The sequence below is a fragment of the Ruditapes philippinarum genome, unplaced genomic scaffold (genome assembly GCF_026571515.1).
Source record: "Ruditapes philippinarum isolate M1 unplaced genomic scaffold, ASM2657151v2 ctg361_1_1_1_1, whole genome shotgun sequence".
Lineage (NCBI taxonomy): Eukaryota > Metazoa > Mollusca > Bivalvia > Venerida > Veneridae > Ruditapes > Ruditapes philippinarum.
The window spans coordinates 130,269-274,447 of record NW_026864641.1 but is presented as its reverse complement, the minus strand read 5'-3'; the positions used below and the strand labels follow the sequence as shown (position 1 = coordinate 274,447).

General features: G+C 32.4%; 7 protein-coding genes and 1 long non-coding RNA gene across 10 annotated transcripts in view; 4 read left to right on the top strand and 4 right to left on the bottom strand.

Moving 5' to 3' along the window:
- LOC132726361 (sushi, von Willebrand factor type A, EGF and pentraxin domain-containing protein 1-like) overlaps positions 1–12,819 on the top strand; it is a 17,905-nt gene extending 5,086 nt beyond the window's left edge. The window contains exons 10-24 of the mRNA XM_060711673.1: positions 471–641; positions 1,794–1,922; positions 2,485–2,676; positions 3,347–3,541; positions 3,975–4,160; positions 4,805–5,005; positions 5,513–5,731; positions 6,226–6,341; positions 7,053–7,170; positions 7,436–7,675; positions 8,870–9,064; positions 10,431–10,651; positions 11,133–11,394; positions 11,767–11,922; positions 12,669–12,819. Of these exons, the coding sequence (XP_060567656.1) occupies positions 471–641; positions 1,794–1,922; positions 2,485–2,676; positions 3,347–3,541; positions 3,975–4,160; positions 4,805–5,005; positions 5,513–5,731; positions 6,226–6,341; positions 7,053–7,170; positions 7,436–7,675; positions 8,870–9,064; positions 10,431–10,651; positions 11,133–11,394; positions 11,767–11,922; positions 12,669–12,748 (2,681 nt within the window). The 3' untranslated portion in view covers positions 12,749–12,819. The remainder of the gene's footprint in view (positions 1–470; positions 642–1,793; positions 1,923–2,484; positions 2,677–3,346; positions 3,542–3,974; positions 4,161–4,804; positions 5,006–5,512; positions 5,732–6,225; positions 6,342–7,052; positions 7,171–7,435; positions 7,676–8,869; positions 9,065–10,430; positions 10,652–11,132; positions 11,395–11,766; positions 11,923–12,668) is intronic.
- An 873-nt stretch (positions 12,820–13,692) lies between these two features.
- Positions 13,693–36,617, top strand: LOC132726360 (uncharacterized). The gene is made up of 30 exons (XM_060711672.1): positions 13,693–13,804; positions 14,348–14,434; positions 14,901–15,014; positions 15,582–15,720; positions 16,447–16,580; positions 16,951–17,169; positions 17,767–18,012; positions 19,212–19,355; positions 19,650–19,839; positions 20,612–20,742; positions 21,381–21,494; positions 23,001–23,141; positions 23,577–23,748; positions 24,068–24,307; positions 24,796–24,952; positions 25,528–25,624; positions 26,459–26,605; positions 27,128–27,223; positions 27,754–27,963; positions 28,304–28,550; positions 29,543–29,633; positions 29,929–30,013; positions 30,814–30,987; positions 31,436–31,597; positions 32,376–32,420; positions 32,838–32,960; positions 33,496–33,559; positions 34,120–34,299; positions 35,119–35,431; positions 35,675–36,617. The coding sequence occupies exons 1-30, from the start codon at positions 13,768–13,770 to the stop codon at positions 35,849–35,851; spliced, it is 4,476 nt and encodes a 1,491-aa protein (XP_060567655.1). The 5' UTR covers positions 13,693–13,767; the 3' UTR covers positions 35,852–36,617.
- A 486-nt stretch (positions 36,618–37,103) lies between these two features.
- LOC132726354 (carbohydrate sulfotransferase 1-like) lies at positions 37,104–61,845 on the bottom strand. Of its 2 annotated transcripts, XM_060711665.1 has the most exons (5): positions 61,484–61,845; positions 51,808–51,894; positions 45,132–45,330; positions 39,279–39,385; positions 37,104–38,460 (listed from the first exon to the last, which is right to left on the bottom strand). In XM_060711665.1, the coding sequence occupies exons 1-5, from the start codon at positions 61,551–61,553 to the stop codon at positions 37,799–37,801; spliced, it is 1,125 nt and encodes a 374-aa protein (XP_060567648.1). In that variant the 5' UTR covers positions 61,554–61,845; the 3' UTR covers positions 37,104–37,798. The 2 variants fall into 2 exon arrangements, with proteins under 2 accessions (XP_060567648.1, XP_060567649.1); XM_060711666.1 differs by lacking the exons at positions 45,132–45,330; positions 51,808–51,894; positions 61,484–61,845 and adding an exon at positions 42,799–43,166.
- A 14,856-nt stretch (positions 61,846–76,701) lies between these two features.
- LOC132726362 (uncharacterized) lies at positions 76,702–80,293 on the bottom strand. The gene is made up of 3 exons (XR_009625181.1): positions 79,840–80,293; positions 78,073–78,220; positions 76,702–77,057 (listed from the first exon to the last, which is right to left on the bottom strand). It is a non-coding gene; the product is annotated as an uncharacterized LOC132726362 (long non-coding RNA).
- A 1,065-nt stretch (positions 80,294–81,358) lies between these two features.
- On the bottom strand, positions 81,359–81,787 carry LOC132726358 (uncharacterized). Its single transcript, XM_060711671.1, has one exon. It carries the CDS (start codon positions 81,785–81,787, stop codon positions 81,359–81,361), a length of 429 nt encoding a protein of 142 aa, XP_060567654.1.
- A 3,189-nt stretch (positions 81,788–84,976) lies between these two features.
- On the top strand, positions 84,977–102,199 carry LOC132726356 (plancitoxin-1-like). Its single transcript, XM_060711669.1, has 8 exons — positions 84,977–85,130; positions 87,885–88,050; positions 89,371–89,473; positions 90,636–90,800; positions 92,989–93,186; positions 95,297–95,403; positions 96,223–96,354; positions 97,710–102,199. The coding sequence occupies exons 1-8, from the start codon at positions 85,009–85,011 to the stop codon at positions 97,833–97,835; spliced, it is 1,119 nt and encodes a 372-aa protein (XP_060567652.1). The 5' UTR covers positions 84,977–85,008; the 3' UTR covers positions 97,836–102,199.
- A 4,026-nt stretch (positions 102,200–106,225) lies between these two features.
- On the top strand, positions 106,226–116,072 carry LOC132726355 (plancitoxin-1-like). 2 transcript variants are annotated; one of them, XM_060711667.1, is made up of 8 exons: positions 106,226–106,487; positions 108,815–108,980; positions 110,166–110,406; positions 111,048–111,206; positions 111,359–111,553; positions 113,870–113,979; positions 114,204–114,338; positions 115,819–116,072. In XM_060711667.1, the coding sequence occupies exons 1-8, from the start codon at positions 106,360–106,362 to the stop codon at positions 115,915–115,917; spliced, it is 1,233 nt and encodes a 410-aa protein (XP_060567650.1). In that variant the 5' UTR covers positions 106,226–106,359; the 3' UTR covers positions 115,918–116,072. The 2 variants fall into 2 exon arrangements, with proteins under 2 accessions (XP_060567650.1, XP_060567651.1); XM_060711668.1 differs by having other exon boundaries at positions 106,240–106,487; positions 110,166–110,277; positions 115,819–116,050.
- A 592-nt stretch (positions 116,073–116,664) lies between these two features.
- On the bottom strand, positions 116,665–124,005 carry LOC132726357 (uncharacterized). Its single transcript, XM_060711670.1, has 3 exons — positions 123,394–124,005; positions 120,117–120,257; positions 116,665–117,589 (listed from the first exon to the last, which is right to left on the bottom strand). Exons 1-3 carry the CDS (start codon positions 123,651–123,653, stop codon positions 116,665–116,667), a joined length of 1,326 nt encoding a protein of 441 aa, XP_060567653.1. The 5' UTR covers positions 123,654–124,005.
- Between the last annotated feature and the right edge of the window lie 20,174 nt (positions 124,006–144,179).

The window sequence follows — 144,179 nt, the reverse complement described above, 5'->3', positions numbered from 1 at the left end:
AACTTTGGGGGCTCCGAGCTGTAATGCATACACTTAACAATTTGCAAACACTTTTTATTATTATTTTAAGTTGTTAACTTGATTGGATTTAAAATGTATTTAATTATCAATTTATGTCTTCGTTCTGAAACGCAAGTTTCTATTGTAAGAAACAGTAATAAATATTTTACAAATGTCTAAAACATAAAACTTGAATGGAAACACATGCACTTTGAAAGTCTTTGAGAACTAAAGGTCTTGAATTGAATTTACAAAAACGTTCTTTTTTTAAAGCTCACGCCTAAATGTTCACTTATCGGCTTATTAGTGTTTTGACTCCTGCTGGGTTACAAAAATCATATATCCTCATGAGACATACTTACTGGTTAGTTCCAGGAGTTGCTCAAATAGGCTGAAAGCTTGCTTTACAATAAAAATATTGAACTAATCGTCTAGTACTATAACTATGATATTGTTCATTGGTATTGTAGCAATGCCGTGTGCTTTGACAACATTCTGGAATGCGAACGTGAACATGTCCCAGAGTTTTGTTATGAACAGTGTCATCCAAGTGACCTGTAACCCGGGATACTCATTGAGTGGTGGCCTTGAAACCGAGGGATCATTTAGATGTGGTGTTGACGAACAGCTTCAATGTCAGAGTAGGTTTTCTCTCTAAATTATCACATTTTCTAAGGTCTTATTTAGTGATGATACACGATCTGTTGATATTATACATTATTGCAAATCCCGTTATATTTCAAGTTGAATTTCTGTTTTAAACTAGTATTTTTTGAAGTAAATGTAAAGGGACTCTCCATTGATGTTTATTTGACAGAATTTAAAATATGTTTTCAAGATTTGTGTACCATTTAAAAAGTTTGAACAAATAACGTGTATAAAATAGAGAAAAACTGAATCCCTAATGAAAGCCCAACACGGCAAAAATGCAAAATTTTGCAGGCTCGGTTTGATTGAGCCTGTTCATGGACGGTATTGGAGAGTGCAAGTTACCGTCCACGCCCCCTAGCACCGGCTTAAGCAGAATTCAACATTTAATCACAAAAATGGTGAAATTTTGAATTTAGAAACATCCGCAGATGTGTTTATACGGCGGTTATCATGGAACCTTCAATGTGACACAGTGGTGCCATTCCATGAAAAGCGGCGTATGGCCCCAAGTAAAAGAATGCGTGTGCCATGTGAGAGAAAACAATGGGCGGAACTAAATAAAATGGAATTTTGAAAGGGAATCTGAGGTTATGAAGCCTGCATATCACAGACAAGACGTCAAAAGAAAAATTTAAAAAGCAGGCAACATATCTTAAGGGTGATTATACAGTATCCAAGTAGGAATACTGGAACCACCCAAGTTGAAAAAGGCCAAATACAAGAAACTAAAAATGCCATCTAAAATGAATACACAACAATAATGTCGCAGATCATTTGCTCACCACATTTTTCTAGAAAATAATTTTTATTGTTCAAAATGACCCATAAATGAAAAGCGGTGCAACTCTTTTTCCTCTCAAATCGGACTAAGAATCGCAGTTTAATTCTTTTACCTTCTGCAAGATTATTCATTTAATGTGCTCCACTTAATCTATGCAAGAATTTCAAATTTTATGTTTTTAGGCTTTTAACCTCAGTTGAGCTCTCCTAGATTGAATAAAAGTAAGAAAAAATAGTTGTTCATATTCTATATTTGGTATAATATTCAGAAGTTGCACATATTCCCAGGACGGTTTGGGTTCAAGATTTAAGTGATAAAAAATAGGTCACGTTTTATAATCTTTGATTTATGAATTTCACAGACATAGACGAATGTAATCTTGGATTGGACGACTGTGTCAACGCCGAGTGCCAGGATACTGACGGTTCGTACATCTGCGCATGCCTAGCTGGATATGTTCCGACAGGGGACAGCTTAACGGCATGTGAAGGTAAAAAAAATATATAGATTATATAAAAGATATTGTTATAGTAGTGTTTCCAAACAATGCCAGCTGCTTTACGAGTCGTGGGTTCTGAGTAAAATTTCAGATACGTTGTATAATATTTGTTTAATTTTTAATTTATAGATCTATCATTAATATTTTATGATTTATCTTCAGGAACCAATTTAAAATGGAAGTGTTCAAATCAAGTGTGATTTGAAACTTTCATGATTTAAACTGGTTCTCCTTTGACGAACACACCTTACTCTTACTGCACAATCTAGCAGACACAATTGTCAATTAAAACAGAACGTTATTAATTTCGAGAGGATGTTGCAAAACACTCCCTGTTTCTTTGTATTGAAGAATTAACGTGTGTTAAGAAAACAATCACAATTAAGGAATTAATAATAATTAACTGATTTACCTTATGAACATTACTATTTTATAGTTCTAAAAAAGGCAACCATTATGAAGAAGACGTGTTACTTAGTTACTTTGTACCCGCGTGATTTCCGTGGACCATTATAACCCACCTATACAACTCAGTTCTCTCCCTTTGTTACAGACGTGGACGAGTGTACAGCGGAGTTAAACATTTGTGACCATGTTTGTACAAACACGGCTGGCTCGTATCAGTGTAGTTGTGACGATGGGTACGACTTATACACGTCTGCTGGCTTTAATGGTTTCACACTTGGTAATGGCGAAGATGGTACCAAACCATGGCATATATTTCATATAGATCACTCCTGTGTGTGTAAGTAATTTGAAGAGATAAAAGTAATTTGAGCAGATAAAAAATCTTGACATAAACTTATCATAAGGCGAAATTTAACGGGAGGAAGTTTTGTTTGTACAAAAATACGAATTTTAACAAAACCGTATCGTGATATTAATTCTTATGCTTTGATGTTGCTTCTCTGTAGATTCAGACATAAATGTGCTCCAGGATGGTGTTCACCTTGTTATCTTTTGATAAAATTTATTTCGGGTCCTTCACTACAAATTCTGACAACATAAAATGACTTATAATGAGCTAGCAAATCTAAGTAGCGATATGGTTGAATGGTTAAAGCGTCCGACCAATTATCAAAGGATCGCTGTCCGCGTGTGTTCAAGTCCTATCAGCGGCAAGCCATTGTTTCCTTGAGGAAGAAAGTTTACACTCATTGCTTAGTACTGGTAAGGTCAGGAACGGATTTAAAAGTGTGTCTATAAGCTAATAGCTTCCTACAAAATCGAACTAAAATAAATTCTATAGAAACCAAATGCCATATGTTTTCCAATTAGTACATTTCTGTCCATCGTTCAGTAGCAGACTACAGCAAGCTTATTATGATAAATTATGTGTTCATTCACTCTCAATCTTCATTTATCGCTTACATTTTAAAGAGCTGATTTGATTCTTATATGTATCTCTTCTGCAGTAAAGAAATGTGAGTCAGATAATGTATTGAATATTGCTGGCGGGAAAGCGTTAACATCGGCAACATCGTTCTATTACGGTGATAAAGTAGAAGTTCTATGTAACATTGGTGTGTTTGCTAGTGGGACAATTAGTTCTAATATTACTATAACCTGTGGAATTGATGGCCAGTGGACTCAGCGCCCTGTGTGCGACGGTAAGTTATAACTCATATATTTGTTTCTCAAATTAGTTGTCAAATATTTTGTGCCTTATTTAGTTACCTTTTGTTGATCTAAACCTGAAAAGGTTAACATATTATTTGTTGATTAATATAATTTCAAACCACATGTATATTATCTATTATGGATCATTTTAATGGCGAAATTGTTCAATGGAATATCATGATTTTTTTTATATATTACCTTATTGAATATATTCCATGACTTTACAGTTCGGACGAATTCGACTATTTCCGTCATTTTCCGTCACGTATAATCATTCAGTAGAGTCAACAGTACTGTTATTCATATTGTCCATTATCTTATAAACGCTCATTTAATCTTTATAGGCGCAGAAGTTTGCTAAAAACCCATATATTTACACTTTGGATGGACAATTATGATGATATTTTCTGATATTGTTTTTAGAAGTTGCATATTGTGATGAGACGTATGGATCAGCGGTCACACCTGCTGGACGTATACAGTACGAGGAGAAATACACGTTAACATGCACGCGACGTAACGGGCGACAACTGGTCCTGCAGCGTTTATGTGGCTACGACAAAGACACCCGTACATACAAAACATATGGAGACCTCCTTGCTTGTCCTGGTATTTATGCCCTTTGTTCAAAACATTCAATTCCACTGGATTGGTTAAATTCTATTTTATGAATTTTATGAACAATTTTGTTTACAAGCATTCATCATCCTTGCAGTCATTTAATTCTTGTGCAATACAAAAATATTTGTCTGGATATCACTCAATGTTGCCTCCGATTCGTAAAGGTCCATTATGCCTGAAAATTCTTTATCTTTATTTTTCAAAAGTTTTTTTTACTTTGCATTACTTTCATAGTATACACATAGTTACGCATTAACCAGTAAACTAAACTTTAAAATTTAGAATTTTAAAAGAACATGTTCCTAGCTTACCTGTATAGTCAACATTAATGACATTTATTGATATTACTTTGTTTATTTATTTTGAGCCGCGCCATGACAAAACAAACGTAATAGTTTGCAACCAGCATGGATCCAGACCAGCCTGCGCATCCGCGCAGTCTGATCAGGATCCATGCTGTTCGCTATCAGTTTCTCTACTTGTTAAAGGGTTTGTAAGCGAACAGCGTGGATCCTGATCAGACTGCGCGGATGCGCAGAATGGTCTGGATCCATGCTGGTTACAAACGCATTACGTTGGTTTTGTCGTGACGCGGCTCATTTATTTATTTGTTTATTTGTTTGTTATTTCAGAGACAGATTGTGGAGAAGCACCTGTTTACACTGGGGTGAAACCATTTATTACACCAAGTACACTATATAACAGTACTATAGTGTTTGAATGTGAAGGTCAGTTTGTGAGGAGAGGGAACAGTCCTCTAGGAATATTCAGTGACAGTCTTGTCAGGTGTAATGAAAATGGTGTGTGGGACTTTGGCACTCTTCGTTGCGAAGGTAACTAGGTTATTTACGTTTTGGCTTTTAAATATTATATATATACATGTATATCCTTTAAGACACCAGGTAAGTTGCAATATTTCATGATTTTTAGATGCTGTAAAATGCATATTAAGTTTTCAACTTACCATTTGGTAATTTGTATACTTGAATAACCGGTGATAATGCTTTTTGAAAACTAAATTGAAAACTAGTGCCGCAATTTCAAGTTGTGCTGATTTGTTCTGTTAAATAGAACTTTATGATAAAGGCAATATTAGTATGCTTTGAAATGAAAAGATATTTCTGTTTTGTTTGCTTTAGTTATATTTTATTGAGTTGCGGCAGTATTTAAATCGTAAAGCTTGACATGAAGTCATATTCAACCAAAAACATAACAAAGGGCTTAAGATATTATTAATACGTATTGGTTGGACCACGGTCTTCCCCATCATTTTCGAAACCCAGTTCTTTGATTATATGATGTAAATTGTGAATGATTGAATTATATCTTGAACATTGCAGGAGGCCAGTGCCCCGACCCTGGTTACCCTGTCAACGGTTATACAACACTGTCATCATGGTCACATGGCGATGAAAGAGTATATAGCGTTGCTATAGGAACTGTTGCAACTTTCTCGTGCAACACTCCGGGCTATGAACCTTTGCCCAATGCTACAGCAACGTGCATTAAAGTCGGAGATACTTTGACTGCATGGGATAATCCATTACCGACCTGCCTAGGTAATTTTTTGAACAATTTCTTTATATTTCATACATTGTGTTAGTTTAAGACTTTATTCATGCTGTACATGTTCGATTTTCATGCAAACCGTAATAAATTTTCGTAAAACTCCATAAAAGTGTGCAATGTATTAAACGTATTAATTTTAAAATGCAAGAAACTAGCTTATTTTATAGGAACACTATGTAAGGCACTAATTTCAGTGAGAAGTTCATAAGCGGACCGTGCACTATTGTGTGACGCAAATACGTTAAGCAATCCAAGATAAATAGCACCACGAACATTAGACACAAGATTGTAATTTAAAATCTGTTTTTATGTATTCATTTATAAGGAACTGACGTAATTCCTTTCAGAATATGACCGTAGAAGGAATCTTATTCAATCTATCACTAAATTTCGCAAAACGTAGGGAGTTGAACTATAACCATCAAACAGTCATGATGCATTATGCCTGCTATTATCACTTTGACTATTTTGATTTAAAATTCAGATACGATGCCGCCACAGTTTATAGACTGCCCGGAAGATAGTTACGTTGACGCCTACACGTCCGTTTATTACGCTGAACCAACAGCCACTGACAACACAGCCGTGAAAACATTAGGGGTATGATAAATTTGTTACCCACTCAAAAAAGAAGATAAAATCATATAATTATATTTATTTATGTTGGGTATTACGTCAACAACACTGTATAGAGCTTATGGTGACTCCCAGCTATACTTGTGGCTATGTTTGTATTATTATGAAAACGTAGGAGAATAAACTTAGTACTTCAATATTTTATTATTTATCTTTTAAAGATACAAACGCATGATCGGGCAATATTCTGTCTCGTCGTATAATTTATTCATCAAAGTTCAATTACATCTGTTTAGCGCTTAACGTTTTTGAAAAATTGCTTTCCTTCAAAGTCCACCACTAACAGTAAAATGCCTTTTGATACAATTGATAAGTCGTTTTTTATTTGTGACGATACATGTGCTATAGCTACATTCTAATTTTATGAGGGAATATATGCTTTTTGTTTAATGTAAATGAGAAGGTATGTTTATTATCACTATTCTGAAAGATTTTGTTTATAATGCTGTTCTTTGAAATATGAAATTTGGAACCTTGTTCAAGTATTCAACACCCGTTTCCATTTCAATAATCACTGAATTAACCAAAACGGTGATTAGTTAGATGACACATTTTAATTGTAGTAAATACCGTAGATATTAACATAAAGGTTTTATATTTAAATGAAGGATTTTTTTTCATAACTTGTTATGTTAAGCAATCTTAACATATGTTTTTGTAAATATAAACACACAGAGATTTCCGGAGAATTTTCGGCCCGGTATGGTGATGGATTCAACATCAACTTTGACTTATATAGCAACAGATTTCAGTGGGAACCAACAATGGTGCCAGTTTAGAATTATCATTAATGGTATGACGTCTCTAGATAATATACAATTATACTTTATTACACCAAGTTTATTACACCAATTACTGTATTGTTATACTGGAACATGTAGCTAGTGCGTTATAACTTACGCGAATGTTTCTCTTTAATTTCTAATTTTGAAGTACATATATCTGTTGTTTTAAACATGTTAGATATAAGATTAGCATATTGTATCCAAATGATAATTTATTTGAAACATTCTTTTAAAATATTCTTTAAATTCATGTTTCTATTCCTTACTTAATAGACAAGACACCACCACAACTATTTTGCAATACTCCGACGGTGATCACACCCAACCAAGGTAACACGCAGGTGAATACGGAGCTATTCACCACTACCGACGACCGCTCAGCTACTTTGTTTGCGGCGCCGGCATATGTCACGGCAAATTATGGTACGATCGGGACAAATCCAATAGTGACATACACAGCTACCGACCCTTCTAAAAACGTTGCTACATGCCTAAGCCAAATGAAAATTGCAGGTATTTTAAACTGGTTTTTCTTGTTTGTTTTTGCGCCGATTTTTTTTAAATTCATTTTGGTCATATCTTGGTTGCCAGTCCGCCTAACTGGCTTTCCTTGATAACACACCAGTAATAATTAATTTCTCTGCACTACTAATCGACTACTTATCTCAAAGGTAACTGAATCAGCAGCGAGACAAATTACGATAAGATGCAATGTCTAAGATGTCACGGAGACATTTTGCATTTTGCCTTGCCAGAAGCTCGAACTTGCGATCTTTGGGTTAAAAATTCGATGCTAGAATATCAATAAACATGTTTTTTCATACAGAGGGGTCTTAGAAATATTATTAAGGAAATTAATCTTAATTTTGAGTGCGTTGTGGTATAACAGTGCACGGTATAGAGTTGCGCAGTAATATAACCACCAAGGTCATAATGATTGAGTGAATAGGTACACAGTTGATACTATGTGCAGACCTCAAAATTAAGATCTGGTTTTATTAAAACATGTAAGCACAATAAAATGGAAAGAACATATCGTTTTACCATAAACTTTTCTGGTCTGATGTAAATAAAATGATCTACAAGAACCCTGTAGTGTGTGACAAGGCTGTTGCGACTGAAGTGTAAGAATATATGGGAAAAATCAACAGATTAGAAAACACATATAACTTATAAAAGCGATGTCATGTTATGGTTGGCATTTACTATTTATCCATATAATACGATGCACAAATAACATGATAAAATGGATGCATTATGAAATAAAACAAAGAAGATACAATATACAAATGTATATCTGTCTATCTGTCCACCTGATATGCTTTGACAACCTCGTTTAAAATAAACATCCAAAGTGCGACATAACAGTAGTGAGAAGCCTTGATTATGAAACTTTTTAACATGTAATAGCCCGTTTTTCTAAAACTTTTGTTATGTTTAAAATAGCCTTTTTACGACTTCTAGAATTTATGGGGGGGGGGGGCTTGACCTTAAGACAATACTCCTGGACTGGTTTTAAAGGAAGAACAGTTCTACATGTGCGAAGAAACTCCATGCTCTGCTCTCTCTAGTAAAAGTGATTGCCCATTACCGATAATGATGGGGGAAACTATGGCTCTTTTGAAGTTTGTTATTTTCCAAAACATAAAAAAAAACATTTCAAACGTAAATTACAGTTTCAATACATTTGTTTATATCATATTTCAGCACCGCTTTGTGAGCCGGACATTCTTGAGGTATATAATGGAGAGATCACGTGTAACCAGACACCACAGTCAGGATATACATGTACAATCACGTGTAACTCTGGATATTATTTCTTTGAGAACGCGACCCTCTCCTCTGTAAGTGTGTCGTGTGAATCTGGTGGAGAATGGAGTAGGGACATGCCGATCTGTACAGGTAAGAACCTCTGGTGATGAAATATACTTAAATAAAATAAAGTAATGCTTTAAAAGAATATTATCACTTTGAAATAATCAATTTTAAATAACCAATGACCATTCGTGCAATATTACTGATGGTTACGCGTATGAACAGTGACCATTCGTAGCAGTAGAAATTCTCAAATATATTATAGTAATTTGTATTTGCAATGACGTTACCGCTTGTATAAGCAGTGGTCACTAATAACAATAACTTATAATGTATATAATTTCTAGAAAGAAAAAAAAAGAATGTTAAAAATAAAATACTTTTGCATTACACTGTATTTTGTTCACACACTTTCAAATACACCGATATGCAAACTTATAATTGCCTTGGCTTGAAAATGGTTATTTGGACTGGTGCAATAATATATTCTGATAAAAAAAGTCTGTCCAAATATGGCAAGATATAGTACAAAGCAGAACAAAGCAAAATGAGAGTGCATTTCAATAATGAATGTAAAACTTGTAATTGATCATTTTATTCAGTATCTCTTTAGTGTTCATGATTTGTTACTCTCTTATATTGAGTGGAAATATACTAATTTTCATAATACATTGTATTTTTTTTTCACCCAGAAAGAAGTAAGTACATTTTATCTCAAACCTATACCTACCCCCTTAACATAGATTTTATTTTATTTTCAGTTGATGCTATTTGTTTTCTTAAAACATTTGTATATTAATTTCTCTGTTTTATTCAATACCCATGCACTCCCGTCTCGCTTATCTTTTAAGTGATACATCAATATGTCATAGTTATGAAACTAATGAAAAATATAGCACATTTTAACTCAAATCCTTTTTAATTGTTAACCTGTACATCAGATTCTAACCATGTTACCAGTGTAAATCAAAATCAGCTGATACATCAAACAGTCCGATCATGGTCTACAACAGAAAATAAATGGGTTTGTCTAGATTGAGAGATGGACAAAGTTTATTTCAGATATTTAGCTGTTTAATGGTTAATATCAATGAATATAAGATATATAATGTAAAATCATACAAATTTCTTTTTTTCTGTTATAGTGAATAAATAAATGATTAATTACCATATTATACACGTACGCCTCCTTAAGATGTTCTGGGAAAGAATAATTAGCTTCGTTGCGTTAAACCGCATGCAATGATTGAACGAGACAGTATTAAATCCATAACTTGTTTCATTATCTAAGTATACTGTAGAAAGAAAGATTTTAAAATTTGATTGTATTTAATTTTGCCAAAATATAAAAACATTTTGCGCAGCTGAACTTGAAAATGCTTAACATACATACAACCAATATAGGGAATATGTTTTAATGAGTTATTTATTCAGTTTATTTTTGTCATAACAGCACCTGACCTGGCTCATTACCGTGTGTCGATCATGTTCCAGTATGTACGTTTAACGTTTGTTGACGACAGTTGTGGTATATTATATGAGAAACAAATACGTGACGAGTTACTTACCCTGACCAACTCATTCACAGCATTATGCGACAATGTTTCCTTAACGGCCTTTGATGTCTCGCCGTCGCCTATCAACCCCATAGAAGCCGCAATGGATGGCATAACTGTAGGTTATTTTCTGATTAAAACATTTTTCCTAATAACTAATACAATTCAATTTATAATTGTAAGAAATTGTACATCTGTACAATTTCAAATGTGACTGAGAAAAAAATCCAGTATTGTTGCATCAAATATATCTATATGGACATTGAGATGTCAACGGTATATAGACCTTAGATGTCCAGCAGGCTGGTGTGGCATATTAATTAATGCGTATCTGGTATAAAGATGTCTTAAGAATAGAAATAACTTGTTAGTTAAATAATTTGTGATACACACAGTGAAAAAGTATGTCGAACTTTATAATGATGTTAAAGGATTGAAACTACGTTAACATTGTGCAGCTTTTAAGATCTAGAATTGTTTAAAAAATAACAAATGAAACTGCGCTTTGCTAGCAAGTATTGCAATGTATTACATATAAATACGCAATTTTTTTCTGAAAGATATATAACTAAAAGGTTTTATTTTTTTTATTTACAAAGGGTGTTTTAAAAGCTAAAATCGCTGTGGATTTAGAGCCCGGGGGTCTATTAGACGACGAATATTTCACATGTGCCCAAAGGATTTATCAAGCGTTCTATGATGTGTCGTCATCAGTGACGTCAATAAGAGCATTACCCGGAAGTATCGATAGTTGTCCACAGGTTCAAATGGATACAAGAAGAGCAAGTCTGGTTGGAGCATACGCAGTGTGTAGCAGCAACGCCAAGGCATTGAAGTTAGATACCACGAAACACATCTGCTGTAATAATATTTTAACCATTTGTTTCATTGTTAAAAATATTTTATGCCATAATCATAATGCAAAAACAAATCTACATAGGCCTATAGCGGCCTTTGTGCTTTCTCTCCTTAGACCCCGTGTGCTTTCTCTCCTTCGACCATCATGGTATTTGTTTTCAATGAAAATCCAAGTCTTCTCTAAATGTAAAATGCTTATTGTTTCTAGCTTATATTGTATATGTAAAATGGGCTTTAATTTCAACCCAAATTTATTTACACCTGGGTAGAATCTAGTATTTTGCCGGAAAGATGTCCTGAAAACAGACATCTGAATATAAGTATTTATTAGGTATTTAATAGATCTACATAATTTATCTGAATATTTATTTTCAGTGGCATGCCCACCAGGAACATATGGCACTAATAGCACGTGCGCTCCGTGCGGAGCTGGTTTTTACAATGATGCATTCTATGCTTCAAGTTGTAAATCATGTCCCTCTGAAACAAACAGCAAGAAAGAGGGGGCAATGCAGATAAAAGATTGTTATGGTATGATATAGAAAGACTAACCATGTGTCCTGATATAGGAACATCTTTTCCTTTTTTTAGCGCTCAAGATTCTATTCAATGAAATTGCATAACAAGAAAAAAAATTTTTTAAATAAAAAAAACCAGCTAGCATTTTTTCATTTTTTGACATTTTGTTTATGTTAAAACGTTTTTGAAAATATCATCAGAAAATAAAAATATTCCACGTACTTTTTGATTCGCCCTCGTATAAGTACAACTCAAAAAGGGTGAGAAAAAATTCCAAATTACAGTCCCTTAATTGATCTTCACATATCTTATATATCTTCTCTCGTTCGTTCTGCATATGGGTTACATTTAAGTCAATCCTTCAATAAAAGTCGCAGTGCTTGTACTCCACTGTATAAAATCTACAGCAATAGTGGCTCTCTTTTGTAAGAATAGAGGTGGGTGGTAAATATATCTAAAATTGAGTTACGGAAAGTTCAAGTTTGGAATGATTGTGCGGAGAATGTCATTTTTAGATATTATATATCTTGTACTTTAGATAAGATATTTATACCGATTTTATGTTTACTGGTTGAACGATTAGTGTATTTTTTTGGTTCGAAATTAAATGTACATTTCGTCGCAATGTATATTCCATTCCACACCAAATATAATAATTGAGCCGCGTCACGACAAAACCAACATAATGGGTTTGCGACCAGCATGGATCCAGACCAGCCTCATAGGCATGTCTTATTTCTTTTACGTATACGTTACAGAGGACTGCGGTAAATATCTGTACAGTTCAGATGGGAAAGGCTCCATGTACAGACTGCCCACCGGATACATACTGGGTTAATAGTACATACTGCGAGCCCTGTCCGGGTAATCATCATACAAAAAGAAGAGGTGCGAGAACTAGCCAGGAATGTGTAGGTTAGTTCCCTTTACATTTTCTATATTTATTGTAAATATTGTGTATGTCACTAATTTGTTATGCCAAATGCATTTCTTTATGAAATTCAATAAGAAATAATACTGGTTGAACATGATCAGTTTTGAATAATAATTTCATTATTTTTTCTGTTTGTTGAACGATTTTTAGTAGCTTGCCTGGCTACCTTCTGGACAAAAATGTAAACTTAAATAACGCCCCAAACACCAGAATTGAAAATGTTGCAGGCTCGGCTTGATTGAACCTGCTCATGGACAGAATTGACAAATGCAAGCTATTGTCTAAGCCCCCGAACACATGCCTCAGCAGAATTCAATAATACATGCAGCTATAAGACATGAAAAGGAAGAAATTAAAATCTATAAAAAAATCCGCAGATTTTTTCACATGGTGGTTTTCATTGAACCTTGATAAAACTTGATAAAATGTCTTGATCACAATATTGCTAAAACGTAAATATTTTCATTGAGAAGTAAAAAACATTTACCACAAGGCCACTTTCCTCATGCCGCATAATTAATGCATATTCGTGACAGACGAAATATTTTTCAAAAAACTAGGAATTATACAATACACATGTTATTTATTTAATTTTCAAAAAATAAAGACAAATATAATTAAAATTCTGAAAGACTAGTTTTTCATAGCATGTTTTTGATTTGAGTTTGGATATATGCTATCATAACTGCTTTTGTTTTAAATATGAATAGAATAAAGAATAGAATACACGTTTTAAATTATTGAAGTAACCTATTGTACGAATATAATGATGCCAGTTTTTTATTACCAGCCCATGTAAACCAGGACAGTTTTTCCTACGATGGTCTCGAACCCCCTTACCTCATGTCCTAAGCATTTTTATCAGCGGTATCCCGGGCGAAATCCTGTACCGAGTGTAATTCAAACCTTATAACATTAAGGGCATGGGTCTAACAGCTCCTGTGGACTGTCTGGATGGGTGTAAGTTTATATTTTCATTGATCTTACTGCTTGATTGAATGAATGGATATATCATATGCCAATAACCAATAAAAGTAGTTTTAAGGCATTTTACGATTGTTTCTTTTGTAAAATTTGTATATGGAGTTATATTATAGTCCTATATTATATTAATTTATGTGTAAGGCGATTTTCGGCATTGATATTAAATAGCCTAGTGTTGAATATCGTTTAATAATTATTCCTGCTTCCGGAATTACATCAAGTAATTGTACATGATATTTGGCAATTATTTATATCAAGATAAGTTAGTGAGCTGCAATATTTTTCAAAAAAGAAAAAAACAGAATCCTTAAAGAAATCCTAACACGGCAAAATTTAAAATGCTGCAGTGTGCCTGTTTATGGACGGTAGTGGTAATTGCAAGCTACTGTTCACGCACCCTTGCATAGTCTTAAGCAGAATTTAACAGCTAAATAAAATCGTTTATTAACATACTAAATGTAATTTATAACCTATTTTTACACACTTGACAACTATTTTAAGCAATGATTATTTTTTCAGTCTCTATACATTGTGGAACAAATCCATGTCTTAACAGTGGCACGTGCATGGTGGTCAGGCATGAATACTCGTGCGACTGTGCCGCAGGTAATTTGTTTTCTGACCTCTCTAACAATTGCAAAAAAGGTCATTATTTATTTTAAGAATAAAATACATCAACAAGAAAATTGAGTATTTTGAAGCATTATTACGAGATATAAAATTGTCTTGACTGTATAAAATGTACCTTTTTGGTTAGGTTTTACATTGCACCAACGCAGTATTGGTCATATGGCGACTTCCAAGCTTAACTGGTTGAGGAAGACATATAGTGCCACTCTGCATTATTTCAGGCACGAACCGAAACCTGAGTAATACCCCGACGTTCCATAATCTAATTGAATAGTTTTCCTCCCTGACAGGCGGTGAGGGGCGAGTGGTTTGAAGAAAAAAAAACATCGACTATCAAAAATAACCTTAAAAGACCTGAAAACATAAACAGAGTAAAATATGCCGATTATTCATTGCTTCATTGGTACAATATATCTATCTAACATTTATTAATATAAAATAGGCTTCACTGGTAGAAACTGTGATTCACCGGTGACATCATGTGATGTGGGTCCATGTTTAAATGGCGGTCAATGTACACCGTTTAGCCTGACAGATTACAACTGTACTTGTCCAGGTAACTTATATTCTTGTACTTGTTCTGTGTAACAAACTTCATATAAAACGATTAAAAAAAGATGAAAACATTGATTTATTTGGCATATATTTCGTAGATATAGGCATATTTTCCAACCGTAATGTAATTCAAATAGTCATCTGCAAGTTGATAACAAACTATTCAAGTAGTTTTATCTTCTTCTTTTTGCCGAAAGTATTATTGACCTTACTTTTAGTTTCTCACGTTATGTTATTTTTTATCAATAAAGGTCAATACATGTAAATTTTAATTGATGAAGTTTCTTTTAAGGGTATGAAACAAATATAAAATCTAAACTTTTTAATTTAGTGTAATGGATTGGTCTGCTTTGAACTTTAAATAACCCATCTATTTTTTAGGCGTTTAATTGTAACAAAATACAAAAAATGAGTTATCAACAGTAAAGAGACTGTTCAACCTGCATGGAAGTGCAGGCTGCCGTCCCAGCAGTTTACAGCATAAAAAAGATAAACTACCCTATATTATCATTGCATGAAGCAATATTAGTGAAAGTATCACTACGCAGGTTTATGTAATTTGTTACAGCTCCATTCTCGGGTAAAAATTGTCAAATAGATATAGATCATTGCACAAGTACCAGCTGTATTAATAACGGAACCTGCATTGACCAGAAAGGAAGTTCTCTATGCGCATGCTCTTCACATTCGGGTTATTTCGGCAGCAGGTAAGACTCGATCATATTTTATGAATACGAAATATAGGAGCAGCTATAGTTTAAGCTGGGCTGCAAAACTTTAACTTGGCTCTAACTTTTATGCCAAATGTATGTTCATAATGTATTATAATAATGCTCATTAACCTGTCGAGTTTCAATCATGAATTTGTCAAGCTTCTATTACAGAAATCGTCCATTATCAGTTTATTAACGTTGTAAGGCCTGGTCAGACTGCATTGATATGCAGTCTGGCTTAGCTCTATACTGTTCACAAAAATCCAGTTTGGTTCTAGCAGGTTAAGGATTAGATGATCTTAATGAAAGACATATTATATTATCTATCACAAAATCAGTTTTTATAGAACTTTTGAAAACGTAGTAAAGTGGGAAGCAAACATTTTCCTTTACTTGAGTAGTACCTAACTTTCCCAATGCATCACCAATAATTTTAATGGTCAGTTCCCGCCCTTCTCATGTTGGCCTCTTCACGTTAGTTGCACACCAATGTTCAGTAAGGGTTTAAGTTACTGCCATGTTCAAGTAACATTTTGGCCATAGTACATTACTTGGAGTTTAAGATAAAACACAATTATTATAATATTTGTTGTGTGTAAACTTCCAAAGTAGCATGAACACAAATGAAGACATACCGGGACAAAAAAACAGTTTGACTTAAGCTGAAATAAAGATATTGTATTCATGCAAAGTGTATGAAAAATCAATTTATTTTTCTAGCTGCCAGTTTCCACAAGACCCGTGCTTACGATTCCCGTGCAATAACAGCGGCATCTGTATCACACAAGGGTCCTACAATAGGGTGTGTAACTGCCCGGATGGATTCTCAGGTGTGAACTGTGAATACAACTTAGGTAAGTTTTTGTTATAATAATGTTCCATTACATCTCGACTTACTTCAATTGGCAATGTTTAGTATCTAATCAGTAGCCTAGTGGTTAAGGTGCCTTCCTCTCAACTTAGGGATCATGGATTCTAACCCTCATCGATCACGACCATGTTTTTTCATATGGCACCGGTACTGGTTGATTCAAGGAAGCGGGCTCGAAAATGACTTATATTAGTTGCAAGAACTTTTGTTTCGCAGTCGAATTTAAATAAATATATTTCAACCAAGACTTTCATAAAAGACTGAAGTATCCTTTTCATATATTAATCGTGCAGTTCAATGCAATCTTTAACGTGGTAACATGTTTTATTCCGAATTTATGTCCCTATTTGTAGATGAATGTGACCCGAACCCATGTTCAAACGGTGCCGCCTGTATTGATGGTGATAATTCATTCACGTGCGTGTGTCTAACTGGTTTTAAAGGAACATATTGTGAGCAGAGGAATAGAGCGGATACATGCTCCCAGGTGGCATGCTCCGCTGGCCGTGGTTGTATTGATAATTACATCACCAACACTAGATATTGTCTTTGTAACGAAGGCTGGTATTTTGGTTAGTAATCAATTTTATATCATATTTTATTCTATGAATACAAAAACCCATTCTACTCTTTGATATTCATAATATTCATGTTTTTTTGTCATTTTCTTTTTTTTCCCTGTTGCTACAAGCAACTTCTTTTATTTTTCTGCATGAAACAGCCATACGATGTAACCAAACACAAAAGTTGTACGGCACTTTGAAATCAATTATGTTTAATATGAATCAGAAGTATATAAAATGAAATAACAACATCAACAAATGGAATCTTATACAAATTTTATAGATGAAGAAGTGATTCTGTATATGATATAAAATAATATAATGATATATTATTGTACAAATGAAAGGACTTTAATTGCTTTCATTGAAAAAAATAACAACAGCCAAAAAAAACAACAACAAAAAACAAACAAACATGTTTAATAACCTTGCATTAGGCCGGTGAAAACTTAAATTAACATTTAAGATAAATGTGGACTTTTTAAGGTCATTGTAATTCAATGTAAAGATCTTATTTTAGGTATATTGGAATTGACTTTCTGACAGTAACTGTTGATATTGTTTATTAGAATATATCAAAATATATAATTTTCGTTTTACCCGCAGACGATTCGTTCAAGGTATGTAGAGTAAACACGAAGTATTGTGAGAATTATGACTGTGGTACAGACGGACAGTGTATAACATACGACGGGGGATACCATCTCACCTGCCATTGTAACGTGGGATATGGTGGTAACACGTGTCAACTCAACATTGACGATTGTGCTTATCACCCGTGCAAGAACAACGCCACGTGTAGCGATAGTGTAAATGATTTCTCGTGCACGTGCACAAAAGCTGGTTCTGGAGGTATATTCAAAATAATATTTATACTGTTTATCATTATTTATGCTCATTCAAATCATACCGAAAGTGTCTGTCATCTTTTATCATAATAATAATTATTGTTTAAGAGAAAACGAATATTGTTGTTATTTCCCTTCCAGTTGTATGCTGGTATGTCTTTGTTAAGGTGTAACATGCAAGTCATTATTGCGACAAGCGTTCATTATATTGTATGCAATGTTCACACAGGCTCTACATTTACACAAGTTTTACAATTTTCATAAAATCAATGTTGATCAACATTTTAAAAAAGTATTACAACAATCGTAAACTTATTTACAACATTTAGAAAGTTTTACAATATCTTTCAAGGTTTTATCTATTTTCAAAGGTTCTTAACAACATGAACAAAGGTTTAACAACATGTGCAAACTTTTGCAATATTATTAAGCGGGTTTACTACAATTATGTATTTCAAAATGTTTAACTTAATTCAGATAAGGTTTAACAATATTCACAAAATCTAAGTTACAATATTTACATATCTTTTCAACATTCACAATACAAGCAGCTACACATGTTTTAGGACGCTCACGAAGGTTTAGTAATAGAAAGAGCACCGAAACACGAGGCTATCTGATTTGTACGAGGGGGCATAGCCCCCGAGTATGAATCAGATTGCCGAGTGTTTTGGTGTTCTTTCTCTTTTGTATCATAGTCAAACATGACAGCACGTTCCCTGTTGTCATAATACGAAACCCCAGAAAAAATGAACCAATGAACAAGCATTTGAATATGATATTTCTGCCCCTTTCTCTTTTTCTGCCGTCACAATAAGTAAACCCCAGCAAAAATGAACCAATCAACGGGCATTATCTGGAGTGCGGGTAACTGATACCTGCACTCCAGTTACCGCACTGTGCATGTATATGTATACGATTAAACTCTTACACTTTTTCAACAGAAAGGTCCCCAAACTATGATACAAATAATATTTACAAAAGTTTTACAAGATTAATAGAGGTTTTACAATAGTTACACGTGTTTTACAGCATTCACAAAGTATATGCAATGCACGTACAATGGTTGCATACTATTCAATAAAGTTAAATAATATTCAAAAATATATTATGATATTCACAAACATATTTAAACATATTCACAAAAATGGTATACTATTCACAAAGGTTTGTATATTAAAATAAGGTTATATAATTGAACAGGTAAGACGTGTGACGACAATTTGAACGGCTGTTCCTCATGTTTATCTGCTAATACTGATTCCTGTACTGACACACTAGATGGTTATACATGCTACTGCAAAGATGGCTTCCAAGGAACGAACTGTGAGGTAAATAATCATATAAGTGATTTTCATTATTTGCTCTATATTTTCTAGTATCGTTTTTTCCACATATCTTAAAAGATACATTACTTTAATCTTCATTTTGTCTTTAAAAAGATATGCAATACCTTAAGAACGAGTTGTTTTTTTTTAAATCTAAGATGCTGGGCTGCATTACCTTTACTGTTTTCACTTCTGGGTAGTCTAAGTATTGATGTTTTATTAAATTATTTCTTTTTTTTTAAAAAAAATTTTTTACTTGGAAAAACTTGGGGATCCGATTTTAAATCTTAAATCAAAATCTTTTTATTTATAGGTGAAAACCCCCCGTTAATACCCCGGCCAACATGGGGGTTTAGTGACAAACCAGTCAGACCAGGACTACGAAAGACGTGTTCGATTATTGACGGAGAATTTTGTGAAACGATAAAAAATAACTGTATCACAGGACAAGAATGTAAAGATGGAGGACAATGTATCAGTACAAGCACGGGATACGTCTGCAAGTATGAAGATTTGTCGTTAATTAGTGAACGGAATTGCTAAAAGTGCTGAATACTAAATTAATAGAAAAATATACATCGAGACAAGTGTATCGAATCGGTAATTTTAGCATTGGAGGTCGAGTACAAGATATTGATATCGTATGGTCAATTGAATTAGTGCAGTAGTTTTCTAATACGAAATGGACATCACTTGCCATTTAATTAGGAATAAATGTTGCTTTTTACTTAAATTTACTGTTTATAAAGTAGTAGTTTTTTGAGCTTTAAAACCCAAATCAAATGTATAAATTGAAATATGCTAATTTCAACGACAGCAACAAAATGTCAGTTTTACTCTGCAACAATAATGAAAATGAACGATTTTTATTTTAAATGCTGATGGCTTAATAGTTTACTTGATACAATATCATGACATCATGATTTAAATATTAACATTGCCTGATTGCTATATAGGTTTTCTTTTTTCATGTATATACACGGATTATCTTCAGCAGCATACTAGACAAGTGTTTTTACTGTAAATGATCTGTATTTGCAACCAAAAGTTTTTGTTTAAACAGTGTTATTTTTTTTTATATTTTGTTAATTTCAAAAGTATCAGGACGAAAAACTAAATCAACAGCATAACTAACATATCAGTTATGACATATATAGGTGAACAACATTCATTTGTCCTAATATCCGGATATTTAAAATTTATTGATTTTTTTTAATCTTTCAACGGTTCTTTTAAAGTTTATTTTGTTTAAAATCCTGTGTTTTATTACCTCAGTTGTGCGCATGGATACACTGGAACGCGCTGTGAAGAACGCTATGATCTATGTGAGATAAGTAAACCTTGTGTTGGTGACGGTAACGGATGTGACGACACACCGGATGGTGTGAATTGTAATTGTGATCAAGGTAAGTATTAGTAAATATGAGTAAATTGTTGTGCAACGGATTTGCATTGCTTTAAAACTTTGGACAGTGTATCAAAAGTTTAAAGGATTTCAATATCAAAATTAAAAGAATGAGCTACCAACAATATAGAGTAAGGTCAGATTACACAGATTGTCTGCATGGTGGCTAGCTAATCGCTCGGATTTTGCAGGTGAATCGTCTTAATGCACTTGTCACGCTTTTAATGTAGAATTTCCTAGTGTAAAGTTTAGGAAATTTCAATATATATTCTTGTATATTAAACAGCTAGCAGTAGGTAGATTAAATTAATAGTATAATATATAAGCAAGTTGATATCGCCAGTGGCATTAAAAGATGAAATGTTAAAGAATAAAATGGAAAACAAACATCGTACCTAAGAAGGTCGGACTAGCAATGCTGATTATAATGAAAATATTAGAATAAAATTTGTTCTCCCTGTTATTGACTGACATTTGAATGTTAAATTTAATTTATGAAACAGATGTTTTAAAAATATTTTAATTTTTCATGTTATATTTGAAACAAAGCTCTCTTAAAAATTGTGTAGCCTAATTTCATAACTTTTATTATGCGTATGGTATTTTATTATATTGTGCTTTATTATTCTTTTATTGTAGCCTACACTGGTGCCAGTTGTGAGACTCTACTATGGTACTGTGCCGATGATACATGTAAAAACAATGGTACATGTAGCATAACTAACACTGGTGTCAATTGTACATGTATACCAGGTAGAAATTCTTTTACTTTTGATTGGTTTAATAAGTCACAGTGATATATTTTTAAAAAGCTGCATGCCTTCATACGAGGCAAAATATTTCAAGAAAATCAAACTTTTGTCCACTTCCGGTTTTGGTTTGGTGCCTTCTGGGCGCCCTACTTGGGTGTGGCGGGGGGGGGGAGAGGTGGTGCGCCCTGTTAACATTGCCTTTGCCTTGTTGATCTTTATTCTTGTTTTTTCCCGAGAAAAATGTACTAAGATTTTACGAAAAGTTGTTCGAATTACGACCGATTTTGCAGTATTTATAACCTTATTTCTACAGACTAACGCAATAAAAGGCTATTTTTGCAAATTTTAACCACTTTTTTTTGTATGTGTAAAATACAATCTTTGGTCAGTTCACAGTATTTTACTTTTCAATACATTTTCGAAATGTTCATAAAAATCAACATGAATTTTGGGGACAAAAATTACCATTATATGCATTATGCCATGCATAAACCTGGGAGGTAAATGGGTATCTGTCTCACATAAAACAATAAATTAATGTTTATAAAATCTAACAATAATGCAGCATCAAGTAAAAAAATTTTAACAGAAATAAAATCATTGTAGGAAATAATTATATTTTAAATATTCTTTTTGTTAACACTTTTATCAGTGAGTCATGTTTTTAAAAAAAGTAAGTTGATGGTGTCAAGAGCAAGATTATATAAATCTATAATTGAATTGTTTTTTTTTAATCACGGTTTAATTTTTTCAAACATGTCACAATGAATTTAAGTTCCGGAGATTATCCTCGTGTCCCAGTCAGGAATTTCAGATAGCTAAACAAATGTTAAAATATAGATTAAGTAAAAAATGAAAAAATAAAGATCGGCCAAATGCAGAAAAATAAAAAAAAAAAAATGCTGCAAATCTGGTTTCCTTTAGCCTCCTTATGCACAGCAGTACTCAATGCAATGCACTTGTACCGTGAACACTCCTTAGCACCGTGAACAGCCCCTAGCACCGGCTATTCAAAACATCTTCATATGTGTTTAAACGGCGGTAACCATTAAAGCTGCATGCCTCCAGATGAACCAAAATAGTTCAAGAAAAATAAACTTAAGAAAAACGTTTTAAGATTTTAAGAACATTAGAAACATTCAAGATTCAAGTAATAATGTACATTTTATGTGCTTTAAATGACTGATTTTGCAGAATTTATAACCATATTTCTACTGCGTTACTAACGCAGTAAGCGCTTATTTTGCATAATTTGACCTCTTTTCGGTATTTTATGTGGATTGTAAGTTTCGTTTGCAATGTGTTAATTACTTTCCTTGTTATGTTCACAGCATTATACTTTTTAAGTATGTTTTCATTTTTTTTACAAAAATAAGCATTAATCTGGAGGCGTGGTGCTTTAATTGTTCTTGATTCATATTTTTCTGTTTGTAAAAATGCTAAATTCAGGATTTTTAAAATTTATTTTCATCTATATAGAATCAATAGTTTTGCATTTATTTTTTAGGTTTTAGGGGTAATGACTGCAGCATTAACATAGACGAGTGCCTGACTATAACTTGTCCTCAAAATTCTGTGTGCCAGGATGGCATAAATAGTGCCAAATGTGTTTGTCTTGACGATAAAGTCGGCGAAAACTGCCAAAAAGGTAATTCAATATTTGTATTTCTCAGCCAGTGAAAATTCTACAATTTTGAAGAAAACTTACTAGCCATTGTTTTGACCATCAGAAATCAGAAAACTCCTTTGCTTACTAAATAGTACACGAGTATGTACGTCTTGAATTGTGTTTATATTAAATTATGAAAATGTGAAACATAAAAAGGGCATAAAATACTTTTGCAGTATTTGTCACCATATTTCTACTGCATCACTGTCACCAACGCAGTAAGGTCTATTTATATACGTTCTGACCTATCTTCTGTAATTTTCCTAGATTTTAAATGTCGTTTTCAATGTGTAAGCTACTTCCTTTGTTTACTTGACAATAATTTACTTCTTAATATATTTAAAAAAATATTTCTTGAAAACTTGCATGACTTGGAGGCATGCTGCTTTAAATATATATATGTGAAATTTTAAGATTCTTCCGACGATTTTGACTACATAGTGCTGCCACCTGGCGGTTGCCATGAAGATAAAATCCCAGCTAGTTTTTCGTTTACTGCGTCAGCATTTACAGTAGCGTTTTGGGTAAGACTTACTGTGTTGAATGATCCAGATGCTATGGTAACCATATTTGGTGTCCAAAAGAGGTATGCTCTAATAAACTTTTATTTTCAAACAAAGCGTTCATAATCTATTCTTTTTGTCATATTATAATTATTAGCTATCGTAAATTGATATTCAAAACTTAGAATAAGTATTTTATCAATATCATTTTGACGATCTCTGATTTTTGCTTGATTGCTTATTATTTTCTGGTTTTATTTAGTTCGATTGAAAAATATGAATTGATCTTGAAATTCGATTTCAGATAAATTGACATTTAATTCTTCGTGTTAAATTGTTAATGCTATACAATTTAGTTCACAAAGTTCAGCTTTATTGTATATTTATTCCAAACTATCCTAGCGGAGATTCAATAAATGAGTGGACATACCGAGTTCGAGTGAATGGTAAAAGTGTAAGATTCGACATGTCACGTGGACAATCGTCTATTGAACTTCCGATAGAAAATAACGACATAGAAGACGGTTTGTGGCACCACGTGGCTGTATCATGGAATGGCGATAATGGCTATCTAACTCTATATTTGAATGGTGTATATCAACTGGAAGATTTTTTTGCTGTAGGACAGTCTCTGACGGATTGGTAGGACAATAGTTCTTGATAGAATGATAAAAATATCATCTAGAAATAAGTTTTGTGACTGACGTTCTAACGGGTTTTTATCAAATATATTATTTATATAGCATTTTGTCCGAAGCAAAGCTTTTAAATAATGAATGGTAACATTTCTATGTAGTATACATGTGTACATGTAGACTTTACGTATGCATAACTCGGAAATGCGTTGTGCAAAGCGTTCTTATACTACACAAATATCTGTCTTTTAGAAATGCATGGTATCGTGTAAGGAAACTATCTATGTGCAGGTCGTTGGTACAATGTTTCACCGAGCTGCATAGTCGTCTCAGAAATAATGCACGAATGGGATGTAGCTGTTTTGTAGCTATTTTATGATATCGTTTGCAACAGTATTACATTACTGGAAATGAAAATATTTAGATGCATACATTTAAAAAAGCTAGAGTTTAGAAACATAATGTAGAATTTACACAACATACAATTATTTGTAGGGGTTATGTTTTACTTGGAAGTGAATCGTCAACCTCGAATTCTTTTATTGGACGTATCAGCAAATTGAAGTTGTATAATGAAAAGCTAGAGGATGAGGCAATCGCAGATTTATTTGACAATAAGCCTATATCCGGTGCAATATCAGTTTTACCGCAGGTATTCTTTGTTTATTAACTAGAATTATAGATTATGCTTATACTTATTGTAAAAGAATGTAATTTTATTTTTAGTAACATTATGGCTGGCTGTGTTTCTATTTATACGAACCTGAATGTAAAAAGATACTAGCTATGGCAGACAGAATTTTTTTTGTATGATACGACATAAATAAGTTTATAACACTTTTGACTTATAAATATGGTTGGTATAATGATCATTATTATTTCATATAATTAAAATGTTACACAATACCTTTGCATATTGGGTCTTCCTCCACCAGTTAAGCTGAAAAGTCGCCATATGACCTCTACGGATCTTGTGTTGGTGGGACGTAAAACCAAACTAGGAAAAGTTTGATTAAAAAAATGCAAAGCAATATACACAATGTACCCCCACTTCTTTGAAGGGAGGGCATAAATATTGCATATATGCATGTATATTTATATATACATTAACATTTCTGCACAATATTCAAAATAGTAGGACACTCTCTCGTACATTACTTATATCAGTATAACTAATATACTTTGTTCAATATGATAGTTGATCGTGTATAATGTTTTTTTTTCTAGGAATTATTGAAGATATTGCATTCTGTAGATTACAACAGTCAACTATTTCATCAAATTTGTACATCACATACCAGCTGTCCAGACAGAGCGTTCCAAGGTATATCATGTCTTTGTATTCATTTTCTATTCTGCACGCGTTTTCATTATATGTAGCATTACTTAAAAAAAAGTTGTGAATGATCTCTTTACTTCTGATAAATACCGACGCTTACCAATATTTGTGACAATTAGTTATCAGCGAGTAGTGATGATTCATTCACTCGATAAATGTGTATATAAATAGTTATGGAACTTTTACCAATTTCTGTGGTTCTATTCAGATGCCCGCTTGTACTTGAATTAATATACAGAACGACAACTGAGGTCTTCATTCACTGGTTAAGCTAGACAGCCGCTATATTTTGATTTTGAATAATGTTGATATAAATTGAAACCAAACAAAAGAAAAAGCCTTTTAATTTTAATATGAAATCCTTGAAAACAATGTATTGTTTCATGCCGATACCTACGATAAATTGGTGCCTAAACTAGATAAATAATGAGACCAGGAACCAAATAGCAATCATACAAATTAATAGCTTTACTGAAGAGAGAAATGTTTCAATACTTAAAAGTATTTTGTAAAAAGACAACTGTGTATTTTGTAAAAAAGAAGTCTGATTGAGAAGTTTACGATATTCCAGTCAGCACTATGTATGATTTATTACTCTGTATTCTATTCAAAATTGATTTTGAATGCATTTATTTGAAAAGTTTTGATTTAATTAAAAGCCTTAGTCAAATCGACCTATGATTGTGTAATCTTTAATGAGATGCAAAGGAAAATGCAAATAAATATTCCGATATTTACAAGAAAATTATTAAATTATTATTTTAGATCACTTCGTTGCATTTTTATAAATTAATAATGACTTTATTTTTTTTTATTTAGGATCGGCATTTCCTCAAGTTCAAAGTTGCCCACGTGATATACATGTAGTCAATTCATCTAGGATTAGCAGACCATTGTGGGATGACTCCTCTGTAACATTTCTACAAACAAACTCAGACACCAGAACAACAAATGCTATTCCTGGTGGTAATTACACTTTGACAATTTTTATTTGTTCGTGGCTAATTTTGAATAAAAGACGGTTCCAACGGTTGTCAAAATATAATAAAAACACAACATTGATGATTTTGTTACCCACAGTTTGTATAGTTATAGCTAAGTAAGGTAGAACTACAGTCTGGGATTTCTAAATATACCAAAGGGATGAAAGGGACCTTTAAAAAGTTTATTCACACTATATTTCATAGGTATGAAATTAATAATTCTTACTTTTTTATTCAATAAGACTGTTTAAATAATCTTACGAAGATTTCAAAACTGTTACGCATGTAAATGAAATACCAACCGTTGCGGGATTCGAACTCGCGACAAAAAGGAAATAATAAAGGATCCAGAACACTGACCCAAATAATCGGTTTCCAGCCTCAACGCAGAAATTGAAATTTTAATGATGGTTTGGTAAGCATGAAATCAATACATGATGCATTCTTGCATTACAATATTAACATACATATCACGCTAATACTAATGTATATAATATATTTACAGAGACAGACATTGACTGGGGTGTACACGGTATAGGTATAGTGGAGTATTCTAGCGACAGACATGCTGCAGTATGCATGTTCCGACTCTTTAAAACAAGTTAGTGTTGTAATTTTACACTTCTTCCTAAAGATAAGTTTGTTACTTGTTTGCTGTATAAAGAATTTCTGATTTTAAACATAAAATGTCATAATACTTGTACAGAAGATATCTACATAAGTTTATTAAAATTATCATTTACATATTTGCTGAAGGAAACATAAGCTCGTCCCACACAGGATTTGAACCCACTCAGACAGCGATCTTTATCGTATCAGACCTATGTTCTTACCAATTGGCCACTCTTCCGGTTTTCTTCATGACATTTAATCTATATTTTTTATCATTTTCTAAAGTTGGGTTTACAGTTATCGGGATAAATTATGACAAGAACATTAACCCGATTATTCCTATGGTATTTGAATTTTAGGTGTTTATAAAAAAGGTCACTTGATGTTTTAAACCTGACAGTGTCACTCATTATATGTGCTCCCTGGTCTGGTTTAATGTCATTATGAAGGTAAAACATGAACATTGATCCAAACACTCATAATAGGTTTATTATTTTTTTGATTGCTTTCAATTCATAGACAAAGAATGTTATGACCCTAGCATACCAGCAGACTTATTACATGATTGTGCAGACGCAAGCTATGGTGAAGGTAGAAGATGCAAAATATCGTGCAGACAAAGCGGATACTCGGTTTCTCAAGAAATTACGAAATACTACACGTGCAGTAAATACGGAATGTGGGACGGAAATGACAAAACTGGCGTGTTCTTTTACCCATCTTGCGCTCGTATGTCTTTGCATAATATGGCATGGTTATTAGATTAGTTAATAGATTGGTAAAGATAATTTAATTAGCGGCAAATCAATTTTGGTACGCTGTTTTGCAATTTTGTATTAACGGTCAATTATTAATAGGCAATCAACATATTGAATGACAAGTATAACATTTAAATAGTGTTCTTTTTCTATTTCTGGAAACAAATTCACGGTATAAATATCAAGTATTAAAATTGTTTGAGAAATTAATCCCAGTAGAACGATTTTTGTATAGATTATTAATCTTAAATCCAAACTTTGACAAAATCTTCGTATATTTGTTGTAATTGTTTGTGTTATGATATTTCAAGCTGTATGGGAAGGTTCGAATAATTTGATCGTACACGTTGAGTATACGTTAGTCAATTGCCAGTTACAGAAGGCTGTTTTGCTTTCAAACTTGAGGTCAAGAATTGTGGAGATGAATTCACATTGGAGACTTGGTATGTGCAAGACGGATCAAGGAGGCAACGATGATAATTGTGATACGGTAGAAATATCTGTAGACTGTATAAGTAATTCGGAGGCGTCAGTGAATGTCACCTTTACAAACACACCGTAAGTACCTTAATCTATCAAAAAGTGTAATTGTAGAATAATAAAAAAACAATCGATTAAACAAAATGTAATTATGCAGTAAGAGTATAAAGCGATATCTGAAATATTATTATAATTTAGTTATCGGTAAAATAATGTTGTTTTCATAATCTAATAGTCGATTCTCGGAAGAGTTGAACCATATTTAAATGTCTCTGTTATTAAAAATAAATGAACGTTGTACGTAAATATAATAAAATTTCCCGAAACAAAATATTATGCTGCTATTTAAAGCAAAGATTTAACTGTTTAGCAATGATTTTTTACATGCGCCTGTTTAAAATATTGTTTGTTTTTTTATCTTCAAAATTTGAAAAAACAACGAAAAGACTTTTCTTTCCGTGTTCGAGAAATCAATTAATCTTATTTTGCGTTTTAATAAAGTGCCTTCTAGACGCCAATTAAAAGTATATAGTTAAATATTTAGTTTATGTTAGGGTGCTGTTTGTCCTTACTTCCCGATTGTGGATAAATTCATGGAAAAGATAAACTTTTTATTAAATGTTTTGAAATTTTTATTTTTATAGAAATAATGAATATTTCCAAGACCAAGATCATGTTATAACAGTAATTTTGTTTTAAAAAAGTACAACTGTAATTACCTTTAATCTTGCATAAAATCGCACGAAGGGCTACATTGACGGAAAAGAAAGTCTGCATTTACAAATAGAATCACTTGAGCACGAGCCATTTTTGCATATTTCAATATGCAATTTCTTTACGCGAAAATCACATGACGATGTGCAAAATTTCCGAATAAGCATTATATATTGCATTAACATTTGCAGAAACCCTCGGATAATAATATTTCTCATGCCCTTTAGGCGCATGCGTTAAATGTGTCCTCTTGTCTTCGTGCTGTTACACAAAAATTGGTGTAATATCTCATGATAATCTCAATGCGATAGAAAAATAAAGTATATGATAAGCTATGGTTCTTTATATGTTTTTAGAGCTACTGTAAGTGATGGTACGAACACGGTATCACTGGAAGGCGCTTTCAAGATTTCGGCAATAGATGAAATGATGTTCTCCTTTGCGCCGGTTTGTAGATATTTAACACTTACTCCTCTGAATACCTGTTTCTAATTTTCTTGCACATAGTTAATTGAATATCAACCATAACTTCAGTCCGTTTATTTTACGTAAAAATAACATCAGTGGTTTTAAATTAGGTGTTTCATATTAAGTAACAATAAAGTAACATTATTTGTTTACGGTGTTATCTTCTTGAAAGACTAATTACTTTGTCTACATAATAAATGTTTGATTTTTATTTACAAAATGTATTGAATAATTGAGATAGATTATGTTCAAAACGTTCATATTTTGTTTGAAGGATGTATTACCAGTTCTATCATCATATGTGGTGGAATCAACAATGACATGCCCACCTGGAAGTCACCTTTTAGAAACAGAATGTGGTAAGACAATTAGTCACACCAAAACTGAAGTTTTGCCATTGCTATTAGAAAGTATTTTCATTTTGACTGTTTTTATTTGTTTCCATGATGATTTTACTGCCTTTTTCTGGTTTTTAACAAAGTCTAAGTATATTGCAGCATAAATGTTTACTTTTCAAGTCAGTGGAGTTTTATGAAATTGGTTTGATTTGTACATTTTATCATATTTTGCTTTATAAATATTTTTATCTACTATTATTTTCATTATTCCAAATACATGCAGTGCCTCCCACAGTCGCTTACTGTAGCCTTGAATATCAAAAACTACATGCTTTTTACATATGACCAAGAAATAAAATAATTTTATTAATGTTACAATGAAAACAGAAGCATATTTAGAATCTTTACCAGCATTTATTTGTATTAAAGTAAATATACATGAAGGACCTAATTTTTCTTTAAGATAAGTTATATATTTGCTGCCTGTAGTAAAATTATTATTTGAATTTTGAAAAAGAATAATTCTAGTATTCCGGAATGAAATATTTTTCATTAAGAGCAAACGCCACATGCATGAAATCGATCAGATCCATGCTTAAACAGGCAATATAATGTTTTGTTCAGGAACATTGTATTCTGCTTAGTGTAATATTAATGTGTTTAAATAGCATAGACTTTCTATGTTAAAACACTTTTCGTCGACAATAAGAATAAAGAAACTAAATAGTTTAAACGTTTATGCATTTTATAAAAGAAAGCATGGAATATAGCTTTATACCGTTTAAGTAGGTCTTTAAGTCACAATTATCATGATGTTTCAGTAAAATGTGGTAGCGGAACTTACTATGATAGTACAAGTTCAAGGTGTATTCGATGTCCAAAAGGAACATACAGAACAGTCGGCGCGAGCACTCCGATCCTTTCAAGCTGTACATCATGCTCCGGTAGTGATACAACAACAAATACAGGTTCACCAGACAGTGGCTATTGTCATTGTAAGTTTATATTACATAATTTATGTTATACTCCGGTTGTGATACTAAACAAACAAAGGCACACTAGAAAGTGATTGCCGTTGAGATAAGTATAATTATTTAATTGATGAACTTACGTTTTACTAAATTATTGATGTCGCCATTTGTACGCCAAAATTGCTACTGTCGTTTTAATCATATCCTTTTTTCTTTTTATCTTTTGATCTTTTGAGAAAGAAAAGTAACTACTTTTTTCACATAGATTCACCAGAAATTAAAAACATACTGTTATGATAAATTTAACTTTAGTAAAGTATCTACAAAATATTCCGGTAGTGTTTACGCCACTTGTTTAGAAGTTTTGTTTCAATTGAGGAAAATTGTCAAGATTTGTAGCTTTTTAGTGGTTTTACTATAATTGGTGTATTCCTATTATTGAATTGTGTAAATCATTTATTCATTTTTGCAGCTTCTTGTTTCTTTGGGAAGTTTTACAACTCATCCAGCAGAGCATGCGAGTCGTGTCCCGTTGGTCTATTTAATGACGTCATAGGATCATCATATTGTACACCATGTGCTATCACAGATACAACACTGTCTGAAGGCAGTGTAGAATCCGGGAGCTGCTTATGTATGATTTTCTTTTATTACTAACATCTCTAATGAATTTCTTTCTTTTCTCATAACAACGTAATGTTATACGAGAGTAAAAGTCACTCTTTGGTATATATATCATTACCATCTGTAATAAATCCCCTGCCTTTCTCATAACAACGTAATGCTATGCAGGAATAATTTCACAGTTTGGTATAGAACCCACCAATAATGCTTGGCTGAGTATCTAATGCTCTATTAACTGAAAGATAGATTTGTCGAGGCAGTTGTTGCACAGCTCTTACGGCATTTATGGGACACACAATCATAATAACTGAGTTATGTTCTGTTTATTTCCTCGGAGGATTTTATATTGGAAATTTAATCGCTTATCCCCTAAAAGACCGATATACTCGTACAGAGGACATTATCCTAATCTGAAATTGTTTATATTTTAATGGGAATATAGGGCAAGAACTGCATTGATAAAATACCATGACAGTCAAGTTTCAGAGCATCCATATGAATTACTTTATATGTATACTTTATAATTATAATGTAGACATTTGTAGTGTTGTTTGCCTGAAGTTTAATACTGTTTACAACAGGATCAATTTAATAACAATCAGACATACCTAAGTCTTTTTCAAGACAATCAGAGTGTTGTGCTCGTCAAATCAACAAGTTCCTGGTGTTGTTATTTCTATGATATATCATAATGTTTTGAAGACTGTAGAATTTTAATGATATTACAAAAAGAACAGAATAACATGAACTTTTGGAATAAAATGTTTTTACTGTAATCTATATTTCAGCTTTCGCTTCATTGACGACTACAACTACTGTTTCTACTCTACCAGGTACATGTATTTCCTATTTTATTATTACAAATTATATTAGTTCCTTTGACTTATCTTCTGAAAACTATAGTCATTTTGGATTCGGATATAAAAATACACACTGCTGTATACACATGTGGTTGAAAAATACAACTGACATCCCCCTTTTTAGAAAACATCTGAAAAACAAGACCATCATGGTTGGGCAGCGTTCAATGAACGCAATCCCCACACGTTCCAGTAACACAGGACTACCCCCAAGGAGCGATTTGTTCATAAAGGCTCGCGGGAATGACTAATTTAAAGCACAAAAAAACTTGTCTTACTTACAAGAGGGGATGTCAACCATATCCGAAAAGCATAAACTATGTATTCTTAAGCTTTTACATATGAACTATTTAATTGAGTCTTATTCTTGTGTTGTTCTTTTTGTCACAGCGACTGGTGAAAGTAAGGAAGGCAGTAGCTTATCAGCAGGTGTTATTGCAGCTATTGTTATATCTGTTCTCATCGCCCTTCTTATCATAGCCATTTGTGTGTTCCTGTGTCTCACAAAACGACGTAAGTAACTTTGTTTTACATACAGTATATCTCACTTAGTTTTGTATGGTCTTATAACACATTTATCTGGTTATGAATTAAGAACTGTCCTTTCTCAATTACCTTTTTTTCTGAAATATAAGCAATTAGAATTTGAGCAGGTAATTATCTTCAGTATACATTTTTATTTGCAAGAATTTATTATTATTTCTATCTTGTCTTGCATAGATCTTGTTACAGTAAAAAAGAATCTTTATGAGAAAAAAAACTGATTTGTGATATAGTTTGATCCAATTCAGACAAAATAAGTTACACGTTTTCAAGTTGTCGAGCTGTTTGGATTGATTCGTCTGAAATTAGAATTTGTAGCATGTATTGGCCCATCATTTGTTCTCTGAAAGTGCTCATGTGTTTTCTTTTTTCGTCATTTAATATTTCATCAAGTAAATTTCAACAGTTAATTCTTTAAACAAAAGTTGGCCTGTCATTATCAAAATATCAAAATATGTTATGAGCCTAGAATTTTACTTTAGTTTTAAATATTGATATTTTAAAGTTCCGTGCTTTGCAAAAGAAAAGAAAATTGCACCAACAGGAGCGCCGTATAAACACGTATACAAGTAAGTTAGAATTACTATATAAATGTCTGATTTGTTTATGTCAAACTGACCATTGGTTTGTCATTTATAAAGTAGCAATTTGATTTGATTTGTTAAACCTCTTTTTTCGCATCTTTTGGTTATTACATCACTTTGTGAGTCATCAAGAAAAGTATGTTACGCATCTCCTAACTTTATGATACTTTAAAAAACACAACCGATAAGATGTCAATGATTTTGTTTACCATATCATAGTGAGGTAACATACTATCATGCAGAGTGATCCGTATTAATATTACCATTTTCTCCTAATTTATCGTTACACTGTTTATGCAAACATATTCAATTCATTACGCATGCATTTTGTTAGTGTTTCTTTTAATCTCATGTTAGCAGTATGTCTGTCCATATTTAATATATTTCAATTATTTTATTACCAAACATTATCAGTGAATTTCAAATTCTCAAAGGTCCAATATTTCGTAAATATTGACAGATTGCATTTTTCATACTACTAAATATTTATAGTATACTCGTTTACACCCTACCATGAAATTGTAAGACCATTCTTGACTTTAAAGGTATGGTGAAACAAATATGAAATATCTTAATTACCGTTTGTCGGATCTCCGTGAGAACAAAGAGAAAACCATTGACAAAATGCCAATTTATCCGGAGCCGAGAACACCCGATGACAGTGTTAGCATCCGTGATGACATATCCATACAGGTTCCTGTGTTTATGGAGAAACTTAATGGAACGTATGTACATGTTTATTTAAAGGAACATGTATACATATTAACTTAATGGAACATAGTTTTATGTACTTATATATACTTGTAACTTATTAGAATATTAACTTTATACTTTGGTAATTTGCTTGAATGTAAATACTTGCTGACTTAAAGTTAACACATATACATTTAAACTTAATGGATTTTATACTTGTATACGTACTTCATTGAGCGTATATACAAATACTTGTTAACTTTATGGAACGTGAATATTTTAGCTTAATGGAAAGTACATACGAGTACGTTTTGACTTGACGAACGTATATACTTTTTAACTTAATAAAAGGCATTCACTTGTAAATTTAATGGTAGGTATGTTCTGGTTAACTTAAACGAAAATATGTACTGGTTATTTTTTATCAAAAGCATATATTTTTTAACTAAATAGAAAGTATATACTGGTTAAATGAAAGTTTTTATTTGTTAATTTCATGGAAAGTATATACTTGTTAAGTTAAAAAAGGTAATTACTTGCTAACTTATTGGTTAGTACGATCACGTTTATTTTCCTATCTTATCCTGAACGACTGTTTCACTAACTGCCATGTTATCATCAACATTAAGCGAGCAAAAAATAGTTGGTTACCTGTTTATAAATACATGTGCTTTATTTATAATAGAACATTTATGTGAAACAAAACCATATAATGTAGCCCTTCATTTTCTTATAAAATATTGTCTTGTTTTGCTAACTAATTCATATACATTTTTCACACATGAATACATTCTCAGATTTATTGCGTTCTATCATATTGACATTGTCATGTTTTCTTTATTTTCATTTAGAGTTCACAAAAAGCATACATACATTTCCAATGGCCGTGCATCGGAAGTTGGGTCAGAACTTGACCATACTATTGAAAAGCCTGTTTCGGAAAGAGCATTTTCAGTATTGTCAGAATCTACCCGGTTTACAGGAAAAGAAAACGGCAGGAGTATGCCTGATTTCACAGTAACTGCCCCTGTGACGCCAACACCTCCACGATCTCGCCGCAAGAATGGAGGTTCAAGAAGGGGCCGACCGCCTGCACAATTATCACAATATGAGTCACCGCAGATTCGACCAAGAGCTCTTACACCTATACATAATCGACAACCAGTAGATACTTTTTACCATATTTTTATTGCATATGTTTTTATAGATATTTATCAGCATACACTATAGTTTAATCATTTGATATGTCAATCAAATAATAAATGACGTCAGAGGACAGACTTTAAGCAAGGCAGTTTCTTATTAATTTCAATTGTAACAGATATTAATGCATTTCTTCACTATATGCTTGCTGTTTGTTTGACTACTGTATCATATTGAATTATAAGATAAATTTTACTATTTTAGGCACCTGAAATTCAAATGACATCGGAGTATATTCGACCTTTGCCATCATTTTCACGACAGCGAGCTGACGTCACGCCATATCAGTATCAAGATTTCCTAGAATCAGGAACGCCAACCACGTCACAATTCGGTTCAGACAAGATCCTTCTCGATTCGGACGATGAAGATCTGCGTTGAAATATAAATGCCAATACAAAACACATTATCTACGCAACAATTTGTTGTTCTTTTAAATACAATTCAAAACTTAATAAATCAACAAAAATACACAAATGAACACATACACTTTAAGTGATTCAATTATGTTCAAATATTTGCAGTAGGATCCAAATTTCTTGCCATGTTTTTATTTTACTCTTACCCCGCTAATCATCTGAAATGGACACGTTCATTTTTCTATCTGGACAAAAAACATAATTTTAAAGGAAACTTTATTTCAAAAAAAAGTTTTGACTGAATAGTGAACAGTGCATGTCCAGATCAAATGGCACGGTTCAGATGTGCCGGTTGGTCTTTGGCTGAATGTGTAGCATTGGTAGAGTATGAAGGTTCAGTGGGCTAAGGGTTCTGAGTCTCACTGGAAGGGTCATTTTATATTTCAATATTTCATTTAATAGTTCACTTACTATCTTAGCGGCAATATCTATAAAAGTATCAAATTGAATTTTACTACTGAAAACTCGGGGTTGTTGTGTGTGAGTTGCCTATGCATTATGTATTATTATCGTGCCAAATTCTAGATCTATTTGAATTGACATTTTTGCAGTTTTGAGTTTGTTTTGATGGTATGTCTTAATTGCGTCACAAGTAATTTCATACCAATACTGAATGATATTTTTTTTCAATAGTTCTTTTATTAGAAATATTTTTTGTTCTTTAAGATTGTAATGTCATGTGTGTGATTGAACATTTTACAATGTGAAATAAACTTCAATGAGCCAGACGTATTGTTATTTATATTTTAGCAAACGCATGCAATACATTGATGCTATAATAGTTTGTTGAGTACATAACTAAATAAAAAAAAACACTGTGCTTTCATTATTGAATTTTATTGGAGTAAACACCGGATGAATCTATTTTGGACGAATACCTAGCCGACTCTTGCATAGATTTGGGCAGCCGGTTTATTTTTTAATTATAAGTTTTCAGACTTAAGTTTGAATTTTGCTAGTGTGTACATACAAGAAGGGTGAAAAGTAAAAGTTATATGATTTTTGTAAACGTTTTTTTATTGTCTAGTTACATGACAATTGATAATAAACTTCGTAAGACTGCTGATAACTGACATAATGCCTTAATGGAGTAGGAGGGAATAGTGTTCCAATCAAATAAGCAAATAAAACGCGTTTAGTAAATGTACATTTCGGGAACTTTTGCTTTTATAAGTTTTATCCTTCATGTACTAACACGTTACACAAAACTCTGATAATAATCAAATATTTAACAATCGTGAACTTTGAAACTAAATAAGCAAACATTTTGCATTGAAAAATATACTCAGATTCCATGCAACCAAGTGATACATTTAACAAAATACCCGAAATAACAGGCTCGTGTTTTTACTATCTCAGGTGTCAATCGTAACGATAAGGCAGACATTACAGGGTCTGCCGAACGAAAGGTTTTTTTAACGCATCTGAATTCGACAACGTGCTCTTCCCAAACTAAGTTTGGAACAAGCTTTTTTTTATTGGAGGTTGGAGGTGACGGATTTTTTCATTGACTACCAATTACGTTAAGATCTACTCAATTTGTGTTAATGGCGACAATAAGAATCCAATTTTCGCCAGTGCCAAAAAAGTTACAAATATATACATTTACAGTTGACAGCAAAACATATTAATGTACATAAATTCTCATGACATTAATTTGAACCATGATGACGTAATTCAAACTTGTTTTACCTTCACCGTGATATTTCATATCTTAACATCTTGTTTTTTAGTTGTTGTTTTGTTTTTGTAGTTTTTTTATCTCTCGGAAGCAACTCACAAGAAAATTGCAGACTTGGTTTTATTGAGTCAGTCTTTAAAAACTAGCATTGTTGTTGCATACCGAAATCAATATTTTGTTTATAGCATTTTGCCTAAAACGCAAAAGCGTACATGAACTATTGCTTCTTTACTGTTTCTCTATTGGAAATTCATCAAAATTATAACGTTTTAAAACATAGTTGCATCTTTCATTTACAATATTGATAAATTCTGGCCTCATCGTAGTTTTCCAAGAGTCGACGTGTTCAGATGAGTTGGATCGTGTTGTACATATTAAACAGTCATTAGCTAATCCTGCCATCGTTATGTTGTAAATATAGGCTTCAGCTTCTATGGTAAAATCAGCTCCTATAAAATCAAAAAGTTTCTGTGAGGTCCCTAGAGGATGCCTTGCTATATCCTCATAAAATACTGGCATGATCCTGTTCGGATATTGTTGCATTATGCGTTCTTCAGCTAAAACATCGTTTTCTAACCTTTTACAATACTTATTGGTGCATCCATGTAGACCCCCTCTCATGCTGGAGCACATTCCCAACTTGGACTGAGATGATAATGTTGCTCGTGGATCTCGTACTAGATGTACTATCTTAAGGTTTGGCAAGTCTTCTAATAAGTTCTTTACATCATTAAGCTGTAATCGAATCGTTTTGATTATTCTGAATGGGGATCTTTCACAGATGCCCTGTAGTTCTCTTGCACACATTCGTATTGCCATACCCTGGTTGTTTCCTTTCCGCATTTCCGCTTTGTAACATATCGGGAACATCTTTGACTTTAAGCCTTTATCTGCAAAATATGTAGCAAAATGTTTACATAAAAAACATAAGAGATGTAGCAAACTTATAATATAATTATACCGTTAATGATACCTTCGCCTATTTCCACTAGAGTCTAGTCTTTAAAATGCTCATGTAGCGAAACTGTTTTGTTATTTTTTTATTTATTACGTATGTGACTTGCGTCTTTATGTCATATAAATTAAAGCATCATGTGTAATTAAAAAATTAACAAACATGACTTTTAGGTACTTTAAGTTTGTACTGGAACATCATATCAGCGTCTAGACGGATTCTAAATGTCAAATTGTTATTCAATGCAATTTTCATACATACCAAGCACAAGAAACTTTATTTGTATATTTTCTTGTTTTAAACTTTTAACTTTATCAACAAATAAACAAATGATGCTTTAAATTTATATAGCAAATTTATAGTATAGCAAAAAAATCAATAACTGGTAGAAATCTATTCTCAAAGCAGAGCGAGACCACTAAATCATTGACATAGGGTAAGAAATGAAACGATGTACAAGAATTGGTGAAATATCCATCTTATGTTAAAAAGAAATAAGAAAAACAATATATGATATGAAATACCACATTGATGCTGCTGAAATTGTGAGTGTCCCAAAAATATATTGGACAAGATTTATCGCATATGTCAGTTTCATACAAAATTTGTTTAGGAAGCAAAATATTTCTGAAAGTCATGCCACATTCAGAATATTTTCGTATGAACATTACATATTGAATTGTTGGTATTCTATTCATATATTAAAAATGACAGAATAAAATTCAAATCTAATGAAATGTTAAAAGATGATACTTAGAAAAGGATCCATAAGTCCAATGTTCGTCAGTCTGCTTATGTTACATGTAAACCAGTTATACAATGCATTATATGTTTCTTCTTTGAATGAAAATGGTGGATTCCTGTAATAATGAAAATAACTCCAATTATTTATATGGTCATAATGATATCACTGTTTCTTATCAAATGCGGTTTGAACAATGCGTTAATAGTGTAAAGATAAAGCCCTTTATGATTCTTTGAAAACTGATTTACAATCATCATACATTGTAGTCGCACTCATATGAGCAAGAGTGCCAAGGAAAAAAAAATGACACTCATTTTGATTATGTCTCAAATATAATAATTGTATACTACTTTTGACACTTATAATGTATTTCTGCTTTACATATGGAAATGTCTAGAATCAACCTAAATTGCCAAATATGCAGATGTGTATTTAGGAAACATTGTAATTATCCGTTGCATGCTTTTTGTTACATGCACTTTTTATGAACGTAAATTATATTCGAATTAGCAGAGGAAATCAGAATTTGACAAGCTTCATTATTTCAAATTAAACAGAACAGTATGGCAACTATTGTTGGCGCATATTTCCTCCTATTATTTATTACCGAACATTAGAATTGCATGGAATATAGTCTTAACTTGTAAGAAGCTAGCCATGTCTAAATGGACATGTCCATATATAAACTGGTAAATATGGAGGGTATTGATGTCAAAATATTAAAAAAAACAATAAACTAGAAGTCAAAGTCTGGAAATGCTTGTCATCTGTTATACAAATAACAATAATCAGAAATATTAAACATGCTACTGCATTATGATGAAAACAAAGCATTAAATTTGATAAGAAATATGTTGAAACATATGTTACCAGATCATAAATCAAACAAGAGACATGGTTCAAATAAATAATTGTTTATAATGGTCATAAGATTTGAAGAGCTAATAAAACTATTTATGTTGAACATATGTCTAAAGTTTGCACATTGAAAATGCTATATATCCAATATATCTAAATATACCAATGTACATATATTAGAAAAGAAGACAATACAAGTAATAATAGTATTTTGTACATGGTATGTGAATTATATTTATTTGAATATAAATATTTATTTAAAAATAAGTAAACTCTATATTATATGTGATATTATATTAATATAAGAGAAGATCAAACAAAACATGATATTATGATACATGTATATATAAAACAAAACGTAAAGATAAATGGACAAAGTTATAACAATATCAAGGAATATCTCTATTCTATAAAAGATATATAGATAAATACACACGTATATATTGATATAAGTATGGTGGTAACAGAATAATCCCAAACAGCCCATGAATAAAAGTGATTTTGTAACAAGAAATACACATCTTTATCATCCGTTTTTTTTTTGTACTAAAACAATAAGGCACGGCATAAGAATACGTATCTATCTAAATATTCTTAAAAATGTACATTTTCCAAATATGAAATAGGTAGGGTTGCTTGTAAATTTAATTAAATTACTAAGAAGGTTTCGTGATAGTGCCTGTTCCCTAGAAAATCAAATGTAATACATGTAATACCCCATTTAATATCACTACTTAATATACAAGTTGTTGATATTGATCATTTAGTCTAAAATTATGGAAATTTCCTATTAAATTTGCAATATCATACTGTTTATTTAGTTTTATGAATTAACAATTGCATGCTCAAGTACATGTTTAACTGCAAGGACTAGCAAGAAATATTCTGACGACAGACTACAGTTTATCATATCATATTACATAGCACTATGTCTTCGTACTGTATTTCCGTTTCTTCCTCAAGACTTGCTTGTGACTTTGTCACCGATAAATGATTATTTCGTCCATGTTATTGTTATTTATACCAATACTTCTCCTGATATACATTGATGTTGCCATTTTTGTACAGAAATGATAACAGAGAACAATAGACTAAAACAAACAGTTTATTCAAGACTTGTCCAATAAGTACAGAAGCATTTAATATATGCATCAATTGTACACATAATAAAAGTCAAAATGCAAAATAAGAACATTATTTCTAATTTGATATTTAAAACGCTATTGCTCAAAAATCGCAATGCCTTATGCTATTGCTCAGTACAATGGCACATTTACTTTTTTTACTTTGCATGTACGTACATGTATTTGTTCATTACTTTATCTGTGGATAGATTTTTTTCATAAGTTTCTTTGAGATTTTCATTGTCAATCTGTATGCCAGACAATTTTATCAGAATGTCTTTTGATTATCCCTTTAAAGTAATAGATTTCACTTGATCACAGTTAGGCTTTTTCTGATAATTTTCACAACTGGTAGACTGTGCGTGACTCCTAAAACATTATGTAGCAATTTACGATATTAGGTAAGAAACTTGAATATCATGTCCTCTTAAAGTATATCATATTGAATAAACGTTATAGATAATAATTAGATTTGTAAAATAACGAAACAGTTTTATTCATTTATTTTTGTTTTAGTTTTATTTTGCAAATTGCGTATTATTTTTTTCATAAATGAGAAGTTTTAAAAATTGTAAGCCAATTATTTAAAACATTTTATGTAACTTTCATGAAAGCACATCCAAGAGAAACTATTAGGAACATATGTTCAGTATAATTGCAGTTGTAGCAAAACATGAAAATGTCACAAAATTTTGAAATATTAATGTATGCTCTTCGATAAAATATCTTACCACATTAGTTCAACTATATCTAGTTTGTACATTTGAATAGTTGTCCAAACCAATATCGAATGTCGAAGTTGCAAATGGCAGTTATTGACGAAGACGGAAAAAAAAAGATTATAGTCTTAACGAGCCGTATATGACCATAACCTGTCTAATTCTAATTATCATACAAGTGCACTACAATAAAAATTTCACCACAACCCATTTGTTAACATAAGAACACATGTCAATGCTTGTGGTTAAATCCATTCAAATTTAAGATCAGAGTATGTATCTATCAAATTACTGACTGGATGTAGTGTATCCAAACATGCATCTAAAATCTAAAAGATCAATTAAAAGTTGATATTGGAGAGAAAGAGCTAATGTGTTTCTGTTTGACTAAAAATGTCAATGTTTGTGAGTTCGATTCCCTTTAAGTCAAAATGAAATTTCAAACAAATATTCAGATAAGACTTTCAAAATCGATGTAGGATGAAAAATTGCTTTATTCGTCGATTTGTAAGAACCAATTGTGACACTTGGTGCATACCAATTTCTTTATCCGTTGCCCTATCCTATCTCCTTCACTAAGCCTCTCATATTTGTTTTCGATAGAGACTATAAATAAACGTTAATATACAAGTTTTTTACTGAAGAAATATAACTACAAGGTTGGCACTTAATGCATGCCATATATTAGGCAACAAATGGGTGCACTCGTACATACATACATGTATACATGTTTGTTCTTTCTTTTCTCTTGCATATACAAGATCATGATCAAGATAGTAAAACAAAACCTTTAATTATAGCTGGAATCAAAACGCATTGTGTTTTACCTGACGCCACCATCAGGTTGGGCCATTCTAAACGTATGAATTATGGCTTTTTCAATCATATGTAATGGTTCATACACGTAGAAAGACCCTTTTGCTTGTTGCAAGATATCACCTGTCAAGCTTGAGCCACTGCGCATGTACGTTACTATGAGTATATATTTAGGTCGATTATCCCTATCCACCATCTTGGATTCTATTTATAGAAATAGAAAAAAGCCAGAAGAAGATGTTTAAAGTTTGCTATCTACTGAAATGGAAATAAATGATAAAGTTTCAAGATTTTTGACATAGAAACTTTGAACAGTATGAAAAAGAAAAAAGCTGTTTTTATCAACACTATTAATAGAGATATAATGTATACCAGATAATACCTATTACCTTTACAGTAACAAAGCAGCACGCCTCCTTGTTTGCTTTTTTGGAAGCTTAGAATTTGTTTCAATATTAAAGTAAAATTTTTTGAGAATGACATAAATTACCAGTAAGCGATTTTATCTTGTATTAGACATTAAGTGTTCCACAGGAACGACTTTGTGTAAATATATAACGTGTAAGTAACGTGTAGATGGCGATAAAATTAGCAACTATCGCTATAACCCCAGTCGGTTATACATTCAAAGTTTCGTCTAGATTGTAAATATTTATACATTTCCTAAGCTATGGATATGTATAGTTAAGAGATTCAATTTAACATCTGGATGCGTGCCGCTTTAAGAAAGAAATTACAGAGAAAGCAAAGAAACATGCATAAACTAGAAATACTAGACATAGAGTTTTTTCAGCTATTAGGTTTTGTTTTAATTGTGTAACAATCTAGACAATATTTGTATAGTATCCATTGTTGATATAAAATCAATTTCTTTTTCAACCTCGTTTAATATTATGATTTACGCTGGAAAAGTTTCTTATTTCATTCTCAGATAATTTGATATAGTATTATTAAGACAGTTATCTATTTTTAAGCTTTTAAAGCTTCAAACTCAACTCCTGGAATTAATTATTTGAAATATATTACGCTTATGAAAAAAATATTATGATGCCCATAATTCAAGTTTATATAAATTCCACATCTGGTTATGGCATTCATTTAAACATATTGTAAACGCATAAAATTCTGATCTTTTGTATTAGTATTGGAACAACTATTTTGTACATTTACAAAGTCATACTAGAAGACAATTGTTCTGTGTTAAGGATAGGTTTTAACTTAATCTTATAAATGACAAAAATAGAAAATAAAATTATAATGTGATTTTTATTCATTTTTCCCTTGTGGTGTCATATTAACTCCAGATAATATTATTTCGAGGTAAGAGATTCCAACAATTCCCCTTTCAGTTAATGCCATTCTTAAAACAATTAAATAATTGGATTACATGTACATTTGCTTTGCTACTTGTATTATGTTTGTCGTACATGTATGCATAGAAAAAAACACCCTGTTGTTGTAACAGCGTTTTGGTAAGATATCCTTTTGAATGTTTGGTTGTTCATAGACATGTGTATTTGAAATTTTGAAAGTGTGATTTAATTGCAGCATTTCTCTCTATGTGCTTATAGTGAAATTGTTGTTTGACTTAAAAGTAAGGCAAAAACTCTCTATGTTATAGTGAAATTGTAAGGCAAATATATTTTTTGTCATAATGTGTATGCAAATTTTGATTTAGAATCTGTATGAAAATGTTAAGTCTTTAATAATCATATTGTCAGTAAAGGAATTGCATGTTTTGTTGATGATAGTCAATAACATAAGTATAGATATGTTTGTGAGAGAGTAGTCCAATATAAAAATATGTTTGTAATTGTATGCATGGTATAACTGAATCGAATGCCAAGGTTTTTTTCAGGTTTGTCATGGGCTTATTAAAATATTATGATTCACATAAGCCACGCGTTTGTTTAAAAGTATAAATTGAAAAGTAGCAGTAATTCTTGCATAATTACTGCGCACGCAGCAGGGCTATATTAACAGAGAAGAAAACATGTAATACGGTGCACACAAGTACGCGCCATTATTGTAAGTTTTTAATATGCGTTATTCAAGGCGTCATGTTAAAAAGTAATGACTAAACATCAAACGTAAACTTTTATGCAATAAAAGCACTCACTTATTATATTTCGTGCATTAACACCTGCAGGAGCCTTATGATTATATCAAAAACCTCGGGTTTTGGATTCGTCTTTGTGCTTATGCTAAGTTAATGCACGGAAGAAAGGTGCATTAACACTATTCAATCTGTAAAGCCCATCTCCCAACTAAAATATTCTATAATAATAGAGATACTACGGATAAATCATTTTCCTAAGTATAAAATGTCCATTTGCATATATACCTGACAGTGCCGTTTGCATACATTAAAGTAAATGATGATGGATCTTTGTGACCAAGCGTTCGAAACGGCTCGTAAACATAAAAGGCACCTTCACTATGTTGCAGAATATCACCAGTAAGGCTCGAACCAGATCGCATATAGGTCAAGACAAGGACGGATACCGGCTGGGAAGGGTCCGCAATTATTTGTGATTGAAGCCCTGAAAATTTATATTGCAATAAAGGACATGCTTAAATTTGGAATGTATTGTTGCATCATAGTATTTTATCGTTTAGTACATACCTATACATTTTCGGTTGCAAATGAAGTCATATTCGATTGAAGACATACAAAAGAAAACTGGTTCCGTTTTGAACGCTTAATTGTAATTGTGTTATATAAAAAAGTGACCGGCTACTAGTGATGTGTATACAGATTTGTACGTTTTCGTGTATCGTGTTACTGCAGAACGTATATGAAAATATATCCTAAAGGCAAGTAACTAGTGCATATTATACACATACGTGTACATTTTATAAGACAAATAGACACACGCACCTATGTGTACACATAAAGGCTTGAAACTATACCCTAAAGTGAAGCAATAAGTGCATATTATGCACATACGTGTACATTGCATAAGGACACGCGTGCCTGTATTAACATATGTATGTGTGGGTTGCTAATTGTTCTGTGACTTAAACATATTTAATGATACCGTTATCCAGATTATAATAAAAGCGCGTTGTGCAGGAAACAAATGTTTTTTATTAATATGTCTGCAACGGTTTATTAACTTTGTATGACTTCGCATACATACGAAATCACATCTGCTCTGCAATATGACGTATCAGGACACTGTCCATACATTTTTTATGAACCTTATAAAAGACAAAATAAACTTCTTCAAGCGCATGTAAAAAGGAAAAGAAGTTTGCCACTCAGTTTATTTTTAAAATTGTGTGTTGTTTAATGTAGTAATTGTATATTTCTTTTAATTGCATTATTCTGAAAACACATGTGACTTTTGAATTTCTTCTTTAGATATAAAGTCGTCAAAACATAAGATGTTAAATTTTGGCCTTTGTCAATTTGTCAAAATTGCATTGAAAATTTTGAAGCAATTTTAAAATAATGAAATACTACAAACACTATTTCATTTATATAGTTGCTATCATATATCGTCGGTGGGGGGTCAAAATATCGTAACTCGGTTTTTTAGCAAAATGGGTTTTTGATGCCGCGAAAATTTAAACATACCAGCGCACCGTCTCCCAAAATAGTGTAGCTCTACACCAATGGAAAAGGCGAAAATTGTCACGTTGACAAAATCTCGTGTGTCGATTGGATGATTTTGTTGTTTTTGTCAAAACCTCGTATCTTTTAAATTTCACAATATGTTGACGGAGAACGTTGGATAAATTGTTTTTTACATTCAAATCGGTAAGTTAAGTAGATTCTATTTTTTGTACTTTCTAAATTACCTACTTTTTAAGGTTTTAATAAATATGCTTAGTCATATCTGTTCAAAGAAGTGTCCTATTGCGGCTGATAGAGAAAATACATTAATTTTCATTGCTTATCTGTATATAATTCTTTCAATCGTTACTAATGTTTGAAATAATTAAACGTAAATAAAGATATTAATTTTCGCTAAAGATAATTTTTGTTCGATTTCTGACGTTTGATGTAATTTTTCGAGATACGAGAATTTGTCATTTCATTTTTCAGATACTAGCAATCAAGATACGAGATTTTACGAGATACGATTATTTGGTATTTCATTTTCTTCCCGTTTTATATCGAAATACGATGTTTTGAAATAGCTTAAAAATAGTGTTTTAATTCATCTAGAATCATAATGGCGATTTAATTTTATTTTCAGATACGGTTAAGCGGAATGTCACAGTATTCTGGAGAAAGTGATACCGAGTCAACGGGAGAAACTGAATATTTACAATATAAGTGTCACATTTGTCAGTTTGTACCAGATATTAATGATTTAATTCATATTCTTGAAAAAGTAGTTGACATTGGGCCTTATCTAATTTCTCTTAGAAATGGGCAGCAGTTTTATGTTCGATGTCAGTTCGCTGACTGTGAACGGTATTTTCATCTATTATGTATTCATCCAACATTTCCAGATGAAGCATTAAATTATTCACATTTAGATACATTGAAAGAAAGTGGGATACACTGTCCAGTCTGTGAGCCAGGGATAAAAATTGTAAATTATTAACTATTTTTCAAATATATGTTACCACTGGGCAAAACAATGGTAACTTTTTTGCTCAAAGCAATCAAAAGGAAAGCCGTGTGTTAGCTAAGAAAATGGTGGTTCAGAATTCTCTTTTAAAACTCATAAAGGTTATGGAACAAGAACAAGTGACTGATACGAGTATTAACCATGACATAAATAATAACAACAAAAACTACAATGAGTTGACACCTTCAAATATTTGTAATAAACCAAATTTTTCAGAAACAGAATATAATAATGAAATCAATGGAAGTCGGGTCTACGTGTGTGGAAGACAGTGAATCTGTGTGTTATAAGGCACAAGATATTAATACAGAAAGGACTGAACAAGTTATTAAATGGTGGAAATAGTGAGCAAATATCTACTTTAGAAAACAGTGAATCTGTAATCTATAACAAAATTGATTCGATTATCTGTGCTGAAAACAGTGAATCAACAATGAAAACAGAAAACAATGAGTCATGCGCCAATTTAGATAACAGTGAACCGGTGTCAAACACTGAAATATATAAAGATTTTATAGAACTTGAAATATTTGTTCAAAGTGGAGATGCTGAGACTGACATTGAGATTGAAAAGATCGTTGGAATTGTAAACGCTGATAACAGTGTAAATGTGTTTGATGATCGTTCCAATGCAGCAACTGATCAAAATAGTGAATTAGATATTTCTCTGAATTGCAAAGAGTCAAAATGTTACTATATTGGATGAATTTAATGGCAGTGTTGTAGCAGGTGTTAATGATGAATCGATTGGTGGTAAAGAAACTGAGATTGACGAATACTTTCAACAAGCATATTCTGTCATAGGTGAAAGTTCTTTCATTGGAAACAATAGAGACAAAAATAGTGTAAAAGATATTACAACAAATGTTGAAAATGAAACATGTTTGGATCTAGGAGAAAATGAAGAATATGAAGATATAAATAATGACAAAGATGCAAATGACCCAGATTATAATCCTAGTGAAGAGGGTGAATACACGTCACCATCGGAAGACGATATTGATCATGAAGAAACCGTAGAAAAATGAATCTGTAAAGGCAAATGATAAACAAAATGGAAAAGGAGAAAGGCAGAGACATCGTAATAAACAGTTGCGTATGTCAGGGAATGCATACAAAGGAATGAAAAAAAGTGGATGGGAAGTGGGGATTCCATGTTGAAAAGTCCGCAAGGACGTTGTCTGAAAAAAGGTGTTCATCACGCTGCCAAACCTCTAATATAAAAAATTGCAAAAACCGTAACAGAAGCAGATAGGAGAGAGATATTTACTAATTTTTTGGACAAACATGACAACATGGGATGAAAGGCGTGTATATGTAAACTCGCTTATAAATGCTAAAGCAGTGGAGGAACCTACACTTGAAAATGGAAAACCAAGTAGAAGAACTCGAACCCTCACATACCATCTAAGAATTAATGAAGAGCGTATTGTCGTATGTAAACAACTATTTTTGTCAACTCTTGGACTAGGGGAGCAGACAGTATATCAATGGATAGAAACAGTCAATATCGGGTGTACCAGATAGATCAGCTGAGAAAAAGCAGAAGCAGTCAGGTAGTAACATGCCATTTAAATGTTTAATACAATTTTCTAAATCCCAATTTCTTCTCTATATAAAAAAGTGAGTTTTAAATTAGTGAATGAATAAATTTGTGGAGTGTGAATGAATAAATTAGTGCGTGCGTGCGTAAGAGTGCGTGAGTTGGTGTGTGTGTTAGTGAGTGAATTACAATATGAATGAGTATCAGTTTAAGTGAATGAGTGATTGACTGAAATATTAAATGTGTTGTTAGCACTTTATAAAAGATATTTGATGCCTTTCTTTTTCAGATACAAGAAAGAAAGCTCAAGAAGAAAGACACGGCCAGCTACGTATGAGTGTCAAGCAATTTCTTGAAAGCATCCCTAGAATGGAATCTCATTATTGCCGTTCATCGACTTCGAAGACCTACCTTGAACCTGTATTTAACTCTCTGACCTGCTTGTATAAAGAATACGTGAAACATTGTAATGAAAGGGTATGTGCGAGTCGTAGAGTATTTACCGAAGTTTTCGAGAGCCTAAATATTGGTCTATTTGTGCCAAAAAAAGGACCAGTGTGATATCTGTGTAGGTTTTGATGCAGGTAATATATCCGCTGATATTTACAACGAACATCAGAATAGAAAAATAAATTCACGAGAGGAGAAAAACCGTGACAAGTTATTTTGTCAAACAAACCACTCAGTGAAAGTTCTTACAATGGACGTACAAGCAGTTCTACTTTCGCCAAAAATGAATGCAAGCGCATTGTATTATAAAACCAAATTAGCATGCCATAATTTCACTTTGTATGACCTTATAACGAAGCAGGCGACCTGCTACTTTTGGCATGAAGGAATGGGGGATCTTTCGGCTAATTCCTTTGCTTCTTGCTTGGCTGACTACATTGAAAAAATGATTTCCAAAGATGAAGAAATCAAACACATCATTATATATAGTGATGGATGTACCTATCAAAATAGGAACTTGGTAATGTCAAACACTTTATGTCACTTGGCTATGACTCTTGACCTTGAAATCACACAAAAGATCCTCGAAAAAGGCCATACTCAAATGGAGGTGGATTCAGTACACAGCGTAGTGGAGAGAAAATAAAGAACAAGAATGTTTATGTGCCACAACAGTATGTTGACTTCATTCAAGGAAGCCTGTCCCTCTAACCCATATATCGTTGAATACGTTGGCTACGATTTTTTCAAAGCATACTCGGAGTTGGGGCTACTATGTTTCAATTAGACCTGGGACTAGGGTTGGAGACCCAGTGGTTAGTGACATTAGAGTTCTTCACTACGAAGCAGATGGTTCTGTACGCTATAAATTGAATTATAGAGACTCATTTAAGGAACTTCCAAGAAAATCTAGAAAATCTTATGTTAAACATACAGAGATAATACCAAAGTTGCACGGTGGTCCTTTGAAGATAAAGAAAACGAAGTTCGACCATTTACAGGCACTTAAAAAGTGTTCTTCCAATGGATTATCATGGGTTTTATGACCACCTGAAACATGATTCTTAAAAAACATGAAAAACGAAATGTATACAGGTGTTTCGTTATGGGACCTTAGTTAAACTATAATTTTCTCTTGACAGTAATATGAAAGTGCCATTTTATTCATTTGAAGTAAAAAGTACTAAATTCATAAATAGTGAATTTAAAGACTGAGAAAGATTGATGTTTCAGTCAATAATGAAGTTAATTAATTTTGTTTGTTTTATTTGTTCAAGTTGAATTTCAAAGTTTTAAAGATTTGAGTGAGTGAGTGCGTGTGCGTCTGTGCGTGTGCGCGTCGCGAGTGTGCGTGCGTACGTGTGCGTGCGTGCGTGCGTATGTGCGTGTGTGTGTGTGTGTGTGTGTGTGTGTGTGTGTGTGTGTGTGAATGCATAAAAAGACTGAGGAAAGTTGATGTTTAATTCAATTGTTATGTCAAAAGTTAACAGTTTATTAACCAACTCTGTTTAATTTGTTCAAGTTAAATATCAATACTTCAAGGTTTCAAGTTGTTAAAAAATAAAACAATGTTCATGAAAATGATATTATATTGTTATTCTACTTCTAAATAAATGCACTTCTTTGATTATCCCTTATGGTCAAAATGTCGTATATGCTATTTTTTAAGGTCAAATTGTCGTACACTCTATATGTCAAAACTGATCAAACCAACTCATAAAAATCAATTATATATTAAAACGTACTATTCATGTTACCACTATACAGGAATTGTTTCCACAGAAGGTTCTTTTAGAAAGAAAGAAATCAAAAAAATGTTCCTCCTGAAAAGTAGCAAAAACTGTTATACGAGATTTTGACCCCCCAACGACGATATATGCCTTTTATATCTTACATGAATAGAAACTGATTAAAGTTAGATTAAATTATCATGGTTTTTATGTCAACATGTTTGATTCCGGTTGTGTTGACAACAAATAGATTTTTTTTTGATATCGATAGCATGGATAAACTTAAGTTATCAAAATGATTAATAACTTTCTTATGTTTCTAGATATCAAGTCATATTTGGATACCATATATATATTACATAGATTAAACTCAAATCATAATTATAATAACCTGTGTATTATATTAGAAGAACGCATAGTGGTTTAGCTGTTTGATTTGATAAATACCCCAATGTAAATCAGTTATTGCATAGCAATGGTTATAATTGTATTTCAACCTACTTGATATTTTGTGTGTATGATGCATTGGTCCTGATATTAATTTGGAACAATCACAATTAAATTTCAATATAAAAATATAAAAAATGGGCTACCAACAGTATAAGGCTGTCCTTGCTCTGTTTTAGTGGCAAAGACTAATCACTTTTGCTTCCAGCAGGTTAAATATTGATAATGTAATTGCCTATACTGTTTTACATATATATTTACCTATGTTCTTAAAGAATCCATCTATGTTGAAGATGGAAAGTGTCTGCTGCGACGAAGGATTCACTGTAAAGCTTCTCTCTGTTTGATCTGAAATACATGGTGTATAGTCGTATAAAATACGATCAAAGTATAGTCTCATAGGTAAAATATGTTCAAAGTATAGTCTCATAGAATATGTTCAAAGTATAGCCTCATAAAATATGTTCAAAGTATACATAAAATATGATCAAAGTATAGAGTCATAGGTAAAATATGTTCAAAGTATAGTCTCATAGAATATGTTCAAAGTATAGTCTCATAGAATATGTTCAAAGTATAGTCTCATAGAATATGTTCAAAGTATAGTCTCATAGAATATGTTCAAAGTATAGTCTCATAGAATATGTTCAAAGTATAGTCTCATAGAATATGTTCAAAGTATAGTCTCATAGTATATGTTCAAAGTATAGTCTCATAGAATATGCTCAAAGTATAGTGTCATCGAATATGATCAAAGTATAGTCTCATAGAATATGTTCAAAGTATAGTCACATTAAATATGATCAAAGTATAGTCTCATAGGTAAAATATGTTCAAAGTATAGTCTCATAGAATATGTTCAAAGTGTAGTCTCATAGAATATGTTCAAAGTATAGTCTCATAAGATATGATCAAAGTATAGTCTCATAGAATATGTGCAAAGTATAGTCTCATAGAATACGTTCAAAGTATAGTCTCATAGAATATGTTCAAAGTATAGTCTCATAGAATATGTTCAAAGTATAGTCTCATAGAATATGTTCAAAGTATAGTCTTATAGTATATGTTCAAAGTATAGTCTCATAGAATATGCTCAAAGTATAACGTCATCGAATATGATCAAAGTATAGTCTCATAGAATATGTTCAAAGTATAGTCACATTAAATATGTTCAAAGCATAGTCTCGTAAGATATGTTCAAAGTATAGTCTCATAGAATATGTTCAAAGTATAGTCTCATAGAATATGTTCAAAGCATAGTCTCGTAAGATATGTTCAAAGTATAGTCTCATAGAATATGTTCAAAGTATAGTCTCATAAAATATGTTCGGAAAATGCAAAATACATTGTCCTCACGACCAACAAAAATATATCATTGTAGGATATGAACATTATACATCCAATATGGAATTATTATTATAATCAAAAAGAAAATAGTCACAAATCTATACATTTTGCATGTTTTCGCAACAAAAAAGAAAGTTTTATTGTTTTTGTACGTACAAAAGCCTACACCAGAAATGATTTCCTGTATGTTTTCAGATTTCAAATGCAAGCATTTTTGAATGAACATGATGGTGAAAAACGAAAAATCTAAGCAATAGTTTTTTTAATCATCTACTGTACTAGGAATCATTCTACATTGTATATATTTATTCTACATTTATTTAACTCTTTTTTACACTCATTTAGATTAACTGTCTTTTAAATTAAATCAAATCTAATCATCTTTTTTATTATCGACCGAGCAATTCATACTTCTTAGGAATGTCAGAGTAGAAATTACTATACCAGTTATTATATCAAAGAAATTCAATAAAATTGAACAATACTTTGATAATTTTTCACCATACATCTTAATTTATACTTTATAATGGAAATTTCATTACATGTCGTGTCTTGTTAATCAACTTTCAAATTAATAACAAAGAAGCTGTCGTTGAAATAAATATCCCGCTATATTTGATTGTTAGATAAAATGAGATCAATTTATAATTTCTGTTGTCCTGATGAAAACCAGGAATTTTCAAAATAATACAGTAACTTTTAATGTCTTCTCTAGAAACATTGTCTAAAAAAGATATGGAATTCAGACTGTCACATTTTAAATTGATAAAGATGACATGAATAGCAAACAAATCCTTCCTTGAATAAAATATATAACGCGGTGTCGAGTTGTGCCATACATAATAACAGAGACTTTTTGAAGTGCCTTCTTCATAGAATCGAAGTGTATATGAACTTAAACAAAAACTGCTGATTGTATCAAGAAAAAATCAAAACATTCCGTTTGAATAATATGCTAAAACTTGAGGTTACTTCTCGCTGAAACCCACCAAAATATTACCCAGAACATGGTATTATGTCTTATTTTGAGTAACGTCTTCATCTTCAGAAAGATGTTGTTGACAAACTAACAAAGTACATTTGAATCTGAACATAAGACTCACAGAGGAATTAAATACTGCATGACGTTTTGTTCAATCTGTATTTTTATAATACACTAACGTTAACGATATAGCAGTAATTTGCATTTGACGATTGGGTAATTCGTTCTGTTTTCGTAACTTTTTTGTATTAATTCTGACAGATGACATTTGCCTTCGGTTACTGGAGATATAGTTTTATATATCAAGAACATATCATGCATTTACCGATACTTTGTCATTTATCATTGAATAAGTTAATGTGTCATATGTATTTTGCTCCAATCCGCATGTAATGAACCGAAAAGAAGTTTGTATTGTTTTGCAGGGTTTAGTATCAGTTTTTGAGGTGCCTTTTTTCTCTCAATATCACAAATGGTTTCAGTGCCGAAACTTGATCAGCTGTCGCCTAATCGGATTATCGTAAAGGTACATTAAGAACCGTCGTTATTTCAGGTTTATATTGGATATATCTTGATGTGATATGTCTTTTAATGGCAGAATTAATATCTAGATCTTTTTTGATAATGTGCCATATTTTGTACCAATCCTATAGATATCGTTTTTTTATTGTTTTGTGTGTTTAAGCATTTTCTATGAAATAAAACGTCTTATATAAATGTGATCATCAAAATTTAAAATACCATTTTGCATTGCCTGCTAGAAAGGACCGGCGATATATAAGGATCACTTCTCCGTCGTCCGTCTGTCCGAGGAAACATTTTTGAATCTATGTGGCTATTGGAACAATAGGTAACAGTAAATTTTCTTTGATCATACTTATTCCGTAAAGTTTTATGCGGGTTTTATGTGGCGCTTTAGAACAAAAAAATAGTCACATAATACCAAAATGTAAGAACGTCCGTCCGTCTGTCCGTCACAAAAATTGTCCGGAATACCCCTCAATAACTACTGGTGCAATTTCATCCAAACTTTACAGGAAGGATCAGTAACAAGTCTAATTGTGCTTATCGTTGGTATTTTCCAGTTCAATATTTTGTCAGAGTAATGGTTCTTTAATGATTTTCATTTAAACAAAATTTGTCTGGACTACTTCTCTTACACCAGTATTGCAATTTGAATAAAACTTCACATGGTTGATCGGTAGCTAGCTAAAATTCGTGCGCAGAAGACACGGGTTTATCGGTTGAATGATTTTTGTTCGTGTTATGGCCCTTGAAATAAAAAGGGCGTTTTGGCCTGTTAATGATTTTTGTGTTGCCAGCTACACAGTACCTGCTACAAAATAGCTACAACTTATAATGATCACTTCTTGGTCGTCTGCCAGTTCGTCGGTCCGTATCACAAAACTTGCCCGGCCAACTTCTCAAAAGCGACTGGTGCAATTGCATCAAAACTATACAGGAATGATTATCACCAAGCCTAGATGTGTATATTGTTGACATATTCCATGTCTATGATTTTTGTCAGAGTTATGGCCCTTTAATGTGTTTTTAAAGTTTTGCCTAGACTATTTCTCTTATACTACTAATGCAATTAGAGTGAAATTTTACAGGATTAAACGATGACTCAAATACTTGCAAATAATTAATGCGTTTTCAAGATGAATGATTTTAGCTGAGTTATGGCCCTTGCATTAAACATGTGTTTGACCTGTTAATGACTTTTGTAACTCCTGCAACACAGCAGCTACAACATGCTATAGAGTAGCCGCAAACAGGTCAATCATCCGTGAAAATAACAAGTAACCTTATGACTGGATTTTTTGTACAAAAAGTATAAAATGGCAGTTATTGGAAAACAAAAATCTATTTGTAAAGAAAGGATAAATTACTGGTATTCATCGAAAAGAAGAATGGAATTATTTAAACACGTTTTATGACTTCTTGAAACCGAAACCTAGTCGCAGCTGCGTGATGATGATTATTTATAAAGTATATGATACTTTTATTACTTTTTGTGTTTGTGATTTATTACATATATAAATGGTTTAGAATTGCAAAAAGCCATATTAACTGGAGATTTGTAAATTAATTGTATTTTTGCAACATGCTGGGAACAATATCAATTACATATAAATGTTTAGATGTGAAAACTTAAGTAATACAGTAAGTGACAACACTTACGGCGTAAATTTAGTAATACAGTAAGTGACAATACTTATGGCGTAAATTCAGTAATACAGTAAGTGACAACACTTATGGCGTAAATTCAGTAATACAGTAAATGCAATACTTGTGGCGTCAATTCAGTAATACAGTAAATGCAATAGATATGGCGTAAATACAGTAATACAGTAAATTCAATAGATATGGCGTAAATACAGTAATACAGTAAATTCAATATATATGACGTAAATACAGTAATACGGTAAATGCAGTACATATGGCGTAAATTCAGTAATACAGTAAATACAATACATATGGCGTAAATTCAGTAATATAGTAAATGCAATACATATGACGTAAATTCAGTTATACAGTAAATGCAATACATATGGCGTAAATTCAGTAATACAGTAAATGCAATACATATGGAGTCAATTCAGTAATACAGTAAATGCAATACTTGTGGCGTAAATTCAATTATACAGTAGATGCAATACATATGGCGTCAATTCAGTAATACAGTAAATGCAATACTTGTGGTGTCAATTCAGCAATACAGTAGATGCAATACATATGGCGTCAATTCAGTAATACAGTAAATGCAATACATATGGCGTCAACTCAGTAATACAGTAAATGCAATACATATTGTGTAGTACAGTAAGATTTTTTTGTTTTGGCGTACATGTCTTAATGCAGTTAGTGATATAATTTATTGCGTTCATTAATAAATGCAGTAAGTAACAATACTTATGGCGTACGTTCATTGAACGCAACTAATTAAGTACATTCATTTATACAGTAAGACTTGGTGACAATACTTATTGCGTACGTATATTTAAGAACTAGTTATCAATTCTGAGTGCATTGTTGTAGAATAATGCACTGTTTGAGTTCAAATACGTAGGAATATGATCACGAAGGCCGATAGGCCTGAGTGATTAATTACAAAACACTTGAACGAAAAACCGTGCATTATCATACTATAATGCACGAAGAATTAATATCTTTTTCCATTCTTATTTTAAAAACTTTCCAGTTAAATGATTATAGCTGAGTTATGGTCTTTGCATCAAACATGTGTTTGGCCTGTTAATGACTTTTGTAACTCCTGCAACACAGCAGCTACAACATGCTATAGAGTAGCCGCAAACTGGACAATCATCCGTGAAAATACTACTGCTTACATGTAATTGTCTATAATCAGGCGACACACGTGATCACTCATCGCTCTTGTACTAGTATATAACTAGTAATCATTTTAAAGAAGAAAATTCTCATTTTGTCTTAAACCTTAACCATTTTTGAACCTGAAGAGATTCGGTTAACCTTTGCTACCAGTATAAACCGCCATCCTGCTATTAAATGTAGTCTGACTAGCTTCTATATTGTCGATAGCTCAGTGAGTAGTTTCATATTTAAAGCCCTCAAACTTCGGATGGATTGTCACAAATTAAAAGCTGGGCAAATCCTAAACACAAATCCAGAAGGTTAAGGGTTAAGGCCGCCCAAAGCGTTCAATGGTATTGCAATATAAAAACTTAAGGGCAATCTTTCTTAAAGACACATTATGCCTCAGATATATATATTTTTAATTATTTAGAAATTTAAAATCTTGTGTTTAATAATGTTTTAATAGTTGATTTAGAGTATGTAACATGCTTAACGAGGACGGAAGTAGCATCAACAGTGCATTAATGTGTTGTAAATGCAGCAGAATGTAAACAAAATAGTGTTTTGATTTCCATTAAAATACTAATTCACTATAACTATACTAATAGCTAACAGAGTAAAGGGAGCAATATATGGCAAATGAAATTATGTTAAGAAACTGTAACAAAATACAAAACATTTGTGAGTCATAATGAGCCTTTAACGTTTTTATAACAAATTGGATTCTGGGTTTTGTCTTATTTGTTTTACAGGACCAGATAGTACTTGAAGTTTTCAAATGATTAATCACAGCAACCTTCCTCTTCATTAAAAGACATAAACTAAAAACATGGTATGCGCCGTTCCCATGTAGGCGTACAAATTAGATGAAATAGAATTATGATTATAAATCGTTGAAATCTTGTAGTTTTTATTCTTATTTTTGCCCTACAGTGAGCATATGTGCACTAATCTTATGACTGGAATTATTGCACAAAACGTATGGAAATAAACTGGCAAAAACAAAAATCTATTTGTAAAGAAAGGATAAATTACTGGTATTCATAAAAAATGCAAAATATATTAATTTAAACAATAATTTATGACGTCTTGAAACCAGAACCTAGTCGCAGCTGCGTGATGATTATTTATAAAATATATTATGGTATATTTTTTTTACCTTTTGTGTTAGGTGCGAGTGTAATTGATTTACTACATATATAAATGGTTTAGAATTGCAAAATGCCATATTAACTGGAGATTTGTTTAATTGTATTTCTGCGACATGCTGGGAACAATATCAAATGCATATAAATGTTTAGATGTGAAAACTTAAGTCGAGGGTTTCAAGTTCATTTAGATATGTGATAATGTTTATGCTGTTATGTTAGGCAACATATTTGAAATAATGTTTACCCTTCAAATAACAAAGAACCAATTTGCGATATTTTTTTAGCATTTTAGAATTGCAAAATGCTATATCAATTGTGCCAAAAGGTCAAAGGTGAAGGTCACAGTGGTCTTTACAAAACTCATCACTGCAAAGAAAAATATACCAATCTATCCTAACATTTGAAAATATTAGAAAGTAATGATACTAATTTCAAAACAAGCCTTATGTTTTTCTTTTAACGTCAAAATAAAATGCATTCATTATTACAGTAAGTGACAATATTTATGGCGTTAATTCAATAATCAGGAATTGCAATACTTGTGGCGCAAGTTCAGTAATAAACAATACTTGTGGCGTAAATTCAGTAATACAGTAAATGCAATACGTGTGGCGTATATTCAGAAATACAGTAAATGCAATACTTATGCATGAATTCAGTAATACAGTAAATGCAATACATCTGGCGTATATTCAGTAATACAGTAAATGCAATACATATGGCGTAAATTCAGTTATACAGTAAATGCAATACATATGGCGCAAATTCAGTAATACAGTAAATGCAATACATATGGCGTTTATTCAGTAATACAGTAAATGCAATACATATGGCGTAAATTCAGTAATACAGTAAATGCAATACATATGGCGTTTATTCAGTAATACAGTAAATGCAATACGTATGGCGTAAGTTCAGTAATACAGTAAATGTAATACATATGGCGTAAATTCAGAAATACAGTACATGCAGTACATATGGCGTAAATTCAGTAATACAGTAAATGCAATACATATGGCGTAAATTCAGTAATACAGTAAATGCAATACCTGTGGCGTAAATTCAGTAATACAGTTAATGCAATACATATGGCGTAACTTCAGTAAAACAGTAACCGCAATACTTGTTGCGTAAATTCAGTAATACAGTAAATGCAATACATATGGCGTTTATTCAGTAATACAGTAAATGCAATACATATGGCGTAAATTCAGTAATACAATAACTGCAATACGTATGGCGTAATTTCAGTAATACAGTAAATGCAATACTTATGGCGTAAGTTCAGTAATACAGTAAATGTAATACATATGGCGTAAATTCAGAAATACAATACATGCAGTACATATGGCGTAAATTCAGTAATACAGTAAATGCAATACATATGGCGTAAATTCAGTAATACAGTAAATGCAATACCTGTGGCGTAAATTCAGTAATACAGTTAATGCAATACATATGGCGTAACTTCAGTAAAACAGTAACCGCAATACTTGTTGCGTAAATTCAGTAATACAGTAAATGCAATCAATTTGGCGTGAATTCAGTAATACAGTAAATGCAATACATGTGGCGTAAATTCAGTAATACAGTAAATGCAATACATATGGCGTAACTTCAGTAATACAGTAACTGCAATACTTGTATCGTAAATTCAGTAATACAGTAAATGCAATACGTGTGGCGTATATTCAGTAATACTGTTAATGCAATACTTATGCGTGAATTCAGTAATACAGTAAATGCAATACATGTGGCGTAAATTCAGTAATACAGTAAATGCAATACATATGGCGTAATTTCAGTAATACCGTAAATGCAATACTTATGGCGTAAATTCAGTAATACAGTTAATGCAATACATATGGCGTAAATTCAGAAATACAGTACATGCAGTACATATGGCGTAAATTCAGTAATACAGTAAATGCAATCCATTTGGCGTAAATTCAGTAATACAGTAAATGCAATACATGTGGCGTAAATTCAGTAATACAGTAAATGCAATACATATGGCGTAACTTCAGTAATACAGTAACTGCAATACTTGTTGCGTAAATTCAGTAATACAGTAAATGCAATACTTGTTGCGTAAATTCAGTAATACAGTAAATGCAATACATATGGCGTAAATTCAGTAATACAGTAAGTGCAATTCATATGGTGTAAATCCAGTAATACAGTAGATGCAATACATATGGCGTAAATTCAGTAATACAGTTAAAGGAATACAAATGGCGTTTATTCAGTAATACAATAAATGCAATACATATGGCGTAAATTCAGTAATACAGTAAATGCAATACATATGGCGTAAATTCAGTAATACAGTAAATGCAATACATATGGCGTAAATTCAGTAATACAGTAAATGCAAGACTTATGGCGTAAATTCAGTAATACAGTTAATGCAAGACTTATGGTGTATAACAGTTAGTGAATTGTTATGGCGTACATTTCTTAATGCAGTTAGTGACAATATTTATTGCGTACATTACTTAATGCAGTAAGTGACAATACTTATGGCGTACGTAACTAATTAAGTACATTCATTTCTACAGTAAGACTTAGTAACAGTACTTATTGCGTACATTCATTTAAGAAATAGTTATCAATTCTGAGTGCACTGTTGTAGAATAATGCGCTGTTTGAGTTCAATACGTAGAAATATGATCACGAAGGCTGATAGGCCTCAGTGATTAATTACAAAATATTTGAACGAAAAACCGTGCATTTTAAACTATAATAGAAACGTTCTTTAAAGGCTGTTCCAGCCGATTGAATTAAACGTCTGTAAAGTCTACTGTTTGCAGAAATTTTTGAGAATAATAAATTTTGAAAACGTTGATAAAATTTGTGTGTGTAAATTTAATTTCCATTTCTAACACGTCAAGAAAAATGCACTATTGGAGATTTCTCTTACATAAACAAAGAAGGTCGGAAGCGTGATATATTTCTCAACGAAGCACTTGCCGTTCTCATTTTCACCCAAATATACATGTACTACAAATTTTGTCGCAAATTATAAAAGAATGTTATCGCTTTTCTTTGGAATTAGACTGTAACACATTTTTTGCAAGTATAGAAAAACTTATTAAAGTGAGAAAAAAATACTTACAAATTGTGAATAGCAGATACAGCAAACAAACAAAAATGAAGGCTACCAGCGGATACTTTGTTGAATTCATTTTAAACACATCAATCAAAGTAATGTAATTTACTCTCTAATCCCTGTAGTCAATTCTTAGTTTCATTTTTAAAAGTTTCTGTAACGTTATCACGCTGTTCTTAATATGTTTACTGTGCATGTGAAAATTTCCTGAAAACCATACTGTTGAATACCATACTAATTATCAAAATATCAAAAGTCACAGTGTTTTCTGTAACTTTTGTTTGACAATAATTGCGAGTGCGGAATTATAAACGTATGTGTAATGAATCGCTGGCAACTCGTTTAGTTATTAATGCTATTAAGAAACAGTTGGTCGAGGTATTAGGCGAACTTGGTCACGTGTCTCCAATAATTTCTTATTGGCAGGCAAGAAAATGGCATATTTGTGTTAAAGAGAGATGTTTTTGCTGTGAAGCGTATAAAATCTGAGGAATTAGTCAGAGGATTATTGTCTTAATTACAAAACTTTATCATTTAATTTATTTCATTATCATTTTTTCTTCTTTTTTTTTTGTAAAAAAGTAATATTTGATATTTCTAGCTATTTTAAATGTAAACATCTACATGTATAAATTTCACCTTTTGAAAATAGTGTATACAGCTAAAAATGGCTGCAAAAAAATTAATGTTTGAATTTTAAAAAATAAAACCTCTAAAATGCCTGTATGACAGAAATTATTGTGAATTTCCCTAAGAGCGAATGGCGCATGTACGAAATAATTAATAAACGGTTAAAACCCTACTTAAATTATAATGTCTCGCAAAAGTTTATTCCATCTTTACATACAATATTCATACTAAGTGTTGTACATTAATGGTTGTATCATAGTTTGGGGAATGTGTCAGAGTTAAATCGTAAACACAAACATGCACAGTGTGTTAACTGGAGTGCAGGTACATATTTAGTTGCCCACATTTGAGAACATACTCATTGATTGGCTCATTTTTTCCGGGGTTTATTTTTTGTGACGACAAAGAAAGGTATAACGATAGAAATATCACATTCAAATAACCGTTCATTGGATACAATTTTCTGGGGTTTCATATTGTGACAACAAGGAACGTGTTTTTAATTTTGCCTGCGATTTATAAGAGAAAGAACATCAAATCGCTCGGAAATCTGTTTTATACTCGGGAACAGATACAGATACTGTAGCCTGTGTTTCTTATCTATTTACTATGTTTTATTCTCTACCTAGTTGTACAATGTTCAATATTATGGAGTATGCACTGTTACAAGAATATAATTTCAAAAAAAATTACCCGTTCAAACAAATATAATTGTTGATACTGTTAAAACAGTTCGTAAAAATGTCCCCCAACAAAATGCTTTCAACGCCAAAAAATGTTTGCATGGCGCACAAACCTAACCTAAAAATAAATAAAAATTTAAAAGTCTGCACTAAAAGATGCAAGTAAGAAGTTCAGTTTTCTTGCTCCAACTATAAAGTCGCACGGGAAGAAACTCTTATCGCTAGCAGGCTGGGGGTTAAGGAACTCAATTTAATGTACAGTCAAACTTGTGTTAAACACCACCTCTGAATAAAAACCACATTGTGACAAACAATAATTTCAACAACCGGTTATTGATTTAATAGAACAGAGTAAGCCACAAATAAAGACCACTTGTCTAATAAGGCCATGTTTAGTCTCTCTTTCTGATCTTTTTTTCACAGGTTCGACTGTACACAACAAGTTTTCACTGATTTAAAAAAGTATTCTCTCAACTTAAGCTTGTACTAGTATATTGCTAGTAATCATTTTAAAGAAGAAAATTCTCATTTTGTCTTAAACCTTAACCTTCTGGAACCGGAAGCGATTCGATTAACCTTCGCCACCACTCCCCAGTATAAATCAGGCCAGTCTGCTATAACGTGCAGTAAGATCAGATTCTACATTGTTGCTAGCTCAGGGAGTAATTTCATATTTAAAGCCCTTAAACCTCGTATGGATTATCCCAAATTAAAAAGCAGCGCAAATCCTAAACGTTAAGTGTTAAACAAGGCCCACAGAGGTAAAGCAAGCATAATCAATGGTATTGCAATATAAAAACTTCAGTGCAATCTTTCTTAAAGACACATTATGCCGCAGATATATATATTTTTATTTTTTTTTAGAAATTTAAAATCTTGTGTTTAATAATGTTTTAATAATTGATTTAGAGTATTTAAAATGCTTAACAAGGACGTAAGAAGCATCAAAAGTTCATTAATGTGTTGTAAAGGTAGCAGCATGAATGTAAACAAAACATTATTTTGACTTACAGTAAAATACTTATTCAGTATAGTTATACTAATAGCTTACATAGTAAAGGGAGCAATATATGGCAAATGAGTTTATATGAAGAAACTGTTACAAAATACAAAACAAAATCTTTTTACGTTTTTATATCAAATTGGATTCTGGGTTTTGTCTTATTCGTTTTACAGGACCAGACAGTACTTGAAGTTTTCAAACGATTAATCACTGAACGGACAAATCACCCACTTCATTAATTGGCATAAACTAAAACATATTATAATCTGTTTCTATGACAACGCACTAATTAGATGAAATAGAATTATGATTAAGTGAAATCTTAGTAGTTTTTTTTTTCTAATTTCTGCCCTACAGTGAACATATGTGCACTAACCTTATGACTGGAATTATTGCACAAAAAGTATGGAAAATGGCAGTTATTGGAAAACAAAAATCTATTTGTAAAGAAAGGATAAATTACTGGTATTCATCGAAAAGACGTTTTATGACTTCTTGAAACTGAAACCTAGTCGCAGCTGCGTGATGATGATTATTTATAAAGTATATGATACTTTTATTACTTTTTGTGTTTGTGATTTATTACATATATAAATGGTTTAGAATTGCAAAATGCCATATTAACTGGAGATTTGTTTAATTGTTATTTCTGCAACATGCTGGGAACAATATCAATTACATATAAATGTTTAGCTGGCAGAAGTTAAGTAGAGGGTTTCAAGTTCATTTAGAAATGTGATAATGTTTATGCTGTTATGTTAGGCAACATATTTGAAATAATGTTTACCTTTCAAATAACAAAGAACCAATTTGCGATATTTTTTTAGCATTTTAGAATTGTAAAATGCTATATCAATTGTGCCAAAAGGTCAAAGGTGAAGGTCACAGTGGTCTTTACAAAACTCATCACTGCAAAGAAAAATATACCAATCTATCCTAACATTTGAAAATATTAGAAAGTAATGATACTAATTTCAAAACAAGCCTTATGTTTTTCTTTAACGCCAAAATAAAATGGATTTTTTTTAAATAAAAAGCTTTATTCCTTACGATCCAATATGTAACAACTTACAACGAGAAAATTGAAATAAAAAAAGAATTATATTCCTACAAATTTTCTTATGACGAACATTTACCGATACAGTAAAACAGGTTTTTACTTTTGTCGTACTTTCATACATTTTCTTTTCATGTATTTTTAAAGTGAGAATGGCTATGGCGTACAATCATTGATACAGTAAGTAAAAATCCTTATGGCGACCATTCATTATTACAGTATGCGCAAATATTTACTGCGTACATTTATCAATACAGTAAGTGTTAACAATGCTGATGATGTTCATTCATTATTACAGTAAGTGACAATATTTATGGCGTAAATTCAGTAATCAGGAATTGCAATACTTGTGGCGTAAATTCAGTAATCAGGAATTACAATACTTGTGGCGTAAATTCAGTAATACAGTAAATGCAATACTTATGCGTGAATTCAGTAATACAGTAAATGCAATACATATAGCGTAATTTTTGTAATACAGTAAATGCAATACAGATGGTGTAAATTCAGTAATACAGTAAATGCAATAAATGTGGCGTAAATTCAGTAATACAGTAAATGCAAGACATATGGCGTAATTTCAGTAATACAGTAAATGCAAAACTTCTGGCGTAAATTCAGTAATACAGTAAATACAATACATATGGCGTAAATTCAGTAAAACAGTAATTGCAATATACATGGCGTAAATTCAGTAATACAGTAAGTGCAATACATATGGCGTATATTCAGTAATACAGTAATTGCAATACTTGTGGCGTAAATTCAGTAATACAGTAAGTGCAATACATATGGCGTAAATTCAATAATACAGTAAATGCAATACCTGTGGCGTAAATTCAGTAATACAGTACATGCAGTACATATGGCGTAAATTCAGTAATACAGTAAATGCAATACATATGGCGTTAAATTCAATAATACAGTAAATGCAATACCTGTGGCGTAAATTCAGTAATACAGTAAGTGCAATACATATGGCGTATATTCAGTAATACAGTAATTGCAATATACATGGCGTAAATTCAGTAATACAGTAAATGCAAATATATATGGCGTAAATTCAGAAATACAGTACATGCAGTACATATGGCGTAAATTCAGTAATACAGTAAATGCAATACATATGGTGTAAATTCAGTAATACAGTAAATGCAATACATGTGGCGTAAATTCAGTAATACAGTAAATGCAATACATATGGCGTAAATTCAGTAATACAGTAAGTGCAATACATATGGTGTAAATTCAGTAATACAGTAAATGCAATACATATGCCGTAAATTCAGTAATACAGTTAAAGGAATACATATGGCGTTTATTCAGTAATACAATTAATGCAATACATATGGCGTAAATTCAGTAATACAGTAAATGCAATACTCAGTAATACAGTAAATGCAATACATATGGCGTAAATTCAGTAATACAGTAAATGCAATACCTGTGGCGTAAATTCAGTAATACAGTAAATGCAAGACTTATGGCGTAAATTCAGTAATACAGTAAATGCAATACTTATGGCGTAAATTCAGTAATACAGTAAATGCAATACATATGGCGTAAATTCAGTAATACAGTAAATGCAATACATATGGCGTAAATTCAGTAATACAGTAAATGCAATACATATGGCGTAAATTCAGTAATACAGTAAATGCAATACTTGTGGCGTAAATTCAGTAATACAGTAAATGCAATACTTATGGCGTAAATTCAGTAATACAGTAAATGCAATACATATGGCGTAAATTCAGTAATAGCAATTAATGCAATACATATGGCGTAAAATTCAGTAATACAGTAAATGCAATACTCAGTAATACAGTAAATGCAATACATATGGCGTAAATTCAGTAATACAGTAAAATGCAATACCCTGTGGCGTAAATTCAGTAATACAGTAAATGCAAGACTTATGGTGTAAATCAGTAATACAGTAAATGCAAGACTTATGGCGTAAATTCAGTAATACAGTAAATGCAATACATATGGCGTAATTCAGGTAATACAGTAAATGCAAGACTTATGGCGTAAATTTAGTAATACAGTAAATGCAATACATATGGCGTAAATTCAGTAATACAGTAAATGCAAGACGTATGGTGTAAATTCAGTAATACAGTAAATGCAATACATATGGCGTAAATTCAGTAATACAGTAAATGCAAGACTTATGTTGTATAACAGTTAGTGAATTGTTATGGCGTACATTTCTTAATGCAGTTAGTGACAATATTTATTGCATACATTACTTAATGCAGTAAGTGACAATACTTATGGCGTACGTAACTAATTAAGTACATTCATTTCTACAGTAAGACTTAGTAACAGTACTTATTGCGTACATTTTTAAGAAATAGTTATCAATTCTGAGTGCACTGTTGTAGAATAATGCGCTGTTTGAGTTCAAATACGTAGAAATATGATCACGAAGGCCGATAGGCCTCAGTGATTTGTTACAAAATATTTGAACGAAAAACCGTGCATTATTAACTATAATGCACGAAGAATTAATATTTATTTCCATTCTTACTCATTAAGAAAAAATAATAGTTGAACTATAAATTATGTTTGGTAGTTATAATTTGTTTTCGCCTCAAGGGTTTCCAATAGAAACGTTCTTTAAAGGCTGTTCTTGCATATCAGACTGGCGTTTCCGTTAGTTTTACCCATGCCGGAAATTTCATCTGGCATGGGGGGTTCCAGATGAGTCGCGTGCTGTACAATGGCACGATAAAGATGACGTCATTTTACCGTTATGAATGATTTTGTAATTCATACGCTGTTGAATGAAAGTAGTTACGGTTGTAATGATATAAATTTTCATTGAAAATAAAGATAAAGAATTTAAAATATAATGGAATATGGTAGAATATGCAAGAAAAAATATCTGGCATATGTTTGCGGTTCGGATCGGAATATCCGTCCCTCGGTCACCCGCCGAGCAAGCCTCGTTACCGCCCAATGGGCGGGTCACCTCGGGACGGATATTCCGATCCGAATCGCAAAATATTATTATTCCAGCCGATTGAATAAAACTGTTGTAAAGTCTACTGTTTGCAGAAATTTTTGAGAATAATAAATTTTGAAAACGTTGATAAAATTTGTGTGTGTAAATTTAATTTCCATTTCTAACACATCAAGAAAAATGCACTATTGGAGAATTCTCTTATATAAACAAAGAAGGTCGGAAGCGTGATATATTTCTCAACGAAGCACTTTCCGTTCTCATTTTCTCCCAATATACATGTACTTTAAATTTTGTCGCAAATTATAAAAGAATATAATCGCTTTTCTTTGGAATTAGACTGTAACACATTTTTTGCAAGCATAGAAAATCGTATTAAAGTGAGAAAAAAATACTTACAAATTGTGAATAGCAGATACAGCAAACAAACAAAAATGAAGGCTACCAGCGGATACTTTGATGAATTCATTTTAAACACACCAGTCGAAGTAATATAATTTACTCTCTAATCCATGTAGTCAATTCTTAGTTTCATTTTTAAAAGTTTCTGTAACGTTATCACGCTGTTCTTAATATGTTTACTGTGCATGTGAAAACTTCCTGAAAACCATACTGTTCAATACCATACTAATTATCAAAATATCAAAAGTCACAGTGTTTTCTGTAACTTTTGTTTGACAATAATTGCGAGTGCGGAATTATAAACGTATGTGTAATGAATCGCTGGCAACTCGTTTAGTTATTAATGCTATTAAGAAACAGTTGGTCGAGGTATTAGGCGAACTTGGTCACGTGTCTCCAATAATTTCTTATTGGCAGGCAAGAAAATGGCATATTTCTGTTAAAGAGAGATGTTTTTGCTGTAAAGCGTATAAAATCTGAGGAATTAGACAGAGGATTATTGTCTTAATTACAAAACTTTATCATTTAATTTATTTCATTATCATGTTTTTTTTGTAAAAAAGTAATATTCTATATTTTAGCCATTTAAAATGCAAACGTCTATATGTATAAATACCCCCTTTTAAAACTAGTGTATGCAACTAAAAATGGCAGCAAAAATTAATGTTTGAATTTTGAAAAGGAACACCTCTAGAATGCCTGTATGACAAACATATGTTTGTAAATTTCCCAAAGACCGAATGGCGCATGAACGAAATAATTAAGAAACGATTAAACCCTACTTAAGATATAATGTCCCGAAAAAGTTATTTACAATATTCACATATGTATTAAATAATAGAGACAGTCAGTGATACAACCCTTTCTAATTTCGACCATAAGATTATGGAAACAATAAAATTGTTATGTTCTGTTATGAAATTTCGTAAATAGCTAGCACATGAGACGATTCTTTTTTTTGGGCCTAGAAGTCAGTTTTTTTTATGACAATGTGTTATTATTTAAAGCAGGAAATAATCTTAAACAATAAAAAAAACAACGTTGACAAACCATATGTGACCAAATTCGATATCATTGTAGGAATTTTATCATTGTTTATAGAGATACATTTTACACCCATGTCGTTTATATATGACCTACATTTCATTATACGTAAGAATACATTTGTAAAAACAGAGAATTTGTCTATCTATTACAACCCAAATACGAATGGAATTTACAGTTTTAGAAGAACCACAACAACAACAAACCAAATAGATAAATAAATATGTATAGCCACACCATCCCGATGTTCTAAGTTCAAACTTTCATTTTCATGTACATGTAGTAATAATTAACTTTGATTAAGCCGGTGCTATAGAGCATATACGGTAGCTTGTAAGTAAAATCATCTCAATGTATATGTTGAGTAAAGATTTATGTTACAGGCATTTGTAAAAATGATAGAAAAAAAAGATTAACAAGAGAAAACGACATTCATTAAACGCATTCCCCAGCAACAAGTATGGTGTAAAAATTACATATCATCTACAGCTTTGTGCAGACTGTGTCAAGTCTGATCAGTCGTTGATTCATTTGTGATATTGTGAAAATTCTGGTGTTCTGTCTTCTTGTCAAACACACATGAGACAAACCAAATTTTAAACATACCCAAACGCATGTTTTAAAAGCTCCGATAGAGTGTATCAGTCCCCCGTGGGTGACCGTAAATATTTAAGTAACGCCAACAAACAGAGGAACGCAATCTCCTCAAGTCTCCATGGCTTTCTTATTTAAGATACAATGCAATCATTTTTTTCATGGACTAATGTTTTTTTAGTGTTTCGTACTAAGTGTTGTACATTAATGGTTGTACCATAGTTTGAGGAATGTGTCAGAGTTAAATCGTTAACACAAACATGCATAGTGTGTTAACTGGAGGGCAGGTAAATATTAGTTGCCCACATTTGAGAAAATACTCATTGATTGGCTCATTTTTTCCGGGGTTAACTTTTTGTGACGACAAAGAAAGGTATAACGATAGAAATATCACATTCAAATGACCGTTCATTGGATACAGTTTTCTGGGGTTTCATATTGTGACAACAAGGGACGTGTTTTTAATTTTGCCTTTGATACAAAAGAGAAAGAACTTAAAATCTCTCGGCAATCTGATTTATACTCGGGAGCTATGCCCCCACTACAAATCAAATAGCCTCGTGTTTCGATGCTCTTTCTATTACCTATTTACTATGTATTATTCTCTACCTAGTTGTACAATGTTCAATATTATGGAGTATGCTACTGTATATTTTTAACAACCAGGTGATTATATTGTGTATTTGGGCCGATGGCCTCCGATTGCCTAGAATTACAAATAAACTAAAACTTGACATACATCGTTAGACTATTTCAAAAGTAAACAAAGTAAAATCACAATATGCTAAGTTACAAAATCTTTATAAAAACTTATTTGCACTGTTACAAGAATGTAATTTCAAAAAAAATACCCGTTCAAACAAATATAATTGTTGATTCTGTTAAAACGGTTCGTAAAAATGCCCCCAACAAATGCTTTCAACGCCATAAATTGTTTGCAAATAAAAATTTGAAAGTCTGCACCAAAAGATGTAAGTAAGAAGTTCAGTTTTTTTGCTCCGGACTATAAAGTCGCATGGGAAGAAACTCTTATCGCTAGCAGGCTGGGGGCTAAGGGACTCTTATGGGCTAAGAGAAGGCTGGGGGCTAAGGGACTCTTATCGCTAGCAGGCTGGGGGCTAAGGGACTCTTATCGCTAGCAGGCTGGGGCTAAGGGACTCTTATTGCTAGAAGGCTGGGGGCTAAGGAACTCTTATCGCTAGCAGGCTGGGGGCTAAGGGACTCTGATCGCTAGCAGGGCTGGGGGCTAAGGGACTCTTATCGCTAGCAGGCTGGGGGCTAAGGGACTCTTATCGCTAGCAGGCTGGGGCTAAGGGACACTTATCGCTAGGAGGCTGGGGGCTAAGGGACTCTTATCGCTAGAAGGCTGGGAGCTAAGGGACTCTTATCGCTAGAAGGCTGGGAGCTAAGGAACTCTTATCGCTAGCAGGCTGGGGGCTAAGGGACTCTTATCGCTAGCAGGCTGGGGCTAAGGGACTCTTTATCGCTAGCAGGCTGGGGCTAAGGGACTCTTATCGCTAGCAGGCTGGGGCTAAGGGACTCTTATCGCTAGGAGGCTGGGGGCTAAGGGACTCTTATCGCTAGAAGGCTGGGAGCTAAGGGACTCTTATCGCTAGAAGGCTGGGAGCTAAGGAACTCTTATCGCTAGCAGGCTGGGGGCTAAGGGACTCTTATCGCTAGCAGGCTGGGGCTAAGGGACTCTTATCGCTAGCAGGCTGGGGGCTAAGGGACTCTTATCGCTAGCAGGCTGGGGGCTAAGGGACTCTTATTGTTAGAAGGCTGGGGGCTAAGGAACTCTTATCGCTAGCAGGCTGGGGGCTAAGGGACTCTTATCGCTAGCAGGCTGGGGCTAAGGGACTCTTATTGTTAGAAGGCTGGGGGCTAAGGAACTCTTATCGCTAGCAGGCTGGGGGCTAAGGGACTCTTATCGCTAGCAGGCTGGGGGCTAAGGGACTCTTATCGCTAGAAGGCTGGGGGCTAAGGAACTCTTATCGCTAGAAGGCTGGGAGCTAAGGGACTCTTATCGCTAGCAGGCTGGAGGGCTAAGGAACTCAATTAAATGTACAGTCAAACCTGTATTAAACACCACCTCTGAATAAAAACCACATTGTGACTTGTTCTTGTTTTTGGTTTTTTTACGTCACATCGACAAAGTATAGGTCATACCAGCTTTACTGGTGGAGGAAGACCTCAGGTGCCCTTGCATTATTTCAGGCACGAACGGGTAACTGAGTAGAACCACCGACGTTCCGTAAGCTAGCTGGATAGCTTCCTCACACGTGAAAGAATCCAAAGTCCTTGTCGGGATTCGAACCCACAGAGGTGAGGGGCAAATTGTTTGAAGTCAATGACCTTAACTACTCGGCCACGGTGACAAACAATAATTTCAACAACCGTTTATGGATTTAACAGAACAGAGTAAGCCACAAATAAAGACCACTTGTTTAATAAGGCCATAATTGATCTCTCTTTTTTCTGATCTTTTTTTCACAGGTTCGACTGTACACAGCAAGTTTTCACTGATTTAAAAGAAGGTATTCTCTCAACTTAAGCTGGATGTATAAAAGCTTATACATGAAATATAAATTCATATTTATTAATTTTGTTTCGTTGATTTTACGCCAATTTTAATAGTTTGGCTTTCGGGTCGATTACCGGCTTCCTGCATTTCCAGTGGCCGACTTTTAATCCCACACGATTTTTGAAATATTGGTTTGAGATGACTGACAATTAGACGCTATGTCCGAGATCAATTGTCACGAAGACATTAATTTTGCCTAGATCACGGATTGAACCGGCGACCTAGTTACGTGAACATGTGAGTGCAACGCTGAATTCATGATATATATATATATAAATTAAAAAAACAATTAAATCTGTCAGAATTTGTAGCTGGTCTTAATACATTTGGACCTAATATAATACAAGAAATATAAAGAAAAAATCTTGTCTGGGAAGCTTAATTTAAAATTTGACCCATTTATTATTGTTTTGGTGTTTGATATATTTTTTGCCAATTTTCTAATTGATATAATGTTTGATTGGTCAATTTGTTGGCTGTCAGTGACACGAGTTATGTGTAAATATCAGTGTTCCAGGATCAGACAAATTGTTTCATAATTTTCAGCCATAAAATTGCAAGAAAATCATGCAGATTTAACGGATATTCGCAAGTGGTCTAGACTTGCTTGTTTTAAGGAACGTTGTGTGAACACCAATCCATCTAAAATTCGTATTTACTAATTTATTCAATGTAGATCTGATGATCACCGTGTATGTTTCGCCTTCTTTGGATTTCCCCGAGGAAGCTATTTTAGCCATGCAATCAAACCGATTTTTACAGATAAGCATTAGAAGAAATAACAAAATCTGGAAACAAAGTGATCCCTCGGAAGCATTAATAACAACAAAATAACAAAAGAATTGAAGACTCGGTTTGATTGAGTCTGTACATGAGGGCATGAGAGATAATGAATATGTGCAACATCCCTCACGCCCCCTAGCATCGGTTTGAGCGTTACTCAATTCTCAACACTTAATAGTACTGGCATCAATGATCCAGAAGGACCAGAAAAATATAACAACACTGATATGAAGTACGTGGCAACATTTTACAGCTGCCACACGTCACTTGACACCTGCTGTTGTGAAGTATAAAAATCTGGAAACAAAGTGATCCCTCGGAAGCATTAATCACAACAAAATAACAAAAGAATTGCAGACTCGGTTTGATTGAGTCTATACATAAGGGTTAAAACACAGTTAGCCGTGAAATTGTTGATTTTTATTCGGAAAAAAATGTTTGAAGTAATTTTTAACAAATTAACTTGAAATAATAGAGTCATTTTAATGGGAAAGGTTGATTTGCCAGTTCACATGTTGACTATATGGACAACGCCATTTTTAAGGCATACTTTCGACTTACATACTTCTGACTTACAAAAGAATCTTTATTTATTATTCACATATTGCAGTATTTGGAGATTAGAAGTAAATCCGGATAAAAGTAAAATTGTTGTTTTTAGAAAACGTGGGCCTGATGAAAATGGACTTATAACAATATGCATATAGAAGTTGCTTCTTACTTTAATTACCTCGGCACAGTTTTTAATTATACCGGAACTTTTAACCTAAACCAGGAAACATTGACTGGTAAAGGCTTACAGGCATTAAATATACTGCTTGCTAATACCAAAGCCATGCCATTAAAGCCAAGCACCCTTTGTCAATTATTTGATGCAGTTGTTGGCTCTGTGTTAAATTATGCGAGCGAGATATTACGGAATGCCGTTAGGGCCATTGCCTATGAATGTGTTGATCTGAAACGCGATAGTCGATAGTACGATGGTGAAAACGCAAAATCACGAAACTACGATGGTGAAAACGCGAAAGAACGATGATGAAAACGCGAAAGTACGATGATGAAAACGCGACAGTACGATACTACGATGATGAAAACGCGATAAACTATCGTGTTTTCACCATCGTACTGTCGCGTTTTCACCATCGTAATTTCGTGATATCGCGTTTTCATCATCGTACTGTCGTGTTTTCATCATCGTACTATCGCGTTTTCACCATCGTACTATCGCGTTTTCATCATCGTACTGTCGTGTTTTCATCATCGTACTATCGCGTTTTCACCATCGTACTGTCGTGTTTTCATCATCGTACTATCGCGTTTTCATCATCGTACTATCGCGTTTTCATCATCGTACTATCGTGTTTTCACCATCGTAGTTTCGTGATTTCGCGTTTTCATCATCGTACTATCAACTATCGCGTTTCAGATTAACACATTCATAGGCGATGGCCCTAACGGCATTCCGGAATGCCGTTAGGGCCATCGCCTATCAATGGTTTGATCTGAAACGCGATACTCGACAGTACGATGATGAAAACGCGAAATCACGAAACTACGATGATGAAAACGCGACAGTACGATGGTGAAAACACGATAGTTTATCGCGTTTTCATCATCGTAGTATCGTACTGTCGCGTTTTCATCATCGTATTATCGCGTTTTCATCATCGTACTTTCGCGTTTTCACCATCGTTGTTTCGTGATTTCGCGTTTTCACCATCGTACTATCGACTATCGCGTTTCAGATCAACACATTCATAGGCGATGGCCCTAACGGCATTCCGTAAGATATGGGGTTTAAGCAAAAGTAAAGAAATTGAGAGAATTCATTTAAGATTCTGTAAGTCAATACTCTGTGTGAAACAAAGCACTAGCAATATGGCTATTTATGGTGAGGATTGTAAAATACTGGCTAATAATTGTAAACTGTGAAAATATTATAGTTAAAAAGATGTATGAAATAATGTTAAATGATTGTCAAAGAGGCAAGGTAAATTGGGTATCTAAAGTAAAATCTTTGTTAGAAAATAATAGATTTTTACATGTATGGAACAATCCTGATAGTATTAATATTAAAACGTTTCCTTTGTTATTCAAACAAAGACTAACGGACCAATTTGTTCAGGCATGGACTGCCACATTGTCTGTTAGTCCAAGTTTATGTACTTATAAATTATTTAAAAACTGTTTTAAATTTGAATACTATTTAGATAACATTCCGCTTAAACTTCGTATACCATTGACTAAGTTAAGCCTATCTTCTCGACAACTACGAATTGAAACAGGTCGCTATGGTAATAATAGAATAAAACGTAACCAAAGACATTATATGATTTGTAACAGAGGTGATCTAGAAGATGAATATCATTTTATTTGTATCTGTTCAGCATATAATCAGATTCGAAAACGTTATATTAACAAATTTTATTTCTACAGACCAAGTGACGATTTGTAATGTGTAGAATAAAGTCGATCAATGTCATGAATGGTTTAAATACGCCAGAATAACCAGATGGGACTAATCTGGGATTAGTGAGTTGTTGTATGTTAAGGGTAACCACCTTACTAATCAAACTATCACCACAGGGTCAAGTATTCCGGTAATGTGCGAAAAGACGTTGTAAAATAGCAAAAAAAAAGTTTGTGTTACGTGATGTATACGTGGATGAAAGAAACATTTGTCAGTGAAATCAAAAACTGAACAAATGCACCGTCTTGTCTACGGCTACTCTGACCCGATATTGTCATATCTGTTTAGAGTCTTTAGATTACAGATACCAGAACATTAATGCTCTCTACTGGCAATACGGATTAGGAAGTCATGGGGTCAAAACAAAAAAGCCATCGTGAACGCTGAATATGAAATTTAACTGTGTCATAAAACAGAAGTCCTTCCACTCAGGCAGATAAAAGCACAATGATTCTTTATACTCGCAGTCCTAATAAGAGGTAATGGGTCAATGTCATCCAAATATTAACTTTTTACAGAGTCATTCCATCCACAGCCTATAGACGTTACAACTGCAGATGCAAGTACATTGATGTGGTTTACCAGCAATATCCACTTTGTGGTTAAAGTGTCAAAGGTTAAGGTTACCATAACCCTCAAATATAAAAAAATAACATTGATCATCAAACATAAGTCCTTTCATTCACAGCTAATTAACTAAACAAATATATGCACTTTGATGAACTCTATTCGTAAGACTTTGTCGAAGTCAAAGGTCAAGGTCACTGTCAACCCAAAATATCACACATCAACGGGTGCAACCCCCCCCCCCCTCCGACAAACTTCTATCAACAGCCTGCAAATTACAGATAAGCACTTTGACGCGATCTTCCCGCAAATTCACTTAGAGGTCACACTGCCAAAGGTCAAGGTCATAAACGGGGACATAGGTGGCTTAAAAATAAATATAAAAATACAGATACAGTGTATACATTTATTTTCATTTCGTATTTCATAAAAAGCTGTAAAAGGTATAGGGAAAGTTGTTCTTTTCCCGCAAGATTAAATAATTATGTACCTTTTAAATCATTTACAAATGTGTACATGACTTACATGTTGTCAGACAACAATCATTTCTATGTTTTTTAAATGATTTTAACAATACCAAATAATTAAACTATTTCTAAAACCCATTAAATATTAAAAAAGATATTAATCTTATTCAAGCAAAAGCTAAGATCAATATGATTGAAAAGTTTGGCATATAATGTTAACATTATTTTCTATCATATTTTGGTTTGAAATAAAACATGTCCTCCACGTCTGGATGGATCTGGTTTCCGGGAGCCAGCAATGCAAATATTGTAAGCAATATCACAACACCTGTAAAATAAATAGACTGTTGTATTTAATATTTCAGGTATGTTTATTTTCGAATGAGTTTACTAGTAAAAAATAACCGCTTAAATTATTAAACATGTAAAGGCAAACTCCGACGCAATCGGAACGTCATCGGCTATTATCTATAATAACCTTATCCGAAGACTGACGGAAAGGGTCGAACAGTTGCGATTGACTCCGACGCAGTGTTTCCCCTTGCTCCGTTACACATTTGAGCGTAGCTAATTAATGAGCGTAGCCACGGATTTATATTATTTTGTAATATAAATCTGTGGCGTAGCTAATTAATCACTGTGAGAAGTTTGCGGGAAAGGTGACAGATGGTAAAGGTGACTGACTTTACACAGAGTTATTCACTACTTAGGTTTTGATTCGAAACCTGACAGTAATTATCAATATTTTCATATACGAAATATATGTGTTTTTTTCCAGGCTCATGTTTTGGATAGAAGTGCACTCAGTTGAACAGAACTACTAATTACATAGATCCTATTTCGTTAGAAGTTAAAAATATTATTAAAAGAAAATTGTGTTCATGCAATTTTATCACATTTAATATAAACCAGAGGCTTTCTTAGATATTGTATGTGTGAATGATATTATGAACTTTGAATTATATTTCTGACATATGTATTATGTAAACATATATTCAAGTAAGTTGATACACATTTTTGTTGATAAATATTTAACCCGATTTTGAAGTTATCTTTTTGACTTTTTATACAGTGCTTTATTAAACTTTCTTTAAACGACAAAGTTCTGAAGATAACCCACGCAACCCACATCCTGGCCCTTAAATGCATTCCAAACGCTGTACTATGTATATCAACTTGTAGCCGATTAAGAAGCGAATATGCAATGTAACAAAACATGTTGTCAAAATGAAAATAATTATGTTTTAAATAATACTCATAAGATTTTATTATTGATTAAAACTGCAGATCAATTACGAAACTACATACTGTATAAACACATATATTTTACAATAATATCATACCATAGAAATAAGAAAATACTTGTGACAGTACTGAACGTTGATGGTATACATAAATTGGAACATTTCCAGTATCACAAATAACTCGTGCTAGAATGCAATATCCGTACACACATAATACAAACATGTGTGGCCGCATGTTTGTAAGTGCCTGAAAAAATACAAATAAAAAGAAATCTATTGCTTTAACATAGTTAAAAAAGAAAGAAAAAAACTTCCAAAATACAAGTCCATTAAATGTTAATGACAAATGCTGTACAAATGTACTTTCTTCAGGTAACTTAAATAAGCATCTAACATGCTCTAAAACCATAATTTTACTGTTACAAGCTTGTATTTGTTCTTCCTAGAGTCGTTTCTGGGGCATAATGTGCCTTTAAATAAAGTAAAAAAGGGTGCATCAAGATGGATTGAACAATTTGTTTTCGATTTTAACAGTCTTTAACTATACATGTGTACTTTTGAATATTGATACTCTGCTTCAAAACTTAGGTAAACGACCGCAAAAAGAACTATAACCTCGTTGAACTTATTAATTGTCAGATTTTTTTTTCAAATACGATTAACCACAAAATCTCATTAAAATAATAATAGCTTTTTTTTATGTCGTACTCAGTAGTAAATGTGTGTATTAAAGATACATGTATGCGAGATTGGTGGAAATAAATCAAAAATCACGGAAATAAGTACATGAAAAGTTCAGGTCACGTACATGATCGGAAAGGAAAATGTACACTAGATCACGTATATTTAGATGGAAACAGGAAAATGAATGCTAGATCATCATGTAGATTTAGATTGAAACAGGAAAATGAACACTTAACCACTTAGTTGTAGATGGAAACAGGAAAATTATCATTATACCACGTCGATTTAGATGGAAACAGGAAAATGAACACTAGATCACGTAGATTTAGATGGAAACAGGAAAATGAACACTGTACCACGTATATTTAGGTGAAAACAGGAAAAAGAACACTATATCCCGTGGCTTTAGATGGAAACTGGAAAAAGAACACTACATCACGTGGATTTAGATAGAAACTGGAAAATGAACACTATACCACGTAGATTTAGATGGAAACAGGAAAAAGAACAATGTATCACGAAGATTAAGATGGAAACAGGAAAAGGAACACTACACCACGTGGATTTAGATAGAAACTGGAAAATGAACACTATATACCACGTAGATTTAGATGGAAACAGGAAAAAGAACACTACATCACGAAGATTTAGATGGAAACAAGAAAAGGATTGAGATGGAAACTGTAAAATGAAACTAGATCACGTACATAATGTCGATATTTATATAGAAATAGATATTAGAACACTAGATCACCTACATGGTTTAGAGAAACACGTTAACAAGAAGATGATTTTATTTCAACAGTTATAGTTATTGGTAATGTAAAGACATGTGTGCGTGTTATTAGATGACATGGCAAGAAAAATAAAATAAATTAAGTTACATGTAAACGAAATATAAAATGGATCACGCTTCGTAAATGAGTAACATTGAACGGCGAACACAAAGATTTTTGTTTTCTGATTAAGTCAATACCTTAATTGTGCTATAATATGGACAGCTATAAAAAGTCTTCGGCATTCAATATGACGATGTAAAAAAATAATAAAAAGATAAGAAAAAAAATTCCCACCATCAACAACACCAACATAACCGAACATGAATAGAACAGATCAGAACAGATATATACCACACCTTTTCAAGCAACAAAGATAATGATGAAGTAATTATGTAAAACTTACCTGACATGTAGGCAAATGTGCACGTTAACCTTCACACATACATTTTATAAAGTAACAGTTTGTTTCCAGATTTTTATAAATTAATATTGATTTATATGACTAATGTCAAAAGTTAATGTTAAATCAATAACCGCAGTTATATGTACATGTATTACTTAATACATCGTACCGTATCAGCTAGTTACAGGACAGGTAATTTGTTAAAGGCCCATTACGTCCCACTATGTTACTATCTTTAGTTCGTGGGATGAGTGGTTAAGGTCGTTGATTTCAAACCACTTGCCCCTTACTACTGGGGTTCCAATCCCGACAGGGACTTTGGATTCTTTCATGTGAGGAAGATATCCAGCTAGCTTACGGAAAGTAGATCGGTGGTACTACTCAGGTGCTTGTTCTTTCCAGAAATAATGCACGGAAGGTCACCCGAGGTCTTCCTTTACCAGTAAAGCTTAAACGTCGCTATATGACAATCAAACAAAATCTTTAGTCCGTAAAACTTTTTGTATTTCTGGCGTCCAATTATGGTTTTCAAAACATTGCCCACCGGCCCTTCGAAGCATCCTTTGCTTCAATTGCTTTTTGTCATGTAATACATGTAATACAAGTATAGTGATTATATTATTTTGTATGGAAGTCAAATACTACTTCAAATTATTCCTATTTTACTACTTTTGTGACAAAATTTGAACTAATTTCACATACATGTGTACTTTCTTCAGATGATAAGCAGCTAACATGCCCTAAGACCATTCATTATTTTACTGTTATGAAATTCATGTTTGCCCTTACTAAATAACAATTTTATTCGAATCAGAGGTATAATTTGCCTTTAAACTTTAAATTAAAAATTTCATTGTAATACGCTTATGTACACCGTATTGAACTGCTATTTAGGTGCAGTGTGGTTTTCCGAATTTTAACACCATTATGATTGAAAGTAGTGTAATTTGGGATGGTCATATTGATTCTGTAAATAATTTATTTGTCAAAATATAACGTTATTTTTTTATACTTTTTTTTATTTATTTAGCTCTACCATTTTAGCAGATTCTTCAAATTAATATAAACAAATGAGTTGAGATATGTGTCGAAATGGAAGTATGGGAGTATTTATATATTGTGAAAATCTGAAGAATATAATTGAAGATAATTAATTTCAGGAAAAAGGCGTATTTCAAATTGTCCGCAATGTACGGTGGCCAGCACAAAAAGGGGTGTGTGGGGTTGGGGCGGGGGCATCAGAAAAAAAGCTACTTATCAGATGCACACGTAAAATATTGTCTTACCTTACGTAGGTAGGTAGATGGGCAAGTAGATCGATCAAGATTGCTGTATGTCAACATTTACATGTACCTTCATTTACCTTCGATCATATGGAGCTATAAATGTATGCTACAATAAACTACATTGTGTATTTCAAATTCTATAAAGTACAGCCATCACATCACACCACACCACACCACACCACACCACATCACACCACATCACATCACATCACACCACATCACATCACATCACATCACATCACACCACACCACACCACATCACACCACACCACACCACACCACACCACACCACACCACACCACACCAACCACACCAAACCACACCATACCACACCATACCATACCACACCACACCACACCACACCACACCATACCACACCATACCACACCATACCACACCACACCATAACACACCACACCACACCATACCACACCACACCACACCACACCACACCACACCACACCATACCATACCATACCATACCACACCAAACCAACCACACCACACCACCACACCACACCATACCATACCACACCAAACCAACCACACCACACCAACCACACCACACCACACCAACCACACCACATCACACCACACCACACCACACCACACCACACCACACCACACCACACCACACCACACCACACCACACCACACCACATCACACCACACCACACCACACCACATCACATCACATCACATCACATCACACCAATACCAAACACTGTAATAATTTCACCTCGGCGGACAGGGTTTCACAAGCATTGATTCTTTTTATATTGATTCTATTGATTGATCCCTACCCTATATAACCTTTTGTTTGAATAACAATATTAGATCTACATATTCTATCATATTCAGCCACAAACATTGACGTGATGAAAGTCTTATTGTAATACATTAAGGTCATGTAGCTAGAGAATGCATTGTTCTTTTAAGTGATTACTCACTGTACAGTGTCAAACCTGCCGATGTATACGCACGAGTTTCGAGAAAGTAAAATTAAAAAAATGTGATTTTTTATGTGCATAAAGTTAGTTCCCTATTCCTTATTCCTTTTTCAAATAAGGAATAATGAATCAGTTCCTTATTCCTTTTTCGAATAAGGAATAGGGAACTATAGTTCCTGATTTCTTACTCAAATCTTAATAAGGAACAGCAGAATAAGTATTTATTTAAAATAAAAATTAAAGTTGATCAGAAAACTAGAACAGTTCTTTCTTTCACAAATCTGTTGAAAATTGCACAAATCAATCATCAAAATCATAGAATAAAGCATCCGCATCGACATATTTTTAAACAATATTCAAGTCGTACAAGGAATAGTGAACCTGTTCCTTATACCTCATTAAAATCATTGCATAAAGCATCTGCATAAAAATATTTTTAAAATATGTCAAAGTCGAATGAGGAATAAGGAACCTGTTCTTTTTTCCTTATTCAACTTCGAATAAGGAACAGAAGAAAATACGCCAATAGAGACAGCAGTTGCAGTTATTTCTGATATATCTGCATAAGAATTGCAAGGATCAATCATTTAAATCATTAAATAAAGCATCTGCGTAAGATATTTTGAAAAAAAAATGCTCATGCATTTAACTCCGAATGATTGATCCCTACCCTATATAACCTTTTATTTGAATAACAATATTAGATCTACATATTCATCATATTCATATTCAGTATTCAGCCACAAACATTGACGTGATGAAAGTCTTATTGTAATACATTAAGGTCATGTAGCTAGAGAATACATTGTTCTTTTAAGTGATTACTCACTGTACAGTGTCAAACCTGCCGATACGCACGAGTTTCGAGAAAGTAAAATTAAAGAAATGTGTAACTAACTTTATATACATGATTTATTTATGGATCTATAGTTGCGTAGCTGCTTATTGGTGAGGTATGCTTAAGATATAACCTTTGTCAAATATATGTTCATACAAGCAAAGGTGAGTAAAGCACAGACATGTACGAGAAAATAAAATATATTCATTTGGTATGTCAACTGGAAAAAAAATAGCGAGAAATTTTCTATTGTGATTTTTTCTTCCTTTTACAAATAATCATTTTTAAGTAGGCAATTTACCATAAAAAATCGATTTATGCCACTCTATGCGGATTTTATGAAGGATTAGCATTTTTAAAACTTTGAAGACCTCTCTACAGGTCCCACGGAATGACATACGAAATGTAAAGATATGATATACTATTTTTAAAATTCGCTTAAAATTTCTTTCAGATAGAGTAGGCCTATGCTTTGAATTGTTTCTACTAATAGTAGTAATACTTTATGTACAAATTTATGTCTTGTCTGTGACTTTTGTAGTACAAATGAATCCGTGTCAGCCTTTTCATATTTAATCCTGTATTTCATGTTTGTCAATGTATAATTTTATTTGAAATTGTGTAGTATAAATCTGTTCTTAGCAGCAAACAATTGCCCACAGCTATCACCACAAACCTACTCAACTTTTATTATAAATAAACATTTTTTCATCTTATTTTAATCCCTTAAAATAGAAGATTTACAAGATATATCACTATAGAAAGCTATCTAAACTTATTTCATTGAGTATGGAAATGAATAACAATGACATCTATTCTATATTTTATCATAGTCTCATCTATACGTACATACATACAGAACAGAAATGAGCCGCGCCATGACAAAACCAACGTAATACGCTCCCTTCACACTCACGTTACTGATAGTGGAACATTCGACCGATGCGCAGGAGAGTATGATCCAGACCAGCCTGCGCATCTGCGCAGTCTGATCAGGATCCATGCTGTTCGCTTACAAACCCTATTACAGATAGAGATACTGATAGCGAACAGCTGGTCGCAAACGCACTATGTTGGTTTTGTCATGGCGCGGCTCAAATAAAATTATAATAAGAACAATGCATAGCCATATGAGAGAATGTTCTTTCCTCTTTTTTTCTCATTTGAACTGTTTGCAAAACTTAAATATGTTTCCACTCTTGCTTTAAATAAACCGTAATTATCCTGTTCATTTGTAAATATTTGTATGCGATACAAAATCCTATTTATTTATCTTTGTTTTTTGTAAGGTTTTGCCCAAATTCTGCCGGACTAGTAAGACATTAATTTTTACTAAGTAATAATGTAACTTAAATATATCGGATGAATTTTTAAGAGTAAAGTTGAGGGAAAAATGTTAAAAACAATTATTTTCTTGTATTGATATAATGCACTTCTAAAATTGTATTTTAGGGACCTAAATGATCACGTACGTATTACTAAATGAGCGTGTGTTAATACTTAATCATTTAATCTGTTGTGTTTGTTTTATGGTAAAAGCGGCATTTTCCTTGATAATATCTCATTTTTAGGTATGTTGGACTAAAAAAATAAAATGCAAAAATTGTTTGAAACATCTTGATTAAAATAGAGATATCTGGATAAGTTTTGTCTTTCTTATGGTAAATACGTTTATAGAAATATTTTCCTTGATTTTTTCTCCGGTATATTGAAAAAGAAAAGAAAAAAAAAGAAGAAAAAACTTGTAACCAACTATGTTTTGTTTTCCTAATGGTAAATAACTTTTTAATTATTTAATAAAGGCAATCTTTACGTCAGTCTTCATGCAAATATCTGTCAATTCAATACTTAATATTTTTTTCATAACTTTAGATAAAGGTAAAATTGAAATGACATATCATCGCTTAGACAACCTTGAGTCAGTAGTGTCTAATCGCAACTACTCGGCCCTTTCCGTCGGACTATTATTGATAATAGCCGAAGAAGTTCCGAATGATGCACACTTGTGTACGGACGCATCCGGAGTTTAACGAAAGTTCACGGATATGCTAGTCATGTGACGCTCATGTGATACTTTATTTTCCTGTTTGACAAGATGGCGGGAACAAGGAAGAGACTGCACAGAGTGGTCATAGTTTTTTCATTTATTTTATGCGTAACAATAAGCTATGTCAACTGTGTTGGATGCATTTCGCAATCAAATGAGCCAATCGACTGGTAAGACTGATCATTTTTTTAACCTCATGTACGTTTTGCATAAATCAGTAATAAACAGATAAACAGTGATAAAACGGGTCTGATCTCAGTAGTCATCAGTACATGTAATCTACTCAAATTTTACTGTAAGTAATGCCGCATCAGATGAAAGAAAACTATTTATATAGTACCTGTAGGATGGTTCTGGGCTCTCATAATTGTTTACAGCATAATGCTACAGTTATTATTTTAAATTTTATCAGATTATTAATATGGTATTTTTTTGGTCCAGTGTTGATCCATCTTGATTTTAAATTCATGAACACTAGTCTACTACATTTTTAGACAAATTATTCCATGTTTTAAAGACACAACATGGAAACAGATTCAATCAATGAGTTGTTCTGCAGCGAGGCATTTCAAGTTTTAAATTATGACCTTGTTGATGCTGAAATAAGCTGAATAATTAAAAAAAATTAAATGGGTAGTCTGGCTGAGCTTAACCTTTAACAATTTGGAATGTCTGAATCATATCCCCTCTTAATCTACAATGAGTTAGACTTGGCAGTTTAAGTTTTTTTCAAACTGTCAATGTATGATAAATCTTTCAATGATGGAACTAGTTTTGTTAAACCAGAATGGTAAAACCTTGTTTTGCAAATATCCTTGTGCATTATTCAATAAAACAATCATTTCAACATCATTTTCGACCATTTAAAGTATTAAAATATTCATGCTGATAATAATATAGCATAATTATATTTTGAAACATCAATTTCACTGGCTATGTTAGCCATATGACATAATTTACTGAAACGGCACTAAGAGTACAGGCAAGTACTATATTTGGAACATCTTTGTTCATGTGACATGATTTCTTACTTATGTGCAAGGTTCATTTTGATTTACCTTTATTTTTCAGCATTAAATACAATAGTCGAATATTTTACTATTTAAAAGAGTTAACCTGTTAAAGTGTCAACTTCACTAATCCAGTATATTAAAAAAAAGAAGAAGAAAAAGAAAAAACATGCGGTCAAGAAGGTTTTTTAAAATTTTGATGACTAAATTGGGAAGTTTCTAGATCTAATTTTTTCTTTTTTAAATTGAGTGTTTTTGATTCAGTACAGATTTTAGGCAATCAGAATCACAGAAAATTTAAACAGTAAACTAAATCATATATTCCAAAAATATGTTGGAATCAATTTATTAAAGTTTTAAATTAATACTTTTTAAAATAAATACTTTGGCTACTAGTCTACCCTACAGTGTAAACTTTGCTTGAGCTTCTCATTTTATCAACTTTAAGCACAGGTCAACTCAGCCCACTATTAAGAAGATTTATATTGAAAATTATTGTTCTGTTTCACATACAATGCTATTTAAAAGTATACCTGTATTGTACAAGAAGGTAAGAAATAAACATAACCAATGTAGATCTGTTCTAGAAGTAACAAATTAAAATTGTAAATTCTTCATATACAAATATGCATAAAACATCCATCAATAAAACTTTTTTAAATCTCCTTTCCTTTAAATGTGTGCTGAACATTTGTATTAAAGTTAATTTGTGCAGGGTTTGTATAGGGGTGGGATGACTCGGGGACTGATTTAGTTTTAGGGCCAAGCTGACCTGCTGATTTGGCTGTTAATAGTTATCACTAATATTACATTTTCCATTATCGACCTGAACATGTAGTATTCATACTCTAATAGAAGTTTTCAAACAAAATAATGAAAATAAATGTATTTGAGGGTCTCAGTGAAACAGAGCAACATTTTGTTACTTCAGCTAAAATGTCTCAAAAGTCTGTTTAAATGTTGAAATAATCTATGTCTATTGAAACAGTCATCATTTCCTAATTGTTCTTGTTAGAAGATAAAAATTTAGTAGTTTTTAACTTATACATGAAAAATGAACAAGTAACACCAATTATTAACATGATTAAAGGATAAATGATGATTTAATGTTTTAGAAATGGCCAACACATGATCTTATGTCGTGTTCACAGTGCAATAATTGTGCTTTTAATTGAATACAATGTATCTTGTTTTTATTGTGTCATAAAACTGAATATACTTAAAAGTTACAACAGAAAACAATTTGTTTCTGTATGGTAAGTTCATTGTTTGTTTTTCTTAATTCTTATTTCAAGTACATGTACCATATGACCTAAGATGAGAACAGTATACATGTACATCTGTTTTGAGATATCCTGAGCTACATACTTGAATGACAAATTGTTCAGATAACCTTTGTTTGAAGTCAACTCCCTTTAATATTTTCAAATGATCTTTTTATTGTATTGAATGAGGTTTGAGTTTGTGTAATATTGTGAAATATTTAATTTTAATAAGTTACATGTATGTTGTTTTCTTTAATAGATTTTCTGCTACCAATATTGACTGACTAATAAAGCAAGCAGTGTGTTAATACTTTGATATTTATGGGAGAAATTATATCCAACTTTTATACGCCCCTATAAAGAATAAACAATCAGATAATTTTCTCCACACTCTCACTTTATCCTGTAATCTTTGTTTTCAGTAACATTGACCTTTGTTTTCAGTAGCATAAACATTTGTTTTCAGTAGCATGAACTTTTGTTTTCAGTAGCATTTACCTTTGTTTTCAGAAGTATTTACCTGAGTGACATTGTTTTCAGTAGCATTTACCTTTGTTTTCAGTAGCATTAACCTAGCATTAACCTAGCATTAGCCGCTGTTTTCAGTAGCATAAATTTTTGTTTACAGTACTATAATGTTTCTTTTCAGGTTTATTGCATACAAGCTGCCTGGACATCAGAAAGAAGTCCCATTAAATTCATTTTTCTATATGGATGCTAAATCTCCTGAATGGACCCTCTCATCAAAAGTAATGTCAGACAGAGGCCAGGCTATCTACAACACATTAGACCAGATTTACCAAACATCTTTCAAGGTAGAACAAAACCTACTATTAGTAAGCACCATAAGGCTGTAAAAAATTTCTATTTCTGTCCTCTATCCCCCAAAAAGAAGGTAGCTAGGAATGAGAAGTAATAAGTCTAGATGGTGAAACTTTAAGTTCGGACATACATTGCCCATGGCCGGTAGATGACCTGACAATTGTCTATTTTTGAAGTCAGTTACGGTCAAGGTAAAGATTACAGTGAAGCTCCATTTAAAATCCTTGACTGCTCAATATCTTGAAATGGTATGGATTTGTGGTAGGAACATTTACCCATGGCCCCTATCTATTGTGTTAGTTGTTAGATCAGAATTTCCTTGATGAATGAATTCAAAATGAATTTCATTTTAGAAACTAAAAACATACAGTCATGTAGGCAGTGAAAAAAATATCATAAATCATCTCCTCTGTGCAGTATGGGTTAACCCAATGGCATTTACAAAATGTACTGTACTACAGTGATGAAATGTCATTCGGATTTTATATCTCTATTATTTTTAAGTAGGTTAGTCATAATATAAATGTATAAAAATGTAACAGTTAACAATGACCAGAATTTCAAGAATTTGTGATGTTCATCTAATGTTTTGTGTCTTGAATTAAGTATTATACATTAAGTTTGTGAAAAATAAATAATATATAAATGAAAAGCACTAAAGGAAATTAAAAATTTAAAGTTGGCAGTTCAAAATGCAAGTTTAAAAAGACACTTATTATTAATAAATTTGGTGTATAATTTTATAACACTAGGAATGATTGTAGACCAAGACTGAATCATGAAGTATTTTTTACTTATTTATGCCCCGTTTGTGAACTTTCATGACACTTGTTTAACACTGAGAATAGTAAAGCTAACTGTTTTAAGAGATGAAATGACTCTTGTTTAAATGTTATTTTTATAAAATAAGTTTTGAGTGCATTGTTCTTGAATAAAGCACAGGTTGACTTCAAATGCACAGGAATATTAATCAGGAAGGCCGATAGGCCCAAGTGATAAATTACCAAGCATTTGAACAATAAAACGTGCATTATTCTACTACAACAATATGTTTCTTTCATTCTTATATGCTGATAAAAAGAGAATTGATTTTGAAAAATTTATGTTCAACTTAATGGTGCTTAGAAGTAATTTTCATGAAATCATTTGGTTTATTGACATCATATCTGACATAATATGATGTGTAAGCATTCCCTTTTTTATGCTATGCATACATTTGTGTATATTGTGTAATAATGCACTTGACAGTCCTATCTGCTTGAATGTGTAATAATGTGAAGAGTGTTAGAATAATTGTAAGATAACTCTTACAGAATGTGAGCAAAGTAAATTCAGAGTTGCTGTACTTGATGTATAATGATGAAGTACCAGCATCAGCACCGTATCACAGGAGTGATGAAAATGGACATACCAAAGGTACATCTTTTAAATTGTTAAGAGATAATACATGTGTTTAAGCTATTCTTTATCAAGCTCTATATATAAATGTTTGTAGCCTTTTGTAAATATTGTTTTCACATTATTTAGAACCACTTCACTTTATATTTGCTTAAACCATGCAAACTACATTCTATATTTTATATATATGATGCATTTATAATGAAATCATTAAATTGGTGACTTATAAGGCCGGTTGCTATAACTGTACACATATATAATTGTGATTTGTAATAGACTATGCACATATCACAATAATAAACAATTTACTTAATTAAGTTTATAAAGGAATAAGTAGAATTTCAATTTAATTGTTAACCTGCTGAATTTTCTATAATGGATTCTCCCTGTTTTGAATTGGGAACAGTCCATATTAAAATTAAGGGATTTCATTATGAAAATATAAAAACATTACTGACAGTATATATCCTGGTTTAGGACTGCATGAATATGCAGGTTGACCCACCCATATAAACTGGTGACAAAGCTCAAATTACAGGTTAAAGTTTAATGTGCATAAGTTATGTTTTACAAGCAAGTGGACCTTATTATGAATTCCATGAAATACACTGTAAAATGTCTTTAAAGATAGAAGTCTCTGAAACAGTCTGCTATGTTACAATTTATCTGAGAGCATTGAATCTAATGGTTTATGTAGCCAAGGGTCGCCGTTAGGGCCTTCGCTTGTGGGTTGTAGGGGGAATTAGACTCGCTGGCATAGTGAGCGCCCTACACGAAAACCCTCGTTTGGTTGTGGTAGGATACTGGGATATAATTTGATTCCTTGTAACTGTTACATCCAGTATCCTCTTTGTTAAGTAAGACTTATTAATGACACAACACAAAATGTCCAGTTCAAGTTAATTCTTTCTTTTATTCACTGTGATGGAAAAAGTTAGTTTATGATTCATTATATCGTAATTATTAATTTCATAATTGATACTCTAAAAGCATTTTGACAAGGAAATGCTAGATAACAGTTATTACAGCCTCTCACTGCTAATTCAGAAATCATGTGGGGTTATTAGTCAGCCACTGATAAATTTGTGTTAGTCAGGTTAAGTTATACTCGTTAGCAAGTAAGATGACTGATTTCTGTTCACCAAATAGTTATTTTCATTCACTGACTCATTGTTTACAGGTGTGATAGCTTTTGACAGACAGAGTGGGTTTTGGTTGGTTCACAGTACACCTAAGTTCCCACCAGCAAGGTCAAGAGGTTATGATTGGCCAAGTTCTGCAGACATCTATGGACAAAGTTTTCTTTGTATTTCTATGGACACTTCAAAAAATATTGATGAAATAGGTAAGTTTAGTTAACAAATGCCTCATATGTGCTGGGGCATGCAGTCCTGAGCCAAATACAATTTTTGAACAGTTTCTGTCAATTTTCTGAAAAGCACTCAACCGCAGAAGTACAAATACACAGAAATGATACAATTATGATTGCTGTCAAACCTATGCCAAAAAAACTGTTTTTGTTTACATCTGAAGAATTACTTTCAATCCATATAAACTCCTGTAATTAATGGACTTTGGAAAGAATTATGCAAGAAAAATCAGGAACATTAAAAGGCCAATTATGCCCCTTACTTAAATGATATAATTTTTATTTCTCAAAAACTTTTTATACCCCCAAAAACGAAGTTTGGGGGGGTATATAGGAGTCACCCGGTGGTAGGTCGGTCAGTCGGGCGGGCGGGCGGTCGGTCGGTCGGTCCAGACGTTCGTTGCATTTTCCTTGTCCGTGGCATAACTTGAAAACTACTGGTTGGAATTCAAAACAACTTCATACAATTGTCAAACACAATAAGGGGAAGTGCAGTGCACAAGAACCATAACTCTATCTAAAGTAATTACAGAGTTATTGCCCTTTGTTGCTTTTCAATTGCCTTCTTTTTTTTGTCCGGAGCATAACTTGAAGACTAATGGTTGGAATTTAATATAACTACATACATTATGGTCAAGCACATTGAGAGGAAGTGCAGTGCATAAGAACCATAACTCTATCTAAAGTAATTACAGAGTTACTGCCCTTTGTTACTTTTCCTTGTCCAGAGCATGACTTGAAAACTACTGGTTGGAATTCAAAACAACTTCATACAATGGTCAAGCATTATTGCCCTTTATTACTTTTCCATTGCTTTCTTTTGTCCGGAGCATAACTTGAAGACTAATTGTTGGAATTCATTATAACTTCATACAATGGTCCAGCACATTGAGAGGAAGTGCAGTGCACAAGAACCATAACTCCATCTTGACTAATTACAGAGTTATTGCCCTTTGCAGAGACATATAAATACATGTATTTTAACGTCTCTGCCCTTTGTTACTTTTCCATTGCTTTCTTTTGTCCGGACCATAACTTGAAGACTTATTGTTGGAATTCATTATAACTTCATACAATGGACAAGCACATTGAGAGGAAGTGCAGTGCATAAGAACCATAACTCCATCTTGACTAATTACAGAGTTACTGCCCTTTGTTACTTTTCCTTGTCCAGAGCATGACTTGAAAACTACTGGTTAGAATTCAAAACAACTTCATACAATGGTCAAGCACAATAAGGGGAAGTGCAGTGCACAAGAACCATAACTCCATCTTGACTAATTACAGAGTTATTGCCCTTTGTTACTTTTCCTTGTCCAGAGCATAACTTGAAAACTACTGTTTGGAATTCAGTACAACTTCATACAGTTGTCAAGGACATTCAAAGAAAGTGCAGTGCACAAGAGCCATAACTCCAATTTGACAAAATACAGAGTTACTGCCCTTTGATACTTTTCCTTGTCCGGAACATAACTTAAAACGTATTGGTTGGAATTCAAAACAACTTCATAAATGGTCAGGCACAATAAGAGGAAGTGCAGTGCACAAGAACTATAACTCTATCTTCAGTATTTATAGAGTTATTGCCCTTTGTTCTTTTTCTTTGTCTTTCTGGACTTATTACAGAGTAATTCAATTAAACTTCATCAATGGCCAACCACATTGAAAGGAAATGCAACATACATGAACCACTATTATCTTTAATTGCCCACAACCATAACTCTATGTTTCAATTCTTTTACAAGGTATTCTTTTACTAGTAACATCCTCATTTCCGAAGCAGACTTGTGGGGGTATTAATCACATTTAGTGATAGTTCTAGTTTATTTTTACTAACATGTTACAGTTTCCAAAAAGTTACTCATTGGCCATATAGATGAACTTATAATCTATTACATCCTTTGTTTTTTGTCAAGTGATTTATTATTTATATGGAAGTCAAAATACAAGTCTGTTTACATTTTGCCACAATTAAAACATGTAATTGCGAATTCAGTGCTACTTTCATCAGCTGTTCAACATTTAACATACTCTTAAGTCATTATTAAAAGATTATTAATCCCATGTTTGACCTATCTAAGGAATAAAATATTATTGATATCTGAGGCATAATGTGCCTATAAGTCTAGACTATAAACGATAAGTTAGTTGTTTTCAATTTTAGGTATCCAGCTACAGTACAATTATCCAGACATCTATGATTATTATGTCCCAGAATACTTAGGTTCCAAGTACACAAGTATGACTGATGCCATTGCAGGAAAGCATGTGACTAAAGAACCTTGGTACAGAGAGACTGAACTAACATCACTTGATGGTGTAACATTTAATTCGTTTGCTAAATACTCCAAATTTGATAATGGTAAGAATTTGGTAATTTTATACGGATGATATTTTTTAACTTATAGAGTACATTCATTTTATCCAGTTTGTCTAGTGGTTGACCTTTGACCCTAAGTTTTACTTGAGGAGATTTTGTCCCTCTAAAGACATTTTCTTGCAGTCAAGAACATTATAGGCATCAAATTTATTTGAACGGACAAGCTCCTTGTGTTTGTAAGGTGATGAGTTGTTTTCTATAACTATGACTTAGGGTTTCCGCTGCAATTTGCCAATTCCTCAAATGGCGAAAAAAATTTGAAAGTTGCGGAATAAAATTTAATAAAAGAGCATTATATTTATCTGATGTATATTTTAAAAAAATTACTCTTAATGACTGCTGATTAATAAATCCAGATAAAAGTGTGACTGCCCACGTTGATTACATGTCAGTCTGACCTTATTGTCGCCAATATCTCCAATGCTGTGAGATTTACTTGCTGAAAATTTGTTTAAGTCTGCTTGATTAAATCGTTAGTGGAAAACAATGTTGAAATATTTAAGTAATATTTACTCCCAAACAATTAAATGTAGAACAACCATAATGTATTATGCTTACATGCAATAAACATTTAAGTTGAAGTTTTATGCCAGAGTCATATTTACCCCTGATTGCTGGATGTAATATACTATTTCGCAGTTTAAGTACCGTAACCTCCGCTTATAATGAACTCATTGGGACATTCATAATCTGTTTCTTTATAACCGGAGTTCCTTGTAAGCATATAGCTAATTAGTTCCTTTTATCAGGAGTTTTTATAGCGAACATATAACAACCGTCCGCCATTTTGAAGAGTATTTGTTTAAGAAAAATTAGTCATAAATCTTTTTTAGACACAATACCCGAGAGCGTACTTTTTAGAATTTGAAAAACCCTTGCTATTTCAGTTTTAGTTTTACTGCCTTTTCTCAATTTCTCATAAAATATCATATTTTGTTTCTAAACTCAGTGCTTTTCGTTTTCTTTCCATGATTAAGAATAAACAAGATTTTCGATTTTTCCTTCCTTTTATATTGAATATCTTCTATTATATTTTAAGGGTGACTTTTACTTATGAAAGATATAGATTTCTTTTCATTTCAATCAAGCGTACTTTGTAGTTTTCAATGGATTAGCAAGCAAGCATGCGTGATTATGTTGAAAACCGATTATAAATGATCATAATTATTTTACTCGAGCAAAACTATTAAAGAAAAGAAATAATAGAATAAAAGGAATAACCGTTTTATCTTGGTGACAAGAACTCATGCTAAAATATCCTAAATAGAAAACTATTATGTACTGCTATACAAATTCATTTTCACAGGTGTTTTGAAGTATATACAACAATAAACAGTACAATTGGCAGAGTTTTAATCCATGCCAATGAAAACAAAAGTTGAAAATGCGGGATCTTATAATTTACGGATAGCTGATATTTTGGAATTTGTTATAAAAGTGTAATTTTCTGTACTTTAAGTAAATTTGGACTAAGAAATGAGATCCTTATAAGCGATTATTCCTTATAACCATGTTGGCTGTAACCGTATATTTATATATTAAATAAAGAAGTGCAAAATTTTGGCCAAAATAAATTGTTCCTAATATAACTGGAAGTTCGCTATAACCGTGTTTGCTATAAGTGAAGTTTACTGTATACTATTTTTACAAAGGAATTGTTTCGTTTTAGGGAGCAAAATTAAGAGTTACTAGTAACTTAAAGAAAAGATTATAGTTTTCATCTGTAATTCAACTATTTGAAGAGTAGGGAGAGCTGTTGTATTCATGTCAGTGTATGCATCGTTGTCACTCTTTGGTTTAGTTTTGCTTGCAAGTTAGTATCTTCAAAACTACTGAAGGGAGTAAGTTGAAACAGTATACACTTGTTCTCTGTGAATATATTATATGATGGGCACAGGTCCCATTACTCTGAGTTACCATTTTACAGAGTTATGTCCCTTTTCTTACTGTCTAGCGCTGAGGATAGTCATGAATGTGCTGTCTTACTGATGGCTCTTGTTTTTTAATCAATGCCAAAACGTCTTAAATTAGAAAATTAAAAATTGTTCCTGAGATAAGCAGCCTATTGGCATTGTTTATTTTATATTTTCAGATTTGTACAGTGATCTTCTTGCTACAAGGTTTAGCAGCTCGTTACTTGTAGAAACCTGGCAGAATGGAGTGAAGAAGATGTGCTCAAACTGTACTGGAAAATATAAGGTACATGTGAAAGGGACTCAACTGAGGTTTTTAGACAGACTGAGACTGGAAATGAAATAATTCTTTTTTTTGAGATTTATATACAATTTGATAAAGGTCTGAACTAATAATTTGTGTGCAAAGATTCTTTTGTCAGAGAAACAAATATGTCAACTGTGAAAAATGACCCAAAAGTAAAAAGCTTTGAACGCTTCTCAAATCATGCTTGAAATTGCACAAAAATTTGATTTATAATTTTATCTTGCAAATGTTTCAGTATTATCTGTTGCATATCTTTTCGTTTTAAGTGTCTTTGGTGGTTTATGTTTAAAGTTTTTATTTTTTAGAATTCATAGGTGTAAGTTCCTTTAAATATAAAATTTAATTCAAATTAATGGCTAGATATGATAACAATAGGTTTTTTACAACAGTATAGAGCTAGGCCTGTCAGCACCTTAAGTGAGGCTAGCCTAACTTTTAACTGGTGTCTGCTTAATGTAAGAATATCAGCATTGTTGAAATGTGAATGTCCCCACTGGGATTTGAACCTACAGTGTTAAAAGGCATGTGATATATATAGTAACGTGTTTAAATTTGAAGAGGATCTGTAACAGTTTTTAGGTTGACAGTGAGAAGTATATGGAGAGCTGTCATACTCTCTCATTTATTAAAGTTCATTCATTGAGTTAGGCGCCTTAAGTAATCTCTGAGCCAGCCATATTGTACAATTTTTAACATTCATATTTACAAAAGATCAACAGTTTCAAAATCTCTTCAATTTTAATTAATATTCTAGTCTAGGTCATCTACCCTTTAAAGCCAGGATATTTTTGATTCCAGGTTTTCAATGTAGAAACATTGCTGTTTCAAAAGCAAGATGTTCAATTTAAAGAAACCCAAGATCATTCAAAATGGGCTGTTACCAACTCCACAGACAGTATATGGACTTGTATAGGAGATATTAACAGACAGGTACATTGTAAAATCTCTATATTTGCTACTTATTCTTTGTCCTGATCTTCTAACCCCTAAATCTGCAGTCGTAATGAAACCAAATACCATTCATGTACACCAACTTTCAGCAATGAAAATTCAGGTAAGTTCTCTGATAATCTCTCAATTACTGTTTAAGTAGATCTATATTACTGTACCGCGAAAAGTTAGGGAATTTAAAATTCAAGACATTTCACATGAGGAAATATTTGCAAATATTACAAGGGTAGAAATTAATGACAGGTTGTTTGATTTACACAAGAGAAAATAAGACTGGGAATTTCTTGGTAAGCCTTTGCCTATGGTTAATTTCTCCAAAGCACTTGGAGTACTTGTTCACCAACAAAATTGAAAAGTATTTCTTATAGTCAAATTACCCTGAATGTCAATTTGGCTTAAATATCTCTCTTATTTGACCGAGAATATTTTTATGATTTTCTCAAAAACTGTCACAATCATGTACTCACTTCAAAAACTTTAAGTACTTGTTTACTATCAACAGCAGGTTGTAAGATGTTTATAGAATTATATACACTTTTCGACATAACTTTAATCATACTATACAGTACTGCGAAACGTGATGCATACTGTCAGTGAACACTTCTTTTTTTGATGTGTTTATTTACTTCAGTGTTGTCGTAATTGTCTGGTCCTTTGGGATCGTTGATTCCAGTACTTTTAATTAAGTGTTGAAAATTGAGCACCACTCGCTTGGTGATGTGAGGGATGTCGGCATATTTTCAGTACCCCTCATGTACAGACTGCAATTTTCATGTAATTTTGCGATTTTAATGCTTTCAAGGGATCACTTTTTTTACAGATATTTTTTTTTTAATTGTTTGAAACTGAGTTAATATTATTTGTTGCTTTTTTGCCATATTATTAAAAAATCATGCACTAGACATTTAGCAATTGAAGCTACTAATAGTGGAGTCTGTGTAAGAAGAAATTCACATTTAGATATTCTGTTTAAACGTTCTATGTCACTACTATTTTAAGAAAATTTAATGTTTACTAACTATGTAAGTGTCAATGCAGCTAATAAAATAGGACACAAAATAATCTTTTCTATTCACATTGATACAAATAATCAGTCGTGAAAATATATGTACATTTAATTGCATGCAAATGAAAATGGCAAAAAAGTTGTAAGTTGCATAGAAGGAAACACATATAATCAGTTAATATGAAATGAAATTGGCAAATATGTACATGTTTTACACACAAGTCAACATTTGACATTATTAAACTTTGAGATTTATGTGATTGTTTCTTACTTTCAGAGCTCTTGAAATAAAAATAGACAGTCTTCACAATATGTTTTGTCATTACAGGTATCTCAAATGATGAGACCCGGTGGAACTGTGTGTTTCCAGAATAAGTCAGTATGGAAGAGTTTCCACGGTCTCATTAACTCCTACCATAACTGCGGTCCCTACAGGGAATGTATCCCACCTTAACTAGTGCTACAGTGCCAAATATATAAAATATATAGAGGATATTGAATGCGTGTTGGTTTAATACTAAATTTATTAGTTTAAACATATTTTATTGCATCAAATACATGTCAAATATCATACAAATGATGACTATATAAAAAAAAAGCAAATGGGTTGGGCAACAAGTTCTAGCAACATTAGAACTTGTTACCCAACCCATTTATTTTTTTGTTATATACTCATCATTTGTATAATAATTTATTGGACAAGTTGATTGAAATCATATTATAAGAGCCCCTGGAGAGCATGATTTTGTTTCATTCAACAAGTTCAGTAAATTTAGTAATGAATCTACATGAACACAATATTCTTTTTATCTCATAGCTAAAAAAAAATCTTTAACATCAAAAAAAGAGTTATTGTTTTGTTTTTGCGCATATAGTGTAATTCTTACATTAGAATGCTTTTACATTTTGTATAATGCAAATGACATCACCTGCAATTGTCACTGCACAAGTGTAATATTGTTTTTCTGACATTGCTTTATTACACTCCTGCAACATGGGTTATGTTATAAATGCTTTTATTATAATTCATTGTATATGACTATATGTGCTTTACATTTTCATAGATCTGATTATTTACTAAAAAAACTTTTGAAGCATTTGAAATATTATGTCAAGCCACTGATAAATCTGCTATGAACATTTGCATTTACAAACTAATTAATATAATAATAATACTTTTATAACTTATTAAAATGAATATTTTGGATATTACAAGATTAACATTAAGGTGCTGCTTACTTAATTTTTGTCCAAGTATTATATTATATTTTAAGTTTAACACCACTTGTGTGTATGATGTCACAGCTTCCTCTCCATTTAAATATAGCTCTGTGATAATTGGACCATTTCCAAAATGTTTTGTTGAATATTAGAATTTTTAAAAAAAGTTTATACCCACAAATGTATTTGCAAAATGATAATAGAAATTAGATGGTAGGCTATGATTGGATTATACATGTATTTTTAAAAAAAGACCATATGTAACGATACATTTTGTATAGTGGTGTTCAACCTATTACTGCCCCACTCAGGCAGTGTAGCCATATTTGTTAATGATTTTCTTTTATATTTATTAGTGTAGTTGGTAATAGGGTACAAAAAACCTTTTATATGAATTTGAAAAATTCTACTTAAATTTCTGTATTGTTTTCTACAATGCTTTTTGTGTACTGAGTGATGTTACATGCATTTATCATGTACAGTGCACTTGTTTATGATAATTTACAATGGACAGAGTTTATTTTACAATTTTTTTTTATCAATTAAGATAAAAAATATCAAAGTTGTGTATTCTGTCATACACTGCAATTCTTAATTTTTATTGCATTTGAAGAAATATATAAACATACTTCTTTTTGAAAAAATGAAACAAAACAAACAACAAAAATAACCCTCAATATATGGCAGTGAGTGATATACAATGAATGATATACAGTGAGTGATATACAGTACAATGAGTGATATGCAGTGAGTGATATACAATGAATGATATACAGTGAGTGATATACATGTACAATGAGTGATATGCAGTGAGTGATATACAATGAATGATATACAGTGATTGATATACATATACAATGAATGATATACAGTGTGTTTTATACAATGAATGATATGCAGTGAGTGATATACATGTACAATGAATGATATGCAGTGAGTGATATACAGTGAATGATATACTTGTACAATGAGTGATATACAGTGAATGATATACATGTGCAATGAGTGATATACAGTGAGTGATATACATGTGCAATGAGTGATATACAGTGAATGATATACTTGTGCAATGAGTGAAAGATATACATGTGCAATGAGTGTTATACATTGAGTGATATACATGTGCAATGAGTGATATACAGTGAGTGATATACATGTACAATGTGTGATATGCAGTGAGTGATATACAATGAATGATATACAGTGAGTGATATACATGTACAATGAGTGATATGCAGTGAGTGATATACAATGAATGATATACAGTGTGTTTTATACAATGAATGATATGCAGTGAGTGATATACATGTACAATGAATGATATGCAGTGAGTGATATACAGTGAATGATATACTTGTACAATGAGTGATATACAGTGAATGATATACATGTGTAATGAGTGATATACAGTGAGTGATATACATGTGCAATGAGTGATATACAGTGAATGATATACTTGTGCAATGAGTGAAAGATATACATGTGCAATGAGTGTTATACATTGAGTGATATACATGTGCAATGAGTGATATACAGTGAATGATATACATGTGCAATGAGTGATATACAGTGAGTGATATATTTGTACAATGAGTAAAAAATTAGTACTATGGAACATTTTTGTGGGTTTTAATTTATTTCAACTTTGAAACAAACAATGCAGGTTTCTGACAACTATTCTGTTCTAACAATCATTTTTTGCATAGACATGATTTTTTTATATATTTTTGCAGAATGTATGTTTAATTACTGATTCTGTAGATTTATATGTGTGATTGAATATTTTGTTACAGGTATATTTAGTATGCTTTTACATTTGTTATTAAATAATTATGCATAATGTTATACATTCATTGTCTAATTATACGCTAATACATCAAGTGTGAATGAGCTGTTTTTGAAATATTATTCCTTTTGCTTTAATGCATCTTACCTATCTATAGCCTTAACATGTATCTGAACAAATGTAGCAAGTATGTTAAGAAATTTACCTTTACTCCAGGTGTATTTATTTGATATGTTAATTGTTAACAAAAAAGATCTGTTTTAAGTGCCATTATCATTGTTAAGTTTTTTTTTACATATTTACTCAGGTATGTTTTGTTCAACAATTTTGCCTTGATGAAATTTTTTTAGAATTGTTTATTATTTGTTATTAATATACTAAAATCAAGCACTTAATGGTTTCAGTTAAAGGGTATTGGATAAAATTGGAAGCTTACTCAAATTGACATTGCCAAAACTGTTCAGGCCAGTGTTAAAAAAAAGAGGGTGTTGGCGTCACAGACCTGATGATGTAAAATATCACAATTGTTTTTGTATAGTATAATTTTGTAGCTGATTAAAATCATCTTAATCATGTGCCATAAAAGCTTTTACCACCTTTTTTGATAGGTGCCATTTTTTATTCTTTTTGTACAAGATTTGATCAATCATTGAAATCACAATTACTTACAATACATGTATATGGTGCTACTAGTAAGTATACAATGTTTTGCATATATACTCCTTGTTTTTCTTTATATGTACTCATAAACTGTCATGGCATTTAAGTTAACTTTGATAATTATTTGTTTTTTAAAGTACCATTTCTTTTAAATATTCTTTTTCATTTCAATATATTAGTTTTAGTTGGTCAACAGTAAAGGAATCTGGTAACACTGTACATGTTGATATATAAGCAGTTAAAATATTACTTAGCTAACCGTCATGCTGTTGAAACAGAAAGTGATAAGCCTTTGTAGAGTCAGGCCAGCCAGCATTGCATTAGTGGGGTATGACCAGACTCTTTACTGTTGGCAAACTTGCTTTAAAATTTCATCTTGATATGCCCAACAATAAAAATCGACATTTCCAGATATTGAAGCTGGACAAGTCCATTTGAGCCACGTCACCACAAAACCAACATAATGCATTTGCGACCAGCATGGATCCAGACCAGCCTGCGCATTCGCGCAGTCTGATCAGGATCCATGCTGTTCGCTATCAGTTTCTCTACTTGTAATAGGGTTTGTAAGCCAACAGCATGGATCCTGATCAGACTGCGCAGATCCATGCTGGTCGCAAACCCATTATGTTGGTTTTGTCGTGAGTTGGCTCATTTAAGAAATTGAGCCAATGTATTGTTATTAAATAGGATACAGAATATGCGATGACTCATTATAGATACATAAGTCTGTTTTTCAATTTTTTTCCCTGTTTTTTACAGTACATTAATATTACACTATAATACCAATAATATGATAGTTTTTAATACTCGTTTATTTACTCACTTTGTGTATAAAAGTGATTATAAAGGTACATTAAGAAAAACGTTTAGTAATAAGCATGATTGTGAATATTGGTAGATTACAGGTGTCAAAAAGAGTAAGGTTTCAACGTTTTTCAAACTAAGGGAGAAGACCCATTTTTGATACTATTTTTATTTCAACAGAGTAATTTCCCTTATGAAATGAGAGAAAAATCGAGTAAAACATATAATAAGCTCTACATTGACTTTTTGTGCTTAATGCCTTAATATCCTCTTATATATATACATAAATTTTCTGTAATAATTAAAATTGCTTTTGCTAGAAATACTTATTTACACAAATTATATTTACTGTTGTTGTTGTTTAATTCTACCATACAAGGATACGACGGGGTGGGGTAAGCCTGGGTTCCAGTCTGCCGATTTTTTAAGTGCTTCTGTTTTGCAAATCGACTATCAAAACCACGAAGAATACGGAATAGCGCATATGTTATGAATAAGCAAAAATGTTATCAATAAGTAAAAACTATCAACGCCTGAATCTCAGGCTAGGGTGGAGTGTTAGGGCGCAAAAAGGTACATTGTATATGTTTTAGCTAGGTTACACGTGGAAGTTATGAGGACGCCCACACTAGTTAAAGATGGTTGTTGTAGCGTCTATTTTGGTTCATAGACACTTGACACTTGAGGTGTGGAGCTCAAAACACATTTAAATTCCATTTAAAAGATTTCATATTTCAATGTCTATAACTATAGACGTTGAAATATGATTTTTTTTCCAAAAAAGCTTATATTAAGTTTTAATGATAAATATGTTAAGTTCATGTGCTTGGATTGACAAATATATATTTTATTTGAATTTTAAAGGCATTTTGAGTTCCACACCCCAAGTGTCTGTGTTTTGGTTTGGCTGATCCTTTTTCCATCTGGGAAACCAGGTTATATCGTAGACATTATTTTTTACCAGCAATTTAATTATTTTCTTTGTGCTACAAGGTAATGGGAGAGTCTGCATTTGTGTTTTATTCATCAATTCTGTTTAAATCTTTATGTCAAACCACGTTATCATTAGATTTACTATAGATGTTTAAACAATATTAATTTAAGCTCGGCTGTTTAAGTGACATTATTGTCATTTATTTCATTCTCAAGCTGAGCTGAATTGACTATATATTTCAAAGATTGTCTGTTATTATGGTGTTTGACCAGCATATTGGAAAATGTTTTAGATAAAATATAAGTCTGCCTAAAGACTGCACTACCCTTTTTATATGCCCGAAAGAATTTCGGGCATATTTGATATACCCCCTGGCGTCCGTCCGTCCGTCTGTCCGTCCGCACTACCGAATAGGGATAAGGGGCCATCTAACTGTAAACAGAACAAAAGGGAACAATAGAGTTCATTCCGTAACAATAGAGTAAGGGGTCATTGGCCCTCTATTAAACAATAGTAAATAACAAAAGAAACGGTCCCTTATTCCATTTCGGCCGGACGTCCGTCCGTCTGTCCGTCCGTCTGTCCGTCCGTCCGTTAGCAATTTGGTTTCCGGAGCATAACTTAAGTTCCATTAGCCCACAATATTCAAACTTCATAGGATGATTCTCCATATTGGGTAGAAGACCCCTATTGATTTTGAGGTCACAAGGTCAAAGGTCAAGGTCACCATCACCTTAAAACTGAAAACAGTTTCCGGAGCATAACTTAAGTTCCGTTTGGCCTACAGTGTACAAACTTCATAGGATGATTGTCCATATTAGGTAGAAGACCCCTATTGATTTTGGGGTCACAAGGTCGCAGGTCAAGGTCACTATTACTTTAAAAAAGAAAACAGTTTCCGGAGCATAACTTAAATTCAATTTGGCCCACAGTGTTCAAACTTCATAGGATGATTGTCCATATTGGGTAGAAGAGCCCTATTAATTTTGGGTTTACAAGGTCAAAGGTCACTGTTACTTTAAAACTGAAAACAGTTTCCGGAGAGTAACTTAATTTCTATTTGGCCCATAGTGTTCAAACTTCATAGGATGATTGTCCATATTGGGTAGAAGACCCCTATTGATTTTGGGGTCAAAGGTCAATGTCACTATTACTTTAAAACTGAAAACAGTTTCCAGAGCATAACTTAAGGTCTATTTGTCCCACAATATTCAAACTTCATAGGATGATAGGATGATTGTCCATATTGGGTAGAAGAAACCCTAATGATTTTGGGGTCTCAAGGTGAAAGGTCAAGGTCACTATTACTTTAAAACTGAAAACAGTTTCTAGAGCATAACTTAAGGTCTATTTGTCCCACAATATTCAAACTTCATAGGATGATTGTCCATATTGGGTAGAAGACCCCTAATGGTTTTGAGGTCATAGGTCAAGGTCACTATTACTTTAAAACTGAAAACAGTTTTGGAGCATAACTTAAGTTCCATGTGGCCCACAATATTCAAACATCATAAGATGATAGTCCATATTGGGTAGAAGACCCCTATTGAATTTGAGGTCACAAGGTCAAAGGTCAAGGTCACTATTACTTTAAAACTGAAAACAGTTTCCGGAGCATAACTTAAGGTCTATTTGGCCTACAATATTCAAACTTCATAGGATGATTGTCCATATTGGGTAGAAGATCCCTATTGATTTTGGGGTCAAATGTCAAGGTCACTATTACTTTAAAACTGAAAACAGTTTCCAGAACATAATTTAATTTCTATTTGGCCCATAGTGTTCAAACTTCATAGGATGATTGTCCATATTGGGTAGAAGACCCCTATTGATTTTGGGTTCACAAGGTCAAGGTTCAAGGTTGCTATTACCTCAAAACTGAAAACAGTTTCCAGAGCATAACTTAAGTTCCATTTGGCCCACAATATTCAAACTTTATAGGAAAGTTGCTATTTGAAGGAAGTAATACTTTATTTAATTTGTGTAATGTCTTCATCCTTGCTAAAAAGAAAAACACTTTCGGGCATATAATGCTCCGCCTAGCGGTGCTCTTGTTATAAATTGAACGTTACTGGTTATTTATAAAAATCTTTGGGTCATGTAGGTTATCAATAGTTCATGCAAAGTGAATTATGATATTGAAAGGAATTATGGCAAAATGTAAACTTATTTTGACTTTCACCTGTTTACTCATTAATATACCGTTAGATGGGCATAATGTCACTTTATGGAATGAACTTCCTTCTGGAAATAACCAGTACTGGTGTGTGAGGGGGGAGTAATATGGTCGTGATTGGAGTAGGACTCGAACACAATGACCCCAGAGCTGAGAGACAGACCCTTACCTACAGGGCTTCCTTTATCCGTAATGTTATATTAGTAACTACCCCATCATTTACTGGAATCTTTGAATTAAAGAGGACGAATAGTCTTTTCTCTAATTCTTTTTTTAAAATACATTGTACAATTTACTTGAACAGTTTCCTACATTTGAGCCGCGCCATGACAAAACCAACATAAATGGTTTGCAACCAGCATCCGCGCAGTCTGATCAGGATCCATGCTGTTCGCTTACAAACCCTATATCAAGTAGAGAAACTGATAGCGAACAGCATTGATTCTGATCAGACTGCGCGGATGCGCAGGATGGTCTGGATCCATGATGGTCGCAAACCCATTATGTTGGTTTTGTCATGGCGCGGCTCATTTATCTTTTTAGTTTAAAACTTCCCAGAGTTTACGGAGTTGTCTGTTATTTTACAAGAAATGGATAGTTGTCAACAATTATGCATCTAAATTTCTCGTACTATAGCATGGCATGTGGCTTGCTGGGTCCGTATACTGACTGAGTCTGAAAAGTCGGATTGTCCATTATATTTGAGGAACTTTACAATGATATAAAGAAAAACTTTACGTCTAGTCTGCTGAAATGTATCCTTATTTCCGTTAGATACGTCACTTAGGATGTCAACCGGCATAGATGCTAGGTTTTTTAGGCTGCATACTTCACATTTCAGATGGTTTATATACTAGTAATATCAGTTCGACATGCCCTTAAAGTGATTACAATATATTTTAGACGGTTTCTGCAATAATCACTTACATAAGGCTGCCAGGCTGCTAACTTCACATTTTTCAAAATAATTTTAGACCACTTTTTCATTTCTAATATATGTCACTAACTTAGGCTGCTTATTTCGCATTTCAGTACCATGTAGAGACATTATTTATGTGCTTTCACGTCATGCGTTTAAGTACACCTCTAATTAAAGTGTCCTCTTCTTTCCGAATATTTCACGTTAGGAGCGGTCATTCTACTAAAAACCTAACGGAACAAGACAGTGATACTAAATCAAACAAAAATGTAATATGCTTTCGGTTTTGATTTATAAAATAAAATTATTCGTAAATTTCCAATATTCATTACGATAAAGAATAAATAAAGGAAGAATAAATTTTAGAACTTGATTATTCTGTAGGTAATAAACTTCCAGGAGACACCTGATCTTAACCCGTTAATACCCACGTGATCACGATCATGCTATAATTTTTCTTCCTCGTTGATTAATAATGGCGGATGCAAGGAAGGTTATTACCACAGGGATGCTAACAGTTTATTTTATTCTTGGTGTTATTATTATCAGGTGTAATGTAAATTGTCTACAATGTTTATCACAAAATAACCAACCTGTGGATTGGTAAGACTGCTATTTGTATTTCATTTTTCATACACAGTTTTCATCTTTTGTCATTTTTTCGTTAAGTTACATGTAATACTGGTACTAGAAGTACACTGTTTGCATACACTACGATATCTTAAGTAATTTGAACCTTTGCATACACTTATACTTTGTCTACTTTGTGAAATATGTAAACTTGGTTAATTTTAACTGTTCTAGATAAAATTAGTGATTTTGAGACGTTTATTTCAGTAATATTCAAATTTTGTACGCATAGGTCGATAATTTTTATAAGATAGTGAAGGCGTCGTTTTCATTTTTGTCCGGGTTCAAAAGTCAAAGGGGGGAGAGATAGGATTGCATGTTTGATACAGGTTTTACTTTATTTCAAGTACTTCCCTCTTAAGTCGAGAAGACATGTGATCTTCATGTGAAAACCGGGCTTCTTATTTCAATTAAAGTAAAACTATATCAGGACAAAGTAACAAAGTATTAAATTAGTTGTTAAATTCAGGTACAGTCACCTAGAGTAGATCCAGATTTTTTTTCATAAATTCCAAAACAAAATACACGTTATATGGCAATACAATATATATGTATGTTTTTGTTTTACCTACCATTCTTGCCAAAAACAGAGATCCTAGTATCAGATTTGATTGTCCCATTGAAATGCTGAAACACTACATTGACAGGGACGATTGATCTTACAGTATTTAAGTATAATTATGTTAAGTTAGATTTTAATTCAAATATAGGAGTCATATATTGATACGGAAAAGAAAAATAATAAAGTCTCTCAGCGGAGACCTTTTAAGATAAAAATAGATAAAACATGGGGTTCACAATAGAATAATCAGTGGATTGCGCCTTTTAACGTTAACTTATATATTTACCAAGTTGTAACTGAAAAGTTTGCCAAAACCCCGGGATTAGATTTGCCAAGTTCCGGTGTATCTGTTTTGTTCAATACGAACAAAACGAGACTGATTTTAGAACTATATATATGAGCCGCGTCACGACAAAACCAACATAGTGAGTTTGTTTTTTTTTCGACCAGCATGGATCAGACCAGCCTGCGCATCCGCGCAGTCTGATCAGGATCCATGCTGTTCGCTTACCAACTCTATTACAAGTGGAGAAACTGATAGCGAACAGCATGGATCCTGATCAGACTGCGCGGATGCGCAGGCTGGTCTGATCCATGCTGGTCGCAAACCCACTATGTTGGTTTTGTCATGACGCGGCTCATATACTTTTGTTCGTGCGAACCGAAGAACTTCCGGCTACACCTTAAACCGGCTGCAAAAAATAGTTTAAACGTTACACCTGCAACATTAATTCCAATAAAATCTAGGCGATTATGCAACAAATGAAATGATTTGTGATAAAAATAGTAAAAATATATATGTATATATCATACACATCTCAAGTGTACTTTGTATTTGATGTACTTTTTGTATATATAAAATTATCACCATTGCGCTCGGGAAATTTTTTTTATCCCAAGTATAAGAAATCTAGTTTCTTTATAAGTCTCATCCAAAAATAAAAATTGACTTCAACAGCGACAAATAATTCACGCGCCTAGTGTACTTTGTATATGAAATATGTGCTTATAAGAATGTTCTGGGTATAATGATGAACTGTATTGAGTTTAACATATAAAATGAAGAGTGAAAATGATTAAATGCCTTCATCATCATCAATTTGAATATAATCATCATCATATTTATAGTAAGTATTTTTTTTATAATTTATGTACCTTCATGTTAATGCAGTTATGTTCAAAATTTTGATATCATTATTAAATAAAGGATTTTTAATGACAAGGTTCAATTTTTGGTTTATTGAACGAGTTGAATACGAGCCCTACATTACCGGGTTTTTTTATGAAGTCGCAAAAGTTGTACGGGTATATTAACACGTGTCATTGGTCTCGTGATTACACAATTAACACAAACGTCTTTTCTCATATGCTGTCATGAAGGTTATGTAATGCTGTAAAATGATTTTACTTTTACAAAAATAATGTCAAATCTTGTTGTTTTTTTTATATTTGTAGGTATATCATATCTGGCATGTATTAAGGGAAATAAAAAATCAAACAAAGGTTAAATTAATGTCATACATGTATGAGCTGAGAAAACGATTTTTCTAACCTCTGGCTGTTTTTTTCTCCGATTTTGTTTTGACTCCAAACACCATTATACTCGGGTGCCCATTCGTGTCTGAAATAATGCACGGAAGGGCACATGAGGTCTTCCTCCATTAGTAAAGCTGGAACGTCGCTATATGACCTGAACTGTGTCGGTGTGACGTAAAACCCAATCACGCTATCATTTCAGGTACATCGCATATAAGCTACCATATTCACAGAAAAATGTCCATCATGATTCGTTTTTCTACATGGATGCTAAGTCGACTGAGTGGATATTCTCGAATAAAACAATGAAAGAAAATGATCAAGCTATTTCCAACACGCTGGACCAGATATATAAGACTTCTTCGGAGGTAACAACCCGACTTAAGACGCCATATATTGGTATATTTTCATATAATGATGACGTCACAGGGGAAAATACCCTCTTGTTATATGACAACAGTGTACTAAATTTACGAAACTATTGTAAAAGGGCTAGAGCGACTTAGGTGATTTTAGATCATGTTTACCGATATTGAGGTATTTAGAATTATTTGGGAGATTTGTTTGCTTGTTTATTTAGATGCAGCAGACATAGCTGTCCGAATTCGACACCACTATTTAACAATGTTCTCTGCGGCGGCCAATTTTTTCAACATTATTTCTATAATGGTGCCCTCACACATAAACCACGACCTTACTGCGACCTGAAAACTAGTAAAATAGCATTTTTCTTTCGAAAATCGTTGGTTTTCTTTCAAATTTCTCTCGCAGACGGTCCGGGGCTCTGCAGTCTTGTGTTCAGTACGTTTTCTCTATGTCCTCAATACGACCCTTCTACGTCCATGGCGTTTCCACTGCGACTGTATTGCGTCCCCAAGGCGACCCCACGGCGATCATCGGCGACCCAGCTTCGACTGTGCTATGTTCTCTGAGTCCTTACGGCGACTCTACGACGACTATTGCGTTTGTCCGGCGACTGTCCTGCGACTGTACGACAACCCTACTACGTTCTTGCTACGTCTATAAAAACAAAACTTTTTACCAGTAAATTATATTCTCAGTCTGACCTTACGGCGTCCTCAGTACGAGTGTACTACGTCTATTGCGTTCTTATTGCGTCCTTACTACGATGCTGCTGCGACTATGGCGACTCCACTGCGATCCCACGGCGACCTAACCAGGACTCAGCAAGAACGCAGAGTTTCTGCGACTGTTTTGTGCATGTTCAAAATAGTTGCCGACGGTCTGCGACCTTGTGCGTCCTTGGGTTCCTCGCTACGACCTCGCTGCGTCCCTGCTGCGTCCATGGCGACTGTGCTGCGTCCTGGGTCGTAACAAGGTCGCAGTAAGGACGCAGTAAGGTCGCGAGGTATGTGTAAGGACAGTATTACGCGGTGTGGCTTACTGAGTGGAATTAGTCTTCAAAAATTCAAAGTTTTAAAGATTTAATATCATCCATAGTAATATAATAGTTATATTATGTTCGACTTTGTTATTATGTTCGACTTTGTTAAAATTAAAATTTCATTTTATATTTGTATTTACATCCACAGAATTCTGGTTTTAATCTGCCAGATATCCTGTATTTGATGTACAACGACCAGCCCTCTACCGCGGACAAATCGAGGCTTAGGCCAAACAATATTCTCAAGGGACACACCAAAGGTAACTTAGAAAGGAAATGTTCTGGTTTTAATCTGCTAGATACCCTGTATTTGATGTATAACGACCAGTGCCCTGCCGTGGACAAATCGAGGCATAGGTCAAACTATATTCTCAAGGGACACACCAAAAGTAACTAAGAAAGGAAATGTTCAAGTATGCCTTAAAATCGGCTTCTCTAAAGGATACAGATAAAAACCTTAAATTTCTTTATTCTGATCTTTAAAAGGCATTGATGTTATTGTTCTTATAAAAAATCTTAATTGTCTGAAATTATAATTGACAACATTGCAAATTAATCGGAGAAAATCAAAGAAGCTATTGTCAAGAAAATACCAATGGTTGACAAGAACATGTCAGGTGTTAATTGTATCTTTTCTGAAAGTGATGTTGAAATGATTTAAAGAAACATAATACCTTATTCAACGAAATCTAAAAATGCAATAAGTCATTTTGTCATGTAGTTGCAGTCATTTTGAAAAGGAAATCTGATGTTAAATCGTCTTTCTCAAAAGCTTTTTAATTTTATTTTTTGTTTTGTTTGTTACATTTTACTTTTTTCATGACAAATAACTTCACATTTATCGCAACTTTCTTCAGATAATATGCATCTAACATTCTCTAAAACCTTTATTCAAACATTATAAAATTCATGAAGCAAACATGTAATTGTTCCTGAGGTATAATGTGCCTTTAAGAAGGCAAACCGACAACTTTGTTTACAATGTAGATTTTGAAATGCATGTACTTCCTCAATATATTTACATGCACAGGCGTGATAGGCTTTGACAGAGAGAAAGGCTTTTGGTTGATTCACAGCATACCCCGTTTCCCGCCTAAAAGAACACGTGGTTACAGTCTACAAGACCACACGTGGGGACAAACTATCCTATGTATTTCTATGGCGGCTGATACGAATCTCGATCAAATAGGTATGTGTACGATTGGGAACAAGTCATTTTCTGATTTATTTGTGAAAATTATTTTACTGAGCTTGAAATGTTACGTGCAATTATAATTTACTTAAAAAGGTTAAATTCTAGACACTGATAGAATAGAAAAAACATGTTGAATATATTTACAGGTGTCCAGTTGTTATATAATTACCCACATATTTATGATCAAAATCTCCCACAATTCTTTGCGTCAAAGTTCCCAAATATAGCCAGTGCAATGAAAGGAAAACACGTGACAGGCGAGAAGTGTAAAGAGGTTAAACTATCATCGCTTAATGGTGTAGCATTTCATTCCTTTGCTAAATCAAATTACTTTAATCAAGGTAAGTAAACCGTTTCTTTTCGACTACTTTTTGACCTTGAACCGGTGGCGGATTTGTATATATATATACTTATCATCGGAAGCCATGCCTTGGTGTTGTTTCCGCTGAACTACATTCATCATATACATAACGAGTACACATGGGTTACAGATGATGAAGTGTAAAAGTAATGAGACCACATGCGTTTCCGAGGATGAAGTGTCAGCGTAACGAGTACCTATGGGTTACCGAGGATGAAGTGTCAACGTACCGAGTACGTTTTTTTTTTTACCGAGAATTGAGTGTAAACGTAGCGAGTTTGTATTATGGGTTACTGAGGATGAAGTGTAAATGTAACGAACACGTATGGGTAACCGAGGATGAAGTGTATATATATCGAATACGCATGGGTAACTGAGGATGAAGTGTATATATATCGAATACGCATTGGATAACCGAGGATGAAGTGTATATATATCGAATACGCATGGGTAACTGAGGATGAAGTGTATATATATCGAATACGCATGGGTAACCGAGGATGAAGTGTATATATATCGAATACGCATGGGTAACTGAGGATGAAGTGTATATATATCGAATACGTATGGGTAACCGAGGATGAAGTGTATATATATCGAATACGCATGGGTAACCGAGGATGAAGTGTATATATATCGAATACGCATGGGTAACTGAGGATGAAGTGTATATATATCGAATACGTATGGGTAACCGAGGATGAAGTGTATATATATCGAATACGCATGGGTAACCGAGGATGCAGTGTATATGTTACGAATACACATGGGTTACGGATGATGAGTGTTTATGTAACGAGCACGTATGGGTAACCGAGGGTGAAGTGTATATACATGTATATCGAATACGCATGGGTAACCGAGGATGAAGTGTATATGTTACGGGTACACATGGGTTACGGAGGATATGTGTTATGTAACGAGCACGTATGGGTAACCGAGGGTGAATTGTATACGTAACGAGTGCAAATGGGTTACCAATGATAATATCTCTAATTTCTTTGTTTTTCTCTTGCCAGCTATTTTCTTCTTGATTTGATTTTAGTTTTTGACTTCTTTCAAATATTTTAAAATATACATGTATATGTGATTGGTTCACTTTAATCCATATCAACAAAATGAATTGTAGCAAGTAAAATGACTGATTTAAGTCTTTACTTAACATGGTACGTATTTATTACATGATTCAACATTTTTTATTCAACAATCCATTAGGCTAAAAATCCCATAAGGTTAAACATAGCACAAACATAAATACCTTGCATTTCAATTTCGTGTAAGGTAGGGTATAGAAAATAATGATGTATATATATAACAAAGTAATATGTTGAGATGTATATTTTTATTTATATGTGTAGTCATTATATGTTTATAATTACATTTCAGTTATATATATCTAAATTAAATACAAGTTTATATATGTTACCTCCTCCCATATAGATTCTTTTTTGGAATTAATGGGTGTCACATTGCTTTTGTTAAGTGCATGCACTGTTCGTTGTATGATATATATCCTTCCATAATATTGGTTAAAAATAATTTTACCGATAAACATCTTCTAACCTTTAGAAAAATGCGAAAACAAAGATTATTAGACAAAGGTAAATAATCTTACATGAATAATTTTCACAAACATTAAATAATATACTACCATGTGTATATAATATTCATTTTCTCTATTAGTTACCGAAAAAATATTCATTTCTGAGTATGAAAGCCTTGTGAATAAATAACCCTAATTTTGTACAACTTATTGTCTTCAGATTTCAACAATTCAATAATCTTTAACATATTTGGGCGTTTCCAGAACAGTTTGTTAATATATTGTTTTCTCAGATTGATAAATAAGGAACATTCCATGATAAAATGATACTCATCTTCCAGGGAATTGCAAACACTACATTTTCTTTCATTAATTGGTGTTCTGATTGGCATTGTCCACCTTCCTGCTTCTATATTTAATCTATGAGATGATACTCTTAATCTGGTCATTGATTGACAAAATTTGTTAACATTGAAAAATTCTAAATAAGGCTGAAATTGAAAACAAGCTATTTTTCTATAAAATAAAGCTCTGCTTGATTCATTAATTATTCTATACCAATTTTGTATAAATTGATCATTTATTCTTTGCTTTACATTTTGTATAAATTGATCATTTATTCTTTGCTTTACAAAATATAAAAATAAATCAATGTTGCCAACACTTTGCTGTAGTCAAGCATCAAAGAAACCCAGAGTACATAGTAATTCATGCAATATTAATTAAGTTTATTTTATACCATCTGATTTTTAGATTTGTACAAAGATTTATTGGCACAACGTTTTGAAAGCAGTTTGTTGGTACAGAGTTGGCAAAGCGGGGGAGGTGGTAAAATGGTTTCGAACTGCACTGGTAATTATGAGGTGTGTTTCGTTATCCCTATAAAATATGCTTAATGAATATTACTGCATAAAAACTATATAAAATGAGCTGCAAATAATGATGTGAAACAAAACTACCCTTATAATTATTTAGAATATTAATTCCCTAAGCAATATCTAAAGGAAAAAAATATCAATGTTGTCTGAGAGTTACATAAAACCTTTCTTCGACTAAAATCGACATGTAAATATTTTGTACTATTCAGGTTTTAAACATAGAAAATATGGCGTTTCCACAACCCAAGATATTGTATAAAAGTACAACCGACCATTCTAAATGGGCTGTCACAAAAGCGACATCTACACACATATGGACATGTATTGGTGACATCAATAGAATGGTAAATGATTTTAACTCTAAACCCGCTAAATTTCTTAAATAGACTTGTCCAGCTTAGAGTTAACCTTTTTGTTAAGGAAATCAATACAATAGTCTTACTCCGGAATTAAGTTTTTCCCCCAGCTAATAACGCACAGACACTTGGGGTGTGGAGCTTAAAACGCCTTTAAAATCCAAATAAAATGTATATTTGTCAATCCCAGCACATGTTTGTTTGTTTCATTTTACGCCTTTTCCCCAACAGTATTTCAGTCATATTGGCGGGTAGTTTCCTTACCACGTTCCTGGAGAGTTACACCAGTACTAGACTTCCTTCCTCCGACCCAGCACATGTACTGATCATATATATATATCAAAAAAAACTTAATATAAGCCGTTTTGAAAAAAAATCCATATTTCAACGTCTATAATAATACACAAGATAAAAATGTTCGCCGGAAAAAATCCGCACACCTACCGTCAACATCACCATGTATTTTATTCCATTTCCAATATTTTCACATAATCCTTTGGTCTATCAACACAGAAGATATAATTCTTCACGATGATGGTCAATTTCAAACTTCAACGGTTATATAAACAACGCAACAGCCGAAATAAACATCAAGATTATCGCCGTTTTATTTCATTTACAAAATCTTTCGATAAACAAACGTGGCTCCCCAGCTTTGCCGTGTGCAACATGCGCTGCGCTTTGAAGATGGGAACCAGTCGGCTATGGGCGGAGCCATTCGGTAATATGTTGGTTCCCATACTTCAAAACGGAGCGCATTTTGCACAAGGCAAAGCTGGGGCCACGTTTGATGTATATTTGTCAATCCCAGCACATGAACTGATCATATATAAAAAAAAAAACTTAACATGAGCTGTATAGTACGATTTTCGGCTCAACGTCGGCAAAATACCAGAGTATTCCCGACGGACACACCTATACCCGCGGACACCCGGCCAGACCCCCTTTCCATCCCACCATATGCGGTTCTGCAGAATTGAGTCTGGTCCCCACAGGGGCCAGCCGGAATTGGCCAGAATTGAGCTGTATAGTACGATTTTCGGCTCAACGTCGGCAAAATACCAGAGTATTCCCGACAGACACACCTATACCCGCGGACACCCGGCCAGACCCCCTAACCATCCCACCATATGCGGTTCTGCGGAATTGAGTCTGGTCCCCAAAGGGGCCAGCCGGAATTGGCCAGATATAAGCCCTAATGAAAATAATTCACATTTCAACGTCTATAATAACTTTTATAGACGTTGAAATATGAATTTTTTTTTCAAAACGGTTTATATCAAGTTTTTATTTTGATATATATGATCAGTACATGTATTGGATTGACAAATATACATTTTATTTGGATTTTAAAGCGTTTTAAGCTCCACATCCCAAGTGTCTGTGAATATGGTTGTTTACTTTTATTAGCGTAGGTTAAACCGAAATATCGTGTGTGTTTATGAGGTGAATAATTAACATTTTACAGGAATCGCAAAAGAAGAGAGGAGGCGGGGCTGTATGTTTCCAGAATAAAAGAGTATGGGAAAACTTCAAGACTTTAATAAAATCATACCAACCATGTTAGAGTTAAAACTTCGCGTGACTCAATCCTTAACATGTTAATTATGTTTGACTGATATTGAACTAAAATTAAAAAAAAAATGAGCCGCGTCACGACAAAACCAACATAATGCGTTTGCGACCAGCATGGATCCAGACCAGCCTGCGCATCCGCGCAGTCTGATCAGGATCCATGCTGTTCGCTATCAGTTTCTGTTAGCGCACAGCATGGATCCTGATCAGACTGCGCGGATGCACAGGCTGGTCTGGGTCCATGCTGGTCGCAAACCCATTATGTTGGTTTTGTCGTGACACGGCTCAAATTAAGATTACAAAGTTTTTCTTCCAAGTAAGAAGGGTAAAGGTTAATGTTGAAATAACTAGTTGCCTTACCTGTTTTTTTTAAATATTTTACTGTATCATATACATGTAGGTACCGTATTCCTAGAAACTTTCGCAGAAACAATATTTCGCATTTTTTCATAAGGATTGTGTTTTAACGGAGATAGTATATTAGCTAACAAAACATTTAGATCTACACCTGTGGAATATAATGCGTTTTAACTTAAAAAGTAACAAATTTATTTGAATATGAAAATGTTTAATATAATTATATTAATGAAAAATATTTTTCTGTTAGTAATATAAGCAACTATGTATATGTAATTATAATAATAAGCGGGCAGCATACATGTATAAATATTATTTTTGCATTGAACACATTTCTTTCAAATGACTAGAAAACGAAGAGTCCGGCCCTGTCAAAGGTACATCATACAATTCTATTTCCTTTTGAAATTTTTTTTAAACTTTCAAGAACTGTAGAAACTCTCTTTTTAAGCTCTTTGGAATATTTCATTGTTGTGTTACTTGTTATTCTTGTAACATTTACTCCTTCCGGATATATCACCGGACTTTTCCGGTAATGATGCATTAAACCTATGTTCGGATCTACTCCGTGCTCTTCGCCCGACCGCATCGCCCATACATTATGTATTCCAAAAGTTACAACGTCATCGGTCCATACAATCATCTTTGAACGGTCACGTGGCCCATATATAAAGTCGTCCCTCATTGTGTAATCTATCATTAAAGGTAAACTTCCTTTTTCAGCGTTTGAAGTCTCGTGATTTCTCATTACAAACGAGTTTCTGAATAGATAAACACTGTATTCCGGAATACGTAAAAGCATATCAGTCCATGTGTAATCCCCCTTTCCATATGGAATAATAAATTCGTCTAAGTCACTAGCAGTCGTGTAATAACTGTAACCTTTATTTCTGTACAAACAGTCATTTAGTGCTGCAAGTTGTCCGCAGTAATGCAGTATGACGTCACCGCACATGACGTCAGACAATGACCAGGGTAATACTGTCACGAGAGCGTTCGACTCCGTAGCCGCGTAATGTTTCAATACTTCCTGGACGTTATCTGAAACACTTTTGACGTAAAGAAAAAACTTTTGCACTCCTAAAAGTTTGTTCATTTCAACCCATTCTATAAGTTGTACGCTGTCATTGAACAATGAATGCATTGGCGACAGGCACATAGTAAAATATCTCCTTGTCTTTAATTGAGGATTTACATGCACGGGTAGAATGTTACGTGGAAAATGAATGGTAGACTTTCTCACAATTGATACAGCGTCAGGGACGTGTACGCTGCACAGGTAACAAACAAAATAAGCTGCCGTGTGTCTGAAACAAAAAGTAAGGGAATATGCTAGATAAATCATGAATTATTAAGTTATTTCATCATCTAAGTTATCAATTGAAATAAGCTGTAACCAATAAGCAGAACAATAGAAAAAAGCCTTTCTTTTTGCAGACCGACACGTTTTACAAATTCTCTTTCTTTGAAATGAATTCTAACATCGCCAAAAAATAAACATACAATACTTTCGAACGTAACAAGTTAAAGATTTTTTTAAGAACCAGTAAATGTGAAGTTTATTTTTTGCGGATGCCATCTTTTGTTAATATGCGAAAAATTACTAGTAATTAACATCACTATTGCACGCAATGTAGAAATGCACATTTTAAAGTCACTTTCTTTACACAACTTTTACTGGGCACACACGGAATGTTAATGTTTTTTTAAAAGAAAAAAATGCAGGATTAATTCATTTTGAATAAAAGACGCGATGCTTAATAAAGCAGTGAAAAGACCAAACTTGCCTGAAAACGAGTAAACCATATACGCAGTAATATCTTTAAACACATAATTAAAAAAAAAAGAATTCCCCTGTTCGTTAATGTGTCTTTCCTTTTTTGTAATTACAATCTAGTTTCATTCATTTAGGTATGCACATAAACAATAATTACGGGAGTGTCTAAATGATTTGGTACAGCTTAACATATACATTGTATATTTGATGTTTTTAACATTGTAAGCGAAAAAACGGGAACCATTAACACTTTAAACTAACTATCTTATGACAAGTGCTGACTAGCACATTTCAATTCATCTTTATCACAGTCAGAAAGTCATAAATTGCTGAGCAAGTTCAGGAAAATTTCATTAGTTTCTAAACCGCAAATTAAAGGAATTCCACTGAGGTCCAAAAGCATAAAACATAAAATTTGAATTTCTTACATAAGATCAACTTGGGGTACTTATGCAAATGTTTATGAAGAAGTATTCTCAGAAACAAATTGAAAATAGTACTTTTATGTTTTGCTCTGAAGAACTTTGCAACACTTTCCAATCTCGGTCGTTTTTCACAATTAGAATATTCTGGAAACAAGAGCTGTCCGTAAGACAGCGCGCTCGACTTTTTTATTGCTTGCCAATAAAAAAAGTTTTTGCAGTAAAAGGCAATACAAGAATCTCTGTATTTTTAAAGTGAACAATGGCCATGAGCATTAAGATATTTAGTGAAGAATTATTTTACTGAATTGTGTGATACCCTTGAACACTGCAGCAAAGTTTGAAATGTTTAAGTCAAAAGAGGGCTGGTAAGAAAGAAAAAAAAACTGAGTTGAGCCTTAAATAAATTTAATAGTATTAAACCCACTTTGAGAGAATAAGGTATTTTTACGTCACTCAGAACACCTTGGTAAATGACATAATAACATAATTTTTCAAGAAATCTATGCCAAGGAAGCAGTATATTTTTGTACAATCAGCATAATATATAGATTTGACTTTGTATGTGAAAGTATTATAGTTACCTTATAATACAAGTAATAGATAAATTTTATCAAGCTTTTTTAGATGTTGTCAGTTGGTCACAAGTGGATCTCTTTCACACAGGCTGTGGGTGACTGGTTACTTTTCGTGGGTCCACTATGTAGATAATGCGTTGTAAAGTTAAGGGCCATAATTCAAATAAAATCTTTGACAGAATTACCTTCTCCTGGACATGTTTGGGAATCATGATTGTAAACAAGTATTCCAACTTTCAAATTAATATCTCAAACAGTTCAGTCAAAAAGTGGACTGGTACTAAAAACTTAACCAAGATTCTAAGTCGATAAAAGGCCTTAATTTTTAAAAACAAATCCTTGACAGAGTTACCTTCTCTTGCGTACAGATGGGGGTAATGATGTGAAATAGCATTAAAAGTTTCAAAGCAATATCTCAAAGGGTTAAGGCAATAAGTGGATTTTACCCATATTCAATGTATTTTCTAAGTCAAAAAGGGGCATAATTCTGTCAAAAACCTTGACAGAGTTATGTCCTCTTGTCTGTTGATGAAGGTCGTGATGGTAAACAAGTATGGTCAGTTTCAAAGCAATACCTCCAATGGTTTTGAAGTAAAGTGAGGTGGTACAAAAAACTTAACCAAGCTCAATACACTTTCTAAGTCAAAAAAGGGCCATAATTCTGTCAAAAACCTTGACAGAGTTATGTACTCTTGTCTGTAGATGGAGGTTATGATGGTGAACAAGTATGGTAAGTTTCAAAGCCATACTTGTAATACTTCTGAAATAAAGTGGGGTGGTACGAAAAACTTAACCAAGGTGTGACGCCAACGCCGACGCCGACGCCGACGCCGGGGCGAGTAGGATAGCTCCCCTTTTCATAGAAAAGTCGAGCTAAAAACGGATGACAAATGATCTGAAACTTTGCACACAAGTAATTTATCTGGACCTAAATCAAAAAGATATAAATCTTGAAACATTTTTATCAGCCCTTTAATGTTAAAAACAAAAACAAAGTCACTTAAATATACATTCAATGTAAAATTTTATCAAAAGAAATGCATGTACATCTGTATACCTTTTCCCATGGTTTTCATTGATATTAGCTATGTATGCTTTAACCAGCCTCGTTTCCACTTTTGACGAATTGTACCAAAGTAAACAGTTAACATCAGCGTTCGTATCGTTCGTTATACCAATAACTCGAACCTTTGTTTGCCTAAAAAATAGAAATGCGTGTTATTGGCATCTGTAACTTTATTGAGAAACAGCTATTCTTCGTTCTAAACACATTTATTTAAAACTTTAGAATATTTATTATTTTCAACTTTTTCTGTTTATAACTCACTTTTTATGATGTTGTCATTTACACTATGTTTTTGTTATAAGAAACTTTGACAATACATTTTTGAATTGTTTGTATTTAATGAGATATTGTTTACGTATAAGTTAATAAAATTCATTTTCTTCTCTGTCATTTTCTTTATGTATTTTATTAATGTATTGTCTAATTCAACTAAAAATATAACTAGCTAGACATAAGGTAAAAAACACAACACACAGTTGAAAAAATGCCATAATTGGCAAATATAACAAAATAACAAACATGGTATGTACATATTTGTTAATGAAATGACCAAACTGGGTGGTAAAAACCGCCAAAACGGGAATCCGCCGTCGCCGCCCAGACGTTATATATAAAAATGCTGTACAAGTGAATAAATAGCCTGCTCTAATATTATTTCTTTTTTTTAAATGCTTCATATTTTGTATTATTACCCCTCACTTTTTTCGTAATGTTAATTTCCAATAGGCCTCTGGGAGTTTTTCTTACTGTTAATGCAGGTGTACCACGTGACTAGGAATTTTGTACTGTTACATAGGTAACAGTATTTTTAACAGTATAAAATCTGGTCACGTGGTCTATTTTCTAAATAAAATGAAATAAAATGGCCGCCATTTTTCTCTCGATTCATTCTTATTTTCGACGATAGGGGCATCGCCAAAGTAACTAAGACTCTCATAAAATTTAGTTCTTTGTACCCTAGAGTTCTTTTCGCGTATAAAATATCTTTTTGTTGAATAGTAAAAAAATAACGGAAGTAATTGTAATGTGAATAATTATCTGTCTAACTGGAACATGCAGACGATTAAAGCATGCAACAAAGGATTATTTAACAATTTTAACCAGTGGAACGTTACAGAGAGAGTTGGTGGACAGACAGTTGTATGATATCATCATTATTTTGTAAATGCACTTTGTCAAAAACCATGCAAATAATATTCTGGATACAGAAGGATCAGATTTCACAGATCATAACCTTATAAATGGGTTAGTGATTTGTTTTCTAAATAAAACACAGTTTATTGTTCGTTTATGACTGGTTACATGTATAGATATCATCACTTGCTTAAAAAAACAACAACAAAAAACAGATTCTCAAGTAGGCCTACAGTACACTTAAAACTTGCAAGGTAAGGACAGTAAAATTATTGCTACTCTTGGTTTATTTTTGTTACAGTTAGATTAAGTTTACAAATTCAGATCATCACAGTGTTTGTACGGGGTAATAAAATAAATAACACATGGGTTTGTGTGTAACAGTAAAAATATTATCCCTCGTAAAAATACTGTTACGCGAGGCTACGCCTCGGGTAACAGTATTTACCTCGGGATGATATTTTTACTGTTACCCACAAACCCATGTGTTATTTATATACTTTTTAATATGTCGTATAATATTTTCAATGAAATAAGATAACTGTTTAAATTAGAATAACAGCACGCGCTTAACTTCTCACTGTGAACATCTGACGAACAGATTGTTTTCTTTGCGGTAAAGCGGTTTAACACTCTAGTTATTTAAATAACTAGTAAAAGTAGTATAATATAGTTTAGAAGATTACGCTAAGCCGTGTTTATACTGACCAACCAAATAATCCGGTATAATATTTATATTCGTCTTCAAAGGTCGAGCATTTTATATTCATATTGATATAAATAAAATACATTGTACATGTGTAAAAAGAGAAATTTAAATTGAAGTATAGCAATTCGACAGACTTATTTTTGTACATAGCTGTCTACCTGATGGAATATATTCTGTTTATCAGTGAAAAGATATTATACGTAATTAAAGGCCCAATATGCCTCAGAAGTGCTATCATTTTTATTTCTGAAAATCATTTTATTTTTAATATGTTACAGTTCCAAAATAATGCTCATTTTTGCAGTCTTTTGCTCCGTTTGCTCTTTTGGCAATGGCTATTATTATAGTGAATTATTATTTGTATGGAAGTCAAAATACTACTTTGTTTACATTTTGTTACCTTTACGACAGATTTTTACACATTCAGCAGCGCAACTTTGTTCGGTTATTAAACATCTAACATGCTCTCAAATCATTATTAAAACATGTTTGATATTTCAAAAGAATTAAACTAATGAGGCATAATGTGTCTTTAAGACTGTGATATAGAGCGGTAACTGTTGAAAGAATGCAACACTTTTAAGAGACGCAGTTAGCATTATTGAACTTATTAAAACAAAGCATTGATCATGTAACTCTGTTACTTCAACATCTTTCACCGTTTTCCATGTTTTAGAGAAAACCGAATTAACAAGCCTTTGAAACGATAAACATTTTACGTTAAAGAAAGATGAAAATGTGTGAACATAAATACAAATATATGGCCACAATTCAGTAAATGAGCCGCGTCACGACAAAGCCAACATAGTGGGTTTGCGACCAGCATGGATCCAGACCAGCCTGCGCATCCACGCAGTCTGATCAGGATCCATGCTGTTCGCTATTAGTTTCTCTACTTGTAATAGAGTTTGAAAGCGAACATCAAGGATCCTGATCAGACTGCGCGGATGCGCAGGCTGGTCTGGATCCATGCTCGTCGCAAACGCACTATGTTGGTTTTATCGTGACGTGGCTCAAACCATTCTCACATAACTCCTCCGTTGACAAATCTAGCTCTCATATTATTACAGACTTATTTGTTAAAACACACGGTTGACGAGTGCTTTGACAGGCTTTTAAGTAGTGTTAGTTGTAATAACAGTAAATTCCGAACCAACGGTCATACATTGAGAGGCAAACACCTTTACCTCTAGACTGCTGATGTTTAAATTGTTAACTATAAAATTAAGAAGCTGGTGAGAGATAGTCTAGGTTTTTATGGTGTCTCCTGAGTCAAGGATTCGAAACCTGTTATGGTTATATAACCATCTTAAATTTTGACAAGTGTACTTGTATAAAAAGGCAAATGCACATATGAATCATATCTATTTGAAAATGTGATCTTTCAACGTAAACACAATACATGTCCAAAGAATGAAAGCTTACCCATCCGCATAAGCTGAGTATACCAGCATAGAATCATCGTCAGTTACACGTTTAAAATCGTCAACCCAAGAGTCTTTCTCCTTCATTTCTAGCGTTTCTTTAAATTTCACAATTGAAGATATGGGTACCGACAATTTATAACTGTAACACTTGATCACTTTATCTCCATCGTCACTCTGTGTCAGCATCAATAAAAGTAAGATTCCAAATATGCTGAATACAACCACATATATAAAAGAGTATTTCAACCTTATGTTCATTTCAAACGATCGTGCGTTAGATAACACAATGTCAATGACTGTCCTATTTGCGTGTCTTGATTAATAAATAAATGGGAACACAACGTAAAATGTACTATAGTATAAACATCTTTCGTTCATATAGTGACCATATTTAAACAGAAATTAGTAACGATAAAAAAACGGGTTAAACGGGGATCGCAGCTTTGGATGATTTAGTGTTATAACTTTTGTAATATTAAGCATTCAATGCATTGCCGTAAGGCATTATTTATCCGTTATGTACTTTATTGAAGTTTATGTTTTTAAATTTATACAAAACCATTAATCCGACTTAAGATTATACAAAGTAAAATTTACGACTATATATAAAGATCAAGACGCCGGAAAAATAAAGTGCTTCAAACTATACTTTAACATCTAGATAATCTTATAACGGCTTTCTTTTCCCTATAGGAACCTCATTTCCTCAGAATAACATGGTTTCGTTTCACAAAATACAGATATTGAAACGCTAAATTACTGATTTGGAAGTATATTTTTTATGCAACGATAGTGTCAATGCACCTGTTTGCGTCCATTAACATCTGCAGATGCGGTCGGACTTATTAACCCCCCCCCCCCCCCCATTGCGGGCTTTCAAGCAGCATGCCTCCAGATTCATGCTAATTTTCATGAAAAATTGTAAAAATATTTAATAATAAAATATTGGCAAGTGTAAAAAGAAAGTAATTTACACATTGCAGACGGTACTTAAAATCAACGAAAACAACCAAAAAGAGATCCGGATATGCAAAAAGTCCGTTATTGCATTAGTCATGCACCATAATATGGTAATAACTACTGCAAAATCAGTCATAAATTGAATATATCATGTATTATGAATAATTTTTTACTTTTCTTAAAATCTAAGTACATTTTTCTCAACGTTGATTTTCTATGTTTTTGATCATCTGGAGCCATACAACTTAAAATGTCACCTCGTGCTTCTGCAGATGTTAATGAAAACAAAGAAAAAAAAACCTTCAATTTGGAAAATCTCTATAAAACAATCAACTCAAAAAATAAAACCAGATGGGAAATCTTTCTTTCTTATCTAAATTGTAAAAATAAAGCTTATTTTCAAATTAATTGAAGGAGGAAATATCAGAAAGGAAAATACTAAACACATCTGCTCATCAGAAAGTAATAATTTGAGGCTGCTTTTTAAAAAGAAGTATGTCAGTGTTGTTTTTATAAACGATTAATACTAGTTCGAACATAAAGTCAAATCTATTAATTGTTACGCGCATTTCCTGAGACCTGTATATTCCTAAATAATGATATTTATTTCTGATTTGGCATTTACATCAACTAGCATTCATTATATAAAACTTATATAATTTAGAGAGTTTTTTTTCTGGTAAACAATTATATAGCAATGTTTTATATTGATAGAAATATTTACCAAACAGCTGCTGCCCACATTGTTTAAAACTTTTTTATTTATAAAATATTAATTTCGAGAAAAACATCTACATGTATGTATGACAGTTTACATAATGATTTATACAACTAAATAAAAAAGAAATAATTCATTAAAAAGTATCATATCTTATTCTTCGGAATTTTTATATTGATAAAAAAAAATCATTAAAAAGTATCATAACTTATTTTCGGAATTTTCATATTGAAATATCATTCAGTACACAGTGTCTCATTTCTTCAATTGATATTTTCATTTTATAGTTTACCCAGTGTAAATTCTAACCACTTATTAATATCATATTTAACGCCATTGTCAAGGTCGTCTGGTGGCTTGGTATTTTTCAGCTGGGAAGAAGGGTTATTCGGTTATGAATTTATCTATAGTCAAAGTTATTAAAGAAGTATATTTTGTCATTTTTTTTCGGGAAAACATTGCGGGTAAAAATGAACTAAAACTATTGAGGACGAATAAAATGTTCTGTTTGCGGTTAGCATGATTAGTAGTAGCTTATCCTATGCAAGTTAACAAGTTTGACTTCGGCCGAGTATCTTTTTAAAGATACTTTTTGTTTGTTATCTTTTTCCGTAAATATCTAACATTGATTATAAGAATTATATATGAACCTGTCGAGGAAAAGACAACATAAGTCGTACATGTTCGGTCGACATCGTATATTTCCCAGTATAACTAGTTTAAATATTTCGTTTATTATTACAGCACGACATTACAACCTTTATTTGGCATTCACCGATATTATCAATCACACACACATATATAGCTTATTGTTTATCAATCAAACGAGAAAATGTGGTACAAAACAATAAAGAATATTTTAAGAATTTGGAACAGAGTGCCAAAAAAGTAACCAATATTATGAATCATTTTTTACTCAATTTATTGATTTCTAAATAGTTTGATAGTCCCATTGTTTGAAACGCAAAGTATAATTACTTGATAGATAATTTCTTACATATTTTTTTTTCATTTTAAGTAAGCCACATATTAGATATGTGTATTTGACACTGTTTAGGTCTGATCAAATTGTCTATGTAAGCACCGTTTACTTGAATGTTGTACATTTCTTCTTTGTCACCATTGACATGTTTAAACTAAAAAAAAATAGGATACAAATCCTTTTCATTTGACTGCAAGTTTACCAACATGTAAATACTTTAAATGTCTTTAACAATTCAATACTTATATTTTGTTGGAAAGTGGTTTATGTTTTTTTATATCCTTAATATAAAATCTGCAATCACTGAGTAAAGATTTTTGATATGCAGTTTAAGGGATTGAAACAATGCGAGTAAAATTTTGAAATATTACTAGTTTTTACTAGTGTATTACATTTACCCCTATAATGCCTTACATTGTCCTTATTTCCACTTTTGAAAATTCAGACTATTATATTCTCCCTTAGAAAATGGTATTCGTCGGTAAGATATATATTTTACTGCTGACTATGGGACGCGTCACTAATGTGTTCTCTCCTTTTTGTTGGATTTTAGGCTGCACCAACACTGGTGGAGGAAGACCTCAGATGCCTACTTAAGAACACCCCTGAATGAAGCCCAGTCCTTTTTGAAGAGAACAACATTAATGTGTCTCTTCTTTAATGTAATGGTAACATGATCCACAATAAAACTACCCACTTTCCCAATGGTAATGCAGTCAACACCTTTTCAGACCACAGGCTTTTTTGTTATTCATCGGCTTGAATATTCTTAGGCATGACACTTGATAAAACAATGTCTTAAAACTGTGACGTTTGACATTTTTTTGATACAGTTGGGTAAAAATCAGTGTAATTTAATGTTACTTTTTGCACATTTATTTTCTGAAGAATTAATTTCTTATTTAATATGGGAATTATGTATATGAAACAAGACCTATGGAAACTTTTATCTTGAATTTCTCCAGACTTACTTTCTAATGAGGATTGAATACTATAACATCAATTTATAGTAATGTTTGAAGGTTATAATACATATTGTTTAAAAACATAAGTAAAAATTCAAATAGAGTGGCCATGGAATATATGTGCCTTTATAATAATTTCCACAATTTAGACCACCTAACAATTAAGACCATTTTTTTCCAGTCCCCTTGATGGTCTTAACAGAAAGTTTTCACTATTATACTTTATAACACACTGTCGTAAGAAACGCATTATAATATGGTAAAAATAATGGCGTGGCTTTAACCAGGACAAAGACGCGTTGCTTTAATCAGTGAGCAGGAGAAACACAATTCTGTCTGCTTCTGTCAGGCATTCGATTCGATATCTGAATTATATGAAATTTGGTATAAAGCACGTGTTGTCAACCGTTTTATGCTTTCAATTTTTTGCATTATTAGCAATTTTATATTTTGAAAAAAAAAGCCTTAGTTCAAACAGTATGGTTTACATAATAGCAAATCACGAGGCTATCCCGAGAGACCATCGTTATTCATTTATCTTCCAATTAAAACAAGAACATTGTAACATTATCTTCCAGGAAAAAAACAACAGGTGTGTCAATTTCAAAATAAGCAAACTAATTTAATTTTTAATAATGATCATGTAATGTTTCATGTAGGCTGTAATATTAATATTTTCAAAGAATCTAACTAGAAGGTATTTACTAATAAACACTTAATGAATTCTATATATGTCAAAATGTAATATACAATTTTTATCAAGGATTTTAACCATCTTAATACTATAGAATAGTGTATAAAAAATGTTGCTTTTTTATCAAGAATGAGATTAATTAGTTTCCTAATAGAATGTTAAGGTAATAAAATAGTTTTATTTCCTAGATCTTTTAATAAAATATCATACCACGAACCTTTCGTATTAAGCAATACAATTGATGAGATTGTTTTTGTCATTAACATAACCTTTAAATATCACATCATTGTCAAAGATTTGATTTTGTAAAAATCTGAGCCGGAAGTGTTAAAGTTTCAGCATTTTTATTCATTGAATGTTTATTTATCCAAAGCTCACAAAAATCTAATGTTCAATGACATTTTGAATGTAGTAAACCATATGTTTTACTAATTTGACATTTATTTCTTGAATCAAGTATTTCACAGTGATCTGGTGAAACACATCCTACACACTTATACGTAAAGTTGTAAAATTTTCCCAAGAATATCGTGTAGTTCGTCTTTAGTCTGTGTTTATTGCTAACGTACTCTAGTACCCTTCCTAGTCATTCCTTCATTATCTGTAGGGTGATTCCCTCGACTTCTGCCAGAAGATCGGCAGCTGGTCCACAGGATCCAAGTCGGTGTTAGTTTTTTGCCGCCAAAAATTCTTCAGATAGGCTCCTGATATCTTGTCTCTCTCAACGATGCTCACATAACGAGTGTAAGAAGAGAGACAGAAAGTCGCAAAGAATGTTGATGTTTTTATATGACGTTGTCATCAATTCATTTCTCACTAATGCATTAAGTAAAATAAAAATTATAATTATACATGATTTAAGTCAGTCTATTTTGCATACTGTGTAAAAATGTCGTAACTTTATCGCAGAAAATTTGCATTTGATAGACACACACCCGTTTGTTAAACATTCACACAGCCTGTCATAATACGAATACACTTTTTACATTAATAAGTGTGCAGTTGGATTTCATCATAATGATAATGTCAAATAAATTTTATAATTGTATTTTGTTAATGATAAGTGAGAATCTAGCACAAAAGAGCGTGAAAGCAGATGTCTCGATTCAAATATTTGTTACCAAGGTCAGGTCACCAGGCTTATTATCATAACATAACCTTGCTCTGTCTGACTTATATCGTACAGTGGTTTCAAATTAAGCTTCTTATCAATTTATTAATAGACTGAATTTTAAACTTGGCTTTCAGCGACCTTCGCGGTAAATATGAGTTTCAATTAAATGTGAAGTAGTTGTCATTCTTTAATGCCTGATATGAATCATTTGGTGTAACCTTAACCTTTGATCGTCTTAATGTATAATTGCTCCTGTCCATGTCACAGAAAAATTCGTCAATTTTAAGAGAAAAAATACTCCCAGCAGCGTACCTCGGCTTATTTCTTTTTTTGAGTTTACGAGTTCAGCTCTATTGTCGAAGGGTTTTTACATCCAGGGATTGAAGAGACATCTTAAAGTATATATAGCTCAAAAGTTATTTACAAAACCAAAACAAAGCCAGAAGTCTCTAATGTAAAATGTGTGTTATTTCATTTTTTAAACAAGTTTTTTCTTCTTATTTATTATTTAACTTGTGTTAACATAACTTACATATAAGATATAATCAAGGGTAAAGTTAATGCAAGGTATAATTTACAGTTTGAGATATTACCTTTCAATAATGAATGTTGACACTGATACTTACAAAAAACAACAACAAAAAAGAAGTTCAATTGATCTGATGAAAAGGAGAACAATGCATATAAAAAATCATTTAAAGTGCAGATATACCTTTACCCTCATATGTGCATTTATATACTGTGCTATGATTAAATTTGTAAATTGCTATTTACTACATTATTGATGATACCATACTGTTCAATTTGTTAGTTAACACAAATTTTCTTGTCCTTTTGGTATACACTTATTAGTAAACAAGTATGAATAATTATTTACCAGATTCATAAAAAGAACTTATCAAGTATGCAAAGGAAACTGTCAATTTAATGAAGGTAAATTGCACAATAATGATCCATTTTAGATAAATTATGAATTGATATATACTTGTACAAACAGAAAGACAGTTAACGGATTAACAAAGAACATTTTATGATAGGTTCTATAATTTATATTAGATGTTTTGCAAGAAATAATGGTATCCCCAGAACTTTTCAAAATTGCAGGGCCAATACCATCAAGGTCTGTAGATTTTTGTATGTTCAATTTTTTTTTACCTTTACTTCCATGTTCGTTATATAAGGTGTCAATCAAAGGTGTAACATCAAATACGCGAGTGCTAAACAATCCCTTTTTTCTTTTAATTTGAAAAAAAAGTAATTTTGGTTATAATATTTGAAATATTGATAAAATGTTTATCTATTTCTTTGATAATTTCTTATTCATTCTCAAATACTCAATCCTTTTGTCAATTTATTTAATCGGAAGTGTTATCCGTTTTATTTGATTGTTGTTAGAAACGTCTTTCAATTTTTTCTTTGATTCTTTGTTCTCTTTAATGACCGTATTTCAGATTCTTATTTAAACTTCTTTTAACCAATGAATTCGAAGTAGCTATGTCTCAAAAGCTTGGTTGGTTTCAATCAAGAAAGTCCGAGTTGCCTGACAAAATGAGAGTGGTTGCCGGTGTTACGCGTAGTTTACATCTCACCTTTCATTGATTTTTTTTCATCATACAATGGTCGTTATCATTAATTATTATCCCCCGCCCCCGCCGAAAATGCGGCAAGGGATATAGAAACAGTATCTGTCCGTCCTTCCGTCCGACATTTTTGTCCGGAGCATATCTCAAAAAGTATTTGAGGTATCAACTTGAAACTTCATAGGTGGATGGATCTCATTGAGGAGGAGTGCAGTGCACAAGAATGATAACTCTACCCTGCATAATTTTTTAGTTATTGCCCTTTGTTATTTTTCAAAATTAATTTTTTGTCCAGAGCATAACTCAAAAAGCCTTTGAGATATCAACATGAAACTTCATAGGTGCATATATCTCACTCAGGAGGTGTGCAGTGCACCAGAATGATAACTCTACATTTCATAATTTTTAGTTGCCCTTTGTTATTTTTCATACTTAATTTTTCACCTGAGTGGAGCATAACTCAAAAGTGTTTGAGATGTCATCATTAAATGTCATAGTTGGATATATCTTATTGAGGAGGAATGCTGTGCGCAAGAATGATAACTCTTACCTATATAATTTTTGAGTTATTGCCCTTTGTTCTTTTTCATACTATTTTGTCCGGAGCTTATCTCAAAAAGTATTTGAGGTATCAACTTGATACTTCATAGGTTGATAGATTTTACTGAGGAGGGGTGCAGCACACAAGAATGATAACCTGCCCTGCATTATTTTTTCAGTTATTGCCCTTTGTTATTTTCAGCCATTAGTATTCACATAGGTTTCAAATCTTAAAATTGAATTATTCTGCTCTACTACATATACATTCTTCCTATGAGCAAACTCATTAGGCGGGGGATGGCCATGTTGACATGGCTCTTGTTTGAAATTAGTTTTCTTACTCCTACTTTATATCAATATTTGACTTAATTGTTACGAAAGCAAACAGATTGAATCAAATAAAACTAAAATACTGAAAAATAACAGAAAGATTATTAAATTTTCGTAAAGGAATTTTATTACAATACAGCTTATGATATAAATAAATCACATATCTTAAAATTTCAAAGGAATTTTCTAGATAAAACGACAAAATTTGTTGTCTGAATGATCGTATTTAGATTTTAATTTGAAACTTTGTTGAAGTAAAATATCAAATTAAATATTTTCTAATGAAAACACCAGTTTTGGTACATGCTTATCTTAATCAACTGCAACAGGGAAATGTTTGAGCAGTATAATTGGACAGAAAGTTGCCAGTATACCTATAATCTCATGAAGGGATGATGTTAGCAGTAGGAACGATACAAAATTATTGCACTATAAAAAGATACAAAATATGTATTGACGAATTATAAACGAGTATAGAAAATCCCATTACTGCACTAATACATACATGGCACTAATATGATACATGTTCTAAATCTCAAATTTAGAACTGACATTTAAACGTAATATCATAAGCTCTTTACGAATCGTGTAAGTAATATGTTAGTGTTTATATTTTTCTGGTCCTTCGGGATCATTGATGCCAACACTACTAAGTGTTGAGAACTGAGTACCGCTCAAGCCGATGCTAGGGGGCGTGAGGGATGTTGCACTTTTTCATTATCCCTCATGTACAGACACAATCAAACCGAGTTTGCAATTTTCATGTAATGTTGTGATTAATGTTTCCGAGGGATCACTTTGTTTCCAGAATTTTATGTATTTTTTTATAGATTACGCGTGCTTAAAAAATATAGTTGTTATGCATCTGTTTGAATTCATAAACAGAATCTTTTGAATTTTAAACGGAAACCTGACACTTGTCCTTGGAGAATTTCAAAGGTGAACATTAAATTCTAAATATATTAAACGTGTTTCGTTTTCTTCTAGAAACTCTCAAAATTAAATGTGTGTATGAAATGATCTTGCAAAATATAATAACCAAAGAGTGCGTATATTAATAAATAGTGGGAATCATTTACTATGAAGAAATGGTTCAATATGAAAGTAATGTATTATGCTGTATAAGCATAATGTTAAGCTTGTTATTTTTTCCAAGAACTTTTATCACATACTCGTGCCGCTAATGCGACTCAGTTTTTGTTTTTTATTATTTCACACATAGGTTGTCCCTCTCTTGTGCCAACTCCCGGTTTTGGTTTTGTGCCTTCTGGGTGCCCTGCTGTGGTGGCTTGGGTGTGTCGGGGCTGCGTCCTGTGAACATTGCATTTGCCTTGTTGATCTTTATTCTAGCGATACTGTATGAATATGTAATAATAAGAATATCATACGAGTATTTATGTAGCATTACTAAATTTATTAAACCTCTTGCGAGCATAAAATTATTTCATTCAACAAGAAAAATCCATTTACTTATTCAATATTCTCTACTTCTCTACTTATTAGCCCGACTTTTCGAAGAATATGGATGTCTGTTTGTCCTTACATAAATTTCTGCATATCGCTTGTTTGATATTAAACACAGAAACTATCGAGCGTGCCTCTGGAAGACTCCTCTTGCTCTTGCAAGCAGAAAAAGTATTTTTGTTTGGAATTCAATGATGAAGCAATATCTGGGGAAGTTAGATTAAGGAAAGACATACTTGATATTTTTATTTTGCCACTACACGGAAGAGTTATTGCATTGATATGTGATAAATAGAATATCATATTTGTATATCATTATTAAAATCATTAAACCTCCGCCGAGCATAATATTATTTCATGTATTGACAAGAAGTACAATAAATGTATTAATTTGATACCTCCATTAATCAGCCCAATTATTCAAAGAATATGGAGGGCTATGTAAATTCCTGCATGACGCTTGTTCAAACACTGAAAATAATCGAGCACGCCTCGGGCAGTCTCCTGTTGTCTTCAACCAGATAAAATATTTGTTTGAAATTCAATAATTTTAGATTAATGAAAGACATACTTGATATAAATATAATAATAATAATAATAATAATAATAATCTTTAATTATAGTGACATGTGTTTTCGTACATGAAAATTACATATATACAATGTAAATAAAGAACACTCGGCCTTATAGGCCTATCTATAGGTCACCTTAACAACAGTGTAGAATGCACGTGAATATATACAAATGGACAATTGAAATAATAAGAGTCTGTGTAACATAATTACATATAACAGCTGTTTAGAGGCAAAATTAACGTTTAAACATAAATAACAAATGACTACTTTTAACATTAGGAATAATGGTTCTGTATTAAACTTAATTTGTATAGAGTCAGTATACACGCTTATTATCATAAGAGTTGTCGTGATACCGTAACATTTAGTTGAAATTTGTCATAGCTGTTTCTCAAATTACAATATATCCGTATTATAAATTAAATAAAAGTTAATACAAATGACCGTTTTCAAGAAAATATAAATATGTATTATTGATGATGTTGTTATCAAACCTTAGACATATATTTCATTACATGTTATAATTATACATTTTCTTTCAAATGTTCTTCAAGTTATTCGATGCATATTAAGGTTGAAATTCTGAAAGTTAACTAAGTGTTCATGACGGAAATCCGCTCTGAAAGTTATTCTGCATTTATACGCACTTTCGTTGTAGGGGTATTTGGACATGTTTAGCACAGTAACAGTGAGTCAGGAAAACTCCTTACCAGTTATCATAAGAACTCCATCCTTCGTGTAACAGTTCCTCTCCTTTGATAATTGTCAGTTCTTTTCAGGTGTTTTGAAAACCGACTTGTCAAAACTAAACTGTTGAGAATAATTTGGTATTTGTCTGATATTTTGTCTGATATTACAAAATTAATCAAAACAGGACGAGGCTTTTGACGAGCCCTTCTTTTATTTTCGTGATGAGCCTGATATATCTTATAATATCGAGTACTTGTTTGGTATTCTATTTATCATATTTTCAGTTTGAAATCCGTTTCTTTCTTTAACTTTTACTTCAAATGAAAGAAAAACCTGTTAAGAAGCTCTCGAGTTCACGCCGCGAAGGGTCATATCGACAGGAAAGAGTCCCGAATGTTTTTAGTCAAATGTAAGAGAAACTGTAATGTTTAAACGTCTTTTGATTCATAGTTTATCATTTTATATTTTCAAACTAGTAAGAGGTAAAACATATTCCATTCTCTTCAGTCTATTTCAATATGTATTGATAAGGTGTGGTGACTGATAAAATTTATGAGACTTGTACTCAAGAAATCAAGATACTGACATGATAAACCCGTATATTAGATCTCATTAACTAAGTATTTAAGATATAATTCATGTCAAAATATCAATGAATCATTTGTTGACTGGTTTATAGAATACCTCCTTACTATAAAAGTATTGTAGGAATAAATGTTCCATTGTTTAAACAGGGAGTGTCAAGTACAGTGATGATTTAAAAAAAAAACACCTTCCAACTTCTAAAAAGAAAACAGAAAAATACCTATCCTATAATGGTTTAAAAGAAAGAATGTGGCGATTTCAGACGTTTTTCTCTAAAATACCATGAATTACCGTACAGTTCTGCAATCCCCCAAGAGGAACCACTTTTACACACTATTTTCTGTTTTGCTTCTAGTTAAGTCACATACAAATCTTTTATTTACAGTTTGTTTATTTCCTGATTTTTCGAAATATTGAAACATATACGTGTAACTGTCAGAGAGACTGACAAACCTCAACACCATGGCAGTTACGTAACTTTTCCCATATGTTAACAGTTGTTTAAACATATACGAGCAATTTTTAGTCTGTCCACAATAAATGAATTTTAGCGAATAAGATTTTTTTTATGCTTTTACATTGTGGCGTAATGACTTCGTTAATTTATACAACAAAAAGTCATAAATCTTATAAAATGTTTATCTCTGATTTCTTAGAAATTTTATTCAAAATGGGAAGGACATTCCCTTAAAAATGCTAATAAAGAAAGCAATAATAGTCATGATTAAAATAAAAATGAACTTTTTCTAATATGAGGTTAATAGAAAATGTTTTATTAGCCAGTTATTACATATAGTCAATTGTACAGTTGTATCAAATACTCGGCATCTGAAGAAAGAAAAAAAAACAACAAGTTCCATTCCCTTATCATAAGTCATGTAGACTTTTGTTGAACGTTTTACCCAAATCTCAAATCTATACTGATTAAGCATCATATAAATATATGTTGTCGAAACATGTTATGCTACATTACTCAATGACCAAACATGACATTTACATATACGTAAAGTCGTATATATGCGTAAACAATTTCAGGTTATTTTTAATTCTTGATGTGAAAAAAATTGCCACTCCAAGATTTTTCTATCATTATTTCCTCAGACCTTCACCTTTATTCTCCAGTTAAATGAAACATATGCAACAAAAACAACCGACCTTCATCATGTTAATTTACAATGTAACATATGTAGGACAGTAACCTTATACAGTACTAAATTGGTTAAAGCAAATCAAAGATAAATAACTTCAGATCGAAGGTTAAATATCATTTTAACGGCTATTTGTATTTACGGATTTTTTACGATTAAACTCAACTTACAAAAGTGGTTCAGATTCAAACCGAAACCTGCAACTTTTTATTTAATAAATATAATGTTTAAAAATCTGGACAAAAATGTGATCTTGCTTGTTTAAAATGGTTTTGCCGCCATACAGTTGTTATGAACCATGCAAGCATATTATATAAGTGTTAATTTGATCCAAATACACATCGAACTGCGCCACAAATAGAATGTGCTACAACTCCATATGTTAAATGCTATTGTAATGAGGAACCAGAACTATATCATTTAAACAACTTTTGACATCGTTTAAGTGCTATTTAATTGTATGGAACATTATAGAAAGCATATAAGAATATTTATGAAACCATTTTTTAAAATTATTTTATGACATTGAGTAAAATAAGATACGATGCATGGGTAAAATTAGATGTTAAACAAAAGCAAAAGACAATATCTGTAGCTTAGTATGTTTGTACTTGTGAGTAATGTTTCGTTCAAATAATAATAATTGTATTCATACAATTATTATTTTTTTAAAACGAACTCAAATTTATGATATTTTTATGAAGAACCTTTTAATAATTGCCAGAATAAAATATTCCTACCGGTAATTCAAGTGGCAAAATAACAATCTCCCCGGATTTGAGACGCTTTGGTAACGACATTTTCACATAAATACAAGTTGCAACTACAGATCATTTTAAACATGTATATGTTAGAACCAAACCCCTATCCAACATGTGAATTGACCTTGACCTTTTACCTTATGACCTTAAATCAATAAGGATAATTTACTTACCATCGACAGCGCAAATATAAAGATTTATTAGTGTCACTGTTGCATTTGAACTTATGAGCTCAAAGTCATAGGGTCATCATTTTTCCGTTGGCTGACAATGTCAATACTAAATTTCACAAACATATGGCTTCTCAAGTTTTGAATCGCACAAGAAATTTTACACTTAGTGTGACTGTGATCCTGCTCTTTGACATAATAAGTTCAAAATATTAAGTAAATGTCATCAATTTGCTATGGGCAAGTATATCCCCCATTGTACACAATGTATGCTTATTCTTTAAAAAGTTATTTATTTGACTTAGCTTCACGTGCACTTTGATATTAACCCTTGACCATTACCTCAAAATCAATACGGGTTGTCTACCGACTTTGACCACCTTCTCTTCCCCTTTAAGTAAAAAAGACACCAAACGTAATATTTATAAAGTTATTGATTTGACGTTACTATGAAAGACAGACATTGGACAAATTTACAGTTTCCCTAATCTTTATATGGCATTTCTTTCACATAAAGCTGTCACTGGAAAAAAAACCACCAAAGCCGACGGTTTATGTGTTATATTTTCTTACCAAGGCTATGTGAGGAATGAAGCTTATATATCATTGGATGTTGGCCTGGATGGACAAGCCCCATACCATAAATCGACCGAATTTACCTTTGGGTGTACTAAATAAAAGTACACGTTCATCGCGTTTTGTGAGATGTTCAGCTTTGACGTTACCATGGTTATTTGGTAATTTTTAACGAATTGATTCAGTACTAGACGACGAAAGGTTTAATCAAATTGTAGACTATATAACAAATGAAACAGTAAAAATATCGACAATTTGAACTTAAGGAAGACAAAATGGTCATTTCACATTAATACAAAATAACATCTAGGTATTTTTTGATAACTTCTTACTCATGAAAATACTAATGACAATCTTAGCGTTTCAAAATTCTTTTAAGAAAATTTGAATACACATGTACATGTACATACATATTTTTATCCAAGGTATTGATCAATATTGCTGAAGCGTGACATGATTGATACTGATAAATTTATCAAGGACACATTTCCAAATTAGAATGATAGAACTTAAAGTTTTAACATACATGTACATTTGTAGTTTGAATTAACTCATTAGTAAATTATTTCCTTTTTTGATATAGATTAACTGCTTAACTATTTAGATTTAAGATTATCTGAATTCCCCCAGAAAACAACTTTTTTATAGAAATTGTGTAACATTACGAATGTGTACAGCTGAAAAAATTATGTTTTATATTCATTATTAGAAAATCCACAATTAGTACACATGTGTTTGGGTGCATTAAGTTATCTGTCTGTCTGACACCATGACAAATTAATGCAATACGGTGTTCGCACACTACTTATCAAACCTGAAATGAGTCAGAATAAGTTTCTAAAATGTAATGGTTAAATTTATTTACTTTAAGATATTGACAAGGTTTTTTATGAAACTTTTGTAGTTATGTAGGTGAAATTACTCAATACAATTTAAAACGAAACTATGTCAATTCATAGCATTGAAGAAAAAAATGTAAGTCAGTGACATATTCATTTTTTAGCTATACAGTATGAACCATCGTCTCCTGTTCGAAGGTGAGAATGTGTAACTGTAGTGAGTCCGATTCGACATCTGAAAAGATTAAATAATGAATCATTAAAACAGGGGTTTATATCATGAAGTATATTTAATACTGCTTTGTCCCAATTTCTTTTCCATTCAGGTGATATAAGTAATATAAGTAATGGAAGGTTAAAAATCACTTGTTGGTTACAATAAGTCTACTGATATATTTTTCATTCGCTTGAAACAAGATAAGTAAGATTTGACTATTTTGAATCAATATCTTTAAAAAGTGGAAATGCACTGAGAAAACAGACAAAAATCGAAGGCAAATAAATAGATTGCTGTCTCGATTTCATGGAGTGTTTTTATTAAGAGAAAATAGAAAATGCATAATTTTCTCTCTAGCGACGCTATAAGCTTCACTAAAAAAGTGAAACAACATTTTTACAGCACCCATACAGACCAAACACCTGCAGCAGTGTTGTTAAAAATTTGATTCAATAATAATAATGAAAAACAAATGAAGATCCCTCAAGAGAATCGAAAACATAACAAAATAAGTAAAAATTGCTATTTTATCGAGTCTGTTTAAGGGTGAAATTTTGATAATGCCGCTTGCACCAGATTTTCTTTTCAGGATTCAATGTGCAACACTAAGTTATATTCTTGTTGTTAACAAACAATCATTTTGATTCACATAAATGCAAGAAAATATGTCAAAAACATTTATAGAAATATATCACATCTCGGTTTAAATATGTTTGTTTCTAAATAATGTCATTTGAAAAGAATAAATACATAACAATATTCTTGAAACGTTGAGAAGTCCCTTGTCCGCTAATTGTTTGGCAGTTCTTTGGCCATAAACGATTCGTCAGACATTTGTATTATGAAATCATATTTCTTTAGCGTTAAACCGTTACCAAATTACTAAATTGAATCAATTTGAATACACAAATATTTTTTTGTTAGAGTTCATTCTATCAATAATAAATCAAAGTGTAAATAAATGTGGTAACTTCCTTTCAAACAAAAACTGTAGACGAAAATGATATATGTTCAAATCCCAGTGGATGTAATTTAATGAACGCCCGGACATTTATCACGGGTGTTTTAAGCCTATCTAACATTTAGAAAAACGTATTAATAATGAGAGCTTTTTGTCAACAACTAAATTATGAATAGAAACATAATATACTCATGGGAAAAGTTTTTTATGAGTTCAAACTTTTATATTCAATCTGTTTACCGAAAAAGATAGAAATGTATTATGAAGTTGTAAAGTTGAATATTGTGCTACTAAAACGCGTGTAACATATTCATATCTTAGTATTCTAGAAACTATTTACATATATTACGACAGTTAATGAAAACAGACACGTGCTTCTTTAAAATGGTCTTCGACTTGACGGGAGTGGAAATAATTTTCCGGGATAATTGTTCTATACGATGTAAGTCTAGGCATATAACTTCTATGCAAAAACTCAGATCATTCTCGCACTCTATTATTCCAGAATAATTATTCTAAATGTGAAAAATGACCAAATTTGAAAAGCGTTGCAATGCTTTTTCACATAAAATGGGCAAAGAATAGCATAAAAATAAATGTTTTCTTTATTTTCGATATGTTTTTTAATTATCATTTGTACATCCACATCTTTCTGTTTTATAAATGTAATGTTAGTGTCTTTAACTATGAAAGAAATTCCTTTTTGTTGTGTTTTTGGCTTTTGAACTTCAATGGAGTTCGTTTAAATACATACAGGTATGCTTTGGCTACAATAGATATAATATATATTGGCGTTAAAGTAATATCATTTAATTGAAAAAGAAAATGAAAATTATGACAAAATATTATTTCAAGTTGCTATTTATTCTCACATTTATATAATCATAAAATATAGCTAAAACAAGGAGAAAGCAGTTATGAACAATAAACTGATGAATAAATAACGTATTTATCGCCTACAACAACACGACATTTAACACTTGAGGTTAAATTTAGTTTAATTTAGTTAACAATATTGTTCTTTTCGCTTTTTAAGTAACTGTTGAAGATTAATATTGTCAAGCATATGAAAATATCTTTCTTTAATCAAATGCTATCTTTGGTTATGAAGATATATTTATTGAAATAATTAAAATAGAAGAACCCGTCGACCTCAATCACTTCTGCTTAAGTCATTGTATGATCTTCACAGAGATGCTTTGAAAAAAATAATGCTTAACATTAAACATTTTATTTTGTCCAAAATAACGTCCAGTTGTCTTAGAAAAGTCATTTATTAATTGTGATGTAACAATTTACGTTTCGTCATATAGTATACAGACGTGGCCTACTGCAGCACCTATCATTCCCCAAAAATCTCCTCTGTAATCTTACATTCAGTGTTACACTTCATTACTTTACATTTAACGCCACATTATAACATTGGATCATAATGAAAGAGAAGTAGTAGTTGAATAATTTTTTTATTTAATAAGACAGGTTTTTTTAATTTAATTCGGAATACATGCAAATTCATACTTCAATATGAAAAAAGATGTTTACAAGCATTTGTAATGTTCAAATGTATTAAAAAGTTATAAAGCTATATAGTGTGCCGTTTAAACACGTGAATTATATCTGAAAATACTAGAAACAGTTTCATTTATATGAAGATAGTAAATGCAATAAAAAAAAACTTGCTTCTACAAATGTATAAAGGTACGTTTCCGGTAGAACCGCTATTGCTGTTGACATAATTCCATAAACAGCGGAAAATGAAATTTAATTAATATCGACAAATACCTGAGATATTTAACTTTGTTTTTCATAAACATACATTTTAATAATGTCAATAAAACAAAGCTTAATCAAAAAGACATTCATTTAAGTAAACAAAATAATAAATATGGTATTTAAAGACAATTAACATTTGAGGTTTAGGTGTTCACATCGTAACTTGTAAATCTCTATGTTCTCAAGTCTATTTGCCCACAATTGCATATTGTCTTTTCTAATGAAATTAATTAGATATTTTTTATCAATCAAAATCATGGATATATAGATAAATGTATATGTGTTGAACCTATTTTTCATTTAATTGAGATTGCAATAGGCGAAGTGCCCCAACTTTTATCCATGAAAACAGTGCTCACAGGTATATAATGTACATTGACGGAAGTGAAAATATGCATCACGCGAGTACGGGCCTTAATATTCGTGACTCAGTGCGCCATGCTGAAACAACGCCCCGGTATTTCTTTCAGTAAAACGTCACTGTCAAATTGTATCGCACTTGAAAACATGATGACATTAATTTCTTTAATTTAAACGAAAACAAAAAGGAACGTGAAATTACAGAAAAGTAAGATTTATCGTGCATTTACAGCTGCAGAATCCCTAAGGCTTTTAAAATTCTTCCGCCATGTGATTTCGGGCTTGAGATGCGTCCTCGGGTTTTAGCAACAGTTGCTGCACGAAAAAGGCAAATTAAGCCTCTCTTGTTTATACTTTAATGCCTAAGTTTATAAAACAAGAGTAGCAGTTGAATGAGTTTTAATTATTTTTATCTTATACCTCAGTAATATAATAGAGGGTTAATGCACATTTTTCATGCATAAACATCTGCAGGCAGGGGCACAAGGACACATTGAAATTTCGAGCAAAAAGGGTGTTGATGCACGATAAAGGTGCAATAGTGTTATCTAACATGAAAGGTTTCGTCTATATCTTGAAACTCTTTTTTCCCTGAGGGATTCTGCAGCTGTAAATGCACGGCAAGATAAATCTTACTTTCTGTAATTTCACGTTCGTTTAAATTAAAGGAATTAATGTCATCATGTTTTTAAGTGCGATACAATTTGACAGTGACGTTATTTTTTATATCTGTAAATGTTGCGCTTTGTTATAAGTAAACCACTTAGTCATGCTTTCCACTTGCAAGTGCGATGTCATTTGACAGTAGAAACAAGGCCGCATATCATTTCTGATCTATCTTTTAAAGTTAGTTTTTTTGAGTACTTGGATTACGTTCAAAGTTTCGATTTTTTGTAACTTCTGATTGTTTTCATAAAATTTGAAACCTTACATAGATCAACTGAGGCGCTTTAAACAGAAAAAAAATATCAAATTAAATAAAAACATACTCAGCATAAAAATTAAAAGCGATGTGTTTAGTACGATTCTTGGTCCGATATGAGTTAACTTTCAGTTTAAGGTCATTTTATATTAAAATCACTATTCTGAAAGAACTGACGATATGATATTTAATGCTAGATAAAAGTAATTGGCTCAGTCCCCTATCACATAGTCTAGAGTAGAAACATGAACAAATATTTCTTATCCCGCCATGTCACAAAACTCTTTAACTTTGTTGTAAAACAGGCTATCTATCGTTTGAAGTGGGGAGAGGGATATAACATACCTTTAGATTCAAGACAAAAAGGTAAAAATTCACTTTTGATAATTTTACATGCAATTGCAAAGCCTATTCTTTGAGTATATTGAAGAACCTTGTATAAAGACGGTAACTTGTATTTTGTGTTTTATGTTCATACATACATTTATTGTTTATAACAAATTACCTGCTACATATGATATAAATTACATCAACAAAGTTGTTCGTTAATATCTGCAAATATCATTTTAGAACATATTAAGTATACCAAGGACTATAGATATTTAATTATCTTGTAACAGTATACAGTATATTTTTACTGATTTATAATATAAGTTTAATAAGTGATTTATACGAGATAAGATTAATGCGATATATTAGAGGTCCTCCATTGAGGTTCGAAAAGGTAACATAAAATTAGATTTTTTTAGAATAACTGGGGCACATGAAGCGAAAACCATAATAAAGAATTATGAAGAGAATAAAATGGGGAAAATGTTTGATTCTTCTCCGATGACGAGTGTTGTTTAGGTGAATGCTCTGACAGACATTTAAACACAAGTTATTGGTTATGACACACACATATCGTAAAATATTACCTCAGTGGAGTCCTTTAAAACAAATCAGTTACCTTGAACAGATAACATATACTAGGAGTGAAGAATATTCCAAACAAAATTTCAAGAAAAAGCAGTAGTTAAAGCAGAATAGTAAAAAAACATCATACAATCAAGGTATTCCTCAATATATTGATGTAATTGTAAGCCTTAGTGTAAAATGACATTTATCATTTAAACTGAAAGTCTATGGGTGCGTTTCAAAATGGATTGCTGTTTTAACAAATCATGGTTGGGATTTTAAGACTTTTTTTCAAAACCTTTTGAGAGATTACGCGTTTAAATGCCTCGAATTTGTTTTATTTGTAGACAGTGACTTCATTTCACCACTTGATTCTCGTATGACCATTTCAAATATGATGTAACATAAAAATTTATGTAAATCATTATTCTTATAATTTCAACAATTATGTTATTGCTTAATTTGTGTATGTTTTTTTTAAAAAGTATATAGAATGTAAATATTAAGTCAATGTGAGAGAACGGTAAATGTAAATGCTGTTCATTTCGACAAAATGCAATCGATTCGTTTTTTATGTTTGTATTGTTGCATTCTAATACACTATCAAAGATGTACCAAGAAATAACATTCCTTTCAGTTATAAAGACTCATATGCCCGAGTTGGTGTGTTCTGTATTAGTTTCTGGTCCATTTGAGATAATTAAATCCTAAGTCTTTTGTTTAGGTTTGAACATCTGTTTAATCGGTGGTAGGGGGCGTCAGAGTTGTTACACCATTATTACTCATGAACAGACCCAATTAAACTTAGACGGCGATTTTTGCTGTTTACTCTGATTTCATTTCCTTTGCGATCCCATTTTTCCGGATACGTTGACAGCATTTTTGTTCTAAATAATCTGTATTTAATCATTATATGCCTTACGTAACTACACCCAATTACTAAATTTAGAAAAGAGACAGACA

What these genes read in the sequence shown, in the direction of transcription:
- LOC132726357 (XM_060711670.1), bottom strand. Translation starts at nt 123,653, where the DNA reads ATGAACATAAGGTTGAAATACTCTTTTATATATGTGGTTGTATTCAGC. An exon ending in TACTCAGCTTATGCGGATGG is followed by an intron (nt 120,258 to 123,393) that starts GTAAGCTTTCAT and finishes TCTATTTTTTAG; the next exon opens with GCAAACAAAGGTTCGAGTTA. An exon ending in AATGAAAACCATGGGAAAAG is followed by an intron (nt 117,590 to 120,116) that starts GTATACAGATGT and finishes TTTTTGTTTCAG; the next exon opens with ACACACGGCAGCTTATTTTG.
- LOC132726356 (XM_060711669.1), top strand. Translation starts at nt 85,009, where the DNA reads ATGGCGGGAACAAGGAAGAGACTGCACAGAGTGGTCATAGTTTTTTCA. An exon ending in TCAAATGAGCCAATCGACTG is followed by an intron (nt 85,131 to 87,884) that starts GTAAGACTGATC and finishes GTTTCTTTTCAG; the next exon opens with GTTTATTGCATACAAGCTGC. An exon ending in AAAAAATATTGATGAAATAG is followed by an intron (nt 90,801 to 92,988) that starts GTAAGTTTAGTT and finishes TTTCAATTTTAG; the next exon opens with GTATCCAGCTACAGTACAAT.
- LOC132726358 (XM_060711671.1), bottom strand. Translation starts at nt 81,787, where the DNA reads ATGTGGTGTGGTGTGGTGTGGTGTGGTGTGGTGTGGTGTGGTGTGGTG.
- LOC132726354 (XM_060711665.1), bottom strand. Translation starts at nt 61,553, where the DNA reads ATGAATTCAACAAAGTATCCGCTGGTAGCCTTCATTTTTGTTTGTTTG. An exon ending in GTATCTGCTATTCACAATTT is followed by an intron (nt 51,895 to 61,483) that starts GTAAGTATTTTT and finishes CATGTATTTCAG; the next exon opens with ATCAAACAGAGAGAAGCTTT. An exon ending in TGGATTCTTTAAGAACATAG is followed by an intron (nt 45,331 to 51,807) that starts GTAAATATATAT and finishes ATAAATTTTCAG; the next exon opens with GGCTTCAATCACAAATAATT.
- LOC132726360 (XM_060711672.1), top strand. Translation starts at nt 13,768, where the DNA reads ATGGGTCTAACAGCTCCTGTGGACTGTCTGGATGGGT. An exon ending in ATGGAGAAACTTAATGGAAC is followed by an intron (nt 34,300 to 35,118) that starts GTATGTACATGT and finishes ATTTTCATTTAG; the next exon opens with AGTTCACAAAAAGCATACAT. An exon ending in CTATACATAATCGACAACCA is followed by an intron (nt 35,432 to 35,674) that starts GTAGATACTTTT and finishes TTACTATTTTAG; the next exon opens with GCACCTGAAATTCAAATGAC.
- LOC132726355 (XM_060711667.1), top strand. Translation starts at nt 106,360, where the DNA reads ATGGCGGATGCAAGGAAGGTTATTACCACAGGGATGCTAACAGTTTAT. An exon ending in TCTCAAGGGACACACCAAAA is followed by an intron (nt 110,407 to 111,047) that starts GTAACTAAGAAA and finishes TTACATGCACAG; the next exon opens with GCGTGATAGGCTTTGACAGA. An exon ending in TACGAATCTCGATCAAATAG is followed by an intron (nt 111,207 to 111,358) that starts GTATGTGTACGA and finishes ATATATTTACAG; the next exon opens with GTGTCCAGTTGTTATATAAT.